The sequence below is a fragment of the Sciurus carolinensis genome, chromosome 15, assembly GCF_902686445.1.
Source record: "Sciurus carolinensis chromosome 15, mSciCar1.2, whole genome shotgun sequence".
Lineage (NCBI taxonomy): Eukaryota > Metazoa > Chordata > Mammalia > Rodentia > Sciuridae > Sciurus > Sciurus carolinensis.
Genome location: NC_062227.1, coordinates 68,028,131 through 68,165,444, shown reverse-complemented (window position 1 = coordinate 68,165,444; position 137,314 = coordinate 68,028,131). Strand labels below are relative to the sequence as shown.

Below are 137,314 nucleotides of genomic sequence, written 5' to 3'. Positions count from 1 at the left end.
TATTTCAAGGTCTTTGTCAACATTAATTTTAATGATTTTATAATAAATTTGGTAGAATTGCATTATTTACTTAATTCCTAGTGCATTGGCTTTTATTTGCAATCATAAATAATGCTACTATGAATACCTTTGTTCATTTAGCCATTTTTCAAAGAAAGTCCTTGACAAGTGGGAGATACATCAGTCTAGAAAGTCTAGGTCAGCTGTAGTAATAAACAACCCCCAAATCCCTGTGTTTATGACAACAATGGTTTATTTCTTGCTCATGCTATATATCCATTGCAAAAATGGAAAAACGGAATGAAGTCATAAAAATTCATCTCCCTTCAATTCAATTCAACAAATATTTATTGAGTTCCTGTGATTATAAGGCCCACCACTAGCCCTGAAGGTAGTTGAAAAGATTTTTCTGATGAGTCACAGATAAATGAAAACTGGAAACACCATTTTCATAACATGCTTTACTGCAGCAGAAAAAAAAAATCAATGAAAGGCAAAAGATCATTTTTCTAGTCTCGTCATTTGTATGCCATGTCTGTACTGTTTCAAGTGGGACTCTCTCTTTCTGTCTGCTTCTCGGTGCGTAAAGGCCAGCCATGTGGCTTGAGGACTCAAGGCCAGGCAGTGGGTTGCCAGCCTTGGTTTTGCAACACACACAAAACCATGACCTCTGTTGTCATTGTGAAATTTTCTAAACAAAACCTACTTCAGTTCACTAAAACCAAATAAAACATGAATACTCTTTAGACCAGAAACCCTAATCCTAGGAATTTTCCTAATAGTCCAAAAAAGGAAAAATCAACACACACGGACATGAAAATCCTTAGTATAAATATTTGTAATAGCAAATAATGGTAGGTGAATTGTAGTATATTTACTAGACTGAATATAATGAATTAGTAAACACTGGTAAGCATGAAATTCGTACAGAAACACAAATGCTTTATGACTTCAGGTAAAACAAAATAAAATTGCATCTATGTTGTGCAATCACGTAAAAAACACTTACATACGTAAAGTAAGATGGGTAGGAAATGTGACAAAGGAAATGATTGGTTTGTGAGCGGATGGGAATTTTCTATTATTTTTAAAGATTTATTGTTTCTGTTGTCTTAAACATTCAAAACAATAAAACATTAAAAAATATAATAATACCCATTCTCAGGCAGGATTGCATATCTAATAAATGTTTTAAAAATTTGAAAGTAAGAACTTAGGTAGATACCTAATACTGGATCGGCTGTTAGGTCGTTAGCTTGTCTGGAAGCATCCATTCCTTCTTAGTCTGATATGTCCTATTTCTCATCACTCACAAATAGAGCTGTTTGGAGAAAAGTGTACCTGTTGGTATCTCTTGCTATCACTTTCTAAAACTCAGGAAATGAATAGATTTGAAGACAGAGGCATCCTCCTATACAACATTTGTGGATTTGGGGACAGAAGACATTTTTTCAGAATTGTCTCTCACTGTGCTTGGGATGTGACCCTCAGCAGACACCCAACAATTTGTTGACAGAATGAAATGAAGGGGAGTCTGTGTCCTCCAGGTCACAGACATGCCAACATGGGAGGCAGGGAGGATGATAGGATGAGGCCAGGAGTCCTCTGGAGAGCACATGTCTCCACTGTCCCATCTCCACAGAGACCTTTAAGGGATCACAAGCAAAAATAACCCCAACTTTGGTGGATTGCTCTGGGGTCTTCAAGCCAATTTTCACACTCTTGTCAACTGCAGGTGAACACCACCAAGTAGCTGCCTGCTGAATGGCATCTGATGTCAGGATAGGACCTCTCGCAGGCTCCAGTGATGAAGGGACAGGCTCTTAGAATCAAGATTTGTCCCTGAACCAAAAACTCTTTGGCAACATTGCTGTGCTTCGCCACTTGGATCCATAACACATCACCAAGGCCGCAGACTCTTTTTATATTTTGGTAGATTTAACAAACCTCCTTCCTGTTGTTGGTTCTTTTGTGCTCTGGGTTTGCTGGGAGCAGATGCCAATTTGCCCCTGGTAAGCCTGGTGACAGAGCACAGCAGCAGGAGCTGCCTAAAGAATATGGATGGCATCAATTTGAGCAACCAGTGGCCACATGCCACCATGTCAGCTTGGCTATGGTCCTGCAGTCAGTGTGGTGGCTGGTGACAGTGGCATCTGTTTCGGCTGCTTCTCTGAGCTGTGCCTGAGCAGTGAAGAGGCCAGAGTGGATTTACCAGCACTAGGAAGTTTTCATTGAAACAAAGACAGGAACAAGTCTTAAAGTAATTAGCGCAGTCTCAGAGGGACACAAGTGCTGAGCAACTGCAGTGTGATTACTTAGGCCGAGCTGGTGAATCAGCAGACTGGCTGATCTAGGTGGCCAACTGGTCCCCTGGCCTCTCTATCATTGTTGGTCCTATTTTGTGTGTGTGTGTGTGTGTGTGTGTGTGTGTGTGTGTGTGTGCCAATTTAGCAAAAACACATTTGTCTCTTGGATCATTGTGAAGTTTCGATTCCCTTTGCAAAATACTTTGAGGTCCTCAGTAGAAATGAGAGAGTAACTGTTAAATAAGAGTACTGAATTAGAACTTGAGTCATCTCTTCTGGGTCACTAGTTTATTCTCTTTTCACACTGCAAGAGTACTGACCTCTGCAGGAGGGAACCTTGCCTGCATTCCCTGTGTTCAGTAGCTTCTGAGACCCTCTTTGAAGAAGACACTTCTGTTTTTGAGAGAGAGAAACCCACCCAAAGACAAACGCCTTATCATTTAAATTTTCTGATGCTTCCTTTGCTAAAGATGCAACAATTTCACAAACCTGTAGGAAGTGAACTTTCCACTGCCAAATTTCAGGTTGAAGAGAACTCTTTCTGAGTGGTTTTTAATTGTCTGCTGTAATAAATGATTAATTTCCCCATTATATTATATTAAAGGAATTCAAAATGATACTACCTTCTTTTTATATCCAATTTTATGAGTCACTTATATGATGGTGTGTCATGAGTAATAAAAATGGACCAGACAATTTAAATAAACTGTGTCCAAGCAGAGGCCCCCCATGGGATGGAAGATTGAATTAACCCTTCCTCTTGACTGGGGGGTTGGCTCCATTTTGATGGGACAGAGGCCAGTTCTGTGAGGCTGGTGGCCACTGGGAGCCAGTTCTACACACTTTTCAGGGTGGGGGACCTTGGGAGCCCCCTCTCACCAGCTCAGGCTCATTGTGTCCCAGGGATGCCATAATGAGCAACTAGAACCCAGTAGTTTAGAACCTCAGAAATGTGTTCTTGTAGTTCTGGAGGTCAGAAGTCTGCGTTATTGTGTGGGCAGGACTCTGCCTCCTTCAAAGGCTGCAGGGAGTGGTCTGCAGCAGGCCTGTCTCCTGGCTGCTGGCGGTTCCTAGTCTTCAGACAGCACTATGTCTGTGGGCATGTCTATGTCCAAATTTCCTCTTCTTATAAGGACTCCAATTGTTAGATTCGGGCCGTCCTACTCCAGCGTGACGTCATTTTAGCCAATTACATCTGCGACATATCTCCAAATAAGGTCACACTCGGAGATGATGGTAGATTAGGACTTCACCATAGAAACTGGGCAACACATGCCACTTGCCCAGGTGACTCTTGTACCTTCAGGCTCTTCATTGAGAGGCTGCAGGTGAGTTGCCAGGTCTGTCAGGCTCTTCACTCTGATCCTGAGACTGTTTCTCTCCCCTGCCTTCACCCCTTGGAGAAGAGAAGGGCCAGCCTGTAGGGAAGACCAGGCCTCCTCCTTGTATCCTACCTGCACTCATTCCTCCTTCCCTGGGTTGCAGATGCTCTAATTCACCCTCTGTCCTCTCTGCTTTCAAGAAATGATCCAGAATTTATTCACACTGAAGGGACAAATCATCATGGAACCACCGTGGAATCTTAGCCTGAGATCTCCAACGTCACCGGCTCTACATTTCTTCTTCCAATGTTCTTCACAGATACCAAAACTTCAAGAGCGACGAATGAATGTCTGTGGGAGAATTCTGGGCCCTGGTGTCAATGGGGGGCGGAGAGTGGGAAGCAAGGGTTGATTCTGAGAGTTCGGGAGTTACGACCATGAGGCCAGCTCTCCTGCCCTGGGTGGCACCTGCCTTTCCATAGCATCCACCAGGACGCCGAGGTTCTGAAGAGTGGGCGGGTGGGCAGGCGGGGCACCCCCTCCCGGGGGTGAGAATCCAGAATCACGTGAGTGCTGACGTGGGATCCCCGCCCACAGGTTTGGAAGCACTGCTCTTGAGATATCACTGCCCCCCTAAGTGTGTTCTGGCCCTCAGGTGTGGTAGAGTCGGTCACCCCTTGAGGCACTGCTCTGGGGAGCTCAGAGGGCTTTTTACTATTCCCCCCAAATTTTTAAAAGTAATACATATTCATTGTATAAAACTTCAGAAAAAAACATAAACAATATGTACTTTCATTGCCATACGCTCTTTATCCAGAGAGGGATACTGTTAATGTTTCTGTATATTTCATTTCTGTTTTTCTTTTCTGTAGACTGATAGATGCTAGAGACATTCTAGAATAGGGTGGCTAATTTTAGATAACAGTTTCATATCTTGTTCCTTGTAATTTAGGTGCTATTATGAATATTTTTCCATGTCATTTAAGCCCTTATATGTATCATATTCAATGGCCTTGTAATACATAGTTTGGATTTTTTCTATACTTTTCTTGATTGTTCCCCTTTGGAAGAACTTTATGGTTTCTTTTTGTTTTGTTTTGTTTTGTTTTTTTTGCAATTTGGGAGACATGAATATTTCATAATATTTAGTGATTACTTTGGATTAGTGTCCTGAAAGAGGAATCACTGGGTTGAAGGCCATGGGCATTTGGAAGGCTCTTGATAATACTGCTAATTTATTACCCATGTCCCTTTCACATCCTTGTGATGTCTTAGGCTTATATTACAGACTCCCAGTATATGGGCAGATACTTCTTCATGGAATGGGAGGTCAGTTATTTAATTGTCCTGCTGTGGAGTGAATATGGAACTAATCTCCCCATATTTTTATATCACTAAGCCCACAATAGCCACAGACCCCTTTCATTCCAATGTTTTGGAGTTTTTCTACTGCTATTGGCAAAAGCTAGTGAGCGAGCACAAGGCCAAGGACTCAGAGAGAAGAAATCACTGCCAGAAATCAGTTACCTGTTTTTTTCCTAAATAAACCCAATCCATAAGAGGAAGGAGATGGGAAGGGAAGAGATGAAATAAACCAAGCTGATTGCTAGCGGCTCACATTGCCTTCCAACAAATCATGGAATCTAAGCTGCAGGAGGAAGACATATAGTATCAACAGACTCATTATTTCTGAACCAGGAAACAGGGCAATGTTGGTAGAAAAGTTGGCCAACTCTGGGCCCAGATGGATCTCGAGGCCACTTCTAGGAAAACCAGTACTCAGAGAACCCACAGCCACCTCTGAGTGACCTGGATAAACTTCTCTGATTGATTTCTCTTTCCTAATCCATTGTTCCATTCCTTTTTCTTTTTAGCTATGAAATAGTTTAGGTATGAGGGAAGGTCTACTCACGATCCAACTTATTAAATGAAACAATGAAACACATGAATAGTGAGCACCTGCTCGTTGCTCAGGGCATTCTCCTCTTGCACCTTCAAACGCCGTTCCCAGGAGTGACAATCACTCATTTACAGCTCATTGTTTCCAGGCATTTCTGTATACTGGGCTTCCTGTATGTATATATCTCTATCCCTAAGCACGATATGGCATTGTGTCCTGTGATTTCTAACCTTTGGAAGGTACTGTGTGCATCCTGCTTCTGTGTCCCCACGATGGCTGTGAAACTTACTCCAGTTGAACGTGTAGCTAAAGTTCGTTCATCTTTGCTGCCACAGGATACTCCTTTGTAGGCACATGCCATTTATTTATCCATTCTCCTGATGGAGAATTTCTAGATTTTCCTTATGAAAAATGCCAATGCCGCCCACATTCTTGTACATCATCTTGTGCAGGTTTTCCCAGATTTCTACATGGTTGTGACCAAAGGTCCTCATGTTATTATCATCTCTAGATTTTGCCTGTTTTCTTTCCAAGAGAGCTGTGTTTGAGTCCCCACTGCCTCATCAAATCAGATTTAAGTTTTTCTAAATCCGACGGGTTTTCATGAGCCTGCCCCTTATGACAGTTTTTGCAGTTTTGCGTGTGCTTTTTGGCCATTAGTGTCTTCTCTCCTGTAAACTCCTTCATGTTCATATCATCTACCCATTTTGTTTTTTCACTCCATTTTAAAATGGAAAAATCTGGACAGAATGAGAATCCTGGTCAACTCTAAAGAGAGAAAGCCATGTCAAAGAACCCTGGGAGGAGAGGCTGCTTGGTTCAGTATGCCATTATTTAAGCATCTGCTGAGAGATGCTCAACACTCCCCCCGCCCCAACAATTCCTGGTGGTGAGGGGCCCAGAGAAATCTCCCCAAACCATTTTTTTAGAAGTGAGTCATCGTACGGAATCAGGTCAGTCTGGCTTCCCCAGTGAATCAATGATCAGTTCAACAGTCGTTACTACAAGCATCAGAAACCAACTCTAGCTACTTTGTCAAAATGGGATTATTGAAAGGGCACTAGCAACCTTGAGCGGGTTGGAGAACCAGGTGTGGACAAAAGCTCCTGAACAGGAAAGACACCCCAGATCTATTCCCAAGACAGGCCTGGTGGAGACGCCCCTGGTCACAGATGCTGCAGCCGCCCTCCACCCATGCACTGGACACCACCATGGATTTTGGCATCAGGAACCTTACTGATGACTGTGACAAGAGTACTTTCACTGTTGGAGTGAGGACAAAAGATGTGAGTGGGTTCAGGAGAGAACAGAGGGCCAGGAGGTGCAAACAGCTCTGTATAGAGAAGAGCCTCTGAAGAGAAACAGAATGAGCCAGCAGGTGGAGGGCAACACGCAGGCAGGAGGGTTTGTGGCCATGCGGACTAGGCCAGCAGGATGCCTGCTTATGGGAATGACCACACAGAGAGCAGGCAGTCCTGGGAGCACGGTGTTCGAGTGGGGTGGGATGTTTGCACAGGGGAGCACAACTCTCCCCGGTGACAGAGGGAGAGGCCAGGAGCATGGGGGTGGTGGGACACAGATTTTGATTCCTTCCAGTATGCAGTGCTGATCATGAAGAAGGGGTAGTGGCTCAGGAGGCTGAGGTGCAGGATCTTAAGTTCAAAGTCAACCTCGCAACTTAGTGCGGCCCTAAGCAACTTAGTGAGACCCTGGCACAAAATAAAAAATAAAGAGGGCTGGGGATGTAGCTCAGTGGTTAAGTGCCCTGGATCCAATCCTCAGTACCAAAAAAAAAAAAAGAAGGGGAATGGGGTAGAGAGACTTTGATACAAGAGTAACAGGAATAATGATCTTATTTCAAAGGTTTGTAATTTTTATTCCTGTTATTTTAATATCATATGATAAAATTCAAGAGAAAAATTCCCTTAAATGAACAAAAGCAGGATAAAAATTACACATTCTCTCCCAGGGGAAGCTAGTCCATAAGAACAGTTTCTCTATCAAAAAACGACATCAAGTCCCTGGGAATGTCTGCAACCCACCTTCTATTTACTTTTCTCCAGGAACAAAAAGGACAAAACAGCTAACATCTGCTGGTCCTAAGCTGAAAGTCCAAATTGTCATATTGATTCAGACTGACCTTCAGAGAGTGAGAGAGAGGAAACTTTCAGAGCAAGGGGAGACGAGCGGATGGCCCCGTGCTATGGCAAGGGGCGCATTTAGAGGAAACAGAGTCAATGCCAAAAGCAGCCAGAGTTCTGCTCTTGCAGGACTTGAAATGCTCTTACAGCAGGAGGAGCAAACAACCTTCGTGGGTGTGTAAACGGCACCAATGATTTCACCAGCCAGAGACCACAGGGCCAGGCACTGTTGGTGTTTCAAAACCCTAGTTTTGAAACTTACCGCCCACACTTGCCACCTCCCTTCACCAGCTGAATTTCAACACGACTCTAATGGTGCAATGTTGATATTCCCCTGGCAGAAACGTCATTCCAGAGGCTACAGATGTGTGTGTGTGTACGTGTGCGCAGGGGTGGCTTGTAGTGGCTTCCCTGGAATGATCTGATGGACTACAACTGACCTGTAGATAAATTTGATTTGAAATTTTATTTTCAGCACAAAATTTTGCCAGGTCACAAATTTTCTCTTTGGCCTTCTTCCCAAAGTTATATGTTGGATGTCACTTGCTATAAGCACCAATAGGAGAACGAGTTTGTGGGTAATTTGTTCAATTTCATTGAAAAGGATCATTGACACTCCCCTCCCCCCAGCCTGACTTCTCCTGGTGCTGGTCTAATTTCTTTAGGGAGCTGTGGCTGTGGCCTCGTGGTAATTTGTTAATTGAGTTAGACGGCTGCCAGAATGTCAAAAAGTCTCTATTTGAGCTCTATCCTGTGTCTAAGAATGAAATGCTGGCTGTAATAAATTCTATTGGTTGAAAAAATGAGAGCTGATGAATTATCATCGCCCAAATGTGACGATGACAGTAAATCATTCAGAGGGGGACACCATACTGGCCTCAGAACTGCCGAACTCATGGGCTGGGCTGGGCAGAGGGAAGATGGGTAACTTCTGAGCAGCATCCTCCCCACCCCCACTTCTTCTTGCTTAAAAGAAAAATTTCCAGATTAAATAAGTTTGGTAGGAAATGCTGGTCTTTTCTTTTAATTCGTTTATTTTGTTTTTCAGAAATCAGCACATAAGGGGCTGGGGTTGTGGCTCAGTGGCAGAGCACTCACCTAGTACACTTGAGACCCTGGATTCAATCCTCAACACCCCATTAAAAAAATAAAATAAAACAAAGGTATTATGTCCACCTAAAACTAAAAAAAATATTTAAAAAATAAAATAAAAATCAATACATAAAAATTGTATATATTGATGGGTCCCATGGGGTGTCTTAAGATGTGGATATATCGTATGACGTTCAAATCCAGGTGGTGTCCCTTCTTCTAGAATGTGGACACACAGCAAGTAACCCCCAGGCTGAGTGGCGTGACTCAGTGCCTGGCTGTGCTCCTGCTGGGAGCCACCCCCAGAATCACAGATTCAAAGCTCTTCACAGTGACTCAGCTGTCGCGACCTCTTTGGGCAAGTTCCATGGCATGTTTGTGGGCCAGGGCTCTTAATGTGAACGCAAAGGCCTTATCAGCTGAGCAGATGGACCTGCAGCTGCCACTTCCCGGGGAAGCCAGGAGTTCCCCCGGGTCCCCGGGAAGGGTTTCCTGCGACGATGCCACGTGCAAAGTCCTCTGGGCTGAAAGGCATCCGAGGATGTGGATTATCACAGCGAAGCTCCCCGAGCCTTCTCCGAGTCGATATAAATAACTCTGCACTGGCAGCAGATGGGAGGGGAGCCAAATAGTAATGAATACCAGGACAAACAAACAGGCCTCCGGGATGCGGGCCCAGCCACTGCAAACCACAGTTGGCAACAGGCTTGGAGGTGGTGGTGGGCGAAGCTGTACCGACAACATTGCATTAATCACTTGTGAGTGAAGGGAGGAGGCTCTTAGAATAATACAGCCTCAAATAATTAGGAAAGGCCACACCACACGGGACTAGAGCATTGATTTGAAAGGGGCATTGCTATGAGGACTGCTGATCTGCCTGCGTGATGTTTAAATATTAACCAGCAAATCAGGAGTTATATAATGGATACTTCCTATTTACAAAGTACTGTATTTGAGAGATAACCGAGGGTTCAGCACCCTGCCCACCCCCAACACAGAGCAAACAGTTAGGTGGAAGTCAGTGGAAGAAGAGGAAGTCTAGCAGGACTGGGCACAACTGACTCTAGAAAATGCTTTCTCCCCTGCATTGTTGGGTTCATATTGAGCACGAAGAAAACAAAGTGAGATTAAACCCCAAAGGGAACACTGAGAAACAATCAAATAGGAAGATGGAGCTGCCTTGATCCGGATGTCAGCGTCAGCCCTGGGCTGATTAGTCTAAGCCAGGGGCTGCTGCAAAGGGGAGGGGCAGAAGTGGAGACCCCTGCTTTAGGCTGGGATCATGCCTGCTGCCCTCAGCCGAACAAACCCAAATCCTCTCCACACAAAAGCATCCTCAGTTTGGCCTTCAGGACTCCCGTAAAGTAAGATAAATGAAAGAGACAAAAAGGGTTCTTTCAAATCAAAGACCGTGAGCAACACCAGCAAAGAGGCCACCATGAATGAGAGTCAGCAGAAGCAACAAAGAACAGAAGCAAACCCCCTTCCTCCAGGCAGCCAAACCGTCAGGCTGGAAATATAAAACAACAATGGGTAGAATGTTTAAAGCTTGAAAAAGGACAATGGATGGTGCATGCCTGCAATCCCACCGACTCGGGAGGCTGAGGCAGGAGGATGGCAAGTTCAAAGCCAGCCTCAGAAACTTAGCGAGACCCTGTCTTCAAATAAAAAAATAAAAGGGCTGGAGATGTGGCTCAGTGGTTAAGAGTCCCTGGGTTCAAATCCCCCCCCCCCCCAAAAAAAAGGAAAATAAAAAGCTTGAAAAAGGAATCATAAAAATAATCAGGGCTATTAAAAATGACCACAAAGATTTCAAAAAAGGAAAAAATAGAAATTTGAAAATGAAAAATAGGATTGTAGAAAACTTTTTTAAGACCCCAACTCAGTGGGTGAGTAAAATAGCAGTTAGAAGCAAATGAAAAGAGCGTTTGATTTATTCCTTTATTTATTCTCTTATCAATGGAAGAATCAGGCCTCCATTCCTAAAAGGAAAATATTTGTTTGATGTCACCAGGCTGCAGTCACACTTGAAGGCGTGCTTATGAACTTGTAATTTAACTAAAATGCAGCATGTGCGTGAACCCTAAAGCTTCTTTTATCCAGGCTTTCCTGGGGTTCCTTTGCATCTCGACCTCTCCTCCCTCCAGTTCCTCATTGTTGAGGGTTTCCCCAAGTCCTTCTGTCAGATTTAGCTTTACCTCCACCCCTCCTGCTATCTTGACATTGTATTATGGTCACTGTCACATTCCTTCCATCAGGAGCTCTGGAAGGACAAGAGCTGAACCACAATTGTTGCAAGCAGTGCTCAATAAATTGGACTGCATTCTTCACATTTCACCAAATTATTGCAGAAAAGAGCTGAATGGTGAATATTTGCAATCTTTCGGAGCTGTCACCAGATTTGGTTTGCCTTTAATTTAGCACACTGCTGAATGTGCAGTCAATATTTTAGTAATTATGTACACATAGTCCCTGTTATGAATCACAGCTTTGGCTTTGATAATCAGCCTTCTTGGCTACCACCCTGTTCTTATGGTGTCCTCTGCCTCAATCAGCGCTCACAGGAACCTGCAGGTTGGGGTTAGTTGGATGCAACCCTCCTGGCAGAGCACCTCTAACTGGTGAGAGAATCTGGCCTCCACTCTGAAATGCAGGATTCTAGCCAGAGGCTGCAACATTTTACCCAGACCATCATGACCTCCTGCACAAAGTCCTTCAAGGCACTACTGTGACCTAAGGTCACTCAACTCAAGAAAATTACCCTTTCTTCAAGATTAAAGGAAACCAAGAGCTGAAGTCAGAGTCCACCGCACACACCTGCAGCCCCCTGTGTGGGCTGGCGCAGACGCTGCTCCTTGGCAGACTGACCCCTGACTCACGGATCGGGTTCTTCCCCAAGGGTGCTGCTTGGCTCATCTCGACCAGAATCACTTTTGGTGTTTGATGAAAATGCAGCTTCCCAAGCCTCCCTCAGGCCTACTGAATTCCTCTTGTGGGTGGACCCGAGGAATCCTGTCTTCTGACAAGCACCCTGAGGTCAGTTTTCTGGAGCCTGAGCTGGGGCAGGGAGGGGGCAGTTCGTGTGAGCATCGTTTATGGAGGGATGTCCCCCTGAGGAGGAGCATAAGGGGAGAGGACAAGGCAAGGGAGGAAAGTTAAGCAGAGATGTCTGCCCTGGAGACTGAATTCGGCTCTCTCATGGGGAGCTCTGGAACAGGGACTGCACCTTGAGGTTGTCCCATCTTGATCCAAAGGGACTGGCCTCATACCCCAACTGTGGAAGTACCCCAGCCTTTCATTTTCCAGTTAGAACTGTTGTCAGTGGGCAAGAGACAGCTGAATTGACGATGGGCCTTCACACAAGACTTTGATTGGATTTCTTATAATCCAAAAGGAAAAGATCACATACCTCTCAATTTATCCCAACCTTGCATCCAACACTGTCCACAAAGCTTCGAACCAGCCCAGATGTCCTGGGAGAGCTTCCCAGCTGCCCTTCTGGAGATTCACGAGTGTGTGCCCAGCTCTGCTGTCTGCCTCCCTTCTCCCTCCAGACAGTGTGGATGCACCTCTGTCCCCTCCTGGAGCGGACCTGGCAGGAACCTTGCTGGACTTACCATCCCGACTATGACACCCCAATCCTCACACAGGTAACCATGAGAAACACGCATACCCCACTCCATTCCTGCCTTTGGTTCAAAGTAAATTAAAAACCCAAGCCAAAGATTCTAACAGGAAATGAAAACAAAAACCTAATTTACCAAAAGAACTAGTCATTTACCCCCTGGAGGTATGAATAACTCATGCCTTGCTCTGAATCAGGGGCGCTGAACAAAAAACGCATGTGTTAAATATATATTTAAGCCTTACCTCAGACAGATGACTAATGGGTGTTATGCTGCGTTTTGTTTTTTATTAAACCCACAGAGAAAATTATTTACTCAATAAAATTTAAACTGTTATCACAGCATAATTGGAGCCGAGGGTAGTATTTTTCTCGCCCGCCCCTTCGCAGCTGCAGTCGACATAGTCATAGAGTAGACCACATGAATATTAGTTTACTTGTATAGTTCTGTGACAATTTATGGGAGGAAATCCACAAGGTCACATTTTCCTTAAAGCACTCCTGAAGGTGCTCCTCCTCGGTCCTCTCCTGGCCTGGACTGTCACCCCTTATTCCTAATTTTCTCCATCTCCCAGGAAAGGGGCTGGTTTTTAAACTTTCTATTTGGGAAGAGGAGGTGTCCATCTGTCACTTCCCCTTACGGGCATCTGTCAGGCGGTCTAAGGACAACCTGATTAGGAAAGGTTGGGAACAGACATAGGCTGGGTGATCACGGGGCACACCCACCTGTCATGGAGGACAGCTAGCCAGGGATATGTCCCCAGCTGAGAGTTTTTAGGAGAGGAGCTGGATCTAGACCCTGACTGGGTCACCGTCACCTCCCCCTGGATCTCCTGAGCACTGTCCCCATCTCACATTACGGCTCTTTCTCAGACAGCCGCACGGGTCTCTTCTGACTTAGGAATATATCAGCTTTTGGAGTGAGTGAATTTCCTCATAGTATCCTGGGAAATGTAACGCCCTGGGAGCAAGCTAACCTCTATTTGGAATGTGTTCATAAATCATTCCGGTTGATCAAAATATGGTCCCAGAGTCATGGAATAAGGCATAAGAAATGAGACTACAAAATGGCCCTTCTTAAAACCCATGTTAGCAGGTAGCAGCAACTCAGCCATGTGCTGAGTTTCTATTTAGCTACTTCTTCTTAAGGGACTGGTAGTGGAACCTTCCAGGAAAAAGATGGGAGCAGAAGCAAGACCTCAGTCTGGGTGGGTGATTGGACCCCCTTGTGTGGCACCCAGGAGCTGCGGTACCGCAGCCTGGAGCCAGATGGCCTGCCTTTCTGCCTCAGGCCCTGCCTTCCCCCATCTGCATGTTGTTCTACAGGGATCATCGGCCACCTTGAGAGCCTGCTGACATTCCCTGGCTCAGCCGTGCCTCTGAGTCACTCCTAGAGAGGTACTAAGATCCCAGAAGCAAATGCAAGAAGTGCACGTGGACTTGGTCCTGGAGCTGATGGGGGAGGAAGCAGCCCACCTGAGGACACTGGTGCCAGACTCAGCTGTCATCCACCTTTCTGGTTAGCTTCTGGTGATCGCTCCACCCCTGATCTCTGCAGGCACTACTGCCTGCCAGCAGGGAAGTAGGAAAACACCAAGTGATTATTCTGTCTAAAATCTATCAGTCCTCTGAAAGTGCATTCTCCCCTGGCCACCAAATGGGAATAAACAATGCCATGGAAATTTAAATCATCATTAACAAGGACACTTCTTTCCTGGAAAAGGTGGTTTTCTTTTCCAAAGGGGATAAAGGCATATTGACCAGCTGGTTATTTAAATTTCTGAAAGCACACCGAACAGGCTGCTGATGGCTTTCTGTTATTTTCAGTAATGATTGTAAATTAAGGAAAAGGAAGGATTCTTCTCCCTGAAGATGAAATATGGGTTGCATTCAGCAGTTCTCAAAAAATAGTAACAGATATTACCCTGAAAAATATATCAAGCAACAGAAAGAAAAGTACCTTTATGTTTTCTTCTGAGCTATTTATTCGTAAAGCAACCGAGGCAAAGTGCCCTACTTAACTGAATCCTCACCACCAATAACCAGAGGTGTGAAAGTACCTGGTGAGTAAATCTCTGGAAGATCTGCCTCTCCAAGGAGTAAAGAAGAGATTGGTTATTCCTCCATCCTCCACTCCCCTCTCCTCATGGCAACCTTTGCTTATAAAAGAGAGTTATTTTGAGCACCCAGTAGCCCAGTTATCCTCTATTTTTCCTTGGGTTGCTTGAGCCCACAAAGCACAGTCAGTGATGGTCAAAGACAAACTTCTTAGAGAATGGGTTCAACCTCACGTGAGCCACAATACAGTGGTTAGGTGCCTGGATCCCACTGCTGTTTCCTGAGTGCAACTCTGCCTCAGTTTCCTTGTCTGTAGAATGAGAACGGTTACACCTACGATCTTGGTGTGGATTTTCTTTTCCAAGAGCAAAGATTTTCCAAGAGCAAAATAAAGATTTGGGACCAGATATATTATTTAGATGTTGTAACAAGTGACCACAAACTGGGTGACCTGAAATGACAGAACTGTATCTCTCACAGATCTGGAGGCCAGAGCCATGTTGGCAGGGTCATGCTCCCTCCCAAGGGCCTTGGGAAAAGTCCCTCCTTGTATCTTCCTGGTACTGGTGGTTGCTCACATCCTTGGTTTGTAACTACATCACTCCAATCTCTGTCTCCATTGTCACATAGGCTTCTACTCTGTCTCTATGTCCTTCTGCATCTTATAGGAATATCCTTGTGGGACTGTGGGTCCACCCCAAGCAAATTGATCTCATGTCCAGCCTTAACTTGAAACTCATACAAAAGACCCTATTTCCAAATGAGCTCATATTCTGAGGTTCCAGGTGAACATGAAGTTTTGGGGAGATTCTATTCAACCAAGTTCAGGGCTCAAAGATCCTTTCAGGTCCTTCATTTTAGGATTTCCTGATGTTGACCGTAGAACTAACCTGAAAGGGTGGATGTCCCAGAAGAGGATAGAGAGTCAGACTGGGACTCCAGATATCCCCCTCCCTACACACTGTTTGGCTGAAGGTTCCCCAGGAATAATTTTTAAGTGATGAGACTTGATCTTTAAGACTCAGTCCTCTAAGAAAGGGCAGATGTCTCCAGGGAGATGATGAGGTAATTTCTCAAACTGCAATCAGCGTGGGGATGGGGCACTTGAGCTAGCTGGGGGTGGGGCTTTTCCAAAGAACATCTGCCCCAGGAACTCTGAAAGGGGGTGCAGGAAGGCGTGCCTGGCAAATTCACTCATTTCCCTCGTAAACTGCTGTGGCCCCTGCAAAAGTCCCGCAGGCCTCAGGTGTGTGACTTATGGTTCAAACCACAATTACCTTGTAGTTTGTTCCTCCTCACCCTTGTTTGGGAATGGGGTGGGGCATAGGTGGTAAAAAGAGAAAGTCACCAGAGAGTGGCTGGCCAAAAGGGTAAACAACCCAACATTTCACATTTCCTGGAATCATAAGTCTAACACTTGTAGTTGGATGGCGAACTGAGTTTGGCTCACTAGTTGAAATTTTTTGTGAAATGTGACTGAGCAGAGCACTGTGTTAGGAAGGATTCTGAGGCTGCATCTGGGCTAAGTGGGCAGAGAGCCAACATGGAGTCACAATGTGCCACAAACATCTACAGGGACACGTGCCTGTAATTTGTCATCCCTGGTGTATAGAGCTTTTTAAGGACCATTTCCTAAATATGTTGTCGCCAGACATAGGTAACAGATTTTCATGTCCTGGTATAAAAATACACAAACAATAAAGTCAGAGAAACCAACTATTTCTAGGCTATTACTCCTTTTCCATATTTCTAAAGACATCTGGTTGCTCAATGCACAAATCTTGTGATTTTGGAATCATAAATTCTTAGAGGCAAGGCACTGTATCTATTTATACTCTCTAGCTGAGTACTTGCTTGGTATCAGTTGCGTAACCAGGATTCCTGGGTTGGAGCCAGGCCTGAGCTAAGCAAGTTGGAGTTGGGGTGCGTGAATGAATAGGAAGTTGGGAAACAGCGGTTCTAGTCCCGGCTTCGGGGCAGCTGTACCATCATGGGGAGCTCATTCCAACCCTCACCGCCTCAGCTTCTCCACCTCCAACGGCAATAGGATTCTGTCCCTCTCTTCCATCACAGACTGGAGTGAGACAGAGCAAGGCTCTGTGTGGAGCAAGTGTGGCCCAGGAAGAGCCTGGGTTATCTTTGAGAAGTCATTCCTGCCCTTTTGGAGGGTAGTGTCAGGACAAATAATAATGGTCTACCCGAGGAGGGCACTGCCGGAAAATCCTGCTCTGCAAGCGAGGGAGACATCTGGAAGTCTCCAGGGCCTAACTGTTCAGAAGATGCCAAACAAGGAAACATGACCATCTGAAAAGTCAGCAGTGTCCCCTGGGAGTCCGAGAGAGGGAGCTGACCTTTCACTTCCCTGGCACCATCTGCTGGAACCCAGGAGACTCGGCTGCGGACATTCCACCTCCCAGGCTGCCCCTGAGGAAGGAAAAGGGGCCTCCGAAACGATTTGGCTAAACATTTGCTCATTTATTTAGAAATGAGGAAACAAGAGAGAAAGGTCGTTTTTGCCAGGATCCTAACTCTGATCTATGACTGAAGAGAGTTAAGAACTCTCCCTTCAGACGCCAGAGAAGACAGTCTACGCAGGGCCAAGGGAAGCCCCGGAGAGAGATTGGAAGACGGAGGGAACCAGACCCTGCTGGTCCTTCCTCAGCCAGGAGAATACGACTTGAACGGGAGAAAACAAACCCGTGGGCTTTCAGTCTCTAAATCGACTTACTGCAGCGTGAAGAAATCAGCAGGACAATAGAAGTTACGGGGTTGCGGGAACAGAAGGGGTGCTTCTGCGATCTCAGTCAAGGCATGGCGGCCAGCGAGTCCACGTCTGTCATAGGTTAAAAGTGACTGGGTCAATGGTAAAGCAAGGGTAGGCCGTGGGAGCCATCTGCCCGGGTGCAGGCAACGTGGGGGGCCTGGGGACAATGTCTGTGGAGCATCTGACATCAGTAAGATCATCTAGAACATGGTCTGCTTTTCATTCTCACCAAGAACTGGCAATTCTATTTTTTGTGGGGAGGAGGAGGTACCAAGGATTGAACCCAGGGGAACTTAATCACAGAACCACATCCCCAGCTCTTTTTTAAATTTGGAGACACATTGTCACTAAGTTGCTTAGGGTCTCACTAAGTTTCAGAAGCTGGCTTTGAACCTGCCATCTTCCTACCTCAGCCGCTCAAGCTGCTGGGATTACAGGTGTGTGTCACCACCCCCAGCTGCACTGGCAATTCTAAACAATGGGAGTGACACAGACCTTCTCCCTGAAGAGGAGAAGTTGGTCCAAGTTCTAAACAACCATGACTACTGTTGAGTTTTACCGTATATATTGAAACCTAGATTAGCGCATTTTTGTTTATCCTTTAATAAACATTGTATTCCACATGGAAGTTAAATTGACTCTCAGTTCACAAGGACTCAACCACATGCATTTGTTCCAAACAGTGGATGGGGAGTAAATGACAGAAGTGATTAAAGAGACCAAAGACTGGAACTTGGGTGACTTCAATTTTGACATTCTATGTAGTCAAAAAAACTTCAGAATGTGTTCTGCACAGTATTGTGGTTTGGACAAATGTCCTCTCAAAGCCCATGTATGACAGGCTTGGTCACCAGCCTGTGGCGCTGTTGGGAGGAAGCCTCCACCTTTCAGAGGTGGGGTCTAACCGGAGGAAGTTAGGATACGGGGGGTGTGCCCTTGAATGGAGCATTCATCTCTCTTTCACTTCCTGGTTGCCATGAGGTGAGCAGCTTTGTTCTAACTAGTACTCCTGCTGTGATTTGGTGTGCCTCCATAGGCCCCAAAGCAATAGAGTCAACTGACTGAAGACCGAAACCTCTGAAACCATGAGCCAAAATAAACCTTTCCTCTTTGTAAGTTGCTTTTCTTGGGTATTTTGTCATAGTAACAGAAAGCTGTCTAATCCAAACAGGTACCAAAGTTTAAAATTGTTCTCTTGGGCTGGGGGTGTAGCTCCGTGGTAGCATATGTGTGAGGCCCTGGGTTCAATTCTCAGCAACACGTTCACACACACACACACACATGCACATACATACCAGTAAAAAGATAAAATGAAGTAGAATTGTTTGTTGAAGATTAGCTCAAAGAAATTCTTGAAAAGGTTGTTATTTCTGCCAAAGATGGGGAAAAAGTAAGGAAATGGAAAGTTACATTAAAAAGAGAACCAATGTACAAAGAGGAAATGTTAGGAGAAATGACCAAAGGTGCCAGTCTTTCATAGAAGAAATTTGAGGGGCAGCATTTGAAACCTCAATTGATTTTACCAGGAACTGAACAAGAACACAATGACTCAAGTTCTTTTTTGCTGTCATTCAGCTACTCTCTCTGATTTTTACAGGAGAAAAATCTATGATAAATTTCCTGGTGATGGGGTTTTAGCAAAAAAAAAAAAAAAAAAAAAAAAAAAAAATCTTCCAATGTGAAGATATTTGAAAACTGCTAGGATTGATCTTAAAGGAACAAAGGCATGAATTGTATCGCTGTTTCTGGAATTTGTTGTGCCATGGGATTTAATGGATCTCTGCCAAATTTATCCTCATGCTTAAGATTTTTCTTAACTCTTTGTATGTGTCTTTCTACAGAGGAAAGAAAACTTTAGAAGTTAAAAATTAATGAAAAATATACTTCCATCAATGATGAGTGAAAACAGTTTGATAAATCTGGCTACATTGCCACAATATGAATATACACAGAAAACTGATTTTGATAAAATCATTAACAAAATTTGCAGAAGTCTCAAAGCCCAAAGCTAAAATGTTCTATTTATTACCAACACGTAGGTAGAAATTTTTCCCCTTTTTTCAGAAAACATATGACTGTAATTTTAAAATATTTACTTTTTCCTGTTGGTTTGGGTAATATGTCATTTACTTATTTATCTTCCATGATTATACGCATGAAGTTTAATACAAGAAAAAATGCATGGTCTGCATTTCTTTCCCTGCCATTATTATTTAATTTTGTGATTATTACCAAAATTAATTTTGCCCAGGGCAGGGAGTTGTTAAAAACATTTCATTCTAGGTGTTAAATACATGAGGTTCACTATAGAGCAAATATAGTATTCCAGGGAGTTCTAACAACTAAAGGTGACAGTCATTTCCATCAAAATAATAATATATAATTTTGCATTAAAAACAGCACCAATATTGATACTTGTATTTCTATGGTTACCTTTATCAAAGAGCAGATATCTACCATCTGCTTCTCTTTTTGACTTACAAAAGGAGTTTGCTCAATCCTATTGGGTACAGTTACTTTGATTCTGGTGGAATGTGAACTTCCACTTGTAAGCTTATTTCAACCCAAGACCAGCTCTGGCTAAGACTGTGAGATCTGGGTGACTTATCTTTGCAGCCATCTTTTGGGTCTCTTGCAGTTTTTCTCCCAAGAATTTTTCTTTCCCTCTATTTTCCATGCTTTCTTGCCCTGGCTCCTTACACTGGAGAAAGCACGGGTCTCACGGGGGGCAAGATGGATCTAGTTTTGTTAACTCTAGCTCTGCTGTTTACTAGTTGTATAATCTTAGGTACGTCAATCTCTGCTCCTCAATATTTTCATTTGTAAAATGGAAAAGGGATTTTTTCCCCCTGGTTTTATGGGTCACCCTTTCTTGTATTTTTAAAAATTAGTTTTCATTTGTTCTTTTTAGATATACATGACAGTAGGATGTGTTTTGACATATCATACACACATGGAGTATAACTTCCCATTCTTGTGGTTGTACATGATGTGGAGTTACACTGGTCATGTATTCATTTATGAACATTGGAAAGTTGTCAGATTCATTTTACTGTCTTTCTTATTCCCATCCCTCATCCCTTCCCTTCATTCCCCTTTGTCTAATCCAGTGAATTTCTATTCTTCCCTACCCCCTCTGTATTGTGTGTTAGCATCCAAATATCAGAGAGAACATTCGACCTTTGGTTTTTGGGCATTGGCTTATTTCACTTAGCACAATAGTCTCCCGTTCCACCCATTTACTGACAAATTCCATAATTTCATTCTTATTTATGTCTAAGTGATATTCCATTGTGTGTGTATGGATATACATAACACACACACACACACACACACACACACAGCACATTTTCTTTATCCATTCATCTGTTGAAGGGCACCTAGGCTGGTTGCATACCTTAGTTATTGTGAACTGAGTTGCTATAAACATCAATGTGGCTGCATCACTGTAGTATGCTGATTTTAAGTCCTTTGTGTATAAAACAAGGAGTGGGATAACTGGGTCAAATGGTGGTTCCATTCCAAGTTTTCTGAGGACTCTCCATACTGCTTTCCAGAGCAGTTGTACCAATTTGCAGTTCCATCAGCAACGTATGAATGAACTTTTTCCCCCACATCCTCGCCAACATTTATTGTTACTTGTATTCTTGATGCTTGCCATTCTGACTGGAGTGAGATGGGATCTCAGTGTAGTTTTAATTTTAAACTTTTTCTTTTATTCAAGCTTTTGACAATGAAGAGTTTGTAAAATGTCATTAAATTTTATTTTCTATACAATAATCATTGATTTCCAAGTGAGAGACATGCCATACATAGTGCAGTATCCATTTCAATATGTAAAATGATTCTTTATTCTTATTTTAATATTTGGCTAAAATACAAAATATCCTTGCAGTAAAACTGGCAATTTAACTTAAGTTGCTTATAAAATTTCAAAATGTCTCCTAAAAGAAATGTGAATGTTTTCCTTTATCAGATACACTGAACAGTTACAGTGTCACAAACTAGACAAAGTTAGGAAGGAACATCATGTGACCAGGAAACTGTAGCACATGATACGTGCTTCCTCCACGTTAAACTGACAACCACTAAAAAAGACAATGACTTATGATACCTAAGAAACAGAACAGCTCTTCAGGAGAAATGTCATAAGAAGGTATTTCTTATGAACAAACCTCTTTTTGAAGTCTTGAACTCTTTAGAGAATATAATTACAAAACAGATCATTTATGTGACATGTTAAAGAATTCTTCTATATTATAATACCCTCCTTAATCTTAAACACAAGTCAAATATAAAGACACTTGCAAAACTGTGATTCTATCAAACATTTCTTTGCTACCACACTTGACTATGAGTGGCATTTGGCTTAACTCGTGCTAATCTGGATAAGCCAAGGCGGAGATTCTGATTTGGGGACCTAACAGACACTCCCGCCAGGGGGCTGCTGCTGTCGCTGCTACTTCCGGATGCTGCTGGTGGGACCCCCTTTGGTCTCTTGCCTTCAGCTGAAGGACTGTGTATTTCCTAGTGACTTCTGAATAAAGATAAGCCTTCTTGGCTGAAGTCTGAGATTCTGATTTAATGGCAGCTGCAGCAGAGTCGACTGAAGTCACCAAAGTAGTACATTTGGATTTAGAGTTCTTCTCTTTCTTTTCTACTGGGGATTTTACCTTTATTTCTTTCTTTTTAATTTCTTTAATTTTACTTTTTCTCATAGTAATGTTTTCATCATTATCTTCACTCTCATCAAAATCAGAATCCTCCTCAGAATCACCAGTCACAATATCCGGTTCAGTGTCCTCAGCATTATCACCATCACTGTCTTCCAAAGCACCTTCCTCTGCTGGGCCACAGCTTTAGATGCTTCTTTTCTTTTCCCTTGAACATCATGAGCATCATCTTCCTCTGTGATCTTATCCAAATCTAAATAATCCCTGGCTACACTGCAATTAGAGAGACGAGACTTATTCGTTATTTCTGTTTTACTGTTGCCATGTTTTTCAATGCTTTTATCTTGAGACTGCTGCACATCATTGGTGACTGTTGGACGTTCCTTCACTGACAAAGCTAGAGCCACTGCTAAGCCTCTTTGGAAGAGCTTATCATCTAAGGCCATCCTTTTTGTAGAGGTCTTCTCTTGTAGTTGAATGTCTTCTTTCTGGGGATTCTGCAAGTTAGGTTTTGGTTTATCTTCTTTTGACTCCTTTGATGTTCTTCTGGATTTCCTGCTTAAAGGTATAGTTGCAGAAACAAAATCATCATTGCTCTCCGAGTCCTCAGACGGTGAGTAGCTGACTGGTTGCCTATGTCTAGCAGGCCGCACCAGGTTCCGAGTCAAGGCTGGAAACCTGCAGTGCTCACCTGAAGTTCTAGCTGGCAGAAGCAGCAGCTTCAATTCCTGAGTGTAGTTTTAATTCACATTTATCTCATTGCTAGAGATGTTGAACCTTTTTTCATGTATTTGTTGGCCCATCCCATTTCTTCTTCTGTAAAGTGTCTATTCATTTCCTTGGCTCACTTATTAATTGGGTGTTTTCTTTTTATTTTGGTATTAAGTTTTTTGAGTTCTTTATATATCTTGGAAGTTAAAGCTCTATCTGAGGTGTAGGTGGCAAAGATTTTCTCCCATTCTGTAGGCTTTCTTTCCATTCTTGATCGTTTCCTTTGCTGTGAAGATTTTTTTTAAAGATATTTTTAGTTGTAGGTGAACACAATACCTTTATTTTATTTATTTATATATGGTCTGAGGATCAAACCCAGTGCCTCATGCATGATAGGCAAGTGCTCTACCACAGAGCTACAATTCCAGCCCACTGAAGAACCTTTTGAATACTATCCCATTTATTTATTCTTGATTTTGCTTCTTATGCTTTAGGAGTTTTGTTGAGGAATTTGGTTCCTAAGCCAACATGATAGAATTGGGCCTACTTTTTCTTCTAGTAGGTTCAGGGTCTCTGGCCTAATGCCTAGGTCCTTGATCCACTTTGAGTTTTGTGCAGGGTGAAAGAGAGGAGTTTAATTTCATTTTGCTACATATGGATTGAAAGAGGAATCTTAAGGCCTACTCTGTACTATCTTAAAGAATTTAATAATTGGCATATGGCTTTGACCCTGCCCTTAGGGAGCCACATTAAGTTTCATCTCAGGGCCACTGTAGAAGTGCCACCCTTAGACTGTTGCATGGAGAAGGCTTATGAGACTTTGTACCTGCCCCAAGAGAACGAGGGCTTAGAGCTATTAGCAGTGCCAGTCCTGGAAGAGGGACCCAACAATGGCAGGCAAAGCAGATTCACATTTGCCTTCTCTGTTTTTCTCTCTCAGCTGTCAAAATTGAGCCTGTGTCCTGTGTCCTACAATTCCCTTTCCACATATGCTTGAAACCGGTGTGGGATAAAATCTAGTTACTTATGCAAACACAAACATACAATTGGCTGTTCTGAATCCAGTTAACGTTTTCCTTGAGCCAGATCATAATTTGAGTGGTGGGGACAGGCCAAATCTTTAAAGCTGTTTGGCAACCCTGACAATTGGCAATGAAATTGGTAAACAGTGTTTCAAAAATATGTTAAATGCCAAGCATTCTGTATTTAGTTTGTGATATTTATTTATGGATATGTGCTGCCATTTTTCAGGAATTCCAACTGTTAAAAATCTCCACCTAGTTGCTGAGAGAGGCTTCTGAAACATCTACTCTTCCAACAGCCTCTTGGAGAAGATGGGCAAACCAGGACGGAATTGGCCCAGGAGGTCTCCTAAATAAAGACTGAGCAGAGTCCATGACCAGAGTCCTTCTGCAGCTGACCCCAGACACCGGCAGCTTCTCTCCAGGCTCAACACCCTCCAGGCGGGCCCTCTCCTGGGCTGCCCCTACCCCTGAAGTCAGCATCTCTTAAATCGTTTAATGGTCTACTAAGGCCATTTAAAAAAAATTACAGCCTAACCCTTCTTTATCTGTTTGAATTCCTACCATATTCTAAAGTTAAGATAAATGAATGAAAATAAATGGACTCATTCTAGTGTAAAGGGAGTTCATTCTTAGTTGTTCTAAAACTACCTTCCTTGCACTCTGAGGGATCACTTCCTGCGTCTGGTAGTCTGGATTTTGGCAAAACAAACAACCCTCAGTTTTCAAAGTTAATCATCATTTGCATGGATTTGTAAACTTTCAGTGTAAGCCTTTTAAGTCTTCATCTCTGAAAACTTTCCTACAAAATCCCTCCATCTCTGATCATTTCAATCCCCTGCTGCCCCCACTGTAGCATGATATTCTGGAAGTGTGAGGAACAGCTGAAGGTTCCCAAGCTGGGGAGTCATCTGCACCATGGCACTTCTTCTAGGAGTGAGCTGAAGCACCAGGACTCAGAGGTTAGGCCGCGTTCTTAGTTCTCTCCTCTTCTCTCTTTCTCAGGGAAAATCCAGCTCTTGTTGATCTGGAGAAACACTGAATCAGGCCTCCTTCATCCAGCATAGAGAGATTGCTTTGCCCTCTGGGCTAGATGGGCTCATGATGGAGGCTGTGGGCTTAAGAAATCATTTCTGTAGATCCAGATTCCTGGCTGCAAGTAGGAAGCTCCGAGTGTAATTCTGGCCTGGTGGGCTTGTCTCGGACAGCCGTAGGAGGGTCTGGTATCCTGTTTTGCGTATGTATGAATGCCAAGACTATTTCATGATATCTCAATGGTAACACGGAAGTCCCAGGGCTTAAAAGAAAAAGCACGGTGCCCACCTTTTGACCCAGCTATCCCACTCCTTGGTTTATACCCAAAGGCCTTAAAATCAGCATACTACAGTAACACAGTCACATCAATGTTTATAGCAGCTCAGTTCACAATAGCTAGATTGTGGAACCAACCCAGATGCCCTTCAACAGAAGAATGGATAAAGAAACTGTGGTACATATAAACAATGGAATATTATTCAGCCATAAAGAAGAATAATATTATGGCATTTGCAAATAAATGGATGGAATTGGAGAATATCATGCTAAGTGAAATAAGCCAAGCCCAAAAAACCAAATACCGAATGTTTTCCCTGATAAGTGGAGGATGATATATAATGGGGAGTGGGAAGGGAGAGAAGAATGGGGAAACTTTAGATTATGTAGAAGGAAATGAGAGGAAGGGGGTATAAAAAATTGTCAGGGGCGGGCTCTGAGGGCCCCAGAGCCACACCATGTCCTGATCTCTAAGATGGCGCCTGGCAGCTTGCCAGACATAGCTGCACTCATATACAAGTTTTAGGAAGTAACTCTGGTTGGCTGTTGTACACGAGGCGATCCTGGTATCTGCCTGGAGACTGTTCCTTGATAGGCTGACTTTCCTGGTAGTCTACTCTCTGATAGGCTGATGTTCTCAATATAAGTCTGAGACTTGTGGAATAAAGTCATTTTGGTTCCTGTGATCAAGAAGAGCGTATGCGTTGTGATTGTCCCCATGGGCGGTGGGCGATCATAAAAAATGGTGGAGTGAGACAGACATCATTACCCTATGTACATGTATGATCACACGAATGGTATGAATCTACATCATGTACAACCATAGAAACGAAATGATGTACCCCATTTGTGTACAATGAATCAAAATGCAGTCTGTAAAAATTTAAAAGATAAATAATAAAAAAAAGCACGATGCATGGAATAAGGCAAAACAGAATTGTTACGATGTGCAAGGTGACCATCTCTGCAATGACAGCAAGACTCATTACCAGGGCCTCAGAGACAGGAGCACCCAAGAGAATCTGAGGGTATTATTTTAGGATTTTTCAAATTGTCTTTGTTTTTTGGGATGGTGTGTATATGAACTTGAATCTGAACTTCTATCACACCATGTTTCTGGTCATTTACTCTCTGAATTGAAACTCAAAGTCATGATGCTAAAAGACCAAACAGTATGTCTTCGTCCTGAAACTCTGGACTTTAAGAAGGTACAAAGCAGTTAACAGTGGTCCCAACCCTTCTAACCAACATAACTCTCCTGACAGCAAAATCTTAGAAGCCTCGCTGATTATTTTCTCCTCCTCACAGAGGTACTTGAGAATTAAATGGGTCACTTTTAAGGTGGGTATCCGGGGTGACCCATGATTCTGAACATCTATCCTATTAGCTTTTAGGGTAGATGGAGCAAAGAGCAGAGGTATCTTTCAGGGTGATTTCAGGGGTACCTGAGGATCTCTGAGTGACAGGCAATAACAAAGGGGACTGAACAGTGTTGAAATTCTGAGGAGCACTCTCAGGCTGCCAGTGCTGCAAATCTTAAAAGAGAATTCCCTGTTACACTGTTTAAGTTTCAGAGGTGCCCAAAGATTCCAAAACACTTCCACCATCTTCTTGGTGATGAATAAATGAGGGATAATCTGTGCAGACAGAAAATGAGGCTGTGTTCATGGCCTTCAATTGGCGCATATATATATATATATATATATATATATATATATATATATATTTTTTTTTTTTTTTCCCCTGAGATCAAGATTTTTCTTTTTCTTTTTGATACTTGGGATTAAATCCAGGCACACTCTACCACTGAGTCACATTCCCACCCCTTTTTAGTGTTTATTTGGAGACAGGGTCTCACTAAATTTGCCCGGGGCTGGCCTGGTACTTGTGATCCTCCTGCCTCAGCCTCTCAAGTCACAGGGACTGAGTCTGGATAAAGGAAAAAAGGGAAAATGGGAGCTGTGACATGGAGCAGAGGGAGGGGACACAGCAAAGGACGTCAAAAGTGCTTGCTGTCAAACTCCTCCATCTCCAGTGCTCCCTGGATGGTTCTGGAAACGAAGCCTAGCTTTGAAGGGCTGAAGGGCCCATCTGGCTTTGTCTTTTCGGGCCCTTTTCCCAGAGTCATTCAGCAGGCAGACTGGAGCAGCAGGGAGCCCCAGGTTGCTTTCTCCATCATCCATAAGTTAACACTCAGCTCGGAAGATGGTGGCGGTGGAGATAAGAGGATTTGCTTCACTATACACATGGCACGAATCCACACCAAGGTATGGAGCAGCTTTCCTTTAGTGACACATGTGAAAACCGTGTCAATATCTGAGAGGAAGTCTTCCAATCTTAGAGTGGCAGCAAGAAGAGGAGAGTGAGCTATGAATTGAGGACCTGCTATGTGCCCACGCCCTTTGCTAGGAAGTTTCATGTGTGGCTTTCAAGCCTCATCACAGCACCGGGGATAGAGCTGAGGAAGCTTATGAAGCTGGTCCTCAACAGCAATGCTGTCACTTAGAAAAAGCCAACTTTTCCACAGACAATGTAAAGGAGAAGTCTCTTTAAGGACTACAGCACCCTGAGAGCGCTCCTTAGTTTCCTCACTGTTCAGTCCCCTTTGGTTTGGCCTGGTGCTCCCTGGCTCCTCACGTACAGTGATTCTGACAAGAGAAACTGGCTTAGATCTTTCCTTCTTACTTGAGTATTTCAGGTCCAGCTGGAAATGCACTTTATCCTGTCACAGCGTCAACACTGTCCTATCCTTCTCAGCTGGCCACCTCTGAGTGTTCCAGAAGGGTGTTCATGGCACAGAGTGTTCTCTCAGTGAAGCCAGTGCCAGGTGGCATCCACGGTGAGGTGTCTGCGGTGCTTCTCTGCCCACCTAACCACATGCCACGCCAGGCACGAGGCCCACCTTGATTGACAGTCACCTCCTATCTTAGGCAGGAGAGTTCCCAGGTAACCCTTTCTTTCCCTTGTTGCCCATTCTTTTAGGATGCATCTGGTAGGGTGAGTTTGAAGAGGAAGGTAGACAGAACTTGAGCATAGATGAGGCTGATAATGGCGGAAGCGGCAGGAGGCTCTGTCTAATCTGAAGATTCAGTCAAACACTAAGGGTAGGGACCCGTCTTCTAAATTCGTCCAGGATTTTTCAACTCTTCTGGGATTGCATTCCCGTAATTGCCTGATAAGGAAAGGGAGGTACCAGGACTTTGGGTCCAACCTTAAACGGAGCTCCACCTAGTGGCGTTGTTTTTAAGGACAAGCATTTACCTGCCCAGGGAAGCCCTCTGCGGCAGGGGCTGGCATCTGCCACGGATTTTGGGCATTTAGTCAACAGGATGATTGAGCATTTCCTAAGCCCAAGAAATCTGGAGGTGACATGCCATGGACTTAAACAAGACTTATACTAATTGAGCGAGGATATTTCAAAGCCCAGTGCTCCGCGTTTCACACACTCTTCACTGGAGAGAGGAGAGGGGACGTGGAGGCAGAGTTTCTGGCAGCTGGCAAAAGGCAGAGGAGGAGGGAAGAGAGGGTGTCAGGTGTCTGGAAGTTTCTGTGTGAGATCAGGCATTGGCAGATTGAATGAGTGTCCCCCACATGGAAACGGAAGCAGGCCGATGGCCAGTTCCGGGTTTCAGAAGCCGGTTCTCAGGCACCAGAGGAAAATCCCCCCTTTCCAGCCCAGGTGGGGCCAGCATGGCAGAGATCCTATTGCGCAGTATAGTCAGAACACAAGTGATTCGGTCTCCTCTCCCCTCTTGTTTAGGGGGAGCCTGCTATAATTTTGTTAGGTCAGAATTTCAGGGAGTTAAACTTCAGGGCTCAGATCAACATCCACCACCAGCCAGGCGGCGTGGAAGCCTGTGTGCAGCTCCCGGGCTGGTGCAGCTCCCGGGCTGGCGCAGCACCGCACCGCAAGCTGGGCGGCTTGACGCAGCAGAAATGTATGGGCTCACGGCTCTGGAGGCCAGAGTCCGAAGTCGAGGTGTCAGCAGGCCGTGTTCCTTCTGGACAGAATCCGTCTCACGCCTTTATCTTCCATTCCGTGCAGCTCGTGATCCCTGGGGCTCCCCGGCTGGTGCAAGTCAATTTCTGGTCACGTGATGCGCTCCGCGTGTCACATGTCTCCCTCTGTGTGTGCGTCTTCACCTGACACGCACTTTCCTGCGTGTGTCTCTTCTACTCTTCTCATAAGACACCCGTCACGTTGGATCGGGGGTCACCCTCCTCTGGCACGATCTCATTTTAACTTCCATCTTGATACATCAGGAAAGATTCTATTTCCAAAGAAGGTCACGTTCACAGGAACGGGAGGTCAAGACTTACATATCTTTTGGGGGACACATGCAACCCTCAAGAAGTAGGACGGGACAACTGTGAAAGTTCAACACCAGTTATGATGTGGCATTTCCACTTTCCACATTCCCATGCACACAGACCCGATGAGACCAGGATACCTTATACTGAATACCATTTTGATAGGATTAGAAATATATGTTTAAGAAAAAATGAGGCTTTTCCTTAGGAAGGCAATAAAGAGCCCATTATTTTGAACACCTTCCAGTCTATGCCACTAGCTCATTGCCTTTTATTTTTAGTGGGCATGGAGGAAATACCTGTGACCTGCTTAACACTGTGCATTTCCACTGAAAATGCATGTCGACCTGAGATGTGTAACCTTTCACTGTGTCATGTTATTCAGGGCTCCTCTTTATTCAATACACTTTCTATTCAATAGATGATTTAATAGATCCTGTTGTACTAAAGCATATAACATTGTGATTCCTTATGCTTTTTGCAAACCGTGTTGCTTTGTTACTGAAAACATGGGCATGTACGCAAAACTTAAGTGCTGTTCTTAAGGAAATAATTTACCCCCTTTCAAGCAGACACACACAAAAAATGCATGTCAACTAGGCCTGTGATCCAGTAACTCAGCCAGCTGAGGCAGGAGGATGGCAAGTTTATGGTCAGTCTCAACAACTTAGTGAGACCCTGTCTCAAAATAAAACAAATTGAAAAGAACTGGGGACATAGCTCAGTGGTAAGTGCCCCTGGGTTAGCTTCTCACTGCCAACGAACAAACAAACTTGTTATTTATCAACTGCCTTCTTATGTGCCAGGCACTGTACTAATTGGTTTATATGCATTCTTTTAAAATTCTTAAAATTAACATATGCTGTATTATTATTCATATTTTACTTACAGAGAAGTTGAGACTTGGCATCTTACCCCAAATCACACAGCTCATTAGTGGTGGAGCTGAAATTCAAAAGCAAGTTTATGATCCCAAAGCTCATGTTAGACTATTGTTTTCCCTGGCAATCCTAGTGGATTTTCCTTGACCAATCTAGTTCTTTTTCTTCTTAAAAACATTTGCCTAGACCAGAACCTAATGGTTCAAGCCCATTCCAATATTCCCACATTATACCTTTGACCACTAGGTGGAGATATGCCTATTTTTCTCTCCAAAAGGCAGTGAACTAGCTCCCCTTTTTGGGACCCCCAAGGTTCAAAGGGCTATAGAACCATGTTACCAGTATGTCACACACACAGGCCTGGGCTATATATTAACCTGTTCATCATATTGCTTCTCTAGACTTTATTAAAAGTTTAAAAAATCCACCATGATTTTAGATGACTGAATCAACAATCTGCTTACCTACAATAAATGCTATAGGCTTAGAACTACATGAATGTACTTTTAAACCTATGAAGAACCATACCAGTGTAATAGTATAATAAAAATTATTTCAGGAAGATGAAGATGTGATGAGTATCTTTAAAATGGCCTTTGCAATTTTTAAAAGATCATATCTAATTTGTTTGGACTATGGACCTAGAGTAGATGGTAGATGGAGTATACTTGCTCTGTGAATGTATAACTGACCTTATTGGACTTTCTGTGATTCATTTACTTATCTAAAAAATATTTATTGAGGGCCTCTAATGGCGAGCCCTCTGCTAAATATGGTGTATTAACTAGTGAACCAAATACCACAGCCCTGGCTTATGTTGTGGCCTGTGCCCTGGGAGGTGTGTGTGTGCGTGAAGTAGATCCTCATTACTTGCAAATTAGCCTATTCAAGAAAATATATTTGCAACCTCAGAAATCAATATTTGTGGCTCTTTTGTGTCAATGGAAACATGCACAGAGTGGATAAAAATTTGAATCACCCGATATACACATTCCCAGCTAAGGTCAAACAAGACAATGCTCTGCCTTCTTGAGGGCCACATTTTGTTGCTTTTTGTGGGTGATTTTGCTACTTAAAGTTGCCTCCACACATGGTACTGAAGTGCTGTCTCCATTTCTAAGTGCATGAAGGCTGTGATGGGTCTTTGGAGAATGTATATGCCAGACAAGCTTATGTAGGCATGAGTTATAGTGCCATTGACCATGCGTTCAGCAGTAAGGAATCAGCAGTACATAGTAAGTAAGAAATCTCTGAACAGAAAACATACATAAATGACTAGAAGATAAAAGATAATGTAACTAAAAGCTCATAGGAACATAGCCCTGTATTTCCCCTTGGAGAAATGGTTCAGTATTCATGGATTCAGTGTTCATGGAGACATCATAGCCTGTAACTACTGTGAATAGCAATAGTTGACTCTGTGTGTTTTGGAGTATGAATGGAATTCTGAATGGCCCTGATGAGGGTTGGCATTGAGATATCAGCGTGGCTGCTGGACCAGCTCTCGAATGAGGGACATGTACACAGGATGGGAGGAGGGACATATGGATGAAGGTAACTACAGTGGAAATGAAGAAGTTACGGATTTGGAGAGGAATTCTGATTTGTGGTCCAGATGTCCTCATATTGGTGTTCTCACACAATGTGGGAAGGTATGATAAGAACAGGCAGAGCGATGATGGGAGAACTCCTGAGTGTCCCCGCAAGTGCGCAGAGAGACGGGAGGGCAGGGAAAACTGACTGGTGGGTCCAATGGGACAACTGAGAAAGATCAGATCCAAAGTTCATTGTGTCACAGTTTTAGGGATGACTCTTATGGATGTTAAAGATTTCTTATCATTGTCCCATTATTTTTAATCCTTTATTTCCCCTCCTTTATCAGGGCCAATTGCCTCAGATAACTTCAAAAGTATGTCTTACCTTATTTATAGAGTTGGAGCAGAGCAAGAAAAATGTGCAGCTGGGTTCTTTCCTGCAGAGCCCAAGTGGGAGAAGAAAGAAGACAAGTGGGTGGTGGCAGCTAAGGAGAGCAGTAGGAAACCCCTGGGGTCCCCAGAAAAAGAAACACAAGGAGGAATCCTTCACCGAGAAGAAATTATACCCAGAGAGTGCCAGCCACGCAGAGACATCCCCAGAGGAGGGGCCTGGGCCTTTAAGAACCACCAGAGGAAGCTCTAGAGACAACAATGATCAGGGCTGGTGAAAAATGCTGGGTCCAACCCAGAGGGCTTTATTGATCCATCAGAGCCAGGAAACAAGGAAGAAGACTCCTGGGCTTGAGGGAGAGAATAGTGTAAACACCTGTGGGAAAGAGCTGCTCAGAAGTGCTCAATAACACTTTTGTTTCTCTATCTGGGGAATGATCTTCCTACTAGGAAGTGGGTAAGAAAAAGAAGCTTCAAGAGACATGAAACCAGAGGGCCAGGAGCCCTGTAGCTTTAACATTCTGATAATGCTGAGATAGTAAAAGCAGACAGACCTGCAGGCACAGGGGAGCTAGCCTCCAGGGCTGGAGCAACGGCAGGGTGGTGCGTGAGAACGTGGGCAATGAGGGAAGTGAAAGACCCCAAAAGCTCTGGGGTCATTTTTTAAGAAAAAGAGGGAGCAGTGGCATTTGGGAAGTACAGACACGTTAGTGTTTATTCCTGGCCGAAGATTAGAATCTGTCATTAAGCAGTCAGCTTCTCAGCCACAGGCATGAGCAGTAAGAATAGGTGATGCCAAAGTGACCACACTTTCCCCTTTTATGGGATTGTTACTAGATTCGCAGATCGGGGGCAGTTCATAGAGATCATGCACAGGGATGTTGGCAAAGACGCTCATGGTTCCATGTAAATAAGATGGAAAATATGAATCAGACAAGACCTCGTGACAGCCATGGACAGGACAATCCCTCCACCTGGGGTGCCGGTCAGCTGATAGCAAAGTCCCCTCCCAGTTCCAAAACAGGAGAACAGGAACACGGAGGTGATGACAGTTTTGAGCAAGAAGCTGATGACTGACTAAATTTCTACTAGTGCACTTGGTCTGGGCACGCAAAGATGTGTCATTTCCCCAAGTGAAACCATTCCTCAAGAGGTTAACCCCAGCAACTTCACTAAAAGGCACTCAAAAACTTGTACACGGATAGTCATAGCAGCACTATTCTTAACAGCCAAAAAAATTAAAATACCCCAAATGTCCATAAACTGATGAATAGATAAATAAAATGTGTACGGCCACATTTAGATCTGTGCATTTCACCACATATAAATATCACCTAATAAAGGAACAAAAACAGAGAATGTGGCATATCCACACAATGGAATGTGATTTGGCAATGAAAGGGAATTAAATACCAATACACCCTACAACATTGATGAACCTTTAAAACATTATGCTAACTGAAAGGAGACAGTCATAAGAGACGACATATTGTATGATTTCATTTTCATTTCTTTGTATGAAATGCTTCAAATGGATAGTTACGGAGCCCAGAAAGATAAGTGGTTGTTGATGAATAGATAAAGAAAATGTGATATATATATGCACAATGGAGTTTTATTCAGCTATAAAGAAAGATGAAATAATGTCATTTGCAGAAATAATGGATGGAACTTGAGACCTTTATGTTAAAGGGAATAAGCCAAACCCAGAAAGTCAAGGGCCATATGTTTTCTCTAACTTCCCTATGGAAGCTAGAGAGGAAAAGGAAAAGAAAGGTGGGGGGCGGGTGATCACTTGAAAAGCAAAGGAGTGAGCAGAACAGAGGAAAGGGACCAGGGTGTGAGGAGGGGGATGGGGGAAGTGCTAGGGGGTATTGGCCAAATTATAGTGTTATATTGTACACATGTACGAATATGTAACAAAACCCACCATTATGAACAACTATAATGCACCAATAAAAAATGTGGAAGAAGAAAAAAGATTAGTGGTTGCCCAGGTGGGTTCAAGGAAAAGAGAGAGTGACTGTTAATGGACACAGACCTTCATTTGGGAATGATGAAAAGGTTCTAAAATTGAAGGGGGTACAACCATATGAATACACAAAAATCACTGCATCGTGTGCTTTCAATGAGTGAATTATATGTAAATTTTTCTCAATAAATCTGTTATTTTTTAAAAAGGTGAAATCTACTAATGAAGATACATGCAAATAATTACAGAGCGTTCTGGTTGGTTCCATATCAGAGGTTCCATTAATTTACACATTTACTTGCCATTCTGCTCTAATGCATGGCACATCTCTCTAAGGAAGGACCCATGGATTAATCATCTTTGTATCCCCAGCCCACGGAGGACCATCACTAGATGTGGTTGAATGCCTAATAAATTGGTAGCATGCTAGCCAGCAACCAATTAAAAACTAGAGAAACCTATCCTAAATAAATCCTTCCTCTGTAAACATATGTGTTGAATATTTCTGTAATTTCTCATCCAAAAGATTCACTTTCTAGCATTAAAATGCCAAAATTGATCAAAAATAAAAAAGAAGCGACAGAGCTGTGCTTTTGCAAGCATTTAGTCAGACTTAAAATTCAAACAGTTAATGCAAATGACATGCAAACGCCCCTTTCACATAGGCAGCAGGAGGTGAACTTCTTTACTTTAAGAAAAAGAATTCCATGAAGTTTTGACTGAAAGGTATGGTGTCCTTCATCTAGTTAATCTTTCACTATCAGGTTTGATATTTCATTATTGCACCAAGATCCTCCAACTCCAAAGTAAGCTTCAATCTTCTTGCAAAGCTTCTGTCATGGTTTGGATAGGAGGTATATCCTGCAAAAGCTCCTTGTGTTAATGCAGGAATATTCAGAAATGATTGCCTGGCAGAGCTGTACCCTAATCACCCATCCTTGTTTGAAAAGAGTGACTAGGAGGTAACTGTATGCAGGCGGAGCGTGGCTGGAGATGGCAGGTCACTGGGGATGGTCCTGGAAGGATGCATCTACCCTGCTGCCTTCTCTGCACACTTCTGACCCACTGGTGAGCTGAGCAGCTTTCTTGCACTGGACCCTTCCCCCATGATGTTCTGCCTCATCTTGGGTCCAGAGCAATGGAGTTGGCTCCTATGAACTGAGGCCTTGGAAACTGTGAGCCTCAGATAAACTTTGCCTCCTTTAATTGTTCTTGTCAGGTATTTTGGTCCAGTGACGCAAAGCTGACTAACACAGTGTGCATTGCCTGTTTGATGGATGTGAATGCTTCTGCAGACGTGCAATGGTATATGCTGCTTGAACGAGGTGCCATGTTCTGTGAATTGTGGCTATTCCGTTTCCATAAACGCCCCGTGACTGAGCTGCTCTGAATGAGAACTCAACAATTCATGTCCATCTGTAAGAAAAACTTCTTTATTCAATATAGAACATAGCCAAGGCGGGATTTTTTCTTCTTTTACAGTCCTTAAGGTGTTATTGTCCAAAGGAGTCTTATTTCTTTGGAATTAAATTCTTAGCATATGGATTGCAGGAAAAGAATGAAAACTGAAGCTTCGCTGAGATGCTATTTCTCGCTTCTCAGGCAAAATCCAAAAGTGGAATGACATGCTTGTTACTGGTGGAATTGCTGGGTGGTCCAATCCTTGTAGAGTGGAACTTGGAAATAACTAATAAAATTACAGACATTACCTTTAGACTCAGCAGTCTCACTTCTAGGAATCTTTTCCAAAGATAGGCTCTCAAAAACAAGAAATGCATATACACAAGGCTTTTCATTATAATACTGTAGATATTAACGACTGGAATCAACCCAGAGGTCTATGAGTGGGGAAATGGTGGAATAAACTAAAGTATATCCACATGTTAGAATACTATGCAGCTGTAAAATGGAACAAAGTTCTCTATGTACTGATATGGAGCGAGAGTTATTTATAAGTGCAATTTAAGTACCAAAAATGTGTATAATAATTTATCTTTTCTCTAAGAGAAGAAATAATGAATATTTGTGCATAGACATATTTATTTGCTCGTGTATAAAAAACAATTGCAGAACAACTAAAAAGACAACAAATAATATTACTATAGGGGGAAGGAGTCAACAGGGAAGGGGATAGGGATTGCAGGTGGACTTTTTGAAGTGACCTCATTTTGTAGCTATTACTTTTAACTGTGTATATATATATATATTTTTTTTTATTTATATTTTTATTTCATGATTTTTTTATAACACCCGTGGGGCTCACTCCTTCCTGGATCTTGAATGATTAAAAGCAACTAGGTTTAGAATGAGATTATGTCTAATTAATTCCACCTCAATCTTAAACTTCATCATCCATAACCTCTCCAGCCCCCCACCCTCTATTCCCCAATAAGAACTAACCAGTTTCACTTGAGAATGGAGAAAGTTTTGATATTAAAAAAAAAAAAAAAAGCTTGCTAAAGTCTGAATTGGGGGAAACTCAAAGATCTCCCCTGTGAGTGACCTTAATGGCATCCAACCCCTATATGCCTGCTAAAACCTCCTTAGCTGCCTGTGGATGACTCTAGCTGCCCTGCCCGGCTCCGATAAGCCACCTCTATCTGGGCCTGCCACCCGGGCCGAGCTTTACCCAGTGGGCAGACTCACCCGTGGCTCTATTTCAGTCCGAGTCTCTCAATGCCTCCCCTTCTTAACTCCTGGGTTCTGGAGTGACTGGGGGTGCAGTCTCCCTCTAGGCCGCCATCTTGGATCGCCAACTGTGTATATATTTAACAATTTAAATCAAAATAGAAAAACCCATAAAAAACAAAACAAAAAACCTAACTATATGTTACTAATTTAATCACATGTAAATGACTTTAAAACACCAATTTGACTATACACTCCTAGTGGAAAATATATATATTGGCTAAGAATAAAAAAACAACAAAAACCACACACATACACACACACACACACACACACACATTCTACAAAGAACCCTTAAAGAATATTCAGTAAGGGTTGGGGGTATACTCAATGGTAGAGCACTTGCCTAGCATATGTAAGGTCCTGGGTTCCAACTTCAGTACCACAAAAACAACAACAAAAAGAATTCTCAATAATCATATGATTGTTAATAATGTGACATTATTTTGAATTAATATTTTGGACACTTTTTTTTAACAACGCACACAGTAGTTTATTGTTCTGTTCTTGCAACATTTCTGTAAATATGAAATTATTTGAAAATAAAATATTACAAAAATAACATATTTATGATAAAAATTTGGGCTCAAGAAAAATCTAACAAAATTGGTATTTGGTGGAGGTCAATTATTTCTTTTTTTTAAATTCATTTTTATTGTTTCTCTGTTTGTACATGAAGTAGAGGCATACCATTTGTGTAATCATACATTTACCTAGGGTAATGGTTTTTTTGTTTGTTTGTTTGTTTATTTTATTTTTCCCCTCTCCCCCACCCCTCCCACCCCTCTTTTCCCTCTACACAGTCCTTCTTTCCTTCATTCTTACCGCTCTCCTTAGCCTAACTCTAAACCTAACCCTAAACCTAATGCTAGCCCCTCCCACCCCCCATTATATGTCCTCATCTGCTTATCAGCGAGATCATTCGTCCTTTAGTTTTTTGAGATTGGCTTATCTCACTTAGCATGATATTCTCCAATTTCGACCATTTGCCTACAAATGCCATAATTTTATCATTCTTCATTGCGGAGTAATATTCCATTGTATAAATATGCCACAGTTTCTTTATCCATTCATCAACTGAAGGGCATCTAGGTTGGTTCCACAATCTGGCTATGGTGAATTGAGCAGCAATGAACATTGATGTGGCTGTATCTCTGTAGTATGCTGATTTTAAGTCCTTTGGGTATAGGCCAAGGAGTGGGATAGCTGGGTCAAATGGTGTTTCCATTCCAAGCTTTCTGAGGAATCTCCGCACTGCTTTCCAGAGTGGCTGCACTAATTTGCAACCCCACCAGCAATGTATGAGTGTTCCTTTTTCACCACATCCTCGCCAACACCTATTGTTGCTTGTATTCTTGATAATCGCCATTCTAATTGGGGTGAGATGAAATCTTAGGGTAGTTTTGATTTGCATTTCCCTTATTACTAGGGATGTTGAACATTTTTTCATATATCTGGTGATTACTTGTACATCTTCTTCTGTGAAGTGTCTGTTCATTTCCTTAGCCCATTTGTTTATTGGATTATTTGTATTCTTCGTGTAGAGTTTTTTGAGTTCTTTATAGATTCTGGAAATTAGCGCTCTATCTGAGGTATGGTTGGCAAAGATATTCTCCCACTCTGTAGGCTCTCTCTTCACATTTCTGATAGTTTCCTTTGCTGAGAGAAAGCTTTTTAGTTTGAATCTATCCCAGTTGTTGATTCTTGCTTTTATTTCTTGTGCTATGGGAGTCCTGTTAAGGAAGTCTGATCCTAAGCCAACAAGTTGAAGATTTGGACCTACTTTTTCTTCTATAAGATGCAGGGTCTCTGGTCTGATTCCGAGGTCCTTGATCCATTTTGAGTTGAGTTTTGTGTAGGGTGAGAGATAGGGGTTTAATTTCATTCTATTGCATATAGTTTTCCAGTTTTCCCAGCACCATTTGTTGAAGAGGCTATCTTTTCTCCATTGCATATTGTTGGAACCTTTGTCTAGTATGAGAAAATTGTATTTATTTGGGTTTGTGTCCATGTCCTCTATTCTGTACCATTGATCTACCTGTCTATTTTGGTACCAATACCATGCCGTTTTTGTTACTATTGCTTTGTAGTAGAGTTGAAGATCTGGTATTGCAATACCCCCTGCTTCGCTCTTGCTGCTGAGGATTGCTTTAGCTATTCTAGGTTTTTTATTCTTCCAGATGAATTTCATAATTGCTTGCTCTATTTCTGCAAGGTACATCATTGGGATTTTAATTGGAATTGCATTGAATCTGTATAGCACTTTAGGTAGTATAGCCATTTTGATGATATTAATTCTGCCTATCCAGGAACATGGGAGATCTTTCCATCTTCTAAGGTTTTCTTGAATTTCTTTCTTTAGTGTTCTGTAGTTCTCATTGTAGAGGTCTTTCACCTCTTTTGTGAGATTGATTCCCAAGTATTTTATTTTTTTCGATGCTATTGTGAATGGGGTAGTTTTCCTAATTTCTCTTTCTGAAGATTCATCACTTATGTATAAAAATGCATTGGATTTATGAGCATTGATCTTGTAACCTGCTACTTTACTGAATTCACTTATGAGTTCTAAAAGTTTTCTGGTGGAATTTCCAGGTTCCTCTAAATATATAATCATGTCATCAGCGAACAGGGATAGTTTGAGTTCTTCTTTTCCTATTCGTATCCCTTTAATTTCTTTGGTTTGTCTGATTGCTCTGGCTAGAGTCTCAAGGACGATGTTGAATAGAAGCGGTGAAAGAGGGCATCCCTGCCTTGTTCCAGTTTTTAGGGGGAACGCTTTCAGTTTTTCACCATTTAGAATGATATTAGCCATGGGCTTAGCGTAGATGGCCTTTATAATGTTTAGGAATGTTCCCACTACCCCAATTTTTTCTAGTGTTTTGAGCATGAAGGGATGCTGTATTTTATCAAATGCTTTTTCTGCATCTATTGAAATAATCATGTGATTCTTAACTTTAAGTCTGTTGATATGGTGAATGACATTTATTGATTTCCGAATGTTGAACCAACCTTGCATCCCTGGGATAAAACCCACTTGATCGTGGTGCACTATCTTTTTAATATATATTTGTATGCGATTTGCTAAAATTTTGTTGAGAATTTTGGCATCGATGTTCATTAAGGATATTGGTCTGAAATTTTCTTTCCTCGATGTGTCTCTGTCTGGTTTAGGTATCAGGGTGATATTGGCTTCATAGAACGAGTTTGGTAGGGTTCCCTCCTCTTCTATTTCATGGAATAGTTTGAGGAGTATTGGAATGAGCTCTTCTTTAAAGGTTTTGTAGAACTCGGCTGAGAACCCATCTGGTCCTGGACTTTTCTTTGTTGGTAGGCTTTTGATGACCTCTTCTATTTCATTGCTTGAAATTGGTTTATTTAAGTTGTGTATGTCGTCCTCGTTCAGTTTAGGTAATTCATATGTCTCTAGAAATTTGTTGATGTCTTCGAGGTTTTCTGTTTTGTTGGAGTATAGATTTTCAAAATAGCTTCTAATTATGTTTTGTATTTCACTCGTGTCTGTTGTGATGTTTCCTTGTTCATTCCGAATTTTAGTAATTTGAGTCTTCTCCCTCTTTCTCTTTGTTAGTGTGGCTAAGGGTTTATCAATTTTGTTTATTTTTTCAAAGAACCAACTATTTATTTTGTTAATTTTTCCGATTGTTTCTTTTGTTTCGATTTCGTTGATTTCGGCTCTGATTTTAACTATTTCCTGTCTTCTACTACTTTTGGTATTGGTCTGCTCTTCTTTTTCTAGTGCTTTGAGCTGTAGTGTTAAGTCGTTTATTTGTTGATTTCTACTTCTTTTTTTGAATGCACCCCATGAAATAAATCTTCCTCTAAGTACTGCTTTCATAGTGTCCCAGAGATTTTGATATGATGTGTCTTTGTTCTCGTTTACTTCTAAGAATATTTTATTTCCCTCCTGATGTCTTCTGTTATCCATTCATCATATAATAGTGTATTATTTAGTCTCCAGGTATTGGAGAAGTTTCTGTTTTTTATTCTGTCATTTATTTCTAATTTCAATCCATTATGATCTGATAGAGTACAAGGTAGTATCTCTATCTTCTTGTATTTGCTATCAGTAGCTTTGTGGCATAAAATATGGTCTATTTTAGAGAAGGATCCATGTGCTGCTGAGAAGAAAGTGTATTCATTCTTTGTTGGATGGTATATTCTATATATGTCCGTTAAGTCTAAATTGCTGATTGTGTTGTTGAGATCTATAGTTTCTTTATTCAGTTTTTGTTTGGACGATCTATCCAGTGGTGAGAGAGGTGTGTTAAAATCGCCTAGTATTATTGTGTTGTGGTCTATTTGATTTCTGGAATTGAGAAGGATTTGTTTGACGTACGTGGATGAGCCAATGTTCGGGGCATAGATATTTATGATTGTTATGTCTTGCTGATTTATGCTTCCCTTAAGCAGCATGTAATGTCCTTCTTTATCCCTTCTGACTAGTTTTGGTTTGAAGTCCACATTATCTGAGATGAGGATGGATACTCCAGCTTTTTTGCTGTGTCCGTGTGCATGGTATGTTTTTCCCCATCCTTTCACCTTTAGTCTATGGGTGTCTCTTTCTATGAGATGAGTCTCTTGCAGGCAGCATATTGTTGGATTTTTCTTTTTAATCCAATCTGCCAGTCTGTGTCTTTTGATTGATGAATTCAGGCCATTAACATTCAGGGTTATTATTGTGATATGATTTGTATTCCCAGTCAATTGACTCATATTTGTTTTTGACATGATTTGGTTTCTCCTTTATTTGGCTATTCCTTTAGGCTAGCGCCTCCTGTTGCTGATTTGCATCGTTGTTTTTCATCTCTTCCTCATGGAATATTTTGCTGAGAATGTTCTGTAATGCTGGCTTTCTTTTTGTAAATTCCTTTAGCTTTTGTTTATCATGGAAGGATCTTATTTCATCATCAAATTTGAAGGTAAGTTTTGCTGGGTATAAGATTCTTGGTTGGCATCCGTTTTCTTTCAGGGCTTGGTATATGTTGTTCCAGGCCCTTCTAGCTTTTAGGGTCTGGATTGAAAAATCTGCTGATATTCTTATTGGTTTCCCCCTGAATGTAATTTGGTTCTTTTCTCTCGCGGCCTTTAAAATTCTGTCTTTATTTTGTATGTTAGGTATTTTCATAATAATGTGCCTTGGTGTGGGTCTGTTGTAATTCTGTATGTTTGGAGTTCTATAAGCCTCTTGTACTTAGTTTTCCATTTCATTCTTCAGATTTGGGAAATTTTCTGTTATTATTTCATTGAATAGATTGTTCATTCCTTTGGTTTGTTTCTCTAAGCCTTCCTCAATCCCAATAATTCTTAAATTTGGCCTTTTCATGATATCCCATAATTCTTGTAGATTCTGTTCATGATTTCTTACCATCTTTTCTGTTTGGCCAACTTTGCTTTCAAGATTAAATAATTTGTCTTCAATGTCTGAGGTTCTGTCTTCCAGATGTTCTATCCTATTGGTTATGCTTTCTATGGAGTTTTTAACTTGGTTTATTGTTTCCTTCATTTCAAGGATTTCAGTTTGGTTTTTTTTTCAGTATCTCTAACTCTTTATTGAAATGATCTCTTGCTTCCCGTATTTGGTCTTTTAACTGTTGATTGGTGCGATCATTTAATGCCTGCATTTGCTCTTTCATCTCCTCCTTCAATGCCTGCATTTGCTCTTTCATCTCCTCATTAGCTTCCCTGATCGTTTTAATTACGTACATTCTGAACTCCCTTTCTGACATTTCTTCTGCTGTGCTGTCATTGGGTTTTATTGATGTAGTATCTAGGTTTGTTTGGGACATTTTCTTCCCTTGTTTTCTCATATTGGTCAGTTGTCAGTGGGACCCTGAGATATTGCAGTTTTCTGCTACTGGCTTATAATGTCCCAGTAGATTTCCAGTGTATCACCTCCCAGCCTTCAGTAGCCTGATGTCTTGGAGGAATCTGATAAAGCAGCTCATCTGAAGAAAACTGCCCCTAGCCCCCTACTGGTTCCACGGTTTGGAACTGGCTCTGTGCGGAAATGCTCTCACTGTGGGCCTACACCGTGCAGCTGGCCGTGTGGGAAGAGCCCACTGCCGGAGTGTGGAAGGCTACCTCGGGAAGACTCCAGCTGCCCTGCCCGGCTCCGCTAAGCCACCTCTATCTGGGCCTGCCACCCGGGCTGAGCTTTACCCAGTGGGCAGAATCACCCGTGGCTCTATTTCAGTCCGAGTCTCTCAATGCCTCCCCCTCTTAGCTCCTGGGTTCTGGAGCGACTGGGGGTGCAGTCTCTCTCTAGGCCGCCATCTTGGATTGCCCCGTGAAGAGAGCCCACAGCCGGAGTGGGCAGAGCCGCCTGAAGAGGTCTCCGGCTGCCCTGCCCTGATCCCTGAGGCTGCTTGCAGATCGAGGCTCTCCGCTGGTTCTTTGCCGGAGTACACTGCGCTGCAGGGGCTCTGGGACTCGGAGCCTGCTCTGGTCAGAAAGGCTCTCACTAGTGGGCCAGTTCCGTTCCGAGAACCTGGAGCGGGTAATGGTTTTTGATGAACACATTTGTATGATAAAAATAAATAAGAAATTATGTTATCATCAGGAACCAAGATTATTAGCATTAGAAAAAAGAGATAAAAATGTGGAAAATCAAAGAAATAAAAACTCTGCAGTCCTAATTTTGATTTGCAAATATCAGTACGAACTTATAATGTACATTATCTTTAAAATTTTATTTCTTAGTTTTTTTTTCACAAAAAAAGATCTAAAAACAATGACCACTCAAGCCACAAAGAGACTGTTATCTCTAAATACCATTTCCCAGCAGAAAGAGTCAAGGCTCCTTAGAGGAGAGGCAGAAGATGGGCCGGCGATGTCTCACGGGAGAAGGAGGGGAAGCCATCAAGACTACCAGGTGATGTTTGAAAGGACACAGGGACTAATTCGAAGGGGTTAAAATTAGACAAAGACGGAACAATTAAACATTTTTAAAAACTGCAGTAAATTTGAAACATATAAATTATGTTAAAATCCACAAATTCATTTAAAAAAAAACTCTAAGCAGTCACCTTGGGATGTTGTAAGGGCACTTCTCATTATTCTAGAAACTGGTAAATAGGGGAAAGAGTCAAGCATTTATTCTATCTTTTCTGTGTAAATGATGTCAAGGTAACAAATATTTATTAAGTAAAAGTTACTCTTTCTAGAAGAATTCCAGCTAATATTTATAAAAAGAAACCACCTTTACAGAAAACACAGAGAAGAATAAAGGATACCAAAGATACAGTCAGAAAAATCCAGAACGTGGAAAAACCTACAGAACACATGACCCAGTATTCTTACGAAAAAACAGCAAGAGTCTGTAGCTCAGCGGTAGAGTGCTTGCCTGGCTTGTGCAAAGGCCCTGGGTCCCATCCAGTTATTGGTCCCTTGTTAGCCTGCAGAACTCCAATATTTAGGAGAAGCTCCTGCGCCATTTTCTCTCTTTTCCTTTCTTTCCAACCCTGAGCGGCGCTCTAGTCATCCGCCTAATAAAATCTCTGGTGTGAGTTCCCGTGTCCAGAGTGGCTTTCTGGGTGCTGTCGCTGGACTGCCACTCAGACCAGGCACCGAGTGCCTGCTCCCCTGGATTTAAAGGTCTGAGCTGCCTTGGGACCTGAGCTGAGCCGCATTTTTCTTACCTTGGTGCGTGACTCGGATGGGCTCTTCCACTGTCTCTCATGCAAATGGAACCCCATCTGAGCACCAGTGCCCCCGACATAGCCTCACCTTCCATTCGCCCGGACACTCTGCATCCAACACCGGACTTCAGATCGGTGAGTTCCCTAGGCGGGTTCCCCTAGGCAGACTTACACACTCCTCTGCTGACCCGAGAAGTGACCATTGGTGTCTGGGGCTCTCGAGGCGGTTGAGGGGTGGGGGTACCCCCAGCCATGACTCTTATAGATGGGTGGGCTCCTGGTCTTTATGGTGGAGATTCCCTCTCGGGGTTGAGGCTCCTTTTCTCATTCCTCTCGAAATTCCTGGCACCAGGGCCTCAACCTCCTCGGCTTTCGCCTGGCACACACTGTGTTTGGTTGACGACCCCTTCACTGTGTTGTCTTCTCATTTTCAGCCACTTCGTCTAAACTCGGGACGCTGGAGCACAGACTTGGCTGTTTATCCGTCTCCACCATGGGATCTGGGTCCTCCACTCCAGCAGATTCACCCCTGGGATGTCTTTAGACAACTTTAGAACCCTTCGCCTGACCCCCAGCTTAAAGTCATAAAACGTATCCGTTTGTGTAACAATATTTGGCCACAGTACCCTTTAGATAATCAAATCCAAATGGCCAGTAAATGGCTCCCTGGACCCCGATATTTTATAGGATATATACAACTTCTGTGAGCGATCGGGCAAGTGGAAAGAGATTTCTTATGTTCTTTCTTTTTCTTTCCTATGCGCTAAAATTGATCTTTTCTCTTCTTGCAAGTCTGACCACCTCCTTTTGACATTGAAACCCTTACTTCCCACTGCTTCTTCTTCTCCCTCTCCTGATCCCTCCCCCTCTTCTGAGTTCGACCCAGCAAATGAACCACCCCCATACTGGCCTCCTCCAGCCCCTGCTCCTCCATCTCCTTTGCTCCACTCTGCTTCTGCTTCGGCCTCTCCACCCAGTCCACCCACCACACGGTCCCGGCACACGTTCTAGCCCCCCTACAGGAGGTTGCTGGTGTAGAAGGAGTGGTACGAGTCCATGTTCCTTTTCCACTCTCCAATTGTTCCCAGATAGAGAAGCAGCTAGGCTCCTTCACCTCTGACTCCGCGACCTTCACTAAGGAATTTCAGTGTCTTACCCAGTCTTATGATCTTACCTGGCATGACATTTACATGATTATGTCCAACACCTTGACCCCTGAGGAGTGCAGGACAGTCTGAGAATAGGTGTGTAATTATGCAGATGAGGTTCACCAATCGACCCCAGCCCACCCCATTGGGGCTGAAGCAGTACCAGATAGGGAGCCCCAGTGGGACTACAATATGGGGACCGGGCGGCGGCAGCGAGATGTTTCAAACCTGTGTCCTCCCAGGTCTCTGAAAAGCTGCCATTAAACCCATTAATTATGATAAACTTCAGGGAGTAATACAGGACAAAACTGAAAACCCATTTGCCTTTCTGAGTCGCCTCACAGAGGCCATGCTCAGGTATACTAACCAGGACCCTGAAACTCCAGAGGGACGGCAGCTACTTATGACTTACTGTTTTTCCCAAAGCTACCTGGACATAAAGGCTAGATCAAGGCAGTTGGATAGGGGGACCCTTACCCCACAGCCAGAGGTTCTAGCAGTGGCATTCAGGGTTTATAACGGAAGGGAAGAAGAAAAACAAAAATTAAAATACCACATGCTGGCCAAAGCTTTTCAGCCAGCTACTCCTGCCCAACTGGCCACTGCTGAGGGCACCCTAGCTCCCAGGAGACCTCCAGGCCCATGCCTCAAGTGTGGAAAGGAGGGCCACTGGGCATGAGCCTGTCCCAACCCCCCGGCAGCCCCCAAGTCCTTGTCCAAAATGCCATCAAGCAGGACATTGGGCCGTGGATTGCCCTGGTGCTCAGAGACGTGCCAGATCACCCTCGCTCCCTCACCCCAGTGACTTACTGGTATTGGCAATGGACGACTGAGGGGCTCAGAACTTTTACACCCGACGACCATCACTGCTCAGGAGCCCTGGCTGACACTTACGGTGGCAGGCAGATCCCATTCCTTATAGACACTGGAGCCACCTTCTCAGTGCTGCGGGAGTTTTGGGGACCCACTTCCCCTGCCAACTCCTCTACTGTCGGGGTAGAAGGAAAACGATACAACCCCCTACAAACCCCTCCAATAAGTTGCCATATAGGACAAATCTGCTTCACTCATCCCTTTTTGATAATTCCTGCATGTCCCATTTCCCTCCTGGGAAGGGACATCCTAACCAAATTGGGTGCCTCTATTCCCTTCTCACCCACCATGCGCCTCAGCCAAGACTCCTCTGCTATTCCTCTCCTTATGACTCTGCAGGAATATACAGCTCAAACAGAGTCTTCATATCCCCTTCCTCCCTCCCTGGTTGACCCCAAGGTCTGGGACACCCACACGCCCTCTGTAGCCAAATGCTCATCTGTACTCATTCGCCTGAAGGACCCACCATCCCACCCAGCCCAAGTCCAATATCCTCTTCCCCAAAAGAGCCTCCTAGGACTTCAACCAATCATCCAGGATTTAAGGCAGAAAGGCTTTCTGTGCCCTGCCAACTCACTTTGTAACACTCCCATCCTGGCCATTAGAAAGCTTAATGGATCTTACTGTTTAGTGCAAGACCTCCACATCATTAACTCAGCAGCGGTCCCCATCTTTCCCATTGTGTCAGATCCTTACACCCTGCTTCCCTCTATCCCTTCTTCCACCACATGCTTTTCAGTACTAGATTTGAAGGATGTTTTTTCACTGTCCCACTTCACCCTGATTCACAGGATCTCTTTGCTTTTACCTGGACTGACCCTTTCACTCGAGTTTCTTCTCAGCTGACCTGGACGGTTCTCCCACAGGGATTCCAAGACAGCCCTCACCTCTTTGGCCAAACACTGTCTCGTGATCTCACCTCTCTCACTTTCGTTTCCTCCTTCCTCTTCCAGTATGTTGATGATCTTCTTCTATGTAATCCCACTCTCAAGGACTCCCAAAGAGACACGGTTAAGCTTCTAAAATTTTCTGGCTGACAGGGTTTATAGGGTCTCTCCAGCAAAGGGGCAGCTTTCCCAGCCTCAGGTCATTTACTTAGGAGTCAGCCTCTCACCTGGATTTAAGGTCATCACTGTAGACAGAAAAGCATTGCTGCAGGACATGCCCAATCCATCCACCAAGGAAGAAATCCTTTCCTTTTTAGGGCTAGCAGGATATCTACAACCCTGGATCTTAAATTTTTCCATCCTGGCAGTTCCCTTATGTGAGACTTCAAAGGGCACACACACTGAACCTCTTCTCAACCCGGTGGAAGCCCCTTTCCAGACCCTAAGGAAAGCCCTTCTTCAAGCCCCGGCCCTACACCTCCCTGACATCACCAGACCATTCTACCTGTTTGTCTCTGAGAAAAGTGGGTTTGCTCTGGGGCTTTTAGGACACATGTTTGGTCCCACCTTTGGCCCAGTGGCATATCTATCAAAGAGGTTAGACCCCACTGTAAGAGGCTGGGCACCATGTCTTAGAGTATTAGATGCAGCATTTGTCTCAATCCAGGAATCAAAGACACTTTCCTTTGGGGCTCCCACTGAAGTGCTCTCACCTCATCATCTGTCCGAGCTTCTTATAAAGGTCTGCAAACTCTACCGCCCTGTCAGGTGTTAGCCTTGCAAACTGCTCTTATTGAGGACTCTTCCATTTCCTTTAAGACATGCTCTCCTTTAAATCCAGCCACGCTCTTACCCCTGCCTTCCGACATACACGCTTCAATATTCCATAGCTGCCTTGAGACCCTGGAGGAGTTACTCCCCTGCCCCTCCAATGTTCAGGAAAGGACCTTACACAACCCTACTTCCATATGGTTCACTGATGGGAGCTCTTTTCTTCTCGAAGGGATCCAAAGGGCTGGGTATGCCACTGTCTCTCTGGAAAAGGTTATAGAGTCAGGACCACTACCTAACGCCACCAACCAACAGGTGAAACTAATCGCCCTCACCTGCACATTCACCCTCGCAAAGAGAGAATCCTCACAATCTACACTGACTCCAAATATGCTTTTCACATTATCCTTTCCCATGCTGCTATTTGGAAAGAGAGGGGCCTTCTTACTACAAAAGGGAACTCCATCACCAACTCTAGCTACATCCTAAACCTCCTTGAGGCTGTTCGCCTCCCAGCAACCATAGGCCTTGTACATTGCAGAGCCCATCAGACAGACCAATCATTCATCTCTTCAGGCAACAACAAGGCAGATGAGGAGGCTAGAAGGGCTGCCCTGTCGTCCACGCCAGCCCCCATTATGGCTCTGCATGATCCCTTACCTCCATCACCCCCCAACAGGGAGATACTTTCCTACCTCCACCATTTGTTCCACCCCAACCTTTCTTCACTCTTACAATTCGCCAAGACTCATCTGCAACTGTCCTCCTCTGACACCTCATTTCTGAAGGAACTCTCCTCCACATGTGAAGCTTGCCTACAAACTAATCCTACAGCTGTCAGACCCCCCACTTTTCTGATTCACCAAGCCCATGGCACCATTCCAAGGGTAGACTGGGAACTTGATTTCACTCACATGCCCCCAGTAAGAAAGTCTAAATACCTTTTTGTTATGGTAGACACCTTCTCGGGATGGGTTGAAGCCATCCCCACATCCAACAAAAGGGCACTGTCTCTACCTCATCCTTCATGGAATCCTTGCTTTGGAGTGCCTACCTCCTTCCAGTCAGATAATGGACCTGAATTCATTTCCCAAGTTTCCCAACAACTTGCCAAGGCTCTTGGGGTCCCTTGGCATTTCCACATTCCCTTTCACCCAAAGTCATCAGGCAAAGTAGAAAGAGCAAACCGAACTCTTAAAAATGTCTTAACCAAGCTCTCTTTAGAACTTCACCTTGACTGGGTTAAACTCCTGCCCCTTGCTCTTCTGCATCTTCGTTCACTCCCAAAGAAACTTGCTAATGTTTCCCCTTTTGAGCTGACGTATGGTCGTCCCATCCTGTCCCCTGGGATAGTGCCCTTCCTTCCCTTCTTCCTTCTCATATATCCGTTCCTCTCCTAAACCACACTCGAACATTTCTATGGGGTTATGCTGACTCCTCCCTGCCTAAACCCTTGTCTGCTCCCTTGCTCAACCTCTTCAAATAGGAGACCAAGTTCTTATCTCTCCTCCTCAGGAGGCTCCAGCCCCTCTATCTCCCAAATGGCAGGGTCCCCATACGGTGATCCTGGCCATGCCAATGGCTGTCAAGGTGCGAGGTTTACCAGGATGGCTACACATTTCTCAGGTTAAGCTCTACTCTCAATCCACTCCAGCTTCTAACCTGCAGGCTTCTTCTAACCAATACTCGGCCACCCCTGTGGGACCTCTTCGTCTCTGGTTGAAGGCCATCAAGCCCTCCACCCTTTCTCCTGTTCCAGAGACTGAGGACCAGACAACTAAGGACCAGACAACCACGCCCAGACACGAGGACTGGACTGCTAGCTACATTCTTGCCTCCCCTGCCATTCGCCCTGTCTGCCATTTTCTTAACCATTGGATTTTTTCTCAATGGATCTGTTCAAATGCCAGTCGAAAAGGGGGGGCCTCTGTCTTTTCCTACAGGAAGAGTGCAGCTTCTGTGTCAACCAGTCAAGTATTGTTGAGGACAAGATCAAACAGCTGCAGGAGGACTTGGAGCGGAGAAGGAACGAACTTACCTGAGGATTCTCGTGGACCATTTCAGGCCAATTATGGCAACTTATTCTCCCATTTATGTCCCCACTCCTTGTAATTGCCATCATACTGGCCTTTACCCCCTGCACATTAAGTTTGGACAAAATCAAATTCAAAAAATTTCTCACCAGACTATTAATCAGCTTGTATTACAGGAATATCAGATCTCACAGGAAAAGAACGGAACCTGGCTACAAGGGCACTCCCCAGAGGAACTATCAGGTCCCCAACTCCCACCTGCCACAATGACATTTCTCTCCCCTGAATCAGTTCTACGTCCACACCCAACAGGAAGCAGTTATTGAAGATGGACCTTTGTCCATGTGCCCCCAAAAGATCTTCTTATAAAAACAAAAAAGGGGGAATATAATATAAAGCTGCTCCCCGCCCTTTATGCTGCAGTCATTTCCCCGCCTCCCAACTTACAACCTAGCTTGTCAGTCTGTGAACCTCCTAGCTAGCTATTGGTTCATCAGTCAGACTGCGAGTCTCCTTCTCAGTTATTGGTCCCTTGTTATCCCATGGAATTCCAATATTTAGGAGAAGATCCTGTGCCATTTTCTCTCTCTTCCTTTCTGTCCATCTCCAAGCAGACGCTCTAGTCTTCTGCCTACTAAAATCTTTGGTGTGACTTCCCGTGTCCGGGGTGACTTTCTGGGTGTTGTCACTGGACTGTGACTCAGACTGGGCACCCAGAGTACCTGCTCCCCTGGATTTAATGGTCTGAGCTGCCTTGAGACCTGAGCTGAGCAGCAATTTTCTTACACCAGTATTCTTACAAAAACACAGCAAGAGGCTGTGGCTCAGCGGTAGAGTGCTTGCCTGGCATGTGCAAGGCCCTGGGTTTGATCCTCAGTGCCTTAAAAATAAATAAATAAATATTAAATAAAAAACAGCAAGAGGGAAGAAAAATTGTGGAATAGAAACTATCTCAGAGACAGAGCAATGGAATACAATGTGTGGGTCTGGTTTGGTTTCAGGTTTGTATGCACCGCTTGTTAAAAACTCATAAGCCACTAAGGGACATTGGAACACTGGTTATCTGATGATATTGAAGAACTATTATTAATAGTTTTAGATATGATGACCATATTGGGGTATGTTTAACTTTGGCCTCGTCTTTGGAGATACAAACCAAAATATTTTTTTAGATGAAATTATCTGATGTTTGGGATTTCCTTTAAAATGATGCATTAGGGATGAAGGAGAAACAGGTTGAAGTACAGAAAGAACAAGATGGGTCAAGTGTTGATGATTATTGGATGTGCTCGATAGCTCCATTGGGGTTCATTATATTGTTCTTACTCCTTTTGTATGTTTGAAGACTTCTCAAGTAAATTAATACTTGTCATCAAGTCTTTGCTTTTCTCCTTTGTGATTTCCAACAATTTCATGGAATATTATTGAATGCTTCTGAATCTACACTTGTCCTCTGAACTGTTATATTAAATTAGGCAACAATCAAGTCGTCTTTTTTTTGCCACTTCTTCTAAACATTTTTACAGGCATTGAAAGACAATAATATTTCATTTACTAGCCCAGAGGCAAATTAATTTGTTGATAGCCATGGGCTTCCACCAACTATTTTCTTTATGTTAAAAATTGTGGGGCTGGGGTGATAGCTCAGTTGGTAGTGTGCTTGCCTTGCAAGCACAAGGCCCTGCACCAGCACCGAAAAAAAATCCCCAGCACCGAAAAAAAAAAAAAAAATTGTGCTCACTGCCTAAGGAACAATTTGAACTTGGAGGCTCCTTCCTGTATACCTATTCATGACTCCCCTCACCAGGTGGAGAAATAAAACTTTTTTGCTACTCAAGAGACTTCCCAGCATAACTTCTAAAGATGTCTGAGCTATCTTCACAGCAAAGGAAACAATCAAGAATGTGAAGAGAGGCCTACAGAATGGGAGAAAATATTTACCACTTGCACGCCAGGTAGAACATTAACTTCCAGGAAATATAAAGAACTCAAAAAACTTAACATAAAAAAAAACCCCAATCAATAAGTGGGCACAGAACTGAACAGGCACTTTGCAGAAGAAAAATATGAATGGTCAACAAATCTATGAAAAAATGTCCACCATCTCTAGCAATGAGATAAATGTAAATTAAAACTACACTCAGATCCCATCTCGCTCCAGTCAGAATGGCAAGCATCAAGAATACAAGTAACAATAAATGTTGGCAAGGATATGGGGGAAAAGGTTCACTCATACATTGCTGGTGGAACTGCAAATTGGTACAACTGCTCTGGAAAGCAGTATGGAGAGTCCTCAGAAAACTTGGAATGGAACTACTATTTGACCCAGTTATCCCACTCCTGGGTATATACCCAAAGGACATAAATCAGCATAATATAGTGATGCTGCCACATTGATGTTTATAGCAGCTCAATTCACAATAACTAAGCTATGGAACCAACCTAGGTGCCCTTCAACAGGTGAATGGGTAAAGAAAACATGGTACATATACACAATGGAATATTACTCATCCATAGAGAAGAATGAAATTATGGTATTTGCTGGTAAATGGATGGAACTGGAGAACATCATACTAAGTGAAATAAGCCAATTCCCAAAAAAACAAAGGCTGAATATTCTCTCTGATGTGCGGATGCTAACTCACAATAAGCAAGGGTGGGGAGTTGGGGTGGGGGGAAGAATAGAAGTTCACTGAATTAGACAAAGGGGAATGAAGGGAAGTGGGGGATGGGAATGGGAAAGACAGTAGAATAAATTGCACGTAACTTTCCTTTGTTCTTATATGAACACACAACCAGTGTAACTCCACATCACATACAACCACAAGAATGGGAAGTTATACTCCATGTATGTATGATATGTCAAAATACATTCTACTGACATCTATAACTAAAAAGAACAAATAAGAAAAAAAATATGTCTGAGCTGAACCTTACTTCAGTCCCACAACACTGAGTTCAGAGAAGTTCATGGACCAGGCTGTGCTAGGCTGGAGTCTGAGAATGCTGTCAGCCTGCATAACTGAATGCACTGTATCCTATGCCCTGGTTCACTCTGAGATGGATGGGGTACACCTGGTGCAAGTAAGGTGACCTCTGGCATATATGCAGACCAGACTGCAAGTCTGCTTCGGCCTTATATAGATACGTAGCTTTCCCAAAGTGTGCTGTGACCCTCATTTTCCCAGAACTTGTTAGTCAGCTTTCCAGCACTATAGCCTGGGATAACCAACTTGTAAAGAGACAGGATTATTTTGGCTCACGATTTCAAAGGTTTCCATCCAAGATCAGGTGCCTGTTGCTTTGGGCCTGTGGTGGCACATCATGGCAGAAGTGCATGGTGGAATAAAGTCACTTGCCCCATGGCCAGGTGAGACTGAGAAGGGGGCTGGTGTCACCACAGTCCCCTTCAAGGGGACACCCCAGGGACATGAAGACCTCCCACAGGTCCTGTCTCTTAGAGGCTCCACCACATCCCAACAACACCCTGGGCTTTGGACCAAGTCTTTTCACATGGATTTTGCGGGGATACCTTCCCAAACCATGACAGACCTTATCATTCTAAATGTGGATACCCCTCTCCTATGAGGACATTATGATCTTGATCTGGGTTGTAGCTATTTAAGTTGAAATAAAATTTAAAATTCATTTGTTTGGTGGCACTAGCCACATCACCAGTGCTGAGTAGCCATATGTGGCCAGTGGCTATCATGAGGATAACACAGACTCAGAGCATTTCCATCTTCTCAGAAAGTTCTGCCTGGGCATGGTAGCACACACCTGTAATCCCAGCTTGGGAAGCTAAGGCAGGAGGACTGCAGTTCAAAGTCAGGCTCAGCAAAAGCAAGGCACTAAGCAACTCAGTGAAACCTTGTCTCTAAATAAAATACAAAATAGGGCTGGGGATGTGGCTCAGTGGCTGAGTGCTCCTGAGTTCAATCCCCAAAATTAAGTTCTGTAAGAGAGCCCTGTTCAAGAAGTTTGCACACCACCCTTGGTAGTTTTCCAAACACACCCTCTAGTTTTCCAAACACACCTAGCTAAGTCCACTCCTTCCTTTATCATTTAGAGATTAAATCCTGCTGATGCCATATAAACTGCCTCTGTATCTGGTCTTACCAGGCATTTGAGCCTATCGATAACATTTTCCAACACAATGTGGAATATGATGCTTCATTTCATAAATGGAGGCTCTTCTGACACTTTTGTAGTTCTTATATTTTATGCACCGTATTTCCTTTTCTCAGTCATTGTAATGAATGAAACAACTGTCAAAGTGAGAAGAAAAATTTACAAAACCCAAGAGAGCTGAGAGGAGGACTTCTGCTTACAGAGTGGTACAGATGGGGCTGATTGCTGCTGGCTGGTCATTAGACATGGATAGGCGCTTGGTTATTAATGAGGCTGTCATTGAGGATAAGGGTGATGTAATGTCAAGGATTATTAGTAGTCACATGCCAGGACTGACTTGACACACTTTAATCACCACAGCCAACATGACTGATTTCAATGTCTTCAGAGCTTGATATTCAAATAAATGGTGGGTGAGGAAGCCTCAACCAGCTAATGTTTGTAGTCCAGAGTGGAAAATCCTTAGTCCTAGTAGGAGATAATCATAGTGGCATTTTTATTTCTGTTTTGACCTAGGTTGGTGGTCCCCCAATAAAGCATTTTGAACTAAACAAATTATCTTCTCCTAACAGTTTTATGGGGGACTAACCCTGTTCTCCAAAGACACTACTTTTGACTATTTGATTAAATCCTTCTCAAAATATATTTTCCTTAAGCAAATAGACATATAGTTACTGCCCAGGCAATTTCCAAAGGAGCTCTTGATGGTATTTCTGGAAGATTTTGTTTTGTTTTGTTTTTTAAGAGGAGACTTCTTTTTAAGAAGTTTTGCTCAAGGACCTAAAATCTCCCTGAAAGATCACAGGATATTCCTGGCATGAGTTTGACATTGTAGTGCATACCAGCTTCAATAACAAATAGTTATTACATGTTATCTTACCCAGGAAGATGCCAGTATGCTTTATGAATTTAGATTAATATTCAGAAATATGACTGGTGGGATAATGAAAAGATTTTGGCAGAAGCAGCTGTAGAGTCCTTGACAATTACAGTTGAGAAAGTATACTGGGACATCAATTATGGAATAAACTTCCAGCTTGATGTTTTGGAGATTTCACATTTTCTAGCATTCCAAAAGAATATTCTAGTTCTTAAGCTTATCTCTCAATAGATTGAGAATCAAAAATCAGGGCAAAACTATGCACTGGACACAGGAGAGAGAGGCGTGCAGAGAGGGATGCTGGTTGACCCCTGTAGTGCAGGTAAATTCTTCATGCTAAAGTCTTTTATGAGATAGGAGATAGCAGGAGCTTAGAGACATTGGCTCAATCATCTGTGTGTGCATTCATTCTCCCAATTATTCTTTATCCACCTGATTACTTAAGGGATGATGGGATTTTTCTATCCGTCCTACAGCCTTCCTTTGTTCTTTCCCAGTGAGGACGGGGCCATGGAAGAACAGCAAGCAGACCGTTTAAATATTATCCATATTAATGGCCAATATTAGCAAGAAAGACTTGCTTGTCCTGTGCACATCCTGCTTAGAGTAACCTGAAAGTCTTGTGACTAAGTAGAGCAACAGGGAGGGACCTCACTTGGACTTCCTGGATTGCAGTGCAGGAAGAATGATCCTCGTGACCAAGGGCTGCTGCCAGGATGGAGCCAGGATTCTGAGGAAGGGGTGAAAAGAAGAAGAAGAACAGGAGAGAGGACAGAGAGATCAGGAGACCACAGAGGAGATCTCTGTATGAGGGGATGTTGAAGAAAAAGAAAGGAAATTCCTGACCCTACTTTCTAGAAATCATGTATATTTCTGATTGGCTAATAATAAAAATGTTTTATTCCTGGTACAAGACCAATCAACTGATCCTCAGATCCTCAGGGGGTTAGAATGGAGGCTAGTCAAGGACTTGTTCATCCAGGGCCCCAGAGGCCCTTTGCAAGGAGTCTCAGAGTTTCCAATGGAGTGAACTCCAGCAGCTGCTTTTAAGGACTGACCACCTACTGGAAAGGAAAGACTCATGAGTGAACAAATGGTCACAGAGTGGAAACTTGAAACCTGATGACAGAAAGAAGCAAAACATTCTCTCATTACTACATGCCAGACCCTCAAGAAGTTTCCACGAACCACTTTTTTGGAGCTAGGTTTTAAAATGTCTTAATAAATTTGCTTGCCGTGGTAGACAGAATAATGGTTCCCTAAGGATGTCCATGGTTGTCAGTCAGTTTTGCATTACTGTAGCAGAATACCTGAGAAAATTAATTCAAGAAAAGTTTTACTTTGGCTTGCAGTTTTGGAGGTTCTAGTTTTTAGATTGAATGGACGCATTGTTTTGGGCCTCTGGTGGGTGTGCCAGGTAGCAAAAGTAGGAAGTGCGTGGTATAGCAAACTGTTCATCTGATGGCCAGGAAGCAAAAGAGAGAAAGAGAATAGGATCAGGTCCCATAATCCCCTTTGAAGGGTTACCCCAAGTGTCCTAAGGACATTTCCTTAGACCCCATTTCTTAGGGGTTCCATTTCTTAATGCTCCATTCTGGGGACCAAGCCTTTAACACTTCCCAACTATAGCAATCGCCTAATGGAACCTATTAATACACTATCTCACCTGGTAGAAGGGGCTTTGCAAATGTGATTCAGTGTCTTAGGATGGGAATATTATCCTAGATTATCTGGGTCACCTCAATGTAATAAAAAATGTCCTTAGAAATGGAAGAGGGAAGCAGAGTCAGAGCAGGAGATGTGACAGAAGCAGAGGTTGGAGGGAAGTGACAGTGGCTTTGGAGATAGGCAAAGGGGCCACTAAGGAAAGTAAGCAGCCTCTAGAAACTTAAAAGGGCAAGAAAGCAGACTCCCCTCCCCAACCCTGCAGATAAAATGCAGCCCGACTTCTGACCTCCAGAACTAGAAGGTAATCAATATGTGTCTTTAGTCACTAAGTTTGTGGGTCATCTGTTACAGTAGTCATATGAAACTGCTAGACCCACCTTTAACCAGAAGATTACCTACAAAGACAATGGACTGTTTTCATATCCCTTAGTATTATAAAATGTTATCTCGGGAAGGCAAAAAAAAGTATAGTTAACAGATAAGATATAGGGTGTAGATTCCCCCTCAAATAAGTGAATTCTTACCTATTAACATTCTACTTTTTGCAGTGTGAGAGTGTGGGGAGAGCTATCTTGTCTATGCACCAGCCGAAATGTTACCCTGTGCATGGGATCCGTGCAGACCTCATCCCCTGTGAGCACTGAGCCTCAGCCTGTCCCTGGCCAGTATCCCATCCCTCTTTGCCCAGCCACCCTTGAACTCATCCTCCTCTGCTGCGTCAGTCTCCATTAAGCCCTGCCTCTGTGCAAGAAATCCTTCTTGGAGGGTCAACAGATCTCCTCATTCTGAAGAGCTGGGCAGCAGGGTTTTTTTTATTTTTATTTTTTGCAGTGCTGGGGATCGAACCCAGGGCCTTGTGCTTGCAAGGCAAGCACTCTACTGACTGAGCTATCTCCCCAGCCCCTGGGCAGCAGGTTTTATGCTAGCCCAGGTAACTCAGCTATGGAGGTCTGTTCAAGCGTTGGTGACAGACCTGTGTGACCCCAAGCTTTATGGGGCAGTGTTGTACCTTTCCAGTGCCAGGAGGTTTCCAGGAGCTCCTGATGACTAAGACTCCAATTGTCCCAGAGAGGAAGGATACTATAATTGAGAAATCAGTTCTGTCTTACTTCCTGCTGCAAACATGTCGTGAAAGTAATAAAGCTATTTGTTCTTCTGTCCTCCAAGCAGCCAGACTTGGGGTCCTGCAGGCTGGATTTCTCTCACCTTTTGAAGACTGATTTTTTTTTTCAAAAGTTTAGGTCAATAACTCAGGTGGCTGAGGCAGGATAATTGCAAGTTCGAGGTCAGCCTTAGCAATTTAGCAAGGCCCTCGGCAACTTAGTGAGACCTTGTCTCAAAATAAAAAAATAAAAAGGGCTGGAGATGTAGCTCAGTAGTAAAGCACCTCTGGGTTAAATCCCCAGTACTGACACCTCCCACCCTACACACACACACAAAAAATTCTAGGTCAAAGAGCTCAGTAGCTTTTGGGGCAAGGGAGCTATATTAGTTTCTTATAACAATAACAAATCACCACAGACTTGGCACTGAAAACAATACAAGCTTATTGCCTTACAGTTCGGGAGGTCAGAAGTCTGAAATTGGCAGAGCTGGCTCCTTCTGGAGCCTCTAGGGAGAATGTGTCCTCACTTTTCTGTTTCTGGAGGCCACTGACTTCCCTTGGCTGGAGCCCTTTCCTCAGGGTGCATCACTGGACTCCTGCTCTGTCATTCTGTGGCCATCTTCTCTGAGGCCAAATCTCTCTTTGCCTCCCTCTTCCAGGGTCACATGTAACTATAGGTACAACCCACTTGGATAATCCAGGCCAATGCCCTTGAGTGTCTTCATCGAATCACTTCTACAAAGTCCCTTTGCCATAGAGAGTATGCTCCTTGCATCCCATGATTAGGCTGTGGGCATCACAGGGGGCCATTACTCCGAGGTCTAGGGACTTGGAAGTGGGCAGTGGAATGACCCCTGAGTAGAGTGGGTAGACTTCCCAAGCCCAAATGGGGTGGACATCTCCCATCCCATGCCCAGGGAGCACCCTGTTGGTAACAGGGTTTCTCACAGGATAATCAGAAGGCTAATCCCCAAACCTTAGGGCTACAGTTCTCTCTGCCCAAACTCTGCCTAGAAAGAAGTGTTGGTCCACCTTGGACAGACACATGAGTGAGACAGCAAGCGTGTGAGGATCCCCAACATCACCCAGAATGGGCAGAAAGCCACAGACCTCCCCCTCCGCCATTTTCTAAATAGACTCTTTAAGTACCTGAGGAAAGCAGAGGGGCACCCAAACACCTGGCTGATGGCAAATTTCTCTCCATCCTTGTCAAGCAGAGTTTCAGAACTGTTTGAATTAGAAAAATAATAAAAGTAGCAGCACATATTCTGCTCCTGAATATGAGGAACAAATTCATACCTTTTTGGAGATGAGATATGGTCAACCTGCAGAAAATCTGAGAGGTATCCACCTGCCCATCATATCATGATTTCTTGCTTTATAGAAAAATGAATGTTCTCATTTCCAAGGCCCCATGTCTCCTTCTTTTCTAGTTTAGGGGAAACCACAAAAACCAGCCTCAGGTGGTTTGGCCACTCTGATCTCAGTCAGTGTCCAGTGGGCCCGTGGGAGAACCCAGGCTCCTGTCATAAGAACGATTCATCCTCCCCACAACTTTAGTTTCGCTCCTCAGAATGAGGCCCGGGGCTTTGCCTGTGAGGATTGCCAGGAGAGCTGGGTTTCACACGTGACCTTTACAGGTGGCCTTTGCCCAGTGACTGATAGGGATAAAAGCTGGGAGGCAGTGGGTGGTGGGCCAGGGGTTGGCCAGCCTTCCTAGGTGAGCAGAAAATCTGAGGTGATGCAGAACAGATGAAAGAGGGAACAGGCCAGGCTTGTTTACAAGCCCGAGGGGACTTTGGATTACTGACATGACTGCAGCAGCCTCTCCATTGAAGGATGGTGGCATCATCCATTTCCATGGAAAAATAAACCCTACCCTGCTCAGGTTCACTTAGAGAGTCAGGGAGGGAGAGCAGGAGACTGAAATGTCATGGCCACTGGAGCGGATGGCCTGTGCAGAGGTGGGATGGGGGCCGAGTCTGGAGCCAGGGAGCCACCTTGCCACTGCTCTGAAAAGCAACAGAACTGTCAGAAGTCCAGAAAATGGAAAAGCATGGCCTTGGAAAAAATTGCCAGGGGTATGAATAGACAAAGATGCAGAAGATTACAGAGGCTGTGGAGAAATCTGCCCCGTGAGAAGTCCCCAGCAAGGGGCCTTGTGGTGTTCATGACTTGTATTTCTACAGGGCCATAACAGTGGTCTGGAGATTGCACTAGGCACTTGGCTGTCTGCCATGGTGGTTTCCCTCATTGATCCCTCACAATGGCTATTAGGAAAGAAGTGCTATCCACGTCCTCAGTTTGAGGTTGAGAAATGGAAGCATAGAAAGTTAAGTAACTTGTCCAAGACCACAAAGCCTTTCACCAGTGGGGACTCAACACACAGCCTGAGCCAGCAGTCCACTCTCTTGACTACCAAACTGCCACTGCCACAATCTGAAGCAAGGCCGGTGACCCACTAGGCTTTGGGGGAATTTGGAGGGCTGAAGGCGGTAGGAGCCATCTGGGCTCCCTGACTGGGCAGAGAGGAGCACAGTGCTGAGAGGTGGACCAGGTAAGCAGGAAGCGTGCCCCAAAGCAGCGCCCAGAGAGCTCCTGCCCTCGAGGATGCACAGGAGTCTTGGGGAAGGGCCACAGAGCTAGCCTGCAGCTCAGTGGCAGGAGGTCCCTTGAAGGGCTTCAGAATCGTGTGTCATGGCTGGATGACATTAACAATTTCCAGTTTTTACCAGTTGGTTTTCATGTAATTAAAACAAAATTAAATTGTGACAAAATACACATATTTTGCTCTTTTGATCATTTTAAGTATATCATTTAGTGACATAAGGTATATTCACATTTTTGTTTGACCATTATCCCCATTCATTTCCAGAACTTTTAAATCTGCCCAAACTGAAATTCTGTACCCATTAAACAATAGCTTCCCATTCTCCACTCACCCCAGTCCCTGGCAATAACCGCTGCTGTTATTTTGGCACATCTGTGTCCATTCCCATCTATGTAGTGTCTCCATGAAGTTAACTACTCTAGGTACCTCATGGAAATGGAATCAAACAACATTTGTTCTTTGTGGGCTTAGTTCAGTCAGATAATGTCTTCAAGGTTCATTTATGCCATGGCACATGTCAGAATTTCACTTCTTTTTAAGACTGAATAATATTACATTGCTTATGTATGCCACACTTGGGTCATTCATCCACCAGTGGATGCCTGGCTTGCTTCTACCTCTTGGTTAGTGGGTCTGAAGCTGCACTGGACATGGGTGTACAAATACCTCTTTCAGTCTCTGCTGCCATTCTTCTGGATCTATACCCAGAAGTGGAGTTGCTGAATCATATGATAATTCTATGCTAATTTTTGGAGGAACCCCCACATTATTTTCCACAACAGTTGCCCTGTTTTACTTTACCACCAGCACTGCACAGGGGTTCCAATTTCTCCACCTCCTCACCCACACTTGTTATTTTGTGTGTGTTTTGACAATAACACCCTAGTGGTTGTGTTGCCAGAATATTTTAAGATTGTATAATTGGAATCACAGTGTAATTTTGTCTCGTGCCTTTTTTCGTAGCTTATGCATATTATTGTTTGTAGCATTATATTCATTTTCACTCTTGTAGTGTAGTCAACTGAAAGACGTGTCACACCCCATTCTGTTGCTAAAGGACATCTGGGTTGTTTCCACTTGGGCCATTTTGAGGAAAGGTTCCGAGTCTTCTTGCCCATTTCTCCTATGCACTGCCCTGTCTGGGTGGGTTTCTCTATGGTGCATCCCTTAGAGTTGAATTTCGGCATCGTGGGGGATTTGCCCACTGTTCTGCGAGGTGGCTGTCCCTGACTCACATTCCCATCAGCAAGGTCAGAGGTCCTGCACTTCTGTTTCCTCACAGCTGATATTGTTAGAACTGTTCCCATTTTGCCAGTTTGCTGGGTATGTGACAGTATTACCTGTGGTCTTAGTTAGTATTTTCTTAATGAAAAATGACCTTGGGAAGTTTTTCATATGTTTACCGACAACATGGATTTTTTTTCTCCTTGGAAAGTTCTTGTTTGTGTGTTTTGTTTCTTTTTAGAATGAATTATCTTTTTTTCCCCATTGATTTTCTTATTACTAGTATCCTTTACACATTTGATACCAGTACTTTGCCAGTTCCTTGTATTTCCTATATTTTCCCCTACTCTGAGGTTCTCACTTATGCTCTTTTCAAGGTGTTTTTTAATGAAGAGAAGTTCCTTTCGTGTCATTGAATCTGTCATTCCTTTCATTATGAGTCTTCCTTATGACCATTCCCCTATTCTAAGGTCATGATAATAGTCTGCTTTTCATTATCCCAGACATTCTTATCTGGTCCTCTTGTGCTCAGCCCCACCTGCATCTCTTCTTTCTGAGGCTCTAAATGCCTGAGCTCTTCCGGTTCCAAAACACTGAGAACCCTCCTTCTGTTCCACTTATTGATGGCCGAGACTACTTTTGACATTCTCTGATCTGCCCTCAGTTACTTCTCATGCATCTGCCTCTGAGCTGTTAAAATGTAGGTACTTTCACCCTCTTCCCCTGTTATCTTTGTCCTTGAAGTTTCTACCATCTACATCTGTGAGTGTTTATCACCTCGGTGGTCACACTGTCCTGTTAGTGGTACTTGAGGAGGGAAAGGCAACACATCGAAGTGTTCTAATCTGTATGTCCCAGAGGAAGTCACAGAAGCAGTAACTATACAAGCAAACAAAATTGGAGACCACCTAAACACCCAACCTCTTTGCTTAAAGTACTTCTTCACACAATTACCTGAATACAAAGGAAAACAAATGGTCATCTTGCCTAAGAGTGTGGATGAAGGAGTCCTTTCTGCTACTTGTCCCCCAGGTTGTTGTAGACCACATGTATGCTGAGGCCACATGGGCAGGTATCACCTTCCAGAACAAGGACAAACAGGAACCGAAGTCTCACATTAGCTCTGTGAGTGCTGTGGTCCTGTCCGTGTGTCCATTGCTGTGCCTGGCACAGAGCTTGGTGCTGAAGAGAGACTCATACTCATTAAATGAGAGGATGGAGAAAGGATTCAGGAAGGAGATGCTGTCTTGCCATGAACCTCTTTCCCTCCTGGAACCGTGAGCTACTTGACAGGACAGTCTATCCATGATTGTCTTTATAGCCCTGGGGCCTGCTGGTGCACTACAGATCTGAGGTTCAGTGAGGCACAACTTGAACGAATGAGAGAAAAAGGCAGGACCCACGACACTGTTTCAATCACCTATGGCTAAATAATAAAACTCCCCAATCTCAGTGGCTTACAATGACCCCTGTTAATTGCTCACAATTTTGCCCTGGGCTTGGCATTCTTAGGCTCACTCATGAGTCATCAGTCTCACCTGGAGGCTCACCTGGGGTTGCAGGGTCTAAGAAGTCCTCCTTCGAATGTCGGGGGCTATTGGCCAGGGAGCCTCAGTTCTCTTCCTCTCCAGTAGGATAACTGAGGCTTTTCCGTGGTGGTGGCGGAAGTCTCTCAAACGTCAGGCCCCGGTGCACAGTGTTTATTGGGCCTCTCTGTTGGGTGAATGTTCTGGTGACTATTGGCCAAAGCAAGTCACATGGCCGCACCCAGCATCACTGTGGGAGGGAACTAGTTTGGGAGGTGTGATTCATTAGAGGCTATGATCATTGTAACAGCTTACCACAGGCAATTAACCCAGGTGTAGCCCTGAGGCCCCAAATTCCAAAAGGATCAGTTTCTTTCCCTGACTACTAATGAACTTGGAATAGAAGTGAATTCACATTTGCATGGGTGACAAAATCAAGGATAAGTTAAGATTAGGACAGGATAACGTGGGGGTGGGGGTTGATTATGTAGAGGGGTCTGTTTATCCTGATTAAGGCTTCCAAGTCCTTCGGAGCAGTGTAGGCCATAGTAGGAAGTCAAGACACAAGAGACCCTCTTACCCCCTCTTCCCCTGCCAATGTGAGTGACATTGGGCTGGGCGTGTCTTCGTTTTTCATATCTTCAGGATGTTCATAGAACTAGTCAGAATGGGGCAAAGGAGTTTTGGGTCAGGGATTTTCTGCTGGCTGTTTCTAGTTACTGAGGTCGATTTGATCGGAAACCATGACCCTATGTTGACAACTATAGAGTGATTCCCTCCTGAATCCCTAATTCTGGTGCAAGGTGCTTGTGCCCACCTGTTGCTATCAAATGTTAGTGTTTGTTCAGGTTGGGACATTATCCCAGAGATGTGCTGTGGTAAAGTGACTCTCAAACATTTTGGGAGATTTAAACTCTTTCAGTGGGACCCAAGATATTTCTGAACTATTTTCCTTTACCCACTTCCTCACCCAAATTTTAAATAGAAGAAATAAAGACCTCATCCCCCAAATGTGTTGGATGAGCACAGTAAGAGATGCTATCAGTTAATTACTAACTAAAATCAGTTTGACAATGTCCTGTTGATTTCTGAATCTGACAATGTTCAGGGAGGACCCGATGTTCATGCAAGTTGGGTAATTTGAGAATTTAATAAAAAGACTTGCATCTCCTATCCTTGCCCCTGACTTACCCTCCTTGCCCTACCTCTGACTCTAGGCACATGGACAGTCTGGGGCAGGTGCTATTTGCCTGGTGCGGATGACCCTCTTTCTGGGTAAGCTTAGCCTACATTTTGTCCCAGAACTTTTCTGACATTGCAAAGACCCAGAGGCCGTGGGAACTTACCAAACAGACACATGCACAACCTCAGACCTGCAGAGATTATCTTACCAGGGGCAGCCTCCACCCAGACCCGGGAGTCCCCCGTGAATCCTGCCTTCATCTTGCAAGTGGGAGTTCTGACGCTCAGTTGTGCTCCCACACAGGGTCCTGGGGACTCCAGTCCTAGTTGCTCTGTCTTTGCCTTGGCTTTCTCTCAGTCCCCATATTACACTCTCTGCTCTTCCACTCCAACTTCCTGGGATCCCTTTCCAAGGGAACTCCCACCCATGCACCTTGTCTCAGGTTCCACCTCTGGGGAGTCAGGGTCAAGACAGGAATCTTTACCAAGGTACAGACAGAACGTCACAGGCTGAATTGTGTCCCCTTTCCCAAATTTATATCATGAATCCCTCACCCCATTGTCCCTGTATTTGGAGAGGGGCTTAGGGAGGTAATTAAGGCTAGATGAGGTCGTGTAAGGTGCGGCCTTTCATCAATGGGACTGATGTCTATGAGAGGAGGAAGAGACTCCGAGAGCATCTGCAGAGACAAGACCACATGAGGACAGTGTGAAGGAGGCTGTTTGTAAGCCAGGAAGACAGCATCACCAGAAACCAACCTTGACAGCACCTTGATCTTGGACTTCTGGCATCCAGAACTAAGAGAGAATGAATTTCTGCTGTGTGAGCCTCCCGGTCTGTGGGGTTTTGTTATGGCAGTCCTAGCGGACTAATATAACAGACAAAAAGAAGCTGCTCTTGTGAAAAACACTGACTGTCCATTTGGGCCTGCAGGTGCCCGGTGGTAACAAGGCAGGATGAAGCCTGGCATCTCCGCTTTCATTCTGTAGCTGTCCTCAGATCCCTGCTCAGCTCTGTGCCTATCCCTTAAGGAGTGTTCACCTAAAAACTGGTGATGTAAGGCTTATTAGTCCTAAATGTACCTGACTATCTCGTCTCCCTTCAAGACTGAGCACACCAAGGTAAGTGAGCTATTGTCAAGATTTGCAGTGGGCTTGTTCCACACCACTGGGGTGGCGCCTAGAAGCCTCCCCAGTTGTTGCCCTTCACCTTCCAGGAACAGCAGAGCCTTTCAGGCAGGTCACCCCATGATGAGTCTGCCTGCCTAACAGGAGCATCATCTCATGGGAACTGAATTGAACCCTTCTGGATCAAAGGTCTGATAAATAAGCACCCTGAAGCAATAAATGCCCCCTCAAGTGCTCCAGAGTCGCTTCACAGAACCAGAACTGAGCTAATGGTCAGCCAGACCACAGCTTGACCAAGACTGCTTAACTGTGCTTACCTCTTGCCACATGCCTCAGTTCTTCTGCTAGTTTAATCTAAAGCTGTGTTAGTACCCCAAGGGCAGGACTGAGGTACTTGATCCCACTTTGCTTCCTCAACATGACCGCATTGATTAAAGTTCCTTTCCTGCTTTTCGCCATTTGGTTCTTGGGACAAGTGACTAGACCTGATTGGTTGAGACCTGCAGATTTGGACCTCTGGCCTAGGACTTCAGCAACACTGATATGTAGGGTTTAGGGAAGTCACAAGGAATAGTGTGGTACAAAGGGCTGGGAACAGTGCAGCATTACCATCCTTGGGTCTAAAGAGGCAGGGATGGAAGGGCTTGTGGAACTGGACACAGAGAAACTGGGTGAAGAGAGGCAGGAGCTGTTACCTTCGGTCACAGTTGCCCCTGCAGAGTAGCAGTTGGAGGGATCGAGGCCAAGCTTTGCTCTCCTCCTACTATCTCCTGCTATGGTTTCCCACTGGCCAAACCCAACCAGAGGTCAGAGGGCAGGGGACCTGTTGGTGTGTTCCATCTTCTGTCAGCCTCTACACAAAGCAGGGCAGATGGAGGATAGAGTATAGATTCAGACGGCAAACCAGACACTTCCAGAACAAACAGAGACCACATCAGGAAACCCAATGTGACCATGGCAGCCTCTTTTGTCTGAATATCTTTATGTTCTAGAAAAGAGTGATAGATCTTTGGGGCTGCCCAGTACAGCTGGGTCACTAACTGCATTAGTGTCTTAGGGCTGCAGTCACGAGCTATCACAACCTTGGCAGATAAAAACAACAGAAATTTATTGTCTCATAGTTTAGGAGGGCTCAAAGTCCAAAATCGAGTACCCAGGGAAGGATCCTTTCTTGCCCATTCCAAGCATCAGGTAGTTTCTGGCCATCCTTGGAGCTCTTTGGCTGGTGACAGTATCATTCCAACTCCTGCCTGTCTTCATGTGGCTGTGTCCCTGTGGGTGTCTGTACGTCTGAGTCTTCCTCTCCTTGTAGGGACACTGGTTGTTGGATATAGGACCTGTACTTATCCAGTATGATTATATAATTTAATCAAATTATAAAGATCCTATTTCCAGACGGCCCAGGGGCCAGCAGTTGGACTTCACTGTATTTGGGGAAGGTGACACAATATGCACCGTAGGATACAAGTCTGGGAAAAGTTTGTTTTCTGTTTTTTGTTTTGTTTTAAACAGGAATTGAGGAGAGAGGTGCCTATCCTTTTGCTTTAGGAAAACACACTGAATGCCCTTTTATTTATGCAAACTAAAGCAAATATCCTGTTCTGAAATAAGGTGGTTTAAGATAAAGCAACTTATATGATAATGTAAGTCTGTCTTCGTTAATGGCATGTTCCCATCTTCTGGGCCTAGATACTGGGGTAAGGCAAGAACAGGTTCAAGTGCATTTGCCTTGTTAGGGTGGCCAACAAACAAGGCTGTCATTGTCTGGCTCCCTCTGGAGCCAGGCTGAAGGCGAAGGAGGGGTTTGTCCTGCGCCCACCACAGTGTGCTAGAACCCGCTGTACAGACTTGGAAAACCAATCGAAAAAGCTTCAGGAATTCTGCAAGCTGATTGATCAGCCCAACTATCATTTAAAATTAAATTATATAAAATTTTAACTACAAAAATTATATTAAAAACAAATAAATACTAATAATTATTTTACCGCATGTTTCTATCAGCACTCTTGGGCCTGCCGCATGGCGTGGATGTGGGGAGATGCTATACAAGGCTTACGCCTCTGTGCGTCTCTTCCCAACTCCCACTCAATGACATCGCAAGGGAACCTTGAAATCTACCCCAGGGGAGTATTACGTCACTGGAATTACAATCACTAGGCATCGGCCCCCTCCAGCAGCTTGGTAAACATTCACTAGCAGCCCACCGCCAGGGACACCGTGGAAGTGTTTGGCCTGCTGACTCTGGCAGTTGTCTGATACCCAATGCTATTTGTCTTTTCTGAGCTGAGAAGCATGCACAGGCTAGCAGCTATGCCTGGAATCAGTGTGGAAGAGCCAGCAGTCTGGGGAAGCAGGTGACAAGGAGCTCAGACCCGAGAGCCGACACCTCTCAGGGTCTCTAGTCGTGGCTGAGCCCTGTTGACTCAACCTGGTATCGAGGGCCCCCAAATAAAAACAGTTTATGTAAACATGGCTTGAGGAGTGTCAGGAGCAGACTCAGAAGGGACCTGAGTGAGGATTGGGTCTCCTGTCATCCTCCTGGAAGGGGGCTCCATCTGTTTCCAGACAGACTGACAATGTTGAAGTCCCAGAAAGCTCACAGAAGTCATTTCTATAGATTTTCTCAGAAACTTTAATAATCTAATGTGCCCCCATGATTCTCTAAGAAGGATGCCTTCTGTAGTAACTCCCAAAGTTATCCGTCCACAAAACAAACAGCTCATGGCTAAGGCTCCACAAAACACATTTTGGAAGGTCCTAAACTAGACACCTGGGTTTCTGGAATCTACCTGGCCAGTTGACATTTTCCAGCCCTATTATAGTTCAGTGAGTCGTAAGAAGGACCTGTTGATTTCCCCACACTTGTTTGTGCTTCAATAGTCCCCTTTCTTAAGACCTTCGTTCATCACCAGCACCCAAGAAAATACTATGGGAAATATTCTTTGTGAATGATTTTGAAAGGAAGAGCAAACTAGAATATGGACATGTCTATCATGTGGCCAGAATGTATCAATGAGGGCAAGATTGCTAGATTTAGCAAATAAAGACATAATATCCAGATAAGTTTGAATTTAAGATAAACAAGCAATGGTTTTTAGTTTATGTTTGTGTCATGCAACATGTGAGACATACAAATACCCAAATCTTATTTATTGTTTATCTGAAAATGTAACTGGACAGATTATTTATTTCCTGGCAACTCTGGTGGGAGACAGCTTTTTAGGGGATGCCATGAGGTCTTGGGAAGGCAGTTCTGGGTGGTGGGAAGAGAATACATTTTTGAGTCAGACAGGTCTGGTGGGACTTTGAGTTTAAACACATAACTAGCAACATAAGTGAGTTACTCTACCTCTCCGACCCTTGATTTTCCCAGTCACAGAAAATTCTGGGAGTAATATTTTTTTTCATAAGATAGCTGGTAGGATTAAATCTGAAGATCCATGGAATAGACCTCAGTGCACGGATGATTAGCACACGGTGGTTGTTTGACTAATGGTAGTTCTACCCTCTCCTCATACTGTTTCCTCTTGTTTGAGGGAACAGTATGAGCAGTTTTGTCCCGAAAGATACAAAGCTTTCATATCTCTCTCTCTCTCTCTCTCTCTCTCTCTCTCTCTCTCTCTCTCTCTCTCTCTCAGCTTCTTTGGGGCTTCTGCAGTTCTGAGGCAAAGAGCTGATGGACAGCTTCTTGTTACTCCCTGCACAGCCCTTCAGGCCTGAAGACCTCAAGAGACACATCCAGAAGTCATTCTAGGGCTTTCTAGAAACCTAGCTTTCTCTGCTAATCCACAGGTCTACAACTTCTGCTGGAGACAACTGACCCAAAGCTTCCAGAAGCCTCTGTGTTTCATTTGCAAATGCTGATTTTATAGACAGTGTTTTATTCTCTTGGCTTGCAAACACTGCCAGACAGCAGGCCAGGGGGACAGAGGAGTCCTGCCCCACGTGGCGCTCCTCCTCTGTGTCTCCCTGTCACTCTCTTGCTGAACACATTTTCAATTTCCCAGGCTAATGAAGAAGAACTGCAGAATTGATGCTCCAAAGAGGGTGAGCACTTCAAGCTGTGCGTATTCTTCTCTATCCTGGCTTATATAATTATTTTGATTACCAAGCTAATTCTCTAATTACGTTGCATTTGGACCAGTGCTAATTATTTAACATTAGTTTGTAGCACATGTGGACTGACTGGGAAACAAAAATCACTGTCTTGGGCAATGAGGGGAGTTAAAAGGAAATTTGGGGCAGCTCATTCTACTAAATGGGCTGTGCATCACTGTAAAAGTAGATAATGGATCATGTAGACAGATAACTTACAAAGACAAACACAAAAGCAAGCCATTTCCTAGAAGAGAAACGAGATCAGTCCAAGGCTGCCATTGTTCTAATTATGGCTTTGGTTTTCCCCAGAGCACAGGAATCTTCACATTCTTTTCAAAAAGCATTAAGGAAGTAGAGAGGTTCCTGTTAATGAAAATACCACCTCATCTGAATGCTTAAAAATACCTCTTGAACATAGGACCAATTGCTATCCTACCTACGGGCAGGATGACGAGGATGTTGTTTGTAATAGTTTTAATTAAGTAATAAGAAGGAAAAAGACACAGTTTAAGACTGTGACTACCTAAATTACCCAGAATACCTTATCTCATTATTGATTTCTTTAGCTTGATCTAAAGCCTATAGAACCCTTGCTTCTAGGAAATAAAACAAAATAAGCAAACAAACCCTGCCCATCATTAGGTAAACTATTTTTAGAGTCAGTTTGTGGAAAATTCCAGTGACTGGCAAGGACGTGGCGTGAGCGTGTCTCTCACACACTGCTCTACTGCACACAAGTGCCGTGCTCGGGCTGTTCGTGTTCCCCCAAATTCATGTTAAAATCTAACTGCCGAGGTGGGTGATGGTGTTAGGAGGTGGGACTTTGGGGTGACTGGTCATGAGGGCAAAGCCTAATCATGAATGGGATTAGTTTTCTTATAAAAGAGACACAGAGAACAGCGTGGCCCCACTCACCTTGTGAGGACATAGCAATCGATGGGCAGTCTGGAACCCCTTGAAGGGCCCTCACCAAAACCCACTGTGCTGCACCCTGCTCTTAGACTGCCGGCCTCCAGAACTGTGAGGAATTGATTTCTATTTTCATGGGCCACTCACTTAAGTTTTAAAATGGAACATTTTGATTTCTGGAGTGACCACTATGTATTTTAACTTTCATCATATAAAAACCCCTCAATTTTATGAAAAAGCAAAACAAATCAACACCCAGGCTATGGTATTTTGTTATAGCAGCCCAAAGGAATTAAGGCAATATACTTACTATACAATCCAGCAGTTCTCTTCTTTTTGGTATTTGTTCAAGGGACATGAATGCCTATATCCATAAAACAAACAAACAAAACAACGACAACAACAAAAGAAACCCTATATGTGAATGTTGAGAGCAATTTTATTCATGACTTCCTTAAACTAGAAATAACCCAAAGGTAGCTCACTCATGAATGGATAAGTGAATTATAGTACAACCAGGCAAAAAACCCCACATGTACAAAACAAAACAAAACAAAAAACACCCAAAATGATACTACTCAGAATCAAAAGGAACAAGCAACTGATAGATGCAAAAACACACCTTATGCTAAGTGAGAAAGCCAGGCCTAAACAGCTACACACTGCATGATTCCATTGATGTGATCTTATGGGACAGCAGATCAGTGGTAGCCAGGGGCTGGCAACTGAGTCCAGAGGAGCAGGAGGGAGCTGTGAGCAATGGTGAGATGATCTGTCTTGGCTGTGGTGGTGGCTGCAGGACTCCAGGCTTTTATCAGAATTCAAAGAGCAATAGACCTTGAAAGGGTGCATTTCACTGTATGTAAATGATACCGACTCAAACTGATTTTTAAAAATGAATCATTTTGTGACTTCCCAGGTATCATGCCAATGGTAAATAGACTTCCATTAAAGCACCTGATGCAGGAAAGCTTGGGGAAAGAAGGTGGGCAGGTTGTAGGAAGGGACAGTGCCTCCTCTTCTCTTCAAATAACTACCCTGGCGCTGCCTTTCTCTGTCTGAGCAGCAGACAGATGCACTAAGTTGACAGGGCCCATGACTGACTGTAGCACTCTTGGAGAACAGCAGCCACCATCTGCCTGTGATGGTAGATGTCCGCCATCCCACAGACACAGGCTCATTGTCCACGCCATCCATGGATGCCCCGACCTGAAGTGCCAAGTAATTGCTGAGTTTTTATTAGTTTGCTAGGCTAGGCTTTAAAGATCTCTCAAGCATGTCACAGTGGCTGTTCATTATATACAATAAATGCTGTAATGGCTCTGCCATCTTTGATACAGATCTATAGGGCCCTGCAGCATACAGCTAGCAGGGTGCAATAAGGATAGATGCCCATCAGCTACTGTGAGAAGGGTTGCTCACCCTTCTTGTATAGCACATGAACTTCTGCTTGCTCAAGATGCTAAAAACAGAATGACCAGTTTCATCTTATCCACAGACGGGAATCTTTTCTGGGGTGTAGGACCAACTAACTTTATGTGAAGGCTATTGTACTGATCATGGGTTTCAAGAGAAATAGAACCAATAGGATCTATCCATTTACTGATTGGGGAAAATTTATAACACAACTATCTAGGATGAGCAGTCCCACAATCTGCCATTGCAAGTTGGAGGTGAGTTAAAGGAAAGCAGGAGGTGAGTTAAAGGCCTAGAGCCAGAGCCCTGAGGACAGAAGACTGGGGTCCCAGCTTGAGTAGGGATGACACTGGAGATGGGAACCTCTGACCAGTGACAGTAGGAATGAAACTGAGCCAAACAGAATGGACACACCAGCAAAGCCTCAACTGGGGGGTTCAGCCTCAAGGAGGGAGGAGACAGCACTGAGAGAGAGACAGGGAGAGAGAAGGTTGCTCCCAGAATAAAGGAAGGGACGTGGCTTTTACTGAGTAGCTGAGGTGGGCCAGGATCTGGTTGATTATTATCTCAGTTTGGATTTTGCCAGGTGACTCTGGTGAATTCCTTATTGCTTGGGATGGGGGCAATCTAGTTCCCATGAGATGATTGCTCTTGCTCAGGGGGGCAGCCTCAGTTCCTGTCATGGGGTAATTGCTCCTATTTAGGGGCATGATCTCATCATGGGGTGATCTGTCTACAGGACTCTGCTTTTCCAGGAAGGTGTAGGGCAATGATCAGAGACTTCAAGGCTTCTCTCCATGGGGGTCTGGAACAGGATGTTGTAAAAGCAGGCAGCTGAATGTCCCTGAAAATCTTGAAAATACCTTAGCCATTCTTATCTTGGTGTCCTCAGTTTTGAGGGGGGTGAGATAGAGTGGGTAAACTTATTGGTAATAAACCTTGTATTACCAGTTTTCAGACAGGCATTCCTTAAGTGATTGACAGGCCTGTGGGTGGAAGAACCCAGAGTGCCTCTATACCCTTTGTCCTTGTCTCAACTGGGCACAGTGAATTCAGCTTTTCTCTACCTTTTGTATACTTAGGCCTTCATGGTCTGGATGTTTCCCACCCACACTGGGGCGGTCATCTGCTTGGCTCAGTCCACTGACTCAAATGCTAGTTTCATCTAGAAACACCCTCACAGACACACCCAGAAATGATGCTTGAGATCTAGCATCCAAGGCCCAGTCAAATTGACACATAAAATTAACCATCACAGATACAAAGTTTCTAGTGCAAAACTGTAGGACTTACTAATTAATCTGGAAAACTAATGAAAAGCTGGATATTTAAAAAATATTCCCACATTGACTCTCTCTACTCAAATCAATTCAACTCTGGTGTACATCATCTTGTTACAGCTGAAAACAGACTGTCACTAGAGGAAGCAGAAAATTCTGGATATAAACATGACCATTTATTCACGTAGTCATTACAAGGGTCACTGAAAACTTTGAAGTTCAGGCATAAATCCCACATGCTAGCTTTGTGAACTTGGGGAACTTTGTTAATCGTTCAAAACCCATGTCCTCTTCTATAAAGGTAATAATAATCACTCACAGGTTTGCTGTGATGATTAAATGTGCAAATATTCACATAGCAGCAGGTGCTTGAGGAACCTGTAGCTGTTTCCTGAGTGTTAACCTTAGCTGGTGTGAAGCGGGGGACTTCTCCTTATCTTGCGCACACCCCACATTCTTGTTTTCCTCCTCTAACAGAGCTGCCAATGTCTGCTGCCCTGCCCCGTCCCCTTTGGCAGCCACCCACAGAGGTTTAAGGTCAAGAGTAGAGGTCAGTGCCAAGAGGTCTGGACTCAGCATCAAATGACAGCTCAGTGTCAGTGAGGTCCTGGCCCAGAGCTCTGGGCCCTGGCTCTGTTGCCACACTGCCCTCCGGTCATGACATCTGAAGCCCTGCAAGGCCTCAGGTTTGTTTCTTTTATCGTCAGGAATTGTTGTCTTGTCCCTTCTTGACCTTCAGATTCACAGCCAGCCCAGGCTTAATAAAAATGCCTGTTTTACAAAGGAGGAGGACACACGAAGAGTGGTGACAACAGTCCTACTTGTCCCCCAACATCTTCCCACAACCTTGACTCTGACCATGGCTTCTGCCTAGAAAAATGTATCTTGAGACATTGCATATGGTAGTGGGTGAGCTGTGCCATTAACAAATCAAACTCATTTGTTTCTTTACACCATGTCAGAACTTACTGAATAACAAAAAATCCACAGGCTACACCACTGTCAGTGGTGGCAGTTCACCAAAGCCTCGTGGGTCACCTGCTAGTCATAAGCTGGGCAATCAAGAGTTCTTTTATTCCAATTTTAACTACTAAAATCTGTAACACTCAAGTCACACATCCCAGTTTACACAATTAAATACATAGGTTACAGAGAGGCAGATTTTGCTTGCTCTCTCCAGACCCTGACACCATGAGAGCAAGCCCAGCTCAGCAGTGGAAGGATGGGAGACCACGTACAGAGATCTCTGGCTAGTCCAGACTATCCCCAACTCTCGGCACCTTGCTGAGCAAGTCCCACCCAGTTGGGCCCAGTCCTAAGAACCACCCCAGCTGAGTTGATCTAACTATAGAACCTTGAGCTAAGTAAGTAGCAGTTGCTTTAAGTCACTAAATTGTGGGGTGGGTTGTTACACAGCAAGAGTTCTTCTTTCCCTGTTCCACCCTAACTACTCCTGACATTTGCAGGTAAAGAAACTAAGTCTTCCTTTTTCTAGCAGCTAAGTAGAACTCAGATAGGAAATAACACATCCCATTTCTCTCTCAACTCCTTCACTAGGTGCCAGGCTGTATTTAAAATAATTTTCTTATGAGATTAACAGCAGATATAACAACAAGGAGAGTGTTTTCTCTCCCAAGCCTGTTGTCAAGGGAACCACCAATAAGACACAATAAAACCAATGTTTGGCACCACAGCACACCAGGGAGATCAGGAACAAGTTGAATCATGATTCTATAAAGAGCCCTGTTTTTGCAAGCCATGAAAAGTAATCTCCGATGGTCAAATATAAGTTTAATAATCTCTTTATCACATCCCCCAAGTAATTGTGCATTATTGTCTTCATTTCATTCTGTTTACATTTGTCACATACATCTCCATAATTCACAGACATAGATGGGTATTTGCTACACATTTCCTATCATTTAATTGCCTGAGGAACAATACAGAATCAGTAGGGATCCATGTGGGAAAGAATGTTACCTTTTTCTGAAAATAGAGTATTTATATAGCACCTCTGACTTAAGGAGCTCAAGGCACTTTAGCATTCACTGTAGCATCCTTTCAATAACTCTGGGAGGGAAAACATGATAAACTATCATTATTGCCTCTTTATAGAAAGAAAATGAAAGCACAGGCAGGCAAAATCATCTCAGCGAGATGAAGACAGTCAGAGTAGAAAAGGGTCTTTAGCTCAGCAGCCTACTTTGTAAACTTATAACTTTGTTTTATATATTCCATATCAAAAAGAACAGAGGTTTCTTCCATTTGTGAACATCTCTCTCTGGATGGACTTTCACTAAAAGGGCAAAACAGATGGTAAATTCCCACCAACAGATCATCCTGGCACTGCAGTTATTTCCCACAGTTCTTTATGCCATGAAGGAGCCCTTCTTTGTTTCTCTATTAGAATCACAATCAACTGCCCCTCCCCCTCTCGGGCTGCCCCAGCCTTTCCAGGAGAATGGCAACCAGGAAGGTGAAGCCAGGGAGGGGTGGTCATTCTCTTTAGCTGGATCCTTATGATTGGTAAAGTCTGCACAGCGACCACCATTACCACTACTAGATGTGCAAAATTACTTTTAATTTGCTCAGGGGATTTACTTTTTCTTCAGTGTGTGAGGAGCACCAATGCTCACTGGCCACTGAAGTGGATAAATCCCCAGGCGACTCCTGGTCTGACTTAACACTGTTTCCTCACAAGACAACCAATGCCAAGAGATGAACCCGTAGGATAATAAATTTTCCTACATTCACAACATGAGGATTTGTTTGCAATTTATATGCCCTGGAAAATAGCAGGAATGTTTTGTACTTCTACAAGTCTAAGTTAGAGATGCACAAGGATTGAGGAGGAAAATACAGCCCAGTGCCAAAACACATTTATGGCATTCATATCTAGAAAGAGAAAATGCAAATTAATATGTCAACTTATTCATTCTTTCTTGAATTTTCCTGGCACCTTCCTTTCACTTTGTAAGCAGGCTGGCCTTGTGTCCTACTCATTTTCTACATCTTTTCCAGAGGGACCTCAGTAATAAGAATGCCAAGATGCAGCAACTTGAACTTTTACATACTTAGTTGCCAAGTACCTGTTACCTCTGCCAGTGTGGACAAGTAAAGCCGGTATTGGGCAAGGCCAGGTACTGAGTTTAATTCTGCTTAAGGATCTAGACAAATTTAAAAACATGGTGTGTGGTCCCCAGGCCGGGGTGGGAGTGGGGGGCGGGGCAGGCCTGTAATCCAAGTTACTCTGGAGGCCGAGGCAGGAGAATCAGAAGCTAAAGGCCAGCCTCAGTTAGGAAGACCCTTTCCCCAAATAAAAAAGAGTAGGGGGTGTAGGTCCGTGGTAGAGCACCTCCTGGGTTCAATCCCCAGTATCAGGGGTGGGCATGGCGGGGGAGGGGGAACATTCAGGGAGAAAATGGGATTTACCATTTTCTTCCTTTTAGAAAAATGAGAACATAGAATGTCTTTCTCAGAAAATGAGTCCCTCCACTCGTTTGCTGCACCTCACTCTAGGTTTAAAGTGCCTAGCCATCCCCTGAAAGTGGTTAGGCACACAGCCGGGAAAGCCATCAGAAGAACACTGTGAGAAGAGAAGGCGTGCGAAAGAGAAGAAGTAAAGGAGACTGTCACCTCCAGGATGATTTTGGAGAAAACAAATGGTGGGGAGGGAGTATCAAGAAACATGGTATGAAAGAAAGTGAAATATAAATATGGGGGGAAAGAAAGACCTGGCTGGAACGAGGCAGTCATAAAACATGTCAAAAGGGACAAGTTACTGTTTGAAAGGTAACGTGTGGCGGGAGTGGGAGGAGAGTTACAGGGAAGTAAGGGCGCACAGACGGCAGGCGGCGGGCACCTGCGCGGCGAGCGGACCCGCGGCCGTGGACCTCGGCGTGGTCACCGTACATTTCCCTTTTGCAGTCACTGGTTTTCTGAAGAGCAAGGTGCGCAGAGGGTGCCGGGCATTGCGCACTAGTGTACCGATCCGTGGCGGGGTCCGGAGGAGGGCGGCGGCTGCAGGTGCCACCGCGCGGCGGGAGGCGACACCGGGCGTCCGCCTCGGGGCTGGCGACGCCGAGGGCCGGCCTGGCGGCGCTCACGCGGCCGCGCCCTGCTCCTGCACCGGCCGCGAGGCCTTCTCGGGCCCCGGCGCGCCCTGCTCCTGCAGCCCCGCGCCCAGCCGCGCCTCGGCGCCCGCGCACGAGTCCGGGAAGCGCGGCGCGTTGCCCGCGAAGGAGTCGCGGCGCGCCAGCGTCTCCTCTTGCACCGGGCGGCCCACCGGCTCCGCCGCGGCCCCCGGCCCCGCCGCGCCCTCCTGCGACGTCTGGCTGACGTAGACCACGATGATGTCGCCCTTGAAGTTCATCACCTGCCCGCTGGAGATGAACGTGGAGTTGCTGTTCCCAGTCACGTTTCCTGCAGGGAGGGAGAGCACACGGAGAGGCTGAGTCGGCATCGCCGGGGGCGGACTTGTCGCGGGAGAGGCCGGGCCGGGGCGCCGCGCCCCTCCCGGGCTGGCCCCGCAGGGTCCCTGCGCAGCCAGGGCATCCCGGCCTCTGGGAGGGCACCGGGCGCCCAGCGGCCACGGAGGCAGAGGAGCGGGAAGGAGGCACTCAGGTTCATCCTCGGCCCGGCGCATGGGACCTGGTCCTGGCAGAACCCCCTGAATTGCAGACTCGCAGACGAGGATCAGATGGTACCCAGGGGGCAGGGGGCGCGCAGCAAGCACAACTAAGTGACCAAGGCCCAGCCGTGGTCATTGAGCAGACCTCAGTCCAAAGTGGAGGCCTCCGTCAGTCACCTGGGGGCCTTCATCCCTCTTCCTTCCATAGAGGTCCCTAGCAGCTAGTCCTGGGATCACGGGGCCAAGTGGGCTCAGCGTTTAGCCGAGGTTAATAATGTTAACATCAAACAAAAAAAGTTGCTCCTAGAAAAAAGTTAAATTCAGAAAACTGAAAAAGGGGGAGAAATTCTATAAGTCGTAATTTAAAATTGTCTGAAAAAGTAGTTTTCTTCTATCATGCTAAGTGAAATAAGTCAACGCCCCCCAAAAAACAAAACAAAACAAAACAAAACAAAACAAAACAAAGGTCAAAGGTTTTCTCTGATTTGTGGACTGGACAAAGCGGAGTGAAGGGAAGGGACGGGGAATGGGAAGAGGAACGACAGTGGAAAGAATCTGACATAACTTTCCTTTGTAATATATAAATATCCCAGTGAATCTCACCATCGTGTACATCCACTAGAAATTAATTAAAAGAAAATAAATATGGGTAAATGGTAGAAAGATCGATACAGGAAAGGAAGTAGGGGGTAGGGGGAGGGAAGGGGAAGGAGAGGTACTGGGGACTGAATTAGAACAAGATGAACTTCATGCTTTCATAATTATGTCAAAATGGAGACTACTGTCATATGTAACTAAAAATAACCAATAAAAAATGGTTTTTCTTTACTATTACAACATTCTTGCTGGTTCCGTTATTCTTCAATATCATATAAAACTACATAGAGGGTATCTCTAGCCACTGCATGAATGATTTATGGTTTTGAATTTAATTACATCTCTTCTTTATCCTCTTCATATTTAGATGTATCTAGTTGTGTCAGGGTATATGATTTATTCACCATTTAAAATTTTATTTTCCAACAAATCATCATGAATCCATTGTTGTTTGCTTCTTTGTCAGAACCATCAAGAAGTCTAAGCTGAGGTTTAAAAAAATCAAAAAAAAACTTTTGGGGGCATCCTCTTGCACATAAAGATCTGTGTAAAAGTTTGCATCTTAAGAATTTCACTCCATGCTATTGCCCTATGGGAAACAATGTCTTTGATAGTGATATCCTAAAAGTTCTATAGGACTGATATTCTTTCCAGTTTTCTATTTTTATTTTCAAAATAGAACTCAAACCCTTTAACTTAAGAGGTATATTTTAGCATTTGGAATCCTTTTGATTCATAGACTGGATCAATAATCTTATTCTTGGAGGGCCATAGGTGGGTGTCAGTGGGGAAGACAATATCAAGGTCTTTAAATTCCTGACAATTAAGATACAAAGTTAACTAGAAAGTGCATGAGATTCTCAAGTTTATTCTTCAAGTGTTTCTTTACCGAAGGTATAATTTGTGACAAAAATAACCTTCAACCACATCCATCATGCTGCCTTTTGTGAAAGACAGTAAACTGGTACAGATTAAACTTTAAAAAAAAAAAAAAGTTCCATTGATTTGCCAATAACAGTAGTGTCCACAGGGGCCTTCCTGGGCATGTGACCTGCATGGTGGCACAAAGCCTTGAACTCAAGGACCCCAGACTTGTTTGAATGCTCTACTGTCATCATCTTGAAATTCCTATTAATTTTTGCACAAGGTGCCTTGGATTTTAATTTTTCACTAGACTCTGTAAATTATGTTGCCACTTCTGAGGAACAGCTACTGTTAGGAGTATTGATCTGAGTTTTTGCCCCTTGGTTGCTCTAATATAGCATTACTGTTTGGGGAGGTAACATCTCATAGGTTGGACATGTTTTAATATTGTAGGAGTGTTTGCCAAACAATTTTCTCTATTGATGAACTAAATATTCAGCAAAACACTGAATTATAGAGGTTATCCATTGGTGCTTGTAAGATACAGACCCAATTATGTGTATTCCTGATATCAAGCCTCCTGCCACTTGCTGGTGAGATAGGTGGGCTCTCAGGGAGAGAGGAAAAGAGACACTTGGTAGACCCAGATCTACAGTCATGACCCACTCATGCTTTGTTCATTTAGTTAGATGAACAAAACTTCCAGCATATGCTTGTAACACATCAACTAGGACAAAAGCAATCAATTTAAATGTCACCAGATTCAAAGATTTACACAAATGTGCCCACAAATGATCTATGGCTAGACTGCTTAACCAAAAAGAAACAGTCTAATCCCCAAATATCAAATTATTGTCTTGGAACTTAATTTTCAAGAAAAAGCTTACCTGGGAACCTGCACATTTCTTCCCAGGAAAATCTCATATGCAATCAAGAGCTCAATCCTGGGACATCACTTGTCTTCTCCTCTCTGAGGCAAGGGGTGCCTGTACCCTACTTTTGGGGTGTGTCCATCTTTGCTGTCCCTAAATAAATCTTTGCATGTGCCTTGCTTTTGAAATATACTGGGATTCTTTTTAGTAGCAAAAGTCAAGAACCCCCAGGCTGAGTTGGGCTCCATTCTCCTCCTTGGAGGGACCTTTTCAGACCCTGGTCTAGTGGCATGAATGCCAACTTTCTGATCTAGAAGTGAGTCATGTCCCACTGAGAATGAGTCTTCTGACTGTATCAATTATGCCTTTCATGTTAAAGTGGCACAAAAATGAAGTCACTTGCCAAAGAGGCTAAGTGCAGAATCCTTCCAGAGTTTTATTTCCCCAATATTTCTCATAGCTGTCTCTTCTGCCTCAACTTAAATAACAAAATATTTTTAGTAACTCATTCTTTGAATCATCCAAAAGCATTCAACAATTTTCAGAGAAATGATCCTCATGCTTATCAACTCATTTTTTTTGCCAGTTAATATAACAATGAAAGTTTTAAATTACACCAAGGTTAATTTACACTCACAGGACTGGGCACACCCAGGGATTGGGGAAAGCATGGTTTTTCACCAGTGGGAGCAGAGGGCCTGGGAATCCTAGGGTAGCCAAGAAGTTGTGAGTAATCAGTGTGCCGAGGGCTTCAGAAGGCCTCCTTCACAGAGAGGAGAGTGAGGGTTCATCTGAGCCTTAGGTCGAGATAGATTAAAAGCATCCACCCCAATAATAAAGGTAATAGAAACATCACTCCAAATCCAGACTTTTCTATGGGCTCTCTACAGGCTGTTGGTTGCATTCAGACACTAGCTTGCAGGTACTTTGCATGTGGGCACTCCTGGTAGTTGGCTGGCTCTCCCCTCTACCAGCTGACATGTTTCCAGGGTGAAAACTGTCTTACAGCTTTCTTTTTCCTTGGTTTCTCATAACCCAGATTCACCTGAACAATCTAATAACATCGGTATCATCATGGGGTTTCAGTCTCTGGGGATCAGAGGGGAGGAAGATGGACAACAGGCACGGTATTAATGGCGTCTGAGCACAGGAGTGTAAGAAATTGGGTGAAAAAGAGGAGACAGCAGGGGTTCAAGAGAACTCTGTTCTTGTCCCAACTTGGCCCTCAGTGGTGGTGAGAATTTGAGACAAACTACCTAAAAACTCTTCAGGTTTGCTCACATACAAAATGAGCATTGGTGATCATGTCATGCTAGCTTGGTACGGGCAGGCAAATCACATATATTTGCTAAATAAGTGAACTCATAAACATGTGGCAATCTGGTGGGATGGCATAGGGTCAAACAAGATGATGGGTTTGAAAATGCTTGGGAAATAGCACAGAATTAGTCACGGGTTCCATGATGGCACTACGATGACCAATAAGTAGCATCAACACTCACAAAATCCCGAAAGGGACAGAAATTTGTGAAACAGACTGAGTGGTAATGTCCTTTCCATCCATCTTGTTGGAGGCTCTCCATGTGTCTTAAAGATTGAAAGGATGTTTTCCTCTGGAAATCTAGCCAACTTCTGTTTTCTTTTCTGAAATCACAGATCATGATTGCCTTGGGTTAGACCACTCATCTAAAATCTACACTAAGTCCCACAGTCTCAAATCTTGTCATGCTAGTCAGCCGTGAGTTGAACGTTTGCTAGATTAGAGAGAGGCTCAGAACGACTTGGTGATATCCTCACCCTTCAGTACAGCACAGTACAGAAGTGTCCCTGCTGAAAGCAACAATTCCTAACAGTTTGCATCCTACATCTCTGCACAGAAGAGTTTCCGTGTTTACATAAGCTGATCTGAGAGGGCAAGACTCTGGGATGGCAGCCTCCTTGGGACACTCACATGAGTGACCTGCATAATCGGGGGTGTTGCGGGGTTGCCTTTCCAGCACAGTTGCATGGTTTGTGCAGTGGTCACATGCCCCTGAAGAGTAACTCTTTCCACTGAGTCCCAAGGAACAGGATGTTCTGTTGTTAGAGTGAACCTCTCCTTTGTTGGGGGCAGTAAGGGAGAATGTAAAAGGGGAAGGAAGGTTAGGGTGAGGCTTACCCAAGATGGCCTAAGAATGGTCTGAGACTTAAGAGATTGAGAAGACAAGCCACAGAGTGGGCAAAAGTATTTGAAAAGCCATTTTGATAAAGGACACTTACTCAAACTATTCAATGAACTCTTAGAGCTCAATAAGAGAAAACAAACAACCTAATTAAAAAATGGGCCAAAGACCTTAACAGACACCTCACCAAGGAAGATTATTCAGATGACACATAGGTATGTGTGTATGAAAGACGCTCCACATCGAATGTCATGAAGGGAGTGAAAATTAAAGCAACAATTAGATCCCACTCCACACCTATCAGGCCAAATCCAGAACACCGACACCACCAATACTGGCAAGGATGGGGAGTAACGAGAACTCATTCATTGCCAGCAAGAATGCAAAATGGTACAGACACGTTAGAACACAGTTGGCAGCTTCTTACACAACTAGTTAAAACAGGCTCACCATATGAGCCAAGGATCTTCTCTTGAGAATTTACCCAAAGGGATTAAAATCTTATGTCCAGGGCTGGGGTTGTGGTTCAGTGGTAGAGCGCTTGCCTAGCATGTGTGAGGCACTGGGTTCAATTCTCAGCACCACCTATAAATAAATGAATAACATGAAGGTCCATCAATGACCAAAAAATAAAAGTTAAAAAAAACCTTATGTTCATACAACAATCTGCACGTGGATGTTTATAGCAGTTTCACTCATAATTGCCAAAACTTAGACATGGCTAAGATGTCCTTCAGTAGGTGAATGCACAAATAAACTGTGGTAATCCAGACAACAGAATATTATTTAGTGCTAAAAAGAAATGAGATATCAAGTTACGAGAAGACACGGAGGAGACCTCAACGAATGTTACTAAGTAAAAGAAGCCAACTGAAAAGGCTGTGTACTGTATGATTGCGGCTACGAGGCACTGTGGAAAAACTACGAAGACAGTAGAAATATCAGCGGTTGCCAGAGGTCGGGGAGGGACAGAGAGTCAGCACTTGGAGGATTTTTAGGGCAGTGAAAGTACTCTACATGATGCTGCAATGTGGCCCTATAGTCTGTCAAAACACAACACCGTGGGTGAACCTGAATGTAAACCGTGGACCTGGGGTGATGATGATCCACTGTAGGTCCATCAGTTGTAACAAATGGCCGGATCTGGTGGGGGATGGTGGCAACGGGGGAGGCCACGCATGGGCTGGGGCAGAGGGCATGTGGGAAATCTGTTCTCCATTTTCCTGTGAACCTAAAATGATTCTGAAAAATAAAGTCTGTATGTTTAAAAAGGTCTGAGGCTCTTCTGTGTGCCATTAGGCCATGGAGCCTCTAGGAACTGGCAAAGCCAAGAGCCCGTCGCTCCTCCGGCTGCTCTCTTCAGGCTGCCTTTCCCACAGCTTCCTCCATCAAGACCACCCATCACATTTATTTTATTTCAGTTGTGAAAAAAGATGGGGTTGGAGGCTTTTGAGAGAAAGGACTTTCTCCACAAAAGAATCAGCAATAGTGAAAACAGAAACTTTCAGGGGCAACTGGCAGCAGACAGGAGTCTCATTATACGACAAGTAACCCTAACCATCCCTTCCTGCACATTGGAGTGTCCCTTCCTGCGGAAACTTCTGGGCCTGGCCTGGCCTGGCCTCTGCCCCTCACTCAGCCAGTGTAGCTATTTATCCCAGGCCTGTGGAAACTGAAGATTCTCCAAGGCACAGAAATCAAATGAAATCAGTATCCATTTAGGAGATGGGTGGTGGCTGAAGGGACAGGCTTCGCTGTCAGATATTGAAATCCTGGCTTCGTGGCTTCATAGGTGTGTGATCCTGGGCAAGGAATCTGCCCCACAGGAGTTGTGTGAGGAATTAAGAAGCTCACTACAGCCTGGTAACTAATATCTAGAATACCACAGATAAAACTGTCACCTTCAGGATAGCAAAACAGTTGCACCGGTCTCTGAATGCCATGCAACAGCAGAAAGGTTTTTGAAGGCTACCCAAAAGTTGATTTGAAAGCCAGAATGACGTGGGGATTTTTATAAAGTTGAGGGTTTTAATATTCATAATACATGAGTTAACTGAACATTAGTGTATAATGTGATTTAACTAGAAAAATGTTCAGATAACTTGAAAGTGTTAAAAATAGCATCTAAGTCAACAGAGACAATGAACAAATGATGTGTCCTGTTATGATCAGAAAGATTTATACATTGCTAAACTCATGCTTTATATAGCAGGCTCCATGGAATCTGTTTTTCTCAGGCAGAAAGAACAAGCTTAGGTTTAAGAACACAATCCCTGACAGAATTTACATTTTTTAGCAAGGTAACGCACACTTTGCTTCTCAAAAGCTCATTACAGTTGTTTAAAATGCATAACATATGAATATTAAATCATAAGAACTATGCCAAATAATACCACCAAATTGTCATGTAGATTTTCTTCCAAGTAACAGAACTAAAAATATACACAAATACACTCAAACTACCCAGGCTTCATTGGGTTCTTTTGGAATTAAAAAAAAAAAAAACTTCTTATATATTTAACCCATATGCTTCTCATGTGATTTTCCTTTTTATGGAAATGCAAGCTCTGTTTCAGGCATTTGGAAGAAACTGGGTATGTGATGATAAAGGAAGGGAAGCAATATTTAATAGTTCCATTCTGAATCATGCTTGAAAATCACATAGAAAATCTTAGGGCCAAACCCTACCAAAATGAGCTCTAATGGTACAGAAAGAAGGGAGGTAGTACTAAACTAAACAAGACAAACAGTGAAAAATTTTAAAATATATTTTGAAATAATGTATTGACTTTTGGCACCAATGAATGCTGAGCACTATGACCAAGAAACCAAATTACGAAATACTAATTTTAATGTAAAGATTCAGGACCATGGATTGATTAGTACCTGCCTTACAACACTGAGCTAAAGTGAAAAGCTGGCGCATGGCATTTATTCTAACAGGAGAGTGAAGAAAATAAAAAATAGAGGCCCGTCCATTGCTGCGGGGAGTAAAAGGGGAGGGAGGAAAATTCAGAGAGGAGAACCATTTCCTGTGCTCTTAGGATGGAAGCGGATGGTCAAGAACGGTCATTCAAAAGCAGGTGGGCCCAGGGAAGGGACTGCGGACGGGGGAGAATGGCGAGTCAGGCAGGTGTGTTCATCTCCAGGCATCTTGGCTACCAGGAAGCTCTGGAGGACTCTGTGCCACTCGGGTGAACTGGCTCACCTTTGCTCTGTGGACTCTGCCTCCTCTGCCCAGGACAGCTACGTGTGCCACGATGGCCACTGCCAGTCCTTCCGTCCTCTGTTTCTCCTCCAGCCTCCAAGAACAGGTCAAAGAAGGGGGGGGCTAAGTGCACACCAGGGATGAATGGGGAGCGATGGTGCTTCTGGAGGCCCGCGTGTTCTGACTGGTGGGATCAATGTGCATATACATACTGATCCCCTGAGCAGGCCATGGAGCCACCTTCAAGGTACTAGAAAGATGAGGGATGACCAGTTTACAAGAACCTCTACTGATTCGTTGTGGCTGCTCAGACGGAGTAGTTGATGAAGGGTGGCTCAGTTAGAAAATGTCCAAGACTCACTGCAAAAAACAGGTGGCAGGTGAGAGGGGCAGACTGGGGAAGGATCCATACTTCAGAAAGCATCGACTCTTTTTGAGTTCTCCATACCCTAATAAAAAAATCCCTACTTGTATTCCAGGCTTTTCCAAGTCACAGTAGCTCAGGAGACCTTCAAAAGGGTTTTGTAGACAAGCAAATATGTCACTGGAGTTCATCAATAACTGCAGGGGGCCCTGTAAATAAACAACTCTCCCCACATCAGAAGTAGTAGAACCCTTTAACCCACTCCTCGGTTTATACACAAAGGACTTAAAATCAGCATATTACAGTGACACGGTCACATCAATGTTTATAGCAGCTCAACTCACAATAGCTACATTGTGGAACCAACCTAGGTGCCCTTCAATAGACGAATGGATAAAGAAACTGTGGTATATATATACAATGGAATATTATTCAACCATAAAGAAGAATAAAATTATGACATTTGCAGGTAAATGGATGGAGCTGGAGAATATCACGCTAAGTGAAATAAGCCAATCCCCAAAAAACAAAGACTGAAAAATTCCACTAATAAGTGGATGATGATACAAAATAGCGGGGTGAGGGGGTAAGAAAAGAATGGAGGAACTTTGGATTATGTAGAGGGAAATGAGAGGCAGGAGGGAGCAGGGGTATGAAAGAAGGTGGAATGAGACAGACCTCATTACCCTATGTACATGTATGATCACATAAATGGTATGAATCTACATTGTGTACAACCATTTCTATGGTTGTGTACAACCATTTGTGTACAGTGAATCAAAATGCAGTCTGTAAAAATAAATAAAATCTTTAAAATAATAAAAAAATTTTATAAAAAACACTGAAAAAAAAGGATTCCAACTGAGGAAATGCAGGGAATGGTAAATGGTAATAAGTAAAATGTCTACTTATTAAATGCTAGTAGTTACCAATTAGTATCAAAAATAGGATATTTTCTAATAGAGGGAGTGTTCAAATGTTGACCAAAAAAAAAAAAAAAAAAAAAAAAGTAAGTGGCAGAACCCAACGGCTGATCGGAAGCGAATGCCAACTTGTTGGCCAATGATAGACACATTAATTACAAACAGTTGTTACTTTTTCCATATGAAGTTACAGTTCTACAGTGGCAACAGTGAGAATTCTAACTCCATGTGAGGGGGCTTGTAACCAAGGCAACCATCCTGTTATCAGGATTAGGAATCATTGAAGACCTAAATTAAGACATGGTTGTTTAAGACATAACCAGGAACAGAGCAGGCTCCGAGTCCCGGAGCCGCTGCAGTGCAGTGTACTCCTGCAAAGAACCAGCGGAGAGCCTCGATCTGCAATCAGCCTCAGGGATAAGGACAGGGCAGCCGGAGACCTCTTCAGGCGGCTCTGCCCACTCCGGCTGCGGGCTCTCTTCACGGGGCGATCCAAGATGGCGGCCTAGAGGGAGACTGCACCCCCGGTCGCTCCACAACCCAGGAGTTAAGAAGGGGAGGCATTGAGAGACTCGGACTGAAGTGGAGCCACGGGTGAGTCTGCCCACTGGGTAAAGCTCGGCCCGGGTGGCAGGCCCAGATAGAGGTGGCTTATCGGAGCCGGGCAGGGCAGCTAGAGTCATCCACAGGCAGTCCTGCGCACTCCGGCGGTGGGCCCCACCCACACAGCCAGCTTCTCCAGGTTCTCGGAACGGAACTGGCCCGCTAGTGAGAGCCTGTCTGAACAGAGCAGGCTCCGAGTCCCGGAGCCGCTGCAGTGCAGTGTACTCCTGCAAAGAACCAGCAGAGAGCCTCGATCTGCAATCAGCCTCAGGGATAAGGGCAGGGCAGCCGGAGACCTCTTCAGGCGGCTCTGCCCACTCCGGCTGCGGGCTCTCTTCACGGGGCGATCCAAGATGGCGGCCTAGAGGGAGACTGCACCCCCGGTCGCTCCAGAACCCAGGAGTTAAGAAGGGGAGGCATTGAGAGACTCGGACTGAAGTGGAGCCACGGGTGAGTCTGCCCACTGGGTAAAGCTCAGCCCGGGTGGCAGGCCCAGATAGAGGTGGCTTAGCAGAGCCGGGCAGGGCAGCTTGAGTCTTCCCAAGGTAGTCTTCCACACTCCGGCAGTGGGCTCTGCCCACACGGCCAGCTGCACGGTGCAGGCCCACAGTGAGAGCATTTCCGCACAGAGCCAGTTCCAAAACGTGGAACCAGTAGGGGGCTAGGGGCAGTATTCTTCGAATGAGCTGCTTTATCAGATTCCTCCAAGACATCAGGCTACTGAAGGCTGGGAGGTGATACACTGGAAATCTACTGGGACACTATAAGCCAATAGTGGAAAACTGCAATATCTCAGGGTCCCACTGACAACTGACCATTATGAGAAAACAAGGGAAGAAAATGTCCCAAACAAACCTAGATACTACATCAATAAAACCCAATGACAGCAGAGCAGAAGAAATGTCAGAAAGGGAGTTCAGAATGTACGTAATTAAAACGATCAGGGAAGCTAATGAGGAGATGAAAGAGCAAATGCAGGCATTGAAGGAGGAGATGAAAGAGCAAATGCAGGCATTAAATGATCGCACCAATCAACAGTTAAAAGACCAAATACGGGAAGCAAGAGATCATTTCAATAAAGAGTTAGAGATACTGAAAAAAAACCAAACTGAAATCCTTGAAATGAAGGAAACAATAAACCAAGTTAAAAACTCCATAGAAAGCATAACCAATAGGATAGAACACCTGGAAGACAGAACCTCAGACATTGAAGACAAAATATTTAACCTTGAAAACAAAGTGGAACAAACAGAGAAGATGGTAAGAAATCATGAACAGAATCTCCAAGAACTATGGGATATCATGAAAAGGCCAAATTTGAGAATTATTGGGATTGAGGAAGGCTTAGAGAAACAAACCAAAGGAATGAACAATCTATTCAATGAAATAATAACAGAAAATTTCCCAAATCTGAAGAACGAAATGGAAAACCAAGTACAAGAGGCTTATAGAACTCCAAACATACAAAATTACAACAGACCCACACCAAGGCACATTATTATGAAAATACCTAACATACAAAATAAAGACAGAATTTTAAAGGCCGCGAGAGAAAAGAATCAAATTACATTCAGAGGGAAACCAATAAGAATATCAGCAGATTTTTCAATCCAGACCCTAAAAGCTAGAAGGGCCTGGAACAACATATACCAAGCCCTGAAAGAAAATGGATGCCAACCAAGAATCTTATACCCAGCAAAACTTACCTTCAAATTTGACGATGAAATAAGATCCTTCCATGATAAACAAAAGCTAAAGGAATTTACAAAAAGAAAGCCAGCATTACAGAACATTCTCAGCAAAATATTCCATGAGGAAGAGATGAAAAACAACGATGCAAATCAGCAACAGGAGGCGCTAGCCTAAAGGAATAGCCAAATAAAGGAGAAACCGAATCATGTCAAAAACAAATATGAGTCAATTGACTGGGAATACAAATCATATCACAATAATAACCCTGAATGTTAATGGCCTGAATTCATCAATCAAAAGACACAGACTGGCAGATTGGATTAAAAAGAAAAATCCAACAATATGCTGCCTGCAAGAGACTCATCTCATAGAAAGAGACACCCATAGACTAAAGGTGAAAGGATGGGGACAAACATACCATGCACACGGACAGAGCAAAAAAGCTGGAGTATCCATCCTCATCTCAGATAATGTGGACTTCAAACCAAAACTAGTCAGAAGGGATAAGAAGGACATTACATGCTGCTTAAGGGAAGCATAAATCAGCAAGACATAACAATCATAAATATCTATGCCCCGAACATTGGCTCATCCACGTACGTCAAACAAATCCTTCTCAATTCCAGAAACCAAATAGACCACAACACAATAATACTAGGTGATTTTAACACACCTCTCTCACCACTGGATAGATCGTCCAAACAAAAATTGAATAAAGAAACTATAGATCTCAACAACACAATCAGCAATTTAGACTTAACGGACATATATAGAATATACCATCCAACAAAGAATGAATACACTTTCTTCTCAGCAGCACATGGATCCTTCTCTAAAATAGACCATATTTATGCCACAAAGCTACTGTTAGTAAATACAAGAAGATAGAGATACTACCTTGTACTCTATCAGATCATAATGGATTGAAATTAGAAATAAATGACAGAATAAAAAACAGAAACTTCTCCAATACCTGGAGACTAAATAATACACTATTATATGATGAATGGATAACAGAAGACATCAGGAGGGAAATAAAAAATTCTTAGAAGTAAACGAGAACAAAGACACATCATATCAAAATCTCTGGGACACTATGAAAGCAGTACTTAGAGGAAGATTTATTTCATGGGGTGCATTCAAAAAAAGAAGTAGAAATCAACAAATAAACGAGTTAACACTACAGCTCAAAGCACTAGAAAAAGAAGAGCAGACCAATACCAAAAGTAGTAGAAGACAGGAAATAGTTAAAATCAGAGCCGAAATCAACGAAATCGAAACAAAAGAAACAATTGGAAAAATTAACAAAATAAATAGTTGGTTCTTTGAAAAAATAAATAAAATTGATAAACCCTTAGCCACACTAACAAAGAGAAAGAGGGAGAAAACTCAAATTACTAAAATTCGGAATGAACAAGGAAACATCACAACAGACACGAGTGAAATACAAAACATAATTAGAAGCTATTTCGAAAATCTATACTCCAACAAAACAGAAAACCTTGAAGACATCAACAAATTTCTAGAGACATATGAACTACCTAAACTGAACGAGGAGGACATACACAACTTAAATAAACCAATTTCAAGCAATGAAATAGAAGAGGTCATCAAAAGCCTACCAACAAAGAAAAGTCCAGGACCAGATGGGTTCTCAGCCGAGTTCTACAAAACCTTTAAAGAAGAGCTCATTCCAATACTCCTCAAACTATTCCATGAAATAGAAGAGGAGGGAACCCTACCAAACTCGTTCTATGAAGCCAATATCACCCTGATACCTAAACCAGACAGAGACACATCAAGGAAAGAGAATTTCAGACCAATATCCTTAATGAACATCGATGCAAAAATTCTCAACAAAATTTTAGCAAATCGCATACAAATATATATTAAAAAGATAGTGCACCACGATCAAGTGGGTTTTATCCCAGGGATGCAAGGTTGGTTCAACATTCGGAAATCAATAAATGTCATTCACCATATCAACAGACTTAAAGTTAAGAATCACATGATTATTCAATAGATGCAGAAAAAGCATTTGATAAAATACAGCATCCCTTCATGCTCAAAACACTAGAAAAAATTGGGGTAATGGGAACATTCCTAAACATTATAAAGGCCATCTACGCTAAGCCCATGGCTAATATCATTCTAAATGGTGAAAAACTGAAAGCGTTCCCCCTAAAAACTGGAACAAGGCAGGATACCCTCTTTCACCGCTTCTATTCAACATCGTCCTTGAGACTCTAGCCAGAGCAATCAGACAAACCAAAGAAATTAAAGGGATACGAATAGGAAAAGAAGAACTCAAACTATCCCTGTTCGCTGATGACATGATTATATATTTAGAGGAACCTGGAAATTCCACCAGAAAACTTTTAGAACTCATAAGTGAATTCAGTAAAGTAGCAGGTTACAAGATCAATGCTCATAAATCCAATGCATTTTTATACATAAGTGATGAATCTTCAGAAAGAGAAATTAGGAAAACTACCCCATTCACAATAGCATCGAAGAAAATAAAATACTTGGGAATCAATCTCACAAAAGAGGTGAAAGACCTCTACAATGAGAACTACAGAACACTAAAGAAAGAAATTCAAGAAAACCTTAGAAGATGGAAAGATCTCCCATGTTCCTGGATAGGCAGAATTAATATCGTCAAAATGGCTATACTACCTAAAGTTCTATACAGATTCAATGCAATTCCAATTAAAATCCCAATGATGTACCTCGCAGAAATAGAGCAAGCAATTATGAAATTCATCTGGAAGAATAAAAAACCTAGAATAGCTAAAGCAATCCTCAGTAGCAAGAGCGAAGCAGGGGGTATTGCAATACCAGATCTTCAACTCTACTACAAAGCAATAGTAACAAAAACGGCATGGTATTGGTACCAAAATAGACAGGTAGATCAATGGTACAGAATAGAGGACATGGACACAAACCCAAATAAATACAATTTTCTCATACTAGACAAAGGTTCCAACAATATGCAATGGAGAAAAGATAGCCTCTTCAACAAATGGTGCTGGGAAAACTGGAAAACTATATGCAATAGAATGAAACTAAACCCCTATCTCTCACCCTACACAAAACTCAACTCAAAATGGATCAAGGACCTCGGAATCAGACCAGAGACCCTGCATCTTATAGAAGAAAAAGTAGGTCCAAATCTTCAACTTGTTGGCTCAGGATCAGATTTCCTTAACAGGACTCCCATAGCACAAGAAATAAAAGCAAGAATAAACAACTGGGATAGATTCAAACTAAAAAGCTTTCTGTCAGCAAAGGAAACTATCAGAAATGTGAAGAGAGAGCCTACAGAGTGGGAGAATATCTTTGCCAACCATACCTCAGATAGAGCGCTAATTTCCAGAATCTATAAAGAACTCAAAAAACTCTACACGAAGAATACAAATAATCCAATCAACAAATGGGCTAAGGAAATGAACAGACACTTCACAGAAGAAGATGTACAAGTAATCACCAGATATATGAAAAAATGTTCAACATCCCTAGTAATAAGGGAAATGCAAATCAAAACTACCCTAAGATTTCATCTCACCCCAATTAGAATGGCGATTATCAAGAATACAAGCAACAATAGATGTTGGCGAGGATGTGGTGAAAAAGGAACACTCATACATTGCTGGTGGGGTTGCAAATTAGTGCAACCACTCTGGAAAGCAGTGTGGAGATTCCTCAGAAAGCTTGGAATGGAAACACCATTTGACCCAGCTATCCCACTCCTTGGCCTATACCCAAAGGACTTAAAATCAGCATACTACAGAGATACAGCCACATCAATGTTCATTGCTGCTCAATTCACCATAGCCAGATTGTGGAACCAACCTAGATGCCCTTCAGTTGATGAATGGATAAAGAAACTGTGGCATATTTATACAATGGAATATTACTCCGCAATGAAGAATGATAAAATTATGGCATTTGTAGGCAAATGGTCGAAATTGGAGAATATCATGCTAAGTGAGATAAGCCAATCTCAAAAAACTAAAGGACGAATGATCTCGCTGATAAGCGGATGAGGACATATAATGGGGGGTGGGACGGCCTAGCAATAGGTTTAGGGTTAGGTTTAGAGTTAGGCTAAGGAGAGCAGTAAGAATGAAGGAAAGAAGGACTGTGTAGAGGGAAAAGAGGGGTGGGAGGGGTGGGAGGGGTGGGAGGGGTGGGAGGGGTGGGGGGGAGGGGAAAAATATAATAAACATCATTACCCTATGTAAACGTAAAAAAATAAATAAATAAAAAAAAAAAAAAAAAAAAAAAAAGACATAACCAAAAGCAGGTATTTCACCCTTCTTTGGTCGTTGCTAACAATTCTCATTATTCTTTAAGAGTTAAAACATCCCTAAAATAGCCTTAACAACCTTGGGTATTGGGGTTTTTGTTTCGTTTTGCTTATTTTTTGAAATTGTCTTCGCTTGCAGATGCTAGCACAATGGAGACACTATTTCCCGAGGAAGACCACAGACTCTGTTATCAGAAAGCACTTGGTTTGGCTGTAAGTTTAAACAAACAAACAAAATAACATCTGGGTATAAAATCAAAAAAGTCAGTGAAAGAGGCGCCGGGCTCAGGTCTCTGGGGGGCACAGTGCTCTATGGGAGACGGAATGGGGCCGGGCCCTCCTCTCCCTTCTCACACAAGGGCCATCTTCCTTCATGCGTTCTATGGCACATAAACTACAACAATTAAACAAAAAAGAATGGAAATGTGGTATTTTGACCAGAAACCCTAAGGCCTGTTCACGTAGATGTGATTGTGAGGAGAACAGCACAGCCTCTAAAATCAGCTGGCTGCCGCTTCTCAGGCGAAAATGAATTTGGCCCGCTGGCTGGCGACAGAGTGCCGCAGACTCTCCACGGTGCTGAACATGGCTCAGCACCAGACGGAGAGAAAAAGCAGTGTAAACTCTGCAAATTAACACCACTCAGTTGATGACACACTTTATTTCTTTCCCCTAGGCCTCCATGTTTAGTACTGGAGAAATAAAAGGCGAGGAAAAGCAGAGGAGGACCCGTTTTCTCTTTCAGGACAGCAAAGATTTGGCTTTTGGCTTCATGACACTGAGAGTGTGTGTGTGGATGTGAGTGTGAGTGTGAGAGAGTGTGTGTGTGAGTGTGCATGTGTGTGAGTGTGAGTGTATGTGTGTGAGAGTGTGTGTGTGCATGAGCATGTGTGAGTGTGTGTGTGAGAGAGCATGTGTGTGTGAGTGTGAGTGTGAGAGACTGTGTGTGTGCATGAGTATGTGAGTGTATGAGTACGTGTGTGTGAGAGCATGCATGTGTGAGTGTGAGAGAGTGTGTGTGTGAATGTACATGTGTGTGCATGTGAGTGTGCGTGCGTGTGAATGTGCATTGGAGTGTGTTTGAGTGTGTGAGAGTGTGCGTGTGTGAATGTGCATGTGTGTGTGCACGTGTGAGTGTGCATGTGTGTGTGTGAATGTGTGTGTGAGTGTGAGTGTGAGAGACTGTGTGTGTGCATGAGTATGTGAGTGTATGAGTACGTGTGTGTGAGAGCATGCATGTGTGAGTGTGAGAGAGTGTGTGTGTGAATGTATATGTGTGTGCATGTGAGTGTGCGCACGTGTGAATATGCATTGGAGTGTGTTTGTGTGAGAGTGTGCGTGTGTGAATGTGCGTGTGTGTGCACGTGTGAGTGTGCATGTGTGTGTGTGAATGTGTGTTTGTGAGTGTGCGTGTGTGTACACTACACACACACACGCTCACATAGTATATCTCTTTAAATTTGGCCAACCCTGTTCTTCTAAGAACTGATTATGTTTCCCCCACAGTAGCAAATGTCATCTCCTGGTGTCACCAATTGAAAAACTGGTCTGTCCTCTGGTACTGCCAGGACCCAGCTACTGCCATAGACTGAGCTGCAGTCTTCTCCTTCCCTACAGCCTGAAGGACTAGTGTTCAGTGTCTCTCCAGAACGAACAGAACCAAAACAAACGGCTAGAAAGATGGAGAACAATGCAAATGACCAACAGCACCTGATTTTTTCATCATGGAAATTCCTTAAAATCTTAAAAATATATTCTGAAGCTTCAGAAGGAAAACTATACCAGTTCTTTTAAAAATATCCTTAAATGTATTTTCTTTCAGTTTGCCTGGCCATTGATATAACAGAATTTATACATCAGTGCATTTGTGTGATTGCAGCAAACCACAAAGCTTGGGAAACACCAGCCCCAAAGTGAGACCAAGCAAGCCTGGAGCCCTTGTCACGGGGGGAAGAGCAGCCTCCGAGACAGGCTGGGATCTGCCACCTCAGGGTGATAGAATAACTCAGAGACAGCTATAGTGCCACTTACAGCCTAAATCAAGAGACTGGAAAGAAAAAGCGTCTCTGGAGAGGGACGGCCTGTGAATGGGCAAATTTTTTTTCTTCTTCGAGTTGGAAGATTTTGTGAAGTCCCTTAAATAGTATGTATCCATATATTCATGTTTCTGTAAAGAGTATCTGTAGCTTTCAGAAGACTCTTAACAAGATCCCTGACTCCTCATGGGGCTAATGATTCCCAGAGCCAGAGAAAGCCCTCCCTGTCAGCTGCGAAGTCCTTTGAAACTACTTCATAAAAAAGAGGTGGTTTACCCTCAGGAAAAAGAGTCATAATGTTATCACTGGTGGCTTGTTCGTGCTCAAGCAGTGTTGCAGTGATAAATTTTCAGAAAGATGCTAAATTGTAAATCATCCTCAGGTTCCATAACCACATTACATGTAGTGGTTACAAAGGATCTTGTTCTAAAAAGCATTAAAAGACACTCACTGAATCATTAATTTGGTACAAAACCAAGATGCTGCTCAAATAAATATTAATTAAGGATCAACTATTTTGCTTGTCCTCCTGAAATTTATGAGAGCTTTCCTGGGGGAGCTTTCAGAGGCCTATGCTGCTTTTAAAACAAACCTGAGAAACAGAAACCGGAAGGAACACCTTGATTTAGCCAGTCCCGGGGTCAACACTGACTTTGTCCTTCAGCAGTCAATGTTGGGGTTCGAAGAATAATCTGACCGTAAGAAGCCTGAATACAATGTGCACTGGGTGTGCAAACATGCAGTAATCACCCCCCAAGTAGAAGATGAAGCCACAGAGCAGTGGGCACAACCCACGACCCCACAGGGGCAGCAACCCAACCCCCTCTGGAAAGACACCTATTAAGAGAAAATGGTCAGGCTGGATTTTTCCCATGTTCACTTCCTTTTCCATAAATGGCCTGGTAACTGGCCCCAAACCTCAGCCCAATAATAGGACTTTTTGCTCAAATGTGGGAGACTAGGAGAACTACTTACCAGATGCAGGTGGCTGGTCACTGGGGGAGGTTCCAGACCCAGCACTTCCCCTGGCTGAGCTTGGCGGCCGCCCGTCAGCCCCGTCCGCAGGCTGGTCTGCCCCCTCTGCACTACCAGCCTCTTCTTCGGAGGGAGGGCCCATGCCATGGGCGCACTGGGGCAAAGGTCCGTGTTTCAGAGAACCCATCAGGGGCTCATGGTCCTCCCCAGGAGGGTTCCCACATCCTGAGTAGCTGTCCCCCACGCTGGAGCTGGCTGCCCAGGGGGCACAACTGCCACCCTCCACCTCTTTTTGCAAGTACTTTTCGGGGGACACAGGAATCCAGTCAGTTCTGCCCGGGGGCACCATGAAGTTGCAGCTCTCTGAATCCACCGTGCTCTCCGTCCCTGAGAAGCACTGGCTTAGACTGTCATTCTCCCCCACCTCCAGGGGCTCAGGGAAAGGGGCTGCGGATTTGCTTCCAGGCTGGGTCAGTAGCAGTAGGCAGTCTGCGGGCTGCGAGGGCCTGTCCATGTACTCGTCTTCCGTGGGAACCTGCCTGCTGGGGTCCACCTCCATCTCCACCTCGCTGACCAAGGAGAACATCCTGGCATCTTCGCCCTGTGCACAGGGCTCACCTCCTGCACACGCATCCCCACAGATGGCAGCACCGTCTGCACAGCACACGGCTTCTGGAATCATCTTCTCCAGTGTCAGCAGTAAGACACCTTCACACACTTCACACTGACTAGAGCCCGCCGAGGGAGCGCTGATACAGCTGTCGCCGGAGGACGCCTGTGGATATAAATTCAGAAGGCAGAGGCGTTAATACCCAGCGTTATTAGAACATGTTCGGCTAAGCGCTGCTGAAAACAGTGTTTATACTAATTATTTCCACCATAACAAGTACAGATGGCTCATCCACCACGATACTTTATTTGTGCTGTTCAGGATTATCCAGTGCAGGAGAATCCTAAAATGGAACACAACCAGAAACGAAGGATCTTACTGCATTTCAAAGGGATAGAACATCCGTGTCTAAGGGGGCACAGAGCAAACACAAATAATATTTTAACACAGTATTTTGACTCTATACCCTCAATATAAATATATAAAAATGACATCATACTGGATCCTGTAGTCGGTAGCAATACTGGACTCAGTTGATCGTTCTGTGTTTTGCTGTGGTATAGGTTGGTAATTCTAAGCCTACTTTCCGTGTGTTCCAGAATTGAGCAAATGGGTGACCACACTGAGAACAAGAGGAGCCAGGTGTCCTGCTAGAGACGGAAGATCCAAATACGAGGGAGGGAAGACTAGCAAGGACCCTGGAGAGCTGGGTCTGAAACTGGAGAGGTCAGTGTAGTGTTTAAAGTTGACAGATTTTTAGAACCTACGAAAATAAATCTAAGGGACAAAATGGAATTTTAATATGCAGTGTGTACTGGGAGAGAGTCTTATCACGCTTAAATTTTTTGATTTTGATAAATGTTCCTGGTTATATATGAGAGTGTCCATGTTCTTAGGGAATACACACTGACGTATTTAAGCATATGGGAACACACCGTCTCCGTTCACTCTACAGCGAGTCAAGAAAAAAAATGTGCATTTTCATATGCACACACAGAGAAAGAAAACAAAGAATAAACCAGTGTGATAAAATGTAAACAACTGGCAAATCTGGGCACAGGGCTATGGAAGTTTGTGTAATATTCTATTTTTTACAATTTTGAAATTATGTCAAAATAAAGTTACCAAAATAACTACAAAGCAAATGAAAGTTGTAGCTCATTTTGCCTAAGAATCTGTACTAGGCAATCAAGATTTGTACTAAAAAATAACACATACACAAAGATGACAGAAAGGAACCAGGATGGGAGTGTGGCCCAGTGGAGAGCACTTGCCTAGCATGTGCCTTGGGTTTGATCGTCAATATCACAAAAGCAAAACAAAACAAAACAAGAAACAAGTGGAAAGTGCTGGAGCTCTAAGGCACGTGTGCCTGTAATTCCAGCGATTGGGGAGGCTGAGGCAGGAGGATCACAAGGTCCAGGCCAGCCTGGCAACTTAGTGAGACCCTGTCTCAAAACAAAATACAAAAGGGCCGGGGCTGTAGCTCAGTGGTAGACGTCTCTGGGTTCAATCTGCAGTACAAAAAAAAAAAAAAATGTAGAATGAAACACAAATAAAAAAGATGCATTTAGAACAAACAGTGACGGGCCCTGGGTTATGCAGAGGGGATCGGTGCTGGGATTTGAGCTTTGGACATCATGCATGCAGGTGCCAAACAAGCCATGGGCTCAACAGTTGATGAATCAGAGTTAAATCAGTGTAACTGTTCCAAGGACTTAAAGGGGGCACCAAACAATTTTCTTTACCTTATTTCCACTTAGATGACTGCAAACATCATTGATCCAGTGCCACAAATCAGCTAGAAAAACAAAGCAAGGGCAAGGGTTTCATTAACTTCCTATTTCTTTTTTTAAAACAAAGTTGATTTTGTATACTAATGATGTTATAGGACAAATGTAGACCACAAAATGGTGACTAGAGTGAGCAAATTAACTCAGCCATCATGTCACAGTGACCCATTTCTTTCAAGGTTACAGGAGCTGCTACGGACTCATTTCACAAAAATCCTAAATACAATACTCTTCTCTGGACTTGTTTATCCTATGCATCTGCTACTTTGTGTCCTTTGATGTATAATTCCCATTTCCTATAGATTGAACTTTTTGTTCTCTTTTTGATGAGTCCACATGTAAGCGAGGTCAGCAATATTTTTCTGTTTGTGTGGCTCCCTGTTAAGTAGCACAAGTCAGTTCAATATTATCTTTACACATGTTCCACTGCAAGTGCTTCAGTGAGCATTCCTGAAGTAAATAGCATTTAAAAGTAAATTAGGGAGGGCTAATACAGACCAGGGGTGGAGCACTTGCCCGGAGCATACAGACCCTGGGGTTCCATCCCCAGCACCATACACACAAGAAAAGAAAGAAAGAAACAGTAAATATAGAAATGAATGACTTAAAGGCTACAAAGGCATCTTGTTCCTACCAAAAACAGAACTTCCTGTCTGTGTAAAGCAAACCATGGCCCACTAGTGTTCTACTGAATATCTGTGGGCACGCCTGGGGTTCCCAGAGTGGCCACAATGACTACGGGCATTCTTATTCCTTCAACAAATTTTCTTTGACTTAGAGGACCAGGCTAGGCCTGGTAAGGCAAAAAGAAAATGTTTAGAGACTGATTTTCCAATAAACTAGCTCAAATATATGCAATAAAAGGAAGGTGCCTGCTAGAGAGCTAAGCCTCAGATTCATTGAGTTCTGACAGCCCCCCAAACCGTTTCTACTATGTCTTCTTGGTTCTCAGAAAAATATGCTCTGTGGCATATGCGAAGGACGTAGCCTTTAACTTTTACACAACAGAAGTGATAAGGTCTAAAAAGTCGAATCTATGATTTTTTTTAAAAACTGTGCATTCATATTGTACCTCAACGAATATTCAAATATTCAATTTTATGTTAACAATTAAGATTAAAGTTAGGAGTCATCAGTTCTTCAGTGGAAGACAACGGCAGTTCATAATGATGCCAGGCACCTCATACCCACTGAGCCCTGAATGTGCCTGGCCTGGTGCTGAGCAGTGCATGCAGGTGATCTCATTTATGCTCTAGACTATGATGTGACCTTGCACAGTTTATTGAACATCCCTGAGCCTCAGTTTCCTCATCAGCAAATGGGGAAAATCATGTGTCTGCCTCACAGTGCAGTGTCTGACTCCCTGAGTACATGTACAACGTACATAACCTTGGTGGCACACGGTAAATTTCCAACACATGTCGGTTACCGCTATCATCACCACCATTAGTCTTCTTTCTTTTCCATAATTTTGAAATTCATTCAGAATAAATTACCCCAAATAAAAGGACAGGCACAGTTCTTTCCTCGTAGGACTCAGTTTTAGACAAGCGCAAAGGTACTAAAAACAATACTTGTGCACAGATCCACCGTGATTGTCTCCCCCCCACACAAGGGCAATATAGCCTTCCAAAATGGTGCACCTGCACCACTCGGACTACACCCCCAAATTTGTTTTCTACACTAAAACAAGAGGGCTGTCCTTGACGTCCTGGGCAAGAATAAGGAGCAAACTCCTCAGCGGGTCTGAAGGGCTGGGGCATCTGGCTGTTCTTGTGCAGGGTCCCCAACTTTCTGCTCCCCTATGTGGCTCTTTCACCCCCGCTCAACGCTCCCCCTCACGTGGTCCTCTCAGTGGGCATGCTTGGGATGCTCTCTGAGTCCCTTCAGGCTAGTAAATTCCGGCTGCTCTTTCTGGTCTTAGCTCACCCACTTCCTCCTCTGAGGTGCCCTGGCTGACCCCAAGACCGGGCAGACCTCTGCCTCTCGACCTGGTGCTCAACTCCTACCCTTTCGGTTCTGTTTCACTCTGAGATCCCAACACGTGCCTTGCCACTAAGATGCCTCCACCAGGAGGGCACTGGTCTGTGGGGCTCCACACTGAGGCCCAGTGCCTGTCCAGTCCTTGGTGGACCTGTGGAATGAAGGGATGAGGACAAAGCTAACAGTCACAATTCCCGAAGGAACTGGTAGGTCTATTGTTTTCTCAATAAGATAGGGTGGGAAATGTTATTAAAGGGTAACAACATAAAGCAAAATATCAGGAAGCCCGTTGTCTCACAAACTCATGGCTGTTCAAGTGGTCCTGATTGTCTGAACAATGGGGCCTCATCATCCAGCCCGTGCTATGATGTCAAGGAAGTGAAATTGCATCACTTCCCAGGCCACCCTGGCGGCATTTCTGCTATCTACCACACAGTGTGGACTCTACCATTTCCTTCATCCCTCCTCCATCACCTCATTGCTAAAACCTTTATACCATGAGACCTTGGTTTCCATGGACTTTGGCTTTTCCTCTCCTCTCCTTTTGACAATAACTTTAATTCCCTCAGTGTTGGGAGCAGTGATGGAGGATGGGAGAGCAGTTACTGGGATCAGGGGTCTCTGATGCCCTCACGGCTGTGGTATGCCGGGTTTCTGGGAATGTTTCTGTGCAAAGGCACAGGATGCCTAGCTGCTGTAGCAACGCCCTGCATGAGAAGGCTCTGTGCAAGAGCCCTATCAGTTCTAAGGAATTCTTATGCTAGACAACCACAATGTTTCACCAGCTCTCCTTCTCCAGGTCCTGCCCTCCTTATAGCAACTTTTAACAATAGACTTTGTTGAGAGCTACACAAAGCTCCTAACGTTGCACTTTGCAACCATGGATTGCTACTGCAGAAAAGCTACATAGATGTCCTAGCTTCTGTAACATTCCTGAATACAAAGAATAATGCTTGCATAGTCTTTAACCTGATAACGAGACATATATAAATTTGCTGGCGTAATTCTTTAGACTTGCATCTCCATCAGAGAGCAGGCTCCACCTGATCCCAACCTTATCTTCAAGATCTGTGTCTGTCAATCTTTATTTTCCAATCTTCCTTTCCCCATCACTGGACCCTAGAGTTTGCCCACTGCTAGCTACACCTCAGTAATTAATGGCCTCTTTAAAAAGGTGGTCCCCACTCAAACACTGTTCTCTGCATAACAATTGCATCTTCAATCCCCATCTGGATTTTTAATTAATATTTTGACTGCCCAGTGTTATATTAGGCATTGTAAATATTAATAAAAATAACAAGACATACAGGGATCCATGAAGTTCATGGAGTTGATGTGGGAGAACTGACCAATTCCCAGCAGAGCAGAGGTGGACGAGGTGAACAGGCGAGCACCGGGAAGGGCATGTCAGGTGCTTCGGGAGAGAACGATTTGAGCAGTAAAGTACTAAGAAGCCTCGTTAGCAAACCTAGGGGAGCTGTGAGCTCTTGAATAAAAGTGACTCTTCTTTTAGTTTTCTAATATAAAAGTCAAATGTGATGTGATGTTTAAAGACACTCTCAAAAGTAACACTGATTTTCCATTCTAAGCTTGGGCACCTTGTTTTGGCTAAATATGACTTATTTTCATAATTTTAGAGTCACATTTCAAGATAACACCCTAATCAAAACCCGCCATTTATCTGCACATTCTCTATTTTAAGTGGGTACATTAAAAATGGATATATTCCAGGATAAATGCACGCAACTCCCTGTATGTGTGCTGCTGAATACACACAACCTAAACACACGCTCACAAGTCTTCAGTGTCCTGAATGTTAGGATATCCTTGTTCGCTCATATACAGACAGACATGATGTTGACTTCTTGTCTTGCTTTTTGCCTTTATTTTATTTTGCCAGAGAACAATGACTAAGATACGAAGGGTGCTTTGCCTTTAAGTATACTCATCTCAAGGCACTTATTTAAGCAGGTCCCATAGATAGTTGGTGGACAATCTACTCTTATTCCAAAGCATTTGCCTGGAAATGTATCTATTTTCTTAAAGATTAACTTTCAAGCACCAGCACAAACACAATACCTGTTAGTGCTTTCCCTTTTTTCCTATGGTAAACACCAAAGACGACAACAGCAACTAAGGCCACAGATATGAAGAGAAGCAGAACAATTAAACTGGGCAAGTAAATCCGGTGTTCTGTATTGGAAGAAAAGGAGAAAGATGGCATTAAAAATTATTTAATTTTATTAAGTTTAATAACAAAACCCTGTATATCCAATCCCAGAATAAGAGATGTGGGTCTGGGATAACAGAAGTAGGAAATGCCCCAGGTCTGACTGCAGTTTGCCACCTTGAGAGCGCTCAGTCTGAAGGGTTGGCTCCCCACCTCGCCCACCCTGCTGGTCAGGCTCCACTTCACCGGAGGCCAACCCCAGCCATCATTATGTCCCTACTTTAGAACAACTCTAGTCACGTGCACCCACCACCCTGCTTCATCTCTGCTTGCCTCAGAACCCCTCACTGTCCAGCTGGAAAACTGCTGTCCAAAGACCAACATGGCACCAGGGTTTTGCTGGCTGTGAGAGCAGAACAGCCACTCTGGGAAGCATTTCTGTTACTCTTCTATGATACCACGTGGACACCCCCACCTCCTTCATCCCTCCTCCATCACTTCATTGCTAGCACCTCTATAGCACATACCTTGGTTTCCTGGACCATGACCTTTCCTCTCCTTCTCTCATTTCAAAATAACCTTCCATTTCCTGATTTTCTTGGTCACAACCTGTTGACCCTATTGTCCTGTGGCTTGCATTCTCTTGATTTAGTAGAAAGGTCTTCTAGCCACTTCTGCCATCTCTTCCAATGTGCAGACCCACCTACACTGACCCACTCATCCAGAGTAACCAGCACCTCTGTTAACCAGCATCTTTGAAACTGTATAAGATTAACTGGATCTACAAAATGTTCCACAAATAATGACTTCTGAATTCTCATGAATGGCTTCCTCTGGCTGATGACCAGTCTCCCCATGGACACTCTCACTGTGACCACCACCACCCTTCCATGTCCAGGCATTTTCATTTATGTTTGCAGCTTTCTTTTCTTTTCTTTGTGCATGAATACACATCCAATGTAAAAAAAAAAAAATTATCAAGTAGCCTAGTGTACACAGAGCCCTGGGTTCAGTCCTCAGCACTGCAATCAATCAATAAAATTAAAATCAACATATCTGGAATTGAAATACTGATACAAATGAAATATTGAGCTGCCAGGGTTAGGATGAAATGAAAAGGGACAGAGGAATCCCTGCAGTTGCAGCCTGTGATTTCGGGAGAGAAAGGCAGCTGACCGTGCCGAGCGCATCCACCCTCCCACGGGCTCTGTCAAGCGTACCCTTTGGTGGTTTTCTAGATGGCAGAGAAGAACTGCAAACCACATCTGATTTCTCCGTTCCAGGATGTTCCTCTGTCTTTCCAAGGATGGTACAACTGCAGAGGGAAAAGCAGTTAAGTGCTTTGGTTTAGTATTCTTGTTTAAAACACCAAACGAATGAAAGACTCCACTGCAATAGGTTGCCAGCTTCTTCGGGAGGGGGCCTATGTCTTCGTGAAATTCAGAATCCCAGGACCTTCCTCGAGGCAGTGGACCATCACAGAGGTGGGCAAAGCTCTTGGGACTCCTGAGAGCAAGGTCAGCAGGGCACAGATGGGGCTTCAATAAAGTAGAGCCAAGTGCTTCAATTCCTGTGGCTACGTGAAAAACTTTTGAAGTTAACAAAAGTTTCAATATAAAACTTGGATAAATGGATTAGAAAATCAACATTGAATTCTTCTTCAATGAAATTTCTTATTCAATTCTTATTCAATAAATTCTTATTCAATTCTTATTCAATTTTATATATTAGAAAGTAAAAGAATTCTTACATTGATTATTAGTTTTCAATAACTAGTATGCAATGACCCAGGACAGACAGACTCACAAAAGTGTGCCATTAAGTGTATAGGTTAAGCATCCCTAAAGTCTGAATTGCTTGAAAATCTAAAAATTTAGGCACTGACATGACACCACAATGAGGAAGTCCCAGACCACTAAATTTAGTTTTATTCATAAAAATAATTAAAAATATTGTATAATATTACCTCGAGGCTTTATGTATAAGGCGCATATCAGACATAAATGAAGTTTGTGGTTAGTCGTTGCCTTCTTAAAGACAGTTCATTATGTATATGCAAATAATCCAAAGTCTGAAAAAATCTGAGATCAGAAATAATTCTGGTCCAAGCATTTTGGATAGGAAATACTCAAACTGTTTATGAGATAATTTACTACAAAATTAGTTATTACTGTGAGATACTGAGAACACTGTAAACCTCTTTCAGTCCCTACTGACAGTTCCTATTTATTAAACAAATTATGGCACAGTTCTGCAATGAAATACTATTCAGAGCCGAGTACGGTGGGGCACACCTATAAACTCAGTGGGTGGGGAAGCCGAGGCAGGAGGATCATGAGTTCAAAGCCAGCCTCAGCAACTTAGCAAGGTCCTGAGCAACTTAGCAAGACCCTGTCTCAAAATAAAATATAAAAAGGGCTGGGGATGTGGCTCAGTGGTTAAGCACTCCTGGGTTCAATTCCTGTTACCAAAAAAAAAAAAAAAAAAAAAATGAGAGAAAGAAAAGAAAGAAATACTATTCAGCTATAAAGAGCTACAAAGAACCTGTGAATGAATATAGAAAGAGCTTCAAAAAATAAGTAAAAAAAAAACTCAAGGTGTTTATACTGTGCAAACATTTATATAGATAGTTTCTAGCTGCATATGCATAATACATATCCACAATTTTCCGATGAATAAACCATGGTGTTGGGAAGTTGGAAAAAGCAGGGGTGGTAAGTGAATGATAAAAAATGTCATGAATCCAGCTGGAGGTGCAGCTCAGTGGTAGAGCAGTTGCCCAGCATATTGGAGGCCCTGGGTTCAATGCCCAGCACCACACACACACCCACACAAATCATAAATCATTTTCAACCAAATAAGGTTAGAAAAAGGAAAAGAGAAGCTGCAACTATAAGTCACAGCCTATTGAATCTAAAAAGTAGCGTGAAGGGCCTGTACACATCTGGCTAAGAATTGGCTCCACTGGTTCATTTTTCCCACACCCAATTGACAGACTTTTTCCGAGAGGAAGCCAAACTGAATGGAATCAGCCTTTTTTCAACGCAGACCAGAGTAGAAGTTGGACTGTTTAAAACTTAAAAACTCTTTTGGTTCCTTTGTGGTCACTTACTTGGTCCAGGGTTTGCATTTGTCTGTGGAAGAAAAGGCATCTGAGAAGTAGCCCACGTGGCAAGGCCTGCACACCGTGTCCATGTTGAGCTGCACTGTCACGAAAACCAGCAGAGACAAGTAAGGACACTTAGAGATCAGCCAGGACGTCCCGGAGGAGCTCTGCCCCCTGCTCCTCTCCCCACCCCCCATCCCGCTGCCAAAGCCCCTGCTTGGGTCTAGGAAGCCGTTCAGATGCCGGGGTGAGCTGCAGAACTGCGATCAGAAAGGCAGCTAGCAGGTCAGTACTGCCACTATCTGACGTCCAGGTCCAGGCGACTCTGGTCCTGAGTCTTTGCTGGACAGAACACTGTCCCGGGCACCAGCGTGCTGTTTCCTGGTCTGGAAGTCAGTGTCTCCTGTTTTTGCCGTCTGGCTCAGTTTTAGGCAAGCGCCTCTTCTCTCCCCTTTCTGCCTTGATGGATGGCTAACCCAGCCTCCTCCTGCAGGGAATGGCAACTCTATTACTGTTTTTAAGGGAAATTTATTGTTACGATCCCTTCTTGTCAGCTTAACCTCACATGCTCAAATATTATCGAAGTATCAAAAAAGGTTTCTAAAACAAACAAACAAAAAACCCTTGTGGGTCTCTTTCTTTTAAAACCAAAGGTTGGTGTCCAACTTTTGCTGTAAAGCACTGAACAGTGGAACCCTTGTGGTCTCTGCTGCAACTACTCATATCACAAAAGCAATCATAGACAAGATGTAAAACAAATGGACATTGCTATGTTCCAATAAAACTTTATTTATAAATACCAGGGGTGGGATGAATTTTGGACCCCTCCTTAATCCACAGGGCTTAAAGTAGGAGTTGATCCTTGTTAGTAAGCTTGACTTGACTCACTCATAGTCCTCATAAACTACATTATTAAAATGAGAAATGCCTCAGATTTCCTCTATTACCTTTACTGCAATTGGCACATGCTGACCCTTTGGTGACTACTATAAGAAATCCATCAGGCAACTGGTGGTACCAAAACCACAAATTACTCTTGAAATCAGTAGCACTTCTGTGATTTATTTTCATGAATACAACATGAAAATACGGAATTAAATTTTCTTTGTCCAAAGTCAGATAGAAAGTACATTCTTAACTTCTGCAATTTGGCTCAGTAAATAAAGCACCTGCCCCTTTATTTGGCAATATGATTTGCCATGATATTATGTTAACAAAGGCCAGTTAACATCTGATAGGTCACATTAATTTAAACAACTTTTTAAAAGGGGAATGCAATCTAGAACTTCTGAGAAGCCCTCAAAAACAAAGAGGCTTCCCAAGGCATTTCCAGGATTATGAAGTTTTAAAGGCATTAATTTCCACACACTGGAACTGGTAAGACTGACAGGCCAGAAGCATCCTGCAGGCTGCTCTTTCCTTCTCCCTCTTTCGATCATGCTTCTCCTACCTACAGAGGAGGGCATGCTTTGCATCTCCCCCTAATCCTGCGAGGGGGCCAAGCTTCAGAGATATCAGAATGACAGGCAGAAGCACTGGTGATGGAAAACCTTCTGTACTTGTGGCATCCCATCTAGCAAAAATGTGGCCGTGGGAATGGGAATTTGGCACCAGGGTTAGCTGTTTTGAGTTCAAATGTACCGCCAGGTGAGGCAGGAGGAAGATTCATTCACCCACTTCAGTCCCTCTATTCTCTATGGTCAGATCCACATTATTCCCAGAGGTGCAAGGCAAACAGCATCTACCAGGAACCTGCAGGTGGCAGCACCTATTTCAGGCAGGTGACAAACTAGTGGAAAGGCTCTGGCTTTTTATCAGAATCAGAATTCAGAGGGAGCTAGCTGTGATAGAGAGGTGTGTTTTAAAAATTAAAAAAATAGGCTTTTTCTAGGAGAAAGTATACCTGGGTTAATCAATGCATTTGAAAATACGGGCTGACTGGGCCAACTGGACTCAGTGATGAGCCCTTTTTATTTTTGGAGACAGGGTCTCCCTAAGTTGCTTAAGGTCTTGTTAAATTGTGGAGGCTGGCTTTGAACTCTTGATCCTCCTGTCTCATCCTCCAGAGCCTCTGGGATTACAGGGGTGTACCCTGCATCCAGCAAGTATTTTGGCTTTTAAAAAAGTGCTTCTGAGTGAAAGATGAACAGGCATAAATAATCGTTTCTTACATCTTGAAAAAACTGCTTTGTTATGTTTCCTTGAAACAGGAAGAGCAAATGATTCTAAGAAACACTTTTGTAAATCTAAAGGATCTCTATTTCTTTACTTTTAACAAAATTGAAAGACATAATTGAGTTCTCAAATGATAGATCATTAAGGATAACTTAATGTCACTGTGTGATTGGAGACCTCTAACTCAGAAAAGGACTGAAAGAATGAGGGACACTCCTATAACAGAAGTCTTTCTCTCAGAAACAACAAAAAGAGGAAACAGAATTGATGTTCAATTCTATTGCATTTTAGCAATAAGTAATATTCAATTATGAATATATAATTGGGAAAAAAGCCCACTTGTGAAATTCAAAAGCTTTTGCTCTTTTTATATACTGAGGGTTTAACCCAGTTTTGCTTTACCACTGAGCTACATTCCAGTCCTTTTCATTTTTTATTTTGAGAAAGGGTCTTGCTAAATTGCTGAGGCTGGCCTTGAACTTTTGATTCTGTGGCCTCAGTCTTTAGAGTCACTGGGATAACAGGCGTGTGCCACTGCCCCAGCCAAAAGCTTTTACTTTTATGATTATAATATAGCAAAACATATTTACTTTTGACTGACTGTGTAATAATAAATGTGGTGACAATCAGTCTGGGGTGGAGGGAATATTTTTAACCTTGAGAAGTGTGTCCCAATACTTTTTTAAATTGAGATATTAAATAGGTACCTATTTTTTATGTAGAGGAATATAATAGGGTGATTAGTAATCCAAGTGCAAAAATATACTAGGATAAAATTCTGTAGGGAAGGTGGAGTGGACACCAAAGGAAAGAAAGGAGCTTGTAAATTCCCAACAGTTAAATAGACTAGTGTCTGTTTAAATGGATGGTGGTGGGTATCAAATTGCTATTTTGTTTACATTTCAAGGACTGTTTTAAAAAAGCATTGCAGTTGTATTCCCTGATAACGAAGTCACTCTTTTAAATTTGTAATAAAAACTGTAGGTGTCAGCTTTAAAACACGCCCAGAGGAGCATGTTTTTTTCAAAGTTCTTCTAAGGGGGTGCACAATTAAAAAAAAAAAATGTTGGCGGGTCCCTGCGCTGTCTTGTTTACCTAGAGTTTCACAGAGGGAGGACCCCGAGTGCCACAGGGGCGTGACAAGGGCACTGTGGCTGACGGCTGACACTCTCTTTGGAGAAAGCTGGGGATTCATTCCCAGGTCTGGCCTGCGCCTGCAGCTCCTGGAAAGTCCAAGCTCCCCGACCGCACCCCTGCCCCCAGGTCCCCTGCGCTCCCTAGAGCATTAACGACGCGGTTATTCAAGCTGCCGAGCGGCGGTGGCAGCGGGTGCGCGCGCTCTGCAACCGTACAGGGGTGCTGGGCGCCGAAGCCTGGCGCGCACTCGGCGTTGCGGCGGCAGCACTCGCAGTCCTGGCTCCAGTGGTAACCGGCGGTGCAGGCGCAGCGCCGCGGGGCCGTGCGGTTGCCGGGGTCCACGGCCACCAGGGCCTTGCCTGCGGGAGACAAGACACAGGTCAGCAGCCCGCGAGCGCGGGAGGCACTGACGCAACGGCCCCAGTCCTGCAGCTGTCCAGCGCCCGGTCCCAAACCACCCCGGCAGAACGCCTGGCTGGCTCACGGTGATTCATCGGGACACGGTTTAAGGAACTCCCAGGTTCCTCCTCGCACTTCCTGTGTGCTAGCACTTTTTTTTTTCCTTTTCTTTTTTCTTTCTTCCTCTCCCTCTCTAATAACCAGCAGTTTTGTGAGCTGTCTAAAAAGTCGGTTTTTATGTTAGTAGCAAGATTCAGGACTGGGGCATGAATGACCACTGACTATTTTGGCAAATGCTAAATAGTCACACCACACAGTACACTCAAATATCATCAGTATTATTAACACCAAGGCTAGTCTGGACCCAAGAGAACAGGGTTTCTGGAGATTCAGGACTCATCTTGGGCTCCTAAAGGGTCTCAGGGTGGTTCGCTAAGTGGAGGAAGTACGGAGGCAGGAGGAAGGCATGCTTCATGCTTGGGGATTGGTCTTGACTTCAAAGAGAGGTTAACACATTTTTCTCTTTTTTTTCAAGTGCTTGTCTTTTTACTCCAAATCTCCTGGCCCCCTCCAGTGTTTCAATACAGCTACATGGGAATGATGTATCTATTGTAAACTACACACACACACACACACACACCTCATTCCTTATAGATTAGTACTTATGAATTCACCTATTTGCCATAATGTATTTGTAACCCCCAAATCAACACTCAGCACTTCTGCAGTCACCTGTGGATGTGTGCAGAACCACATAAATTAGGAGTCACTCCACACTCAGGTTCCCAGCAGAGGTTGCACGCTCTGACTTCTCAGCCCAGCTCTCACACTGGACATGAGGGTCCTTGACACAGTTTCTCTGTGTTCAGTCTGCCACATTTCTCTCTCTCTCTCTCATGTGTGTGTTTTTGCTAGTGATTTTTCTGTTTAAAATGGCCCCAGAGCAGTGCTGAAGTTCCGTCTAGTGGTCCCAAGCGCAGGAAGGCTGCGTCGGGCCTGGCGGGGAAGACACACACGTGTTGGATAGACTGTACTGGCAGGAGTTGAGCCGAAGGTCAGTGCCATCCTAACGAGTCAACGACACATCAAGTAAACAGTGACACACAGAAAGCCAGGTTGCACGTCGGCCAGTGGACAAAAGCGTCATGACCAGGGGCTTGCAGGGACCCAACCCTGTACTTACCCCAAGGGCAGTGTTTCAGGGTTAGCCATTCGGTGTTTTTGGTGACTACAGAACATAACAGCTTTGACTGGAGACTCAGGGTGCGGGCACGCACACACACGCTATAGAGACATTACATGATCTAAAACAGACCTGGAATCCCTGTGTGACTCCACTCACTTGGATTGCTCAAATGGACGTTTTGCCTTATATTCCTGAATAAATACAGGAACTCCCAGGGAGAAGGAGAGAAACAAACCATTCATGGGCTCAAGTGACAGTAGCAAGTAGGGAACACTCTGCTTCCATCGTTTTGGACCTGAGCATAGTGAATCTGGAGAGGTCCCCTTTGCCTTCTGTGCCCACTCTCCAAGCCCAGGTCAGCTGTACAGTACCAAGGCCAATATGCAGAAACGTGTACACGAGAACATATGTGGACACATGCCATTTCTCAGGAAAATTCTAAGTACTCTCAGTATTGTACTCCACTGTAAGAATGTAAATCTGTGGAGTGGTGAATAATTTTGATGTATATTAAAAATTTGAATGCAACCAGTTTTAGGCTTTAATCAATTTTGGCAGTAGACAGAATGAATCTTTATTTCCAAGAGACAGCAGTGAGTCAAGGTCATTACTAAGCTGTGGGAAATAAAAGACTTGATCAGATGCTTCGGCTCAGTGGAGTTTCCATGGACCTTCTCCAGTCCCAAATCTGACAGCTGTCTCTAGCACATTAGAAAAATTATGGTTTTTAAAAAGTACTGTTAAAAGTAGTTTTGTCCAGTGGTGGGGGGAAAGCCGATAAACAAGAATCAACCCAGCAGCAATGGATCCCTAGCAACCCCACTCAAGTCCTAAATATAACGTTGCACTAAAAACAATCAGGAATCCTTGGAGAAACGACTGTTTACAGCTCTGGCAGGAAATGTCCAAGGTAAGCCTAGAATCAAGGGAACTCTTAAAGATATAGGGTTGTACAGAAGATTTGGGGCCACTTCAGAGAGGTGGGGTAATCTGAGCACCAGTAAAACTAATAGAGACTGTGATAGAGTGAAACACCTCAAATATATTTAAATCCATGAGTTCATAATGTTAACACGAATCCTTGGGAGAAAGCTGGATGATCGAGTCATTATTTGGAAAAGTGATAAAAAGTTACAAGTGTATATTCTGCCCTTCCTTTATGTACTGCACTTCAGGGTAACAAATAGTTGATGAGGAAAATGAAGAAGGAAGAAAGGAATGACAGAATTAGAATGTCACCTTTCTGCAGCCCCTATTGAAAAGCAGCTGCCAATATCACAAAAAGATGATGGCATTTTGTGATTCCAATAGTATATTATACATATGAACTATACTATGTATGAAAGTGTTTTGCCAAAAACAAAGCTAAAGCACACACACACATACATACACACAAAATAGAATCTGATCAGTCTTCTAGATTTAACAGTCAATTTACAGCAAACATGAGGGACAGAAAATGTTAAATGACATTAAAGGCATGTAAACAGCCAAATCCAGACCGGAAGCTCCATAGAGATAACATCACAGGTTCTTCACATGTAAACAGAATAGAAAAAGGACCCTTCAGGTTAGGAGACTTAAGAAACATATTTTGATCTTGATTCCTACAAACCATAATTTTTTAAAAAGTTGAGGAAAAAAATTAAAGTTTTCTGGTAAAGAGATCAAACTTCAGAGCTAATTAAACATTAAGATGTAGGAAAAAGGTGTATAAGTCAGAAAATGGGTTTTGAGTCCTGCTTCTCATCTGTTAGGTTTGGAGAAGTCATTTGACCTCAGTTTCCTCATCTTTAAAATGGGACAAGCATGTGCACCTTACAGGGTACACAAGGTTTAGGGAGAATCAAATGATTCACAATTCGAAAATCGTAAAAAGATTTTGTCCCCTGTAAGATGTGTTCATGATTAAAAGCAACAAAAACATATTCCAGAACAAGAGTTCTCAATGAAGAGCTTTAACTCAGGGCTTTGAAGATCTGAAACCCATCTTCCTGGGGGTCCAGGGTCTTAACTTTTTCCTGTGTCCTTCAAAAGAAATGGCATTGGCTATCTTAAAAAGTTTGTATAGACTTGAAGGACAAAGATGACATGCGATGTGACTGACCCACCTGTATCGCAAACCTTATGCAGCAAGCATTTATCTTCTTCATTCCAGGTATCCAGGTATTCATCCGGGCCACAGGGCAGACACACACTGTCAGAGGTAGTAGTGCATTTGGAGGACATGTACTTTCCTTAAATTGGAAGGGGGAGAAATGCACCAATCAATAACAATAATCGCAGCCCGGCACAAAACGATATCCCAAAACACATCAATCAAAACCACAACAAAACAACAAGAAAGAATACACTGGCTGGAGTGTATGTAGCTTGAGAATAGAGCACATACCTAGCATGTTTGTGGTCCCCAACACCAAATAAATAAATAAGCAAAGCATCAATCTGCTGGTGTGATTGACATGACCATGATCCCAAGATGCCCCTGAGAGAATGCTGTACGTGAGATGAGGACTGCAGCTGAGACACTGCTAAATATCCTGTCCCAAGTTGGCTGTGCGTCCTTTGGTCCCCTTCTGGGTCTGCTGTGGTCACAACTGTCCTTTACCCATCTAAAGGTAAGACCAGTCACATTTAGGATCCTATAACTCTGCTCATGAGTAGAACTAAAGATTTAAACTGGGTCCTTGAAGTGTTGCTGGAACCCACTTGGAATAAAGTGTGTAAGCAAACGTAACTTCCTTATCCCCTCCCAGTGCCCATCTTCAAACTCCCCTCTGCCTTCACTCTGGGTGGTTAACGCTGTGGGCTTCGGGTTAATTTGATTTGACCAAGACTCATGCATGTAAAAATCACCGGACCTTGGTTCTGCACATCCAGGGAATATTTGCAGTTGAAACATCCAGAGGGTCTTGTTATTAGGTAACGTGAGTCCCCGCCTGTCCCCAGAATAATGAGAGAGGGAGGACCCAGTGGCCTGGGGCCTCCTCAGGGGCGTAGAACTGCTTGACTGCACTCTGGCAGAACAGTTTTGGGAAGGTGGCATCAAGTCCCCTCTGCCCCTCGACAGGTAAATGGGAGAAGGTCTAACAAAGATTGGGTGATTCAGTAATGACAATTCCAGGATGGTTATTCCAAAATAAAATTCCTGTGAAACCAATTTAAAATTATTTTCTCACATTTTGAGAGTTTGAATCACAAAGTGCTAAAACATGGTTGTATAAACCCTACCTTCTCAAGAAATAGTGTTTTGGAAAATTGTGTTAGCATAGATTGAGTACCAGTTTTTGAAACTGGTTTTATTTTTAGGAGATTTTATCTATTGAAGAAAGTCTATCCAAGTTCTTTTTTCATCTGGTGGGACAGGAAAACCAAAACAAAACAGAAAACAGCCACAGCACCCCTGCTTTGGCAAACACTGGAATGTACCGGAAGCTGGCATACCTGGCTCGCATCTGCTGCAGCAGCGCCCAAGATGCTCATAATGCCTGTCACTGGGGCATGGAGAAGTGACCTGGAAGGTCACCTGAAAAGAAAAATTGATATCAGGCAGACATTAGACCCAAGTCCTTTCTGGATAACACAAAAAGTGAATCGTCACAATGAATTTCTCAAAAGCATAGGAAAATACCATCAGCTACTCTACTGTCACCTCCAAAAATGTCACTTCCCTAGTCCAGCCCATTTCCCCCCAAGAAAGTATAAAACCAATCTTTTAGCACAGAGCTTGAGACAATGTTTAAACATTAAAAAAAAAGTATTTCAGTAATGCTCACAGGGGTATGGTGGATTAAAGGAAATTAGCAAATCGTGCACAGAAAGTTGAAAACTGCTTTACACAGCCATATACAAAACTGGTCCTAATTCTCTGGGGTCAGATGGTGGACAATATGCTCAGTCAATTGTGGTCATAAAACTATAAGAACATAATGAGGTCCCTTCATATGTTTATCCCAGGAGATGTTGAACTTGGTCTTATAAGCTACTTCTGAATTTTAAAAGATGTTTAATATGGTTCAGCTTCCAAATATGTTAAACATGTAGAGAATTTTTTAAAGTGGGCACAGCAAGGAATTATAAGGACTCCTCGGGCTGTCCTCACTCTTAGCCACTTACTGCCTAAAGGACTCAACATGATTACTGAAGCATATCGAGCCACTCTTTCTTTCTGGTCAAAAACAGTGTGATTCTATGTTGTTATTATCTCGATATGAGGTGTCCCCCAAAAGATCATGTGTGAGACAATGCAAGAATGTTCAGAAGTAAAATGGTTGGAATGTGAGAGTTGTAAACCTGATCAGTAGATTAATCCACTAATATGGATTACCTGGGTGATAACTTCAGGTAAGTGGGATATGGTTGGAGGAGGTGGGTCACTGGGGGGCAAGACTTTGGGGTTTATATTTTGTCCTTGGTTGGAAAGATTCTCTCTCTCTCTCTCTCTCTCTCTCTCTCTCTCTCTCTCTCTCTTCTCTTTGCTTCCTGGTTGCCATGTCCTGAGCTGCTTTCCTCCATCACACTCATCCGCCATGATGTTCTGCCTCACCTTGGGCCCAGAGCTATAGAACCAAAATACACTTTTCCCTTCAAAGTGGTTCTTGTCAGGTCTTTTAATCATAGCAATGGAAAAGCTGACTAAAACAAATGAAAATACTAATTTCTGAATTTGCCTGTCTCAGTAAAACACAAAACAAAAGAACCAAGTCCCCTGTAATCCCCAGGGAGTCTTAGAGGTCTTGGCAGGAAAGTTCCCTTCCTCAACACCTTTCTTGGAACTGGTAGGTAGAGGTCACACAAGGGGCAAGGAAGCTTCTGTAGACCAGGTGAACAGTCCAGAAAGACACAATGAGGTCTGAAATGGCCTTTTGGGTGGGGGGTCAACATGAGACCAACATTCTGTCTGGAGCCCAGATCAGGTTACGACTCTCACAATCCAATCATTTCACCTCTGAACATTCTTGCATTCAGCTGAGGGTTGGGGGAGAGGGGAGTGAAGGCTCAGAGCTCAAGGTCAAGGAGGGCGTCATGCGCATACTGGAGAAGTTGGAGGGAAAGTGCAGAAATGATTCGGCTTGGATGAAGTCATGAATCTTCAAAATACCTCAATTATGGGAGGATTTTTATAAAGAAAGCATCAACCCAGGAAACCCAAGGCCAGCTGAGTGAGCATTGGGGAGGGGCCTGTCTGACTCCCTCTGGCCAGGCAAGTGGGGGCAGGAACACAATGACTTTGACATCCATAAGGTCCCCCAGGTTACTGGAGCCAGGTGTGCCGGGAAGGCCCGGCTATCATGCCTCATGGACATCAGATAACATGCACTGGAGGCTCCCCAAGCATTTTCCAGGTGACAGAGACTTAAGGACATCACAGAGTCCGGTGGGAACTGGGAAGAACGACCAAAGTGGTCACCAGGTCTCTCCGTCCTGCTCCTTCTCTTTTACAGGAGCTACTGTCCTTCTCCAGCCCAGCATGGAGATCACTCCCGGGGGAAAGACGAGCAGAGGCAAATGGTAAAACTGAATGTGGCTGATGTGGACGTTTTCTAAGAGACAGGCCTGACGTGAGCCCAGAGACCGTGCACACCACTGCACGCTGGTGGCACGCAAGCAGGATGAGTGTGTGGGCGGCCGGTTTCAGACAACAAAGGTTATCGATTGCTTCTGGCCCAGGAGAAACCTGCAGCGGGGTCTGTGTGATAAGCATGTACTCTGTCTCTGTGACACACACAGTAAGGTGCTTTTTAGGGGAATTTGGGGAAAGGCCTGGGACAGCCACTTAGGAGCACTGTCAGACGCCACTGGCTCTGTCCTGGGTTCCAGGCGGGTCGCCTGGGGAACCTCATCTGACTGAACACGTGGACACTTCTCCTCCACCTTCCAGAGCGTGGCTGTGATTCATTCCACCATCCAGCGCCTGACGCAGGAGCCACAGAAACGGGATTCATCACTTTCCAGACTGACCAGCTGTCCCAACTCTCAAACAGACTTTCACAGTTTATGCCTTCAAACCCACTTCTCTCTCCCAAGCTTCATAGCTTGACTTTACACCCCACAAAAAACCTGAGATCTAATTCACATACCACAAATTTAGTCAAGTGCCATTAAGTGGTTGTAGTACATTCACGTGATTGTTCGACGACCACCACTGTTCTCTAATTCCAGAACATTCTCATTCTCACTCTAATTCCAGAACAATATCCCATGTCCAACTTCTCATTCTCAATATCCCAAAGCTGGCATATTGACCTGACAGAGCTGTAGGTTTAGAGATCTTTTAAGGAACAGCAGAAGTTTTGCCCTGGGAATATTTGTGATGGTGAAGCAGAAAATTATGAGTTTAATCTCTTTTTAGCAATAGCTTAAGCAGAAACCTACTTTATTATCTACACGACATGCTTTGAAGCATACCTTCAAACCTTCACACCAGTAATACATATATAACTTAAAAGGCAACGTTCATACATCCATATATTTAAGGAAATGTGGTTTGGGAATACATTTTTAAAAATCTGGAGAACTCTTAAGGATGCCACACATCCTTCTGTGCCTTTATTGTCCCTTCTCCTCTCCCTTCCTGGCTCTCTGGTTCCAACTTTCTTTCCTTGCACTTTGGTGACCCTGTTCTAGGAGGACCCCTTCTTAGAGGACCTGCAGGCTCCCAAGACCCTTGCAGCATCTTCAGCCCCTCTTGTGCTGGCCTCAGTCTGATCCCTGGCTCCAGTCCCAGTGACAGGCTCTCTGTTGCTCTCTGAATGACAGTCTCGTTGTTGGTGACTACTTAGGAAATCTGGTTCCCACCCTTCAACTGGTCTTCGTGGGTCCAGGGCACTTAGAAACCTGACCCTGGATGCTGCAGGTCAGATTGGCTCTCTCCTCACTCCCAGGTCCCAGATAGTGACTTGAATCCCTCCTGCTTGGGCTTGGTTTCCTGTTATTCTGCACTGGGTCTCCTTATGCTGGTCTCCCTGTGTCTGGATGGCCTCTCAAGAACAACCTTTGGATGTCATCCTTTTGCGTGAATGAACAGATGTTCTTCACCCAGATGGTTGGGTCCCTGCCCCACACAGACTCCTCCTCTTGCCTACAGGACTCTAGTTGTCACATCCACCATCTCACCCCTGACCGCCCTGCCCCCCAGCCACTGGTGAGAGCCCCCAGACTGCCCAACAGCCTTTCAACAGCAACCCTGCCAGGCTCTCCTGCTGTCCAGAATCCCCTAAGACCAAGCTTCCTCTGGTTACCAGGTGACAGCTATTATTGATAGCCATCCCAGTAAAGTGATAACACTGTTCCTGCCAATGCTACCACCAGGGGATGGGAAGGCTGCAGGTGTTCAGCTCCTGGGGTGAGTGACAGCCACCTGCAGTGCCTCTCTTTCTCCAAGATGTACAACAGAAGGCCCTGGGTGGCTGAGTTGAGATGTACAAATGTGTGGTTATCTAGATTTTTTCTGGCTCACCTTTACGATGGACTTGTTTCCTTCTGAAACAGTCAAAGCTTTTGAACTGTAATTATCTTCATGAAGCAAACAAAGTAGAACCAACTATTTCAGCTTTTATTCTGGAGTAGAGAATATAGTCATACCATACAAAATTCAAGAGGTAGGACAGCCTCCTCAGGGAAGTCTCCCTCCACCTTCTCCCAGTTGTGCTCTCAATATTACAGTTCCTATTTTGGTTTTTCCCTGGTGTATCTTTCTGGAACTGTGAGGGGAACTGATTTGGGATCCACCCAGGAGGCCATTCTTTATAACATTGCCTCAGAGGCAGGGACCAAGTCTGTTTCCAGAGGAAATATAAGTTGACTTATGGAAATCAGAAGTCTTGTACAAAGTGGCCATGTGTTGACAGGGCCTTACTACAGTTTTTAATCAATAAACTATAAAAATTCAATTTGACTCACAGAATTTACACCAACTAACCTTGGTTTTCTAATAGAATGCTCCTGAATCAAAAAGGAATATTAGTCTGTTCATAGCAAACATCCTCTACACACACAAATCCTCCCTACAAATTTCTACAAAGTGGGATAATGATGCAGTTGATTTATTTGTGTTTTTGGCCTCACTTTCAAGTATCTTTTTGTGTCTTGTGGATAACTATTTCAGGGCACGCAGGTTGGTGTTTATCTTAATGGCCGACAGAATCTTCTGGATAACCATGTCCATAGTCTATGCCGGGCTTTAGGAGGGATGGGAGATGATAAATTGTATATTTAAATTTTCTTTTTAAGTCTCTGTGGATTTATTGCACTACACAAAGCCATGTTGGATCTAGTTCTGAAAAACCGTAAGCTGAAGAAACATATGATTTCTGCCAGTAGAGCCACAGAGACCAGTGGATCTGTATTTAGAATCCCATGGAGAAGGTTGACTTAAATATCTATTTTTCATGCTGCTAATGAGCCTAACTGTAGGGAAAGCCATTATGGATACTAAAATTACTTTCTTGCTCCACTGAAAATTCATGCTGACATAGAACAAAGCAGAGAGACTTGGCCTCTTCTGTCAAATCAAGAGGGAAAGAACCTCACTCAGAAGGACGAGTAAGGGATTTTCCACAGGTTTTATAAAATATCACTCATGACTATATTTGAGAATTTGGCTATAATTTCAGAAAGGATGGTATCAAATTTCTGAATGTTACAGTAGAATTGAACTCTGTGGTTTTGTTGAGAGAGACTATTAAATGTGAAAACAACATTTTACTTAATAGTCCTGATACCCTTGAGAAAAAACCCCTTCAAGAAAATCACTATTGAAGCTGACCCTACCCAGAATAGAATACAAATAAATTACTAGTGACCCCAGAACACCAAGGCAGCTTCCTTTCCATGATAGTCTCGTGCTGAGAAGTTAATTCTCTGGGAGGCACTTTGCCTTAGAAGTAAATAAACAGCCAACCAACCAACAAAAGGTAGCATCGAAAGATCAGAGTAACCTACAACCTACACCTTGGTTTTTCTCCACTACTTTGAAAGCCTTTTTCCTCAGTCTGTTGAGAAGACAGGTCAGAGAGAAGGTCTGTTTCCTTATCACGAATGTTGCAATCAGTGAGTCACAACAGTCACCCTTTCCACTGGGATGTTCTGGGAGAACTTCTCAGCTCTCCTGCAGAAGCTTCCCGATGCCCTCCTGTTTTAGAAGCTTTGGGGCAGAGGTTGTTTGTTTTGGGGTGCTGGGGGTGGAACCCAGGACCTTGTGCTTGGTAGGCAAGTGCTCTACCACTGAGTCAGCTCTAGCTGTCTGTTCTTGGTCATATGCAGAGTCATGTCTATGAACAGAAAGAATGCATCCCAACATCATGCTTCTTGCTTAAACACTCACAACAGGGAATAGAGATGATAGAGGGATCATGTGTAGCTCAGAAGTTAGATAAGGCAGTTTTCTTTTGTCTTTTTCTTTTTCTTTTTTTTTCCTTTGGTACCAGGGATTGAACCCAAGGTTACTTAACCCCTGGGTCACGTCACCAACTCTTTTTCATTTTTTATTTTGAGACAGGATCTCACTAGGTTGCTTACAGCCTTTCTAAGTTGCTGAGGCTGCCTTTGAAACTGCGATCCTCCTGTCTCAGCCTCTGAGCTGCTGGGATTACAGGCATGTGCCAGCAGGCCATTTTCTCCAGAAAAAAAGCATAATTAAATATTAGCTAAAGTCAAGTTGGATCAGACACAACATAGGAATTGTAGTGAACAGGATGCAAAAGAGCTCAGCAGGAGGAGAGGACATGGTACTCAGTATGCAGGGGCCCTACTAGGACAGAATGAGGCCTGGCCAGGCAGCCCTATGGGCCAGGCAGGGTAGGCTTCAGTGCAGGGAGATTTTCTACTTGGGTCCATACTTGGAATTGGGCTTCCAGTTTGGTCTGGATAAAAGAATGCTTGACATTTCTTTAACAAAACTATCCACACTTCTAATATTTGAGGACTAAAAGGCAAAAGACAAGTCAATTCTGTGGTTCTGGGAATTCGAACCGTGGTCCTCGCGGATGCCAGGCAAGCACTCCCCAAGAGGAGCTATCTCTCGAGCTCCACAACAACTCAATTCTAAGCCTTAGTCTCCTCACCTGTAAGTGGGGCCGATAATTGTGCCCACCCTACTGCATTGAGAATCGGAAGTGATGATTCATGTAAATGACTCTGCATTGGCCAATGGCACTACTCCACAAATATTAAGGCTCTGCTTCGTCACTTTGAAGCTAACTACCTTTGGAGTGGGTTGCTGGGAGAAGCGGGTCTGTAGTCTTGGGGGAGAGGAATGCAATAGAAGTCACAGAAGGAGCAAAATGGACCAGAGACCCAGAAAATCCCAAAGGCTGGATTTCCCTGAGCACACCATCTTTCTTTACTTTTAACCTGGCCATGGCAAACCAAGGCTGCAGGACCCAGCCTTCTAGCAGCATGTTTGGGGTAAAGCATGCATTAGGAAAGTGTGTTTGGTTCTAAATTAAAAAAAAAAAAAATGTTTGTTCATGGCATCAAAAACTTGAAGCACTGCTCTGAAATACTGACAAATGGTCCACGTCATTTCCGTGGTTTTGTGTCTGGGGTTCAGCCGGCTGTGTGAGCCACCTCGAGTGCAGGCAGGGACAGTATTCTCAGTGTGTTTGCTGATAAAACTGCTGCTAGATTATATCTGTGGGTGACTGCTGTTAAATAAGACATTAACCAAGTTATGACCGAATGTCCTTCTAGACTTAGAATTTTAAGCTTACGGATGTACAGAGGAAAAATAGCAGACTCGTTTTTCTTTTGTACAAACCAAAACTTTGCACTTTGTACTTCAGAACATTGCAGAGGCACCTAGCAAGATGCTGTGTTATAAATTAAAAACACAAACAGAATAAGGGCAGCATTTGGGAGTGCCTGTGCACCCCAATGTATCACCTGGCAAACTCCCTGGGGTGTGCTCACCCCACGTGTCGACTAGCGTACTACAGAAGCTATTGGAAACTTGGAGAGCCCAGGTTACACCAGCCAGGTGTGTGGTTTAAGGCAGGACGGAAGCGGATACAGAAAATCAGAAGCTTTAACAGAAAACTCCCTGAGCGTTTAAAATAGAATTGATTTCAGGGGAAAAATAATCTGCCAAAAGTGAGACTCAAATATTTGTGATCAACATGACATGAAAGGATACGTTTAGTTTGTTGGAGAAGATTATGAAGAAAATCGGCTGTCATAAAAACTGTAATTGGCCTGTCACTAAGGATGTAGGGCCTCCTAACCTGTGAATGTGTCTAGTGGAGTTTTCAAAACTTCAGCCCCAAGGTGCCCATCCCAGCTGGTCATCTCCCGCTGGTGCCATGAAGGTTACAATGTGAATGAAGCCCTCCTCACATGACACCAACCCCTACAGCCCTTGGGAGTCAATTTACTCACTATGCAAATAATAGAGAAAAGCCAGTCAGCCCTTTGCCCGACTCATTCACCTTTATCTCGAAACACAATCTGTCTGGACCAGAAGACAAGGTTTGGTCTGGTTTAGTGCATAACAATGGAGAGCGAGGATCTCTTTAAAAAGCTCTGCTATTGTGATACCATCAAAGGCACCTTTACAGAGTTCCCTCTCATTTTCTTCCCTGGAGCAAGACTGAAGGATGGCCTCGTCCCTGACCTTTTAAAGCTTTTCTTTTGTTTTCTTTTCCTGTGATTTTTCTTCCCCTGTGGTACTGGGGATTAAACCCACGGAGCTGAATCCCTAATGCTTTTTTATTTTTTTATTTAGAGACAGTGTGTCACTAAGTTGCTGAGGTTGGTCTAGAACTCAAGATCTTCCTGCCTTAGTCTCCTGAGCCACTGGGATCTCAGTTGTGCGCCCGTGGGCCTGGCAGGAAGGGTCTTGCGGTTAAGCAGCCTCAGGAACCACTTTCTAAAGACTGAGGATGAGAAGGGATGTGGGCGAGATCTCATGGAGGGAGGGACAGGAAAGAGCTGGCCCAGCAAAGTGGAGACAGGCTGGTCCCTGGGAGGCAGAGGATGCCGCTCAGTCCGGGCTCCAGCTGCCTCCTGCTGTGAAATACCAACTTTGGCTCTTTTCTGTGCTTGTCCTTTGCCATTTTTTCTTAACTTTTGGGTAATTAAATTTAATAAGGTGTTGACTGTGGCAAAAGACCTGTAAACATAAAATTTGCCATTTTAACCATTAAAAAATGCAAGCATTAATTGCATTCACAATATTATACAACCTTCTGTTTCCAGAACAACTCCAAACAGAAGGTCGGCCACCATTAGGTGATAACTCCCTTCCTCCTCCTCCAGTCCCTGGCTGCCACCACTCTACGGCCTAGCTCTGCGCATCTGACTCCTCTGTGTGCCCATCTAAGAGGAGCCACATAGCATTTGGCCCTGTGTGTCTGGTTTACGTCACTGGGCACAATGTCCTCAAGGCTCATTCATGTTGCACCATGTACCTGAACTCCCCTCTTCTTTATGGCTGAATAATACTTCATTACGTTTTCACTACCACCAAGGAATGTCTGTGGTTTGAAAGTGGTTTGCCCCCACCCAAACTGCAGCAAGGTGCAATTCCATGAGGCAGCGGCATCGAAAGGGGGTGATCGAGGCACGACTGCCCTCGTGAAGTGACTAGCGCGGTTCTCCTGAGTGTGCCAGGTCTCGGAGGAGTGGATAGCTCACGAGAGCAGGTGGTTGTAAGGAGTGCTCCCGGCCCTCCTGGGTCTCTTGCTCCATCTCCTAGCACATAACTTCTTCCAAAGTCATTTGATGCTCACAGCTCTGGGGCACACTCTGGTGGTGTAATGCCACCTGCCATGTGACACAGCCAGGGGGCCCTCACCAGATGCCAGCGCCATGCTGGTCTTTGTAGCCACCAGAACTGTGAGACAAATAAGTCTTTTTTCTTTATCAAGTACCCAGGCTCAGGTGTTTTTTAACAGCAATATGAAACAGACTAAGACAATTTGCCACAAGACTTTTAAAAATCTTTGTGATAAAACACATGTAACATAAAATTTATCATCTTAACCATTTTGCCAAACAATATATTTTGGAATAGATAGCACACACAGAAAAGATGACTTGGGTCAGGATTGACTAAACAAAAACAAACCTCAAAAATATGGAGCAAGGGTAGCCTTTTAGAAGTCTTGACATATCCCCCTTTGATTTAGCAAACATTAGATAAGCAACTTCATATGCTGCCTTGGAAGGTGCTTTCTACTTCCAGTGCTGATGGGCCCATGTGCATTCCCCCCGCCCCTTGATTCCAGAAGGATGCCCTCAGGGGCCAACCAAAGCATTGTTGCCAGGGGTGGGGAAGATAGCTCAGTTGGTAGAGCACTTGCCTTGTAAGCATAAGGCCCTGGGTTCAATCCCGAGCACCCCCAAGGAAAAAAAGCATTGTTGCCTTTTGCTCACCCTCTTTCTCACTTTCCTCACAGTGCACTTATTATGCTCCACTCCTTGAAAAGAAAACGTGTGGCCCAAGGGAAAGTGAAGAAATCACCTTGCATTTCAAAACTTTAATGGCAAGTTTCTTTGTCTTCCAGAGAGAGAGAGTGAAAACACTTTGCTGCTGTGGGCGACTTGAAAAGAAAGTGCAGGGACGGTTTGTTTCCTGACACAGTAATGAGGATGGCTTTGACTTGTCACACCACCCACTCGGCACGACCTCCACAGGCTCTGCTGAGGACTCCTTTATTCTCGCTGGTGAAAGCCCTTTTTTTTTTTTTAAGTTCTTACTCGTTGGAGATAAGATCTGCCTCTTTTCTGTAGTAAAATTCCGCCACCTCTGTGCACATCTTCCAAGAGCACCCTGGTGTGCTGGAGGCCAAGGACCCTTCCAGGCTCCTCCTCCATCTGTGGATGAAAACTGCTAAGGCCATGAGACCCTTAAAGTGGCCAAAGAATTAGCCCTCCTGTCTGCACTTCCCCTTCCGTAACCTCTCCTGACCCTCACAGTGAAATCCACTGCTTCTCTAACGTGCCACAGGATCGTAAGGAAGTCTTGTAAAATGCAGATTCCGATTCCGTACACCTGGGGCCTGGGGCAGGGCCAGAGACTCTGCATTTCCAACGAGCTCCCAGGTGCGGCCGGTCTTTGAGTAGCAAGGTCAGAGATTACGTAACAGACCAACTTTCAGTCCAGCTGTGCAGTCAGGTGCAAAAGGCCCCTCCCCGCTGCCGCGTCTCACCTCCAGCCACTTTTCCTGCTGTCTCCAGTTGCTGGCCCAGGCTCCTCGGCCAGGACACACTCCTGCAGCACGCTGCTCCAGCAGCCGTGCAGAGCTGCGCAGCCTTCAGGCTCATGACCACTACGAAGCCGAAATGTGAAATACTGATCTCGGCCATCTTGGTTTAACCTACGATCTCCCTCACACTGAGACCAGTTAGACTGTGGGGCTAGATGGTTTCATGCCACTTGGACTTTTACCCCAGACACTTTGACACTCCATGATAGTTTTTATTTGTTTGCTCTTCTCGCTAGATTGTGAGTTGTGACTAGGTCCTTAGCACACCAACCTCTTGTTCCCCAACGTTTGCAGTAAGATATCCCCAAAGTCTCCCACTGGGTACCCCAGGCTCGGTGTGCCCAGTCACTCCATGCTCAATGGTATGCCAAGGCCCGGGCACCTGGCTCTGTGTGTACCTGCTGAAGTCAAAGACCAGAGCCAGAACTTTCTCACATTCTAAACGCCGTGTGGTATCATTGAGAATCGCTTCTCCCATCACTGAATGCAGACACCATTTATCCTGGAACAACTGACACTTACGAAACACCTACTATGTGCCAGGTACTAGGTTCCTGGCTCTTGGCTTCCTTTTCTGCCTGCATCCTCACAAGAGAGAGGAAGGAACTTGCTCAGGTGGCCAGCGACGGGCAGACTGGGGCAGCGCCAGCCAATGAATACTTCTCCCCAAAGGACCACGTGCTCTCATAACTTCCTTCATAGGAGACGATAACAGTTTCCAACCAGTTCTGAATCAAATTCTCACTCCACGCGTGATGTGGAAAGACTGCCAATTGGGGGCAAAATCAGACACCCTGTGGCGAAGGCATCACAAAACCAAGACTTGAAATCTCTTCCAGGGCTCAAAGTTTACTTTCAATGAGGGCAGAACACAGAGCTGCCCAGCCCACAGTGCAGCCGCTCTGGCCTCTCCAAGCCTGTCCCTCTGGGGACATTGCTCTGGGTGTGGCTCTTTCCCTGGACTCACTGCTGGCACAGAGTTGCTGAGTACCCATCGCTTCTACATCCCACTCCCGAGGACTGCTCTGCACAGTTCAGAGGCTGGGTGTGCATCCTGGTGCTTTGATCACTTGTAATTTTCACACATAAGTTGGACCCCAGTGGCCTTGTCGTAGGGACTCCAAGTGGAGCATGGAAAACCTGGCCCATCAAAATGGGGCAACTTTTTATGATCTCATCTCTTCACTTTTAAACCTTGTACCCATTAATGGGTTAGCTGGGCATGGTGCACATGCCTGGAGTCCCAGCCACTTGAGAGGCTGAGGCAAGAGAATTACAAGTTCAAGGACGGCCTGGGCAACTTAGTGAGAACCTGTCTCAAAATAAAAAATAAAAAGGACTGGAGATGTGTACCAGTGGTAAAGCACCCCTGCACCCAATCCTCAGTCGGAAGGAAGACAGGAAGTTAGTAGGATTCAAGACAAAGTCGTGTTCAAGGGCAGACGAGTCCCCACTGAACACTTACTTGCCCCCTCTCGCCTTCCACTGTGGTAGGTTTGGGTTCCGTTTCTAGATTTCTGGGCACTGTGCCTGGGCAGCACCAGGATGTCCTCACCTTGTCCCCAGGGGCATCCCCCATCTCACGCCAAGCAAAAGCTCTAGACTGACAGGGGACCCAGAAGGCTCTGTATGTTCTGAATCTTTTTCGTATCTGACCTCTCTCCTGTTATTTAGGGTACGCCTTTTAAGGAATTGAAAAAATGTCAATAATGGGAAATGATTTTGATAGGTGCCAGAGCAAAGACATTCCAAGTAAAGTCGAGGGCCCTGGGGTCAAGGGAGGTGTCTCCAGAGTCACTGTAATTATAGCAAAACCAAGACAGAGCCTTGAAAAATATCATGGAACTACCTCCCCAAACCTGTCAGACCAAACGTTTGCCCTCTGGCTCTAGGTTGCTCTGGGCCCCCAGATCCAGCTCCCCAGCCTGGCAGATGGCTGAGGCCTGGAGTAGGACAAAGCCGGCGGAGGGAACCTGGGCCTCTGTGGGCAGCAGCAAGCTGAGGCACTGAGGTCAGGCCGTGTGCTGCTGGTGTGGGGCAGAGGGGAGCAGAGGCGCCTGGCTTCGGGAAGTGGCAGGAGTGATTCAACAGGTCACACTTCTTTTCCTCCTGAGTCAGGGATCGACTGGCACACACAGCCTCTGCTGAAGATGCTCCGGGTGTCTGTCTTTTATCTCTAGTAGCCTTAAAGACAACATTTTTTTATACCCAAAGGTCTTAAAATTAGCATACTACAGTAATGCAGCCACATCAATGTTCATAGCAGCTCAGTTCACAATAGCTGGATTGTGGAACCAACCCAGATGCCCTTCAACAGATGAATGGATAAAGAAACTGGCATATATATACAATGGAATATTACTTAGCCATAAAGAAATAAAAAAAATTATGGCATTTGCAGGTAAATGAATGGAATTGGAGAACATCGTGCTAAGTGAAATTAGCCAAGCCCAAAAAACCAAAGGCCAAATGTTTTCTCTGATAAGAGAATGATGATACATAATGAGGGTGGGGGTAAGAGAAGAATGGAGGAACTTTAGATTGGGTAGAGGGAAATGAGAGGTGGGAGGGAGCAGGGGTATGAAAGATGGTGGAAGGAGATAGACATCATTACCCTAAGTACATGTTTGATTACACAAAAGGTATGAATCTACATCGTGCACAACCCATAGAAATGAAAAGTCGTACCCCATTTGTGTGCAATGAATCAAAATGCAGTCTGTAAAAATTTAAAAAAAGACACAATATTTTCATTTCTGCCTAACAACAACCATAGAAAGCCCTCAAGTACGTCCCCTAGAAGACAGCACAGACCCCCACAGATGCACACTGGTGATGGTTTCTTCCAAAACACTAGGAAGCTCGCTTCACCCCACCATTCCAAGAGGGCCCTTTCTCTACCCGATGGGCTCCACCATAGAGCAACCAACCGCGCAAGCACTTTGACAGAGGGGTGAAGCCCAGGGCGGGGGTGTGGCTCAGTGGTGCCACACACTGCTGAACAGATAAACCCAATGGGGGGTGAAGACCGTGGCCACCAGAGCAGGCCTGGGGAGGAGGTCCGCCTCTGCTGCTGCCAGCTGCGCCAACTCAGGCAGGTCGCCTAGCCTCTCTGCCTTCGTTTCCTTAGCTTCCTTGCATGGTGTCATGAGCTCGGAGACAGAGCGCCTAGCACATCCGGGCACACAGGAGGGATCCAGTTAATGGCAGGGACTTTAAATAGAGTAACCATGTTCACTGTTAACTTAGACTTGGGGTCAAGACTTTTCCATCGAATCCCAAGGTCTGTGGCAGCAGCTCTGAACTTGGAGTCTCCCAGGGAAGGTTTTAGAACACAGATTGCTAATACCCACCCCCAGAGTTTCTGAGTCAGTGGGTGTGGGTTCCTGGTGGTGCTGAGGCTATGCCCAAGGACTGCAGCTGGAGAACTGCTGGTCTGCTGCAGAGTCCCCGTTCCTGAGCTGCGCTTGCCCAGTCCTTTGGGATCAGAGCCGCAGTTCTTCTCCAGCAGGCTGTAGCCTGCCCGGCCTCCCCACTGGCCTGGCATCGGGCGACTCAGGATTTTCTCAGGTATGCTCTGTTTGCCCCCAGGCTCTTCTCCCGCTGCGCGTTCTGCCCTTCAGAACCTGCCCTTCCAGGACCAGGTCAAACCTCCCCACCCGCCTCCCCTTCAAAGTCATCCTCCCTGGTCAGCGCGCCTGGTCTGCTTCTCTTCTGCAGAAGGAAAGAAGATGGGTGCTCCTGAGCCCAGGGCCAGAGGGGCAGGTCCTGACCCTAAGGCTTCCCACCATGCCTTGTGGGGTCTTATTTGATTGAGATGATAATTTTGTCAGTAAATACAAAATAACTATCCATTGAGTTGGAAGGAGAAAAAGCCCACAACGAGGTTAGAGGATCTGGCGTGAATAACCCTGGAAAAGGGGAAGCTGTGGGTTAACAATCTTCAGCGATAGAAATATTAAAACTAAAGAAGGCACTGGCCAATGTCTTGGTCCTATTAAAGAACAAATTTGAGGAAACGAGGTCAAATTGTGACATGTTCGATTCAGGTCTGCTTTGAGGAAGTTCCTGACATTAGGAATTATTAGACAATGACATGGGTTAGCCAGGGCGGATGTGAATAATCTCTACTGAGCTTTCAAACAGACTGTCGGTCCCCACAAGTTTTAGGGTCTATTTTGGGGCCAACATTGGGAGAAGACAAGGGCCTTCCCAGGACTCTGTACTGCACATGGGTCTGGTGGCTGCCTGAGCTACACAGGGGCACGCTTTCGAGTCAGATGCTAATTACCCTGGACAAAGAAATAAATACGTATTGCATACTTATTTACATGTGCATATTTACATGTATGTGCATATATATTCGTCTCCCACACGGGAGATGTGCCTGACCCCAGGCCAGCAGCCCTGGGCGCTCACAGGACCGCAGGCAACACCACACGCCTCTCTCCCCCTACGCTATTTAGCCATCACATTCACCAAAAGCTAGAGGAGTTTTTCTTCCTCATTTTTAATGGAAAGTCTTCAAATTTCTGATGGCATAAGGAAGTGGCTCTGGTACTCTCAATGCTCTGAACAGGAAATGTAATAAGTTATTATTACTCTGATGAACTGAAAGTGTAGTTTGGGCAGTTGCTCTTCCGGCCACTTGGAAAGCTGGCAGCTCTGGCTTTGCTTGTGCTGGGCAGGCTTCCGTGTCACCTGCTGGGTTAGGACTTTGTGGGGTGGGGGAATCCAGCGGGGGCTGGTTCACGAGGAAGGGAAACACTCATCTTGGGCAATAATGACCTTCAGGAAAACGTATATGCAAACCAGAAGTCTTTGCCAAGCTGTGCGTCCAACACAAACACTGCTTCTCACGGGGGCAGGTGACCTATCTGAAGCCGGAGCAGGGTGGCCAGGGGTCAGGTCACACCTGCTGTGACGCTGGGCCCTCTGGGGATCACTGGCTGCTTATCTCTGTTCAGTGAGAGTTTCAACTCCTGCTTCCACCCTGCCTCCTCATGCCGAGGACCCCTGGCCAGGAAATGGCTCTCTGATTTCCAGAACACACAAATATCCTGTGCGTCCGATGCCACGGCTGCTTTTCGCTTGTTTTTCTTGACACTAGGGAACTCTGTCTCTGGCTCCCACCGAGATGATCAGGAGGGGCTGCAGAAGTGGTTTCCCCGTCCTCTCCTGGCTGGGGAAGGAGTCCTCCTTCACTTGAACCTGAGCAGCAGTGATTTGAACTAAGATAGCAGCTTCCTTATTAAGCTGTGAAAAGCATAATCCAAATGGTCAGCTGGCATCTGTTATGTCTGTTTTTTTTTTTTTTTTTTTTCTCCCTTAAATAGGTCTAAACAGCCCCGTTCTCGCACCCATGCTGTGGGCACCTAGCACAGGCCGCCGGCTCGGAAGTCACCCTGCCCTCAGCCTCTCCTCACACCATGGCCCTGACCTGATTTGAGATGTTTCTAGCCCTTCCACACACCGAGGCAGTGGCCTCCTTACTGGCCTCGGGCCCCACCCCTGACACTCCTCCCCATAGCACAAATCTGATCACCGCCCTCCTGGGCTCGCAGTGCAGCAAGATTACATCTGAACTATTTTGCTTGCACATGAAGCCCTGCGCGCAGGCTCCTGCCTTCCTCTCCCCGATGGGAGTGCTGCACCCTCGAGAGCTCCCTGAAGACACCCCACTGTTAGGCCTCCTGCCAATCAGGCCTCCACACAAAGCACCCTGGAAGCCCAGCCCAACTGTCACTCTTCCGCGCTTTCTGCAATGCTTTGGACACACACGACTATGAGGAAGACGGACTGGAGATCTGCGACTCTTCAGATCACTGCTCCCCATCCTGTGAGCCCACCACACTTTGGAACACTCCCAAGAACAGGGTCCTGCTGTATTTTCACCGTCTGCACTTTGAATCTCCTGAGGACAGGGGCTGTGGTCCATGGTGTCTGTCTCCTAGCCTATCGCAGAGTGTCCCATAGGCAGAGGGCGTTGAACTTGTTGCAATAAAGAAATGCGTTTAACACACCCTCCGTCTTCCTGCTCATTACTGAATGCGATGTCCTGCACGTGGCAACCCCCAGCAATCAAAGGTTGAAGGTCAATGGTGGCCAACAAAACAGATAGAGATATAAAGTTATCATCACAGCTAAAGAGAATGTGCTTCTGTCTGCTGATGGGGACCCTTTAGGCCTCTTGTCTGAGAGCACATTGCAACTGGAACGCACTGTCATGAGAACAGCGGCACCGGCCGGCCCTCTGGAGACCGAGACAGACAGGGAGCTGCCTGGGAGCTCTGGCAGGAAGCAGACTCAGAGCATCTCTCAGAATCAGGACAGAAGACTCAGCGGTGCGGACCTCCCTCAACGCCCACGCAGCATCCAAACAGGAGGAAGAGCTTCAGAGGGACCAAGCCTGCTGGGTGAAGCCCATGGCTCCCTCCTGGTTTCCTTAGGCTCAGTGCTTAGAAGCAGAAAGGGTGAGCTGAACCGAAACGGTGAATATTCAGGAAAGGCAGTGAATATTCAGGAAAGCCCACACATTGCACCTCGTGGGAAACAGAGAAAGGCCTTTCCACCATCAGGGAGAGGACACAAAGATGCTCCAGGAAAAACTACCCATTGGGCAGAAGCTTACCCACCCAGGCCTGGACCATGCCAGGCTGGAGTCAGGAGCCCTTGCAGATGGGGCCATTAGTTGTGCTGGGGTGGCCACCTGGCCAGTGGATAGATGTCCTAGGGCGTGCACCACCTGGACAGCTGAGGACCATCAGGGCAGGATGCAGATCCACAGCAGGGAATGGGGGAGGAAGCGCAGACAACATTCCTAGAATCCCCTGGACACACCAGGTGAGAAAACACCACTTCTTTTTTTCTCATGCACTCTCCAAATGGGCAAATACGATGAGGGAGATTTTTTACTACTGACATGGCAGATAAAGTTCACACCACACCTTCTTAAAACAACACACTGCAACGGAGGCCCGGGTTTGGAACTCCCCTTTCCATGGCTCATAAAACACTGATTTATTGACCTTCAGAGACACATCTTTATTGTTTCTGTCTTCCTGGTGTAAGAACTGGTAGATAACTGACAAAGCAGCTCATGGCTCCTATCGACATGGAGAGTGTGCTCCTTCCTATCACAGCTTGGCCATTCGGGGGTGAGATGGTGGAAAGGAAATAACAGGGAGGCATCTGAAATATTTATCAACCAAATACACTGAAATCCCACCATTTGTGTATGTGTGTTCTCAAGCAGGAATTCATCTACATCCAAGTCACCTCTAGGACGGGCCGGGCAGCAGAGCACTCACCTACCCTGCAACCCAGCCCCACCCTAGGGGATTTCCTCCCAGGGCTTGCCCCACAGGCCCTTCCAGCGCCCTTGGCCTGCTTTTTATCTGCCTCCCTTACCACCTCAATCAGGGCCATACGAGAGTTATCACAAAACCATAAAAGTGTAATGTCCCGTCTGTTTGCTGGGACTCCTGAATGAAGTGCTGTGTGTAGCCAGGTCATAAACAGGCCCTTCCTTCTGGCAGGACTCCCTTGGAGCTGAACCACTCTCACCTCCTCCTCACCTGGAGAGCCTTCCTCCTCGGCCACCTCTCGGAACCACTTCCTCCCTGACCCTTGACGCCTTCCCCAGTCACCCTGGTCCCCAGCCTTCCCTCCCTGCTCTCTGTGCTCTTGTCATCGCAGGCTGCTTTATTATTATGGCAGTCTCTCCGCTCTGCTGTGACACCTGTGACCTATGAAGACACAGTTACCTCTCCACCCTGTTTCTCACAAGCACAGTGTTTTACACTCTATAAATGTCTTGGGACTGTGGGCATCTGCCCTTAGGTCTTGGGGGACTGGGGTAAACATGGCTGTGCATAGTCAATTATCTTAAGGCAGAGTGTGTGTCTGTATTTGCTTATTTGCAATACATAGCAGAATGATCAACATGAAAACCCATTTAAAGTCAAACATTCTTATTACATCTGAAAAAAAAATTCAGTCATAAATACAAGCAGACAGATATACTCACAGAAATGTTTTAAAAGGTAAACCTTCTAGGTAGGTTTGAATCTAATGTAATGTAATTGACACTAAGTGCAATGTTTGCACAAAATGCACTTTTCTATTTTTTTTTTTTGGGGGGGGTCCCAGGGATTGAACTCAGGGGTGCTTTACCACTGAGTCACATCTCCAGCCCTTTTTATTTTTTACTTTGAAACAGGGTCTTGCTAAGTTGCTGAGGCTGGTTTCAAATCTTTGATCCTCCTGCCCTAGTCTCTCGAAGAGCTGGAATTACAGTTGTGTGCCACTGTGCCAGCATAATGCACTTTCTAGAAGCTGTTTTTGCCAGCTTTATTTTGCACAATTACCCAACTAAGCAGTTCCTCAAGACTTGCCCAGGGTGTGATCACTAAGAACTTCCATGGATTGCCAGTGCAGTTCCTAAATCTTTGAATTAATAGAACGGGGTTGACAAAAAAGCAGTAATTGGACACAGGGAAAGCCTGTAAACAGTATCTTTGGGGGACAATGTCGTAACACTGCATCTAGCCCCACTTTTCAGACAGCATGCATTTCCACCAGGGAGGCTGTGTACAAACTTAAAAAAGTGGAAAAACATCCCAGAGTTATTTGATTGGAAATGACAAATGTAGAATTTTAGGTATGCTTAAAAATGCAAATCAGAATACTCAATGTGAATCCTCATTATTTGTGGTATCCTCTGAGTTATTACTTGCAATTTAGCAGTACCTGTTCCCAATTGATTCATTGGGAGTGTTAATAAAATATGCCTCATGTGACAAGAAAGTGTACGTGATTAAATAGCTTAAAGGAAACCACAGGGTAAACAGTACTTATTGAAAATTCACTCTGAAAAATAAACTTCTTTTGATAGAATTTGCTATTAACATCAGCACCCAAAGCATGTCACGCATGTAGGTATGAATGTAGTTTTGCAAAAGCAGCAGGAGATGCCTTTGGCTGCGTGGTCAGGCAGGGTTTTCTTAGGTGGCTAGCTGTTCACTGAAACCCTGGTCCTTTAGTTCAAATAAGGTAGCACCCTGTTCAACCTGTTGAACACTTAATTAAGCAACTCCTGAAAGGTTTAAGATGAAAAAATTCCTTTAGGTTTTTCCTCCTCCTTTTCCTGCAACCACCCCAAGAGACACATACAATTGGTAATGACAATGAATCCTCCCTAGAACTTTCTGCTTCAGTCTTCACCACATTCCCACTATTTGTGCCAAGGCTTTCACCTAAATTGGCTTTTTCCTTTCTCCACACAGCAAACATAGGTCTCCAAGTGCACAGGGCTCAGTGCCCTGCTGTGGAGTGCTGTTAGCAGAAGTCTAAGCCAATTTTAACCAACAAGGGAAATCTCAAACTGCTGAAACCAAGAAAACCACCGTCATTCACCCTTCCTTCTGGGCAACTTTCAGGCATAAGTGATTTTCTAGTACTGTATTTGATGTGCCAGGTTTGCTGCACTAGAGAGGTCTCTTCCAGGCCAGAAAATCAGTACCTGTCTTTATTTACTTGATAACTGAGAATCCTGGATGGCAGAAAAGGTCTGAGAAGCTGCTACTCAATATCAAGCAGTCCTGCTAGTGGGGCTGAATCTTTTTTTTTGTTGTTGGGGTACTGGGGATTGAACTCAGGGCCTCACAAATGCTGGGCAAGTGCTTTACCACTGAGCCACATTCCCAACCCCTTTATAAATATATATATATATATATATATATATATATATATATATTTTGTAGTTGTAGATAGAATGCCTTTATATATTTATTTTTATGTGGTGCTGAGAATTGAACCCAGTGCCTCACACATGCTAGGCAAGTGCTCTGCCACTGAGCCCCAGCCCCAGCCTGAGAGGCTGAAGCTCTTTATCGGTCATGAGGTGTTCCTAAGTGTGGGGGTAGGGGTGACCCCAGGGGATGCCCACAAAAGGCAACTCACACCTGGGCTCAAGGATCAAGGGATTCAGGGTTCTTTCTGGATGCAAGTCTGGCTGTCCGGTGAGTGGGTTCTTCAGAACAGATTTGCCTACTCCACAGAGTTGCAGTTGGACACCAGGGTAACCCAGGGGCATGCCAGACTTGGGAGTCTCAGAAGGGCCTTGGCCCCATGAGATCGGCCTTTGTGAACCTCTGTGCCTTCCTGTGCAGTTCCATCCCGGTCCCAGCCCAATCCCAGACTGAGATCATGGAGAGCGGGCTCTGTGTCTGGCATCGGTACTGGCTTAAAGCATATTGCAAAAAAGATTTCGCCTGAACATGGTCAGAGAGTTTCTGAGAACAAGTGATTCTATAGTTATTCAGGTCCAGAAACTGAATTGGGGGAGCAAGAGTTTGGAGGATATGAAAAAGAAAGCTCGTCAGTTTTTCTGAAGAACCTTCCAAATTCTCTCCCTGTACACTTAGGACATACCCCGTCCCAGGCAGGGATTGCTCTGTTCTTTCGTTGTAGAGGAAACTGAGATAAGGAAGGGTGTGTAGCCAAGTTAGAGACCCAGTACTCCTGAAGGGCTCAAAGGGTCTGAAGGCAGAGCCCTGAGAGATATCCTCTTTAAGAAGTTATGCAACGTGGGTGTCGTCTGGGACCCTGCATGGTCCTGGTTCCATTCTCTGTTCCCACCGGGTGTCTAAACCTACGCGCCTCTGCAGTAACTATTTGCCCCAGGCGCTTAGTAGGCGCTCAAGAAGTGTTTGGATGGCATCAACTAGTACCATCAAAGTCTGAGATTTAGTGGGGCATTTGGAAGAGCAAGTGCTCTAGTGTTTGGGTCCCGGCAACCTCCTCCTTCTGCACCCCAGTAGTCCTCCCTTCACTCGCCCTTCCCTCCTTCCACCGTCCAACTCCAGTAACCGCCAGGCAACCCCAAGTTTCCACCGTCTCCGACCCGCAAAGCCTCAGCTCTTGCTTCTGGAGGCAGAGGCTCAGAGCGCCGCGCGCCCCTGGTCTCAGGACGTGTCGCGGCCCCTGCTCCTGAGTCTTGCCCACAGCTCCCAAGGCGGCGCGGGTGGCGCCAGCGGGCGCGGCTCCTTACCTGCAGCGCGGTGAACAGCGCGCAGAGCGCCAGCAGCGCGGGCAGCGGGCCGCGCCGCCGGGCGCGCGGGGCCATGGCGCGGTGCGGGCGGGCTGGGCGCCGCGGCCTCTGCGGCCTCTGAGGCCCGGCGGCGCTCCGGACCTTGGCCTGGTCGTCACGCCCCGCCGCGCCCCGCCCCGCTCGGCACCTGTGCGCTAGGCCTGCGCCCCCAACCGGCCGCGCCGAGCGGTGCGGGTCGGGGGCGCCCGAGCGTGGGGCGGCAGCACCGCCCGGTTTCTGCTCCCCGTGTGTGCGGCCGCACCAGGGCGCTGCCGGGAACGGCAGGGGAAGCAGGGCGCCCTGGGAGTGTTGACCGTGCTCCATGTCTCCTTTGGTTCCTCCGTTGGTGGCCCAGGTGGTCAGTCCCAGTGGGTGCGTGATCTAGCCAAGGGAACGCCCTACCCTTGGCTCTACAGGTGAAGTGCCACCGCGGGCAGGTTGACCCTGCCCTCCGCCCTAGTCGTCTTTCACCTTTACCAGACCCTGCCTGCCTGCACCCCAGGCTTTGCGGGCTGGCTCCGGTTCCGTGCGCCCATCCCTTCTTGGCTAAGGTGGGCGAAGGTGGGCGCACCACCACTGCGACTTAACGAGAGAAGTCTTATTATTGGAGATTTCAGTGGTTGCGGTTAAAGGAGTAACACCCATACACCGTCCAGAAGCTTCTGGTCTTCCCTTCACAGTGGTCCAGCAGCCACTTCCTCTGGCCTGTCCTCCAGATCCTTCTCGGGCTGTCAGTCCCACCTGCCTCCGCCCCGGTCCCTCCTAGCTCTCAGGTGGGTCCCAGGCACCAGTCTTGACACTTCCCCTTGGCTCTGACAGCCACATCGTCCCTTCTCTGATGTGGAACTAGCCCGATGTCAGGTTCTGAAGTCCACTTTGTTAATTGTATAGTTGTACCACCTTTCTTACAAATAGCATTTACATGGTATGTCTGATTCTCTTTTGAATTTATGCCTGTTTACAGCGACGGCATATAAATGGGTCTTGCTTT

General features: G+C 44.4%; 2 protein-coding genes across 3 annotated transcripts; both read right to left on the bottom strand.

Moving 5' to 3' along the window:
- Positions 1-21,546: 21,546 nt before the first annotated feature.
- LOC124965400 (RAD51-associated protein 1-like) lies at positions 21,547-24,097 on the bottom strand. The gene is given in 4 exon segments (XM_047526238.1): positions 21,547-21,731; positions 21,734-22,042; positions 22,045-22,609; positions 24,014-24,097. Coding segments are annotated over 4 exon segments (1,143 nt in total).
- Positions 24,098-74,998: 50,901 nt separating this feature from the next.
- On the bottom strand, positions 74,999-136,374 carry Tnfrsf11a (TNF receptor superfamily member 11a). Of its 2 annotated transcripts, none has more exons than XM_047526766.1 (10): positions 136,285-136,374; positions 114,469-114,550; positions 113,136-113,261; positions 109,655-109,798; positions 106,134-106,227; positions 104,242-104,336; positions 102,931-103,044; positions 98,824-98,876; positions 96,466-97,240; positions 74,999-77,649 (listed from the first exon to the last, which is right to left on the bottom strand). In XM_047526766.1, exons 1-10 carry the CDS (start codon positions 136,357-136,359, stop codon positions 77,330-77,332), a joined length of 1,878 nt encoding a protein of 625 aa, XP_047382722.1. In that variant the 5' UTR covers positions 136,360-136,374; the 3' UTR covers positions 74,999-77,329. The 2 variants fall into 2 exon arrangements, with proteins under 2 accessions (XP_047382722.1, XP_047382723.1); XM_047526767.1 differs by having other exon boundaries at positions 106,134-106,222; positions 136,285-136,341.
- Between the last annotated feature and the right edge of the window lie 940 nt (positions 136,375-137,314).

Bases quoted from the DNA above. Each gene is read 5' to 3' on its own strand.
- Tnfrsf11a (XM_047526766.1), bottom strand. From the start codon at position 136,359: ATGGCCCCGCGCGCCCGGCGGCGCGGCCCGCTGCCCGCGCTGCTGGCG. The intron at 98,877-102,930 runs GTATTGTGTTTG...TTGTTTTTCTAG, and splicing joins AAAAGGGAAAGCACTAACAG to CTGATTTGTGGCACTGGATC. The intron at 77,650-96,465 runs GTAAGTAGTTCT...CCCTCCCTGCAG, and splicing joins TGACCAGCCACCTGCATCTG to GAAACGTGACTGGGAACAGC.